The 144,179-nt window shown below is 42.2% G+C and overlaps 3 protein-coding genes across 8 annotated transcripts in view; 2 read left to right on the top strand and 1 right to left on the bottom strand.

The window, feature by feature from the left end:
• PANK1 (pantothenate kinase 1) overlaps positions 1 to 6,879 on the top strand; it is a 108,246-nt gene extending 101,367 nt beyond the window's left edge. For all 6 annotated transcript variants that reach the window (XM_032432310.1, XM_032432309.1, XM_032432306.1 and 3 more), the window contains one exon: positions 1,843 to 6,879. In XM_032432310.1, the coding sequence (XP_032288201.1) occupies positions 1,843 to 1,902 (60 nt within the window). In that variant the 3' untranslated portion in view covers positions 1,903 to 6,879. The remainder of the gene's footprint in view (positions 1 to 1,842) is intronic.
• Positions 6,880 to 46,692: 39,813 nt separating this feature from the next.
• On the top strand, positions 46,693 to 120,179 carry SLC16A12 (solute carrier family 16 member 12). Its single transcript, XM_032432380.1, has 7 exons — positions 46,693 to 46,828; positions 95,551 to 95,800; positions 106,756 to 106,859; positions 109,606 to 109,749; positions 111,344 to 111,923; positions 113,876 to 114,135; positions 117,480 to 120,179. Exons 2-7 carry the CDS (start codon positions 95,691 to 95,693, stop codon positions 117,752 to 117,754), a joined length of 1,473 nt encoding a protein of 490 aa, XP_032288271.1. The 5' UTR covers positions 46,693 to 46,828; positions 95,551 to 95,690; the 3' UTR covers positions 117,755 to 120,179.
• A 12,716-nt stretch (positions 120,180 to 132,895) lies between these two features.
• IFIT5 (interferon induced protein with tetratricopeptide repeats 5) lies at positions 132,896 to 141,149 on the bottom strand. The gene is made up of 2 exons (XM_032432381.1): positions 141,041 to 141,149; positions 132,896 to 136,313 (listed from the first exon to the last, which is right to left on the bottom strand). Exons 1-2 carry the CDS (start codon positions 141,043 to 141,045, stop codon positions 134,870 to 134,872), a joined length of 1,449 nt encoding a protein of 482 aa, XP_032288272.1. The 5' UTR covers positions 141,046 to 141,149; the 3' UTR covers positions 132,896 to 134,869.
• Positions 141,150 to 144,179: the final 3,030 nt, after the last annotated feature.

Genomic DNA, 144,179 nt, shown 5'->3' with positions numbered 1-144,179 from the left:
AACTACTCTGTCATTTTTCTCATCTTCAAACCAAATTATTTATCTGAAAAGCTGCCCATGTATTTACAAGTTATTTAGAGTTTCCTAGGCCCGTGTTTTGTTTTCTTAATGCAGATAAAACAATAGGAATTTAAATACTAAATAGTTAAGGCCCAGTGATAGAACTTAATACTAAAGAAAGCCTGTTTTTTTAAGCAGGCTTAAAGCATGGAGCCATAGAACTTTTGGGGGGTGAGGGGAATGGAGTCCCAGAATTTTCACCTCCCCTCCCCCCAACCAGAGTACCTCCCTTTTTACCTACTTATTTATCATTTCCATGTAAGATTTTGTTTGAAAAAGGAAAAAGTACCTCAGCTTTTAAAAAGCAATTAAAATGAAAAAAGAAAAACCACTGTTCCAGTTCAGCTAGAGTTGCCATATTTAGTGATTAAAAATACAGGACACAGTTATTTTATCTGGCATTTATCTATATTTTATCTGGCAAGCCTAAATCCAGATTCTCTTCAACTAAGGCAGAAAACAAACTCTGGGAGCCATCAGGGATTAAAAGCCATCCACGAGGTCACATGGGGAGTTAGTTGGTGTAAAATAGGGAGTGAGATCCAACATTTTGGGGAAACTCACTTCTGTAGGTAAAAACACAGTCACCTACGTTAACTTGTACAATCCTAGGCCTCTGTGGACTGTGGCTTGGCTTTGTTAGGTGCATGTCATAACTCGGTCTCTATAGCCAATGAAAGTGGAGCATTTTTATAGCCCCTTGTAAAGATCTCTCAGAAAGGGCTCTGCATTCTTAAATTCAGTCTGGCTTAGGCAGGCCTTCCTGGAGGATACTGTGGAGAGAGAACTTTGGGGAGGCGCTGGTGGGACGGTTTTCCTGCCCTGCCTCAGGAGTCCTCACTCAACGGAGTCTCATTCATTCAACTAACAGGATTGAGAAGTCATCAGCCAAGCAGTGAAGACACAGCCTCTTGACTGACTAGGAGTCTTTAGACAATGACCTTACCTCTCCATCTTTGTTTTAGCCTTTGTAATGTGGGGTGATAATAATATTTGTCTCATAAGGTTATTGTGAAGATTAAATAAATTCATGTAAAGTGCTTAGAACTATTTTTAGCATATAATGAGGCCTCAAGAAATGTTAGCTGGCAGCAGCTGAGGCAGAGATCCTATCACGTAACTGCCAGTCCTGGCAAGCGGCCTCCCATTCGGGTTGGTGACTCTTGAGTCAGGGAACAGGCGTGGAGTCTCAGACCTTTTGGAAACCAAGTTCTCTAAACATTTTTATTTTTCAGTTCCTTTCACTTTCACAAAAACATGGGCTTTTATTTTACAGATGAGCAAAGTGCAGCTCCGGCTGATTTAGATGCCTTTCCAAGATCTGCGGAGGGAAGCTTTGAGTTCTCATCTGTGAGATACAACTTGGAAGTCAGACAGATTTGGGGTTGAGCCCTTGCACAAGTGTGTGACCCTGAAAGGGAAATTTACTTTATGACCTTCCATTTCTCATCAGTGAAATGGGGTTCATAGTATGAATTTTGCCATGGCACCGATTAAAATGCAATCATTGTAATTCTACCAATCCCAGCAGTCGTGTAGTACACACTAAGTGCCAGGCATTTCCCTAAGCGCTTTATTTACAGCCGTTAACTTATTTAAGATAGAAAAACAGGTATATCTAATAAATATTATGACTATTATTCTACAGTGCATGGCAGAGTTCAGCTTTTAAGTTTTTTTTACCTACAACAGTAGGGAGCAGCATTCCTAGAATTATTAAACACAGTAAGCATTTGGCTGTTTAGAGATCATCGTGCACAAGTTTTCCTATTGCTTTTGTAGGGTTATTTCGGGGCTGTTGGGGCGCTGCTGGAACTGTTCAAGATGACTGATGACCAGTAGTGATGACTAGTGGACGGAAGAACCTTCTGTGAGAACAGACAACTGAGAGTTGCCGCCGGAGGAGGTAGATGCCGCTGTGGGACGGAAGCCAAGCCATTATGGCAGATGAACCTGCTGGATTTGTAAATAATTTAAAATCCTTCTAACTGATCTTTTACTCTTGGGTTTTGAGCTGATGATTCAAAATGGGGAATACAAGAGTTTTTTCTGTATACTGTATTTTTAAAAAAAAAAAGTTTGTGCAGCGAGGCCAAACCTACGAATTTTATGCATTAACCTTGAAAAGTTGTATGATGTGTAGGAAGGACCTGAAATGTAAGTGCTGTTTATTTTTCTTCTGGGGTTTACTGATCAGTGTGGTAATTTTAACTTCATTTAGTAATTACTCTAGGAGATTCTACCTTTACTTATATTCTTCATGACGTTTCATGATTTGCTGTTGGTTTCAAATGAAACTACAAATCTGGCATGTTTTACTGTGAACACAATTTTGTTTGTTTGTTTATATGCCTTTTTCGTCTTGGTTTTTTTTTTTTTCTGTTGGAATGTCTTATGGAGAAAGAGAGTCCTTCCCCCTGTTTCTGTCCTCAAATGACTCCCTCTCCTCCCCAATACCTTTCTTTAACCTAATTGTTCGTATCAATCAAGGTGCTGACCAACTCGATACGAAGTTAAGCACGAGATTGAAAGCTCTCGAAAGTGCCCTTGATGAGAAAACTCTGAAAGTGTTCATGAATTTTATGAGTCAGGCGAAAGTTGAAAATGATATGCAATTTTGTCTTAACCCTTACGAATATGCAATGTTTTGTTGGATTTATTTTCTGTTAGGTTATATTAAATTGAAATGTTTCTCTGATGAAATGTCCTCACTCATGCCCAGCCTATGAGTGGCAGCAAATCCTTATGCAAGACTTTGGAACTTCCCAGGTAGTCTCCCAGTAGATTAACTATTCACATTGGGAGAGGGGGGAGAAGTCATGGGTTGAGGTGTCAGGTAATAATACCTATTTGTTTTGTACACGTATGTACATAGGAGCTTTGTAACAAGGCATCTTAAATATTAACATTTTTTCATTTGAAATATTTCAAACTGAAAACTGTATTTCAATCCCAGTTTCTAATATTAAAAAAAAAAATCATGATACTGATCTCTCTATACATATTTTTTTTCTTTTTTGAAAGATGTCATTGGAACTGATGGGTAACTTTCAAATGAGAGTCTTGTACAAATATTGAAACGCATGAGGTCTAATGATTTAGAACTGATTAATCTTTTGAATTGAGCATATTGTTGAAAGGCAGTGCAATTCCTCCATGATGAATCTTTCCTTTTCTGCCTCCTGAGCACCATCTTTAATTGCCATATCTTCAAGTCTTGAAGAACGTGATGTTAATTGAAGTGTTCACTTGTCTGGTTGAAATAAAGCCTGTTTCTGTTGTGATGTTTTTAGTGTATATGTTATTTTCATTTCTTAACCTTCATGTCCATATTATCTGCTTTTGTACCATAAAATGAATGTGTTGTATTTTTGCTACCCTACATTTCACAATTTGAGGCTTTCCTGTAAGGGTGTCTTCAATTGAAGCTGTAACTCTATGCAGAGATTTTTTTAAAATAACTTTATTGTTCTTATACAACTGACTCATTGCCAAAATACTATTACTATATTTGGTAATTCAAAAAATTTTTCAAAATTTGGTCATCACAAATACATTTTATTAACTTCCACCTGGCTTAAAAAAATTCAAGCAACTAAGGTGTTCTTGAAAAAGATAAGTATAAAAATGTACATGTGATCTACATTAGTGCCTTTTTTGACTGTTCCCTTCTATCAGTCCTACTCTCCTCTGTCAGGTAATAGTAGACCTTGGATTATGGTTCTGCAAAAGAAATCAGGGCAAGTTAATGTAATTATATAATTTTTTAATTATCTGGAATCACTTGATCTTTCATTGCAAATGCGTAAGACGTTGGTTTAGCTGAGGAAATCAATTCTTCCACTATACAAATATCAGTAAATGTTGGCTACCTATAGCCAGCCTTTTTTTATAATGAGTAACTTGTAGCCTGAGGATTTTTACATTCACTTGAATCATAGGGACTTTCCTTTGGCTCAACATTAAGAAGAAACTTGACAAGACTAAAGAATTTTTATCTTGAACTTGTGAATTCAAGATGGTCAGGTAGTCTAGAGCATGGCTTTTGATTGTGAGACAGCTTCAGTGTGGATCTCGCTCAGCCATTGCCTACCTGTGTGGGCAAGGCACTAACCCTCTCTCTAAACCCTAGCTTCCTCATTCATAAAATAGAGCAAACTGTTTCACCTCCATGTTTAAAGAGCTTAGCACAAAGGCTGGCAAATAGTAAATGGTAGCTACCGGGAAAAGAAAAATAGATGTCTTAAACTAACGTGTGAAATCAGTGATAACTAACCTTCTAGAATGTGGGGAACCTCTTTTAGCACAGGGATACTGATCTCCCTATGCTAGTACATGTCCACAGCCCTGTGTCCACAATTCCAAAATTCCAGACTCTTAAAATGTATCCTTACAGTCACTTGACAGAAAAAGCTGACTTGAGCATTATTTATCATACTCTGTAGGATTCTTCGCATGTTTTGTTGCAAAGCTACTAATGTGTTTGATTCCGGGGTACTGCCCCAGACCCTACTAGGGGTGTTAAGGAGTGAACAATTCTGAATTTTGAAAGAAATCTGGTCCCAAGAATTTTAGATAAAGGGATTGTGGAGGTTATGGTTGTATTCTTCAGGTTAGGTAGTATGTATGGGTTCAGAGTCCCTTTGTTGGGAACTGTTGTTACAGGTAATTTGTGCTTGACATCATCCGGTCATACAAGGAATAAGAAGTTACTTTGTGCCAGGAAGGAGCTGAGGAAACCGAGAGGAATTGGCTATAACCCCTGCTGTTCAGCAAGGGAGACAGGTCTCAAACCAGGTCAGGTTGTAAAGTGTCACGGGTGTCATTCATTCATTCACCAATATGTACAGCAGTGAACAAAACAAAGACCCATCCTCACAGAGCTTACATTCTAGAAGGAAGACAGATAATCACGAAGTAGATCATGCTAGATCAGTACTACAAGGAGAAAATGAGGTAAGGTAAAGCGCTAGAGAGGAGGTAGTTGTATTTAGAAAGTGGAAGGGAAGAAACTTCTTTGGTAGAGTGGTCAAAGACAACTCCTACAAGAGGAGACGTTTGAGTAGTCAGATGAAGTTGGGAATACACCTGGGAGAACATTTTTTACTCCTGGCAAATGAGAATGAAGGTTTTGAGGAACTGCAAAAATTCCAGTGTGTGTGGAGTAAATAATGGGAAGAGTGACGGGAAATGCAGTTTGGGGAGTAACCGTGGGGCAGGCCCAATATGAGGTCTGTACGTGAGGGTAAAGGCTGCACATGAAGGAGGAATTGGTCACTTCTCCTGGAGGAGAGGGCTCGAGAAGTTTCCATAGAGTCTTAACCAATGAGTGGAGACCACCAAGTGGGCCTGGAGAGGGGGGCTTCCCAAGCAGAGAGAGCAGGGTGAGAGAGGCATTGAGAGAAGAAACAGTAGTCACGTTATTCAGGGAATTAGAAGCTGTTTGCATCTGCTGGAGCCTTGGTTAGTGAGAGAGAAACCAGATACTGGGAGAGGAAACCAGCCAGATTATGGAAGGACTCATATTCCATGCTAAAGATTCTGGTGTTTTCTGTAGTCAGTGCAGAGCCATCAAAGGGTTTCAAGTAAAGTGAAGCTAGAATTAACCTGGCTTCAAAGTGATAATAGAGCAAAATGTCCTACTGAGGTTAATGAGCAAACCAGTCATTGTGCTTTTGAATACATAACACCATTTTTATTATCATGTTGATTTTAGTTCCCCTACTGTGTCCAACCTCATACAGTAGCTGCTTAGTGGATCACATTTCTCTGTAACTAAGAGGGTTATATAAGGTCTTGAGAATTTTCCCACAGGACCAAGGCTGCTAATAGCTAAAACCCTGCTATGATTCTATTTAGTGACTAGGAAGATTTCAACATCAGTGATCACCATTAACTCTATTCCTTGCCAGAATTGTTTGGAGAGAAGGCTCTTTTCCTCCCAGTGATCTGATGACCCCAAATTTGTGAGGAAAATTGAATTAACGCACATTTTCTACTGGGTCTACCAGGTGTTCGTGATTCACTCTTCACCGTTTTAATTTTGACTGAATGCTTATGATCTGGGAGGCATTGATTGGGTAACTTTCGGGAGACATTCAGTCGTAGGACAGCAAAGTCCCTCCTTCCATCGGGCTTCCATCCTCATGAGGACATGAACCAACAAATAAACAGGAAGATAGCAGTTAGTGATCAATGCTGTGAAGGGAAGAAACAGGGTGATATGGCAGAGAGGAAAGCAAGGGACTTCCTTAGTAAGCTGGGCAGAGATAAAAATATGAAATCATGGCCTCAGCACTTGAGGAATGACCCTCAGGTGTTTCTTGCTTTCATTCATTACTACCTCCTCAATGAAAATGAAGGATGTTTTTGGGAAACAGTCTGAGAACTAATTCATTTTCTTTTTATTTTACTTAGAATATTTAATTTAGTTCCCATATGAATTTAAAATCATATGTTATGTGAAACAATAGATTAATTTAATAACGCCCCCTTTTTACTACTCACTTATTTCACAAAACAATATTATTTAAGCTGTTCACTTGAATCTTTATTGTCAATGCCTTTGTCATGGCCAGAGTCATTTCGTGGTTTCCAGAGCACACCAAGTCTGACACACAGCACTTTTTAAATCTACTTGTGATATTGACACTGGATTTTTTTTTTTTAACCAAGCCAGGAGCACCTATTCCCGCAATGACCTCAATTATTTGTTTCATTTTCCAAAAGGTGTTATATTGGTGATGCCACAGTGTTAACCATTTATGTAGTGCCTTTTACGGTCAACTTTAAAAGGTTAGTTTATAAGTATTCATCACTTGCGATACAAAAATAAAAGAAAATTTGTATTAAAAGTCTTTGCCTCTTTTTATGCTCACTCTATCAGGTAAACACCAAACATTCCAAACTAGAATTAATTGAGGTGATTTCAGTTAATGTTGTCACCAAAGAATTCTCAACCAGTCTGCAGTTAGAATTCATCTTCTTACATTTAAGTATTTTTTTTAAATTTCACTAAGTTTTATATGCATATAATCTAAAAAGTTAAATAGTTCCAGAAGACTATGAAAAAAAATAGCAGTACCCATGTTTTCTTTTTTGTTTTTTTCCCTTCTTTCTCTTTACACGTTATTCATGACACATGGTACTTTCTCAGGTGTAAAGACAAAGCCAAGGCAGGAAAAGGGTACTTGGACATGTCAGACCACCAAGGTTGTAGCTAAGACTCGTAGCCACAGGGACTGTCCTGGTTGGAGGATTTTGGAGAGGGGTATGCTCAGCATTCCAACCAATGATGCCTGGATGTATTTTTATCAGGAACTCATTTTCAACATTGGCTGCTGGTCTTTCTTGTTTTATTTCACTATTCTGAGCAAAGCAGCTTCCCAGAGTAAAGGGTAGGGTGATGAAGGGAAAGGTTTGAGTAGCTGTATGTCTAAAAATTTCTAAAAATATACATATTTTTAGATTTTATTTATTTATTTGACAAAGAGAGACACAGCGAGAGAGGGAACACAAGCAGGGGGAGTGGGAGAGGGAGAAGCAGGCTTCCCGCGGAGCAGGGAGCCCGATGCGGGGCTCGATCCCAGGACCCTGGGACCATGACCTGAGCTGAAGGCAGACGCTTAACGACTGAGCCCCCCAGGTGCCTCACTAAGAATATTTTTATTCTATGCTCATACCCAATTGATAGTTTGGCAGAGTACAGAATTTTAGGTTAGATATTTTTGTTCAGAATTCCGAAGGCATAGCCCTATTATTGCCAAGCTTCCAGTGCTGCTGTGAGAAAGCCTGATGCTGTTCTGGTTCCTGATCTTCATATGTGACTATTTTACCCCTCTTTTCTGGAAGCTTTTAGAAACTTTTCAACCTCTAGTTTCAGCCCTAACATGTAAAGAGCTTGCAATTCATCACTGCCATCCTTATAAGAAAAAAGCTGGGGCGCCTGGGTGGCTCAGTCAGTTACCCATCTGCCTTTGGCTCGGGTTGTGATCCCGGGGTCCTGGGATCGAGCCCCACGTCGGGCTCCCTGCTCAGCTTTCTCCCTCTCCCTCTGCTACTCCCCCCACCCCGCTCATGCTCTCTCTCTCTCTCTCTCTAACAAATACATGAATAAAATCTTAAAAAAAAAAAAAAGAAAAAACTAAACAAACTGAAAACCAATGACTTTTCTTGGACCTATCAGAGAATTGAGGTCATAGGGCAAACTGCCACACTGAAATTTGAAGAGACAATAAATACAGAAAATCACAGCTGAGGGGCGCCTGGGTGGCTCAGTCCGTTAAGCCTCTGCCTTCGGCTCAGATCATGATCTCAGGGTCCTGGGATCGAGCCCCACATCAGGCTGTCTGCTCAGCGGGGAACCTGCTTCTCCTTCTCCCTCTGCATCTCCCCCTGCTTGTGCACTCTCTCTCTCTGTGTCAAATAAATAATCAATCTAAGAAGAAAGAAAGAAAGAATCACAGCTGAAATCAATTTACCTACCACCCATAAGCTGGTAGGAACACTTAAATGACAATTTTAACAAACTGGTGGAGGCTGAGTGTGGACTAACATATGAGTGAGAAATTCCTGGGGACCCGCCGTCTTAGGGAGGGCTTCCACACTTCGCGGGTTGTACCTCTAGGAATCCCACCTGGTTCTCATGGTGAAGAGCCAAGAAAAATTCTCCTGTGTCTCTGGCAGGGGAAGAAGTAAAAGTAACCATTTTGAAATACATCTAGAGGGCTTTCCATGAAAAAGGGCTGCTTTCCAGGGGACAGGATCTTATCAGAGACTTATCTCACCCCATGGGGGGGGGGGGAGGAGGAAATTACCTAACTTCAGCCTCCTCTTGCATTCTTATCTCAACCAAGGCTAGGGGAGGGGGAGGGGTTGCTGGGGAAGAGGAGGGGAAAACATATGTCTGAGGAAACAAGAATGCTGGGAAACACTTGAGACCACAGCCCAGGGACACGGGCCCACTGAAAGAAAGACAGATTTCTACTTAAGATTATGGATGCTGGGGTGCCTGGGTGGCTCAGTCATTAAGTGTCTGCCTTCGGCTCAGGTCATGATCCCAGGATCCTGGGATCGAGCCCCGCATCGGGCTCCCCGCTCGGCGGGAAGCCTGCTTCTCCCTCTCCCACTCCCCCTGCTTGTGTTCCCTCTCTCGCTGTGTCTCTCTCTGTCAAATAAATAAAATTAAAAAAAAAAAAAAAGGATTATGGATGCTTCCCCTCCTCATATTCTACCACCACATCAACACAGCTTCAGTATAATAACAGTGGATTGCAGCTGAAGGAGAGCTGTAAGGTGCATATTCTATTTAAGAAGAACTTATTTGGGAAACTCAAAGACAATAGAGAGTTAAAAACAAGGACACAAGAGGAATTTGAAGCCTCTGGTACTTACAGCTACAGCAAATATTAAACGCAGCCCAACTCCTAGCCAGATTCACATAAACCTCACATTAAAAGCCATCTTACCTCAGTTTCTATTACTTAATACATCCTGTGTAGCTTTCAATAAAAGATTATATGACATGCTGAGAGGCAAGAAAAAAACATTCTGAAGAGACCAACCAAGCATCTCTCCAATATGACATAGAATTCCCAACCAGGGAATTTAACATAAATATGATTAATATGTTAAGGACTTTAATGGAAAAAGAACAATAACTGATGGGCAATGTTAACAGAGAGATGGAAGAATCTAATGAGGAATCAAAAGGAAATCCTAGAAATTAAAAATGTTGCAACAGAAATGAAGAATGCCTTTGATAGGCTCATTAGCAGACCAAACACGGCTAAGGAAAGAATCAGTGAGCTTGAAGATATGTCAATAAAAGCTTCTAAACTGAAATTCAAACAGAAAACAGAATGAGAAAGATAGCGCAGAATGCCCAAGACCTGTGGCACATTTCAAACAATATAACAGACACATACTTAGGATACCAGAAGAGAAGAGAGAATGGAGAAGAAGAAATATTTGAAGTAATAAAATACCAAACCACAGATCCAGGAAGCTTGATAATCTAAGCAGGATGAATACCAAAAAAATCCACGCCTGGGTAAATCCTATTCAAACTGCAGAAAATCAAAGACAAAGAGAAAACTTTGAAAGAAGCTAGGAGTCGGGGGTACTGTACATACTGGAGAACAAAGCTAGGACTCACAGTGGACTTCTCCTCAGAGACCGCACAAGTGATAAGAGAATAGGTTAAAAATATTTAAACTACTGAAAGAAACTTCTCTGTATCACCAGGATTTTGAAAATGTGTAATGATAGGCCTTAGTGTGAATGTATTTTCATTGACTAAGCTGGTTCCATAATGGATTCCTTCAAACTAGAAATCTGTATCCTTCACCCCTGATAAATTTTTTTATATTATTTTTTGGTAATTCCATCCCCTCTCTGACCTGTCTTTCAGGAACTACTCCTGTTTGCATGTTGGACTTCCTGTACTGGTTGTCTAATTTTCCTATTGTTTTTCTTCTATTTTTCATCTTAATCTTTTTGCTCCATTTCAACTTTATCTTCCAGCTCTTCTGTGGAGTTATTATTGCTACTATTTCTACCATGATGCTGGAGTTCCTAAGAGCTCTTTTCATACTCTGACTTTTTTGTAGCCTATATTTTATTTCTCAAAAAATACATTGTCCTTTATGTTTTTACATCTCTGAATAATCTCTCTTCCAAGTTGCTTTTTCCTGTGTTTTGGTCTCTGTCTTTCATTTTAGAGGCTTTCCCTAGATGTCTTGTGATCCTCCTCTGTGTGACAAGAAGTTGATTGAAACTTTAATTACGGGATGGAACTTGTTGATTGGATTTACTGTAAGGTGATCTGGCTCAGCCATTTCTTTGGAGAGCCCCGCTGTCAGTATCTTTGGATCTTTTCTCTGGGATTGGTGACATCCTCCAGAGAAAGTGCGTCCCATCTCTTCTCTGGAGCTGTAAGCTTGACTGCAGCATTCTGGGAGTGGAGCTGAGGGAGGAATCTGAACTTGCAGAATAAGAGGCAATGATGTACTCTGGAGCCACCTGCTGTATGAGTTTAGGCAAGTTAACTTCTCTGTGATTCACTTTCCTCAACTGTTAAATGCAAACAAAATGTGTTAGGAGGATTAAACCAATTAATACATGTAAAGGGTTGTAGTGAGCTTGAAGATATGTCAATAAAGCCCCATCAAGCAATGGGTCCTTAAAAATAGTTGTCATTTCAGAGTCTCTTATAAGACTTCCTGAAAATTACCTCATAAGAATTTAGGCAAAGATATATTATCAAATGAGAAAAAAATTTTTATAATTAAAAATAAAATAATAACATAACCCCCAATTACATGAAGCAAAAATGGGTAGAATTGAAGAGAGAAATAGAAAATTCAACAACAGTTGGAGATTTCAATATCCCCCTTCCCATAGTGCATAGAACAATTAGAAGATCAACAAGAAAATAGAAGACCTGAACAACACTATAAACAAGCAGACTTAACAGACATCTATAAAACACTCCATCTATAAAGCACAGAAGACACTGTAAGACACAGCAGCAGAATGCACCTTCTCCTTCAGAACACATGAAGCCATCTCCAGGATGGACCACATGCTAGGCCATTCATCCAGCCGTATTAAGTTTACAAATATTGAAATCATTCTAGTTATGTTCTCTGATGACAGTGGAGTTAAATTAGATATCAATCATAAAAGAAATTTGGGGAATTCACAAATACATGAAAATTAATACACTCCTAAACAATCAATGCGTCAAAGAAAAAATTACAAAGGAACTCAGAAAATGCTTTGAGATCAATGACAGTGGCAATACAGCGTGTCAAAACTTTATTGGAGGCAGTTGAAGTTGTGCTTAGGGGGAAATTTATGGCTGTAAATATTATTTGTCTGTAAAAAGGTGAAGTACGGATGTCTATGATGACATGGACAAACTTTGAAAATATTATGCGGAGTGAAAGAAGACAGTCACAAAAGACCATATATTGTATGATCCCATTTATATAAAATGTCCAAAATAGGCAAATCTATAGAGACAGAAAGTAGATTAGTGGTTTCCTAGGGCTAGGGATTTGGGAGAAATGAAGAGTTGCTGCTAACAAATATGAGGGTTCTTTTTGTGGGTGATGAAAAATTGATTGAGGTGATGGTTGTACAACTCAACTAGAAATCTTTGAGTTAGACACTTTTTTTAAGATTTTTATTTATTTGGGAGAGAGCGAGAGCAAGCACAAGCAGAGGGCAGGACAGAGGGAGAGGGAGAATCTCAAGCAGACTCCCCACTGAGCATGGAGCCTGACATGGGACTCGATCCCACAACCCATGAGATCATGACCTGAGCCAAAACCAACCAGCTCAACCGACTGAGCCATCAAGGTGTCCCAAGTTATATACTTTAAATGGGCATATGAATTATATTTCAGTAAAACCGTTTTTCAAAAGCAAGTTAAATTTAAAGATTGAAAAAAATCCTTTGAATATTGGACAAAAGTGAAAATATGTATGTTAATAATTGGATGTTCTTTTTTTAACTTAACTGGTGTCATTTTTAATTTTGTAACATAGTCTACTGTTGTTTTGCTTTTCCACCTTCTTTTCCCTGTACATTTCTTGAATGATCACATTTTTAGACACAATTGCCAAGTGCATTTAGTCAAATTTGTGTGGCCCAAGGTTGACGTGGTGACAGTAGGGACACTGTGATATAAAGACACATAGCCTCAGCCCCAGTTGTGTAAATTGCTAGGTGTTTGTTTGTTTGTTAAACAAATGGATTTCCTTTTTAATTTTTGCAGTTGCAGCTTAAGGAGAGTTTTAAATTTGCCCTCAGGTCATAAAGCAACATGAAAAAAATTGGACCTTTTTTAATATATTGCACTTTCTCTTCTCTCTTCTCGTCCCTCCTTCACTCAGTTCAATGAGATTTACTGTTGCTATTTTAGCCAGGTTCGGCATCTGAAGAATTTATGTCATTTGGCTGCCATGACATGGCTAACGAATTATGTCTATTTTAGCACATGCTGTAAGTGAGACAGGTGGATCTTGTGTGTCTTTAAGAGATCTTCTTGTGTATCTTTAAGAGATACCTAAATTTTACTTTTAAAGAAAACTATAAATTCTAAAATAATTGTTTTCCATTAACCACTCAAGTTTATTTACCCTGACATAGTATGTTTTCATAGTACGTTCTCAGACTGTGTTTTCTAGACTGTTTTCTAGCATTTATGTTGTGTGTGTGTGTGTGTGTGTGTGTGTGTGTGTGTGTGTGTTGTATATGTGGTGTATGGGGAAAGAGACCCCAAGTTAATCACACAAGTAATGGATCTGGAGTTTATATTAAAACTGTAATTTTGGCAGAGTATATTTTTAAATTAGATATTTGAATAGTTTGTCAAGTGACACATTATTTTAAATATAGACCAAGAGTGCTTTTGTATTGAGCTCCAGAAGTGTGTGGGTTGAAATCAGGCAAGTTATATGCGATTGTGAATTTTAAACAGGAACAGTTTTAAGCATTCTCCTTTGGAGTTTGATTACTATTTATATTGGATTGATAAATTTTCACTCCTGTCTATCTGTTTGTGTGCCAGTGTCAACATTGAATTTATCAAGTAGTTATTTGTGCCATGTTTAGCCAGGCAAAGCAGAGTGGAGAAAGGAGGCAATTATCTGTAGATCCTACCCACACAACTTACAGTAACTTTGGCAAAAATGGTTTGGTTGTCCAGAACAATTGAGTTTTGTTGGCTCTGCCCTGAACATTTAGTGGATTACACAATTCTTCCTGTCCTTTAGCCTTTGTCTATGGTCCAAGTCCGACCTCCGTTGTTTTGGCAGTCACAGTGATGATGGTGAATTAAGCATGAGGTCTGTGTGGGCACAATCAGGCTGTAAGGATCTCTGTCCATTATAAAGCTTGTTCTCAGAGATCCCTAAGGGCCATTTCATCTGTGGCATAATCTGTTTTGGTGGCCATTGCGAAAGATGGCTACCAAGAAGTAGCCTCACTTGGATATAAGAAATTAACCTTTTTGAAATGGTAGATGGCATTTAGATTGGTTTTAAAAAGGAAACACCAAACTGCCTAGTTTTGGGATGCCGAGCAAATTCTAAATACGCTGGCATGCAAACTCTAAGATCTAGAGACGTATAAACTTATTATATAATGTTAATTACTGATTAATTACTACTCATGTTCCAACCTCAGCCTGTACTCATTGATTCAGTGCTGCAAAAGAGCTTTAGTAGATGCAGTAAGTCTTGCCTTTCAACGCAGGAGAAGTGAACTTTGATCACTCAAATGGTAAATTGCAAAACTATGCTAAAGGCCTTGCCCAAAGCAAGGTTACCAAGTATGAGAAGGGGAATTTAGGCTTTCCACTGTCATTCTAATTTAAAAATTCCTAAATAAATGATAAGCAACTGTTTAAAAATATCCCTCAGGAAGGTGCCAGATCATGAGCCTTCTTTGAACTCCCTTAAACTCTTGCAAGGTTCTGACCTGACACCAAATGAAGAGGGAGGGCTTGGAGCAGAGATGATCTTTAACACCCTCCAAACCTGAGCTTCTGTGATTCGGAGCACGGGGCACTGGGACTGCCCTTTACAAAGCTATTGCATGGGAATAAAAGGTGTTTACATGGAAAAGAGCTCCTAACAATGACAGCGCTGACAGATGAAGCCTTCAGTGTGCTTGGCGCTCCTGCACCCTCCTTGAATCCACCCAGACAGTGAAGGAGGTGGGAGTTCCTACCTTCATTTACCAGGAGAAAAGACCAAGGCTCGAAGAGAAAAGGTAAAGGAACACACCCCTGATCTCGTGCCAATAATCAAGAATCCTGAAACAGCCTTTTGAGGAAACTCAAGGTTTCTTTGGGTCCTAATGATCCAGATGTTTGCTTCAATTCTCCAAAAGGGACTGTGTATAAAGGTAAAGGCCTGACCGTGCAACTATCCCTCTTACAGTTCATCTCATTGAAATTTCTTCACAATTTCACATTGGCTGCTCTGAGGTCCTGGCTCAGGTGACTTCCTTCCTTGTTGTTCAGTTAATATTAACATTCTTCCGTTTGGCCTTCTCTCTTTTTTCCTTCTTCAGACTTCCAACACGTTCTCCACCAAAAGTGATGCCAGACCTGTACATTCTAGAGTACTTATAAAAGAAACAACAGGGGTGCCTCAGTGGCTCATTCGGTTAAGTATCTGCCTTCAGCTCAGGTCATGATCCCAGGGTCCTGGGATCGAGCCCCGCATCGGGCTCCCTGCTCAGCGGGGAGCCTGCTTCTCCCTCTCCCTCTGCCGCTCCCCCTGCCTGTGCTCTCTCTGACAAATAAATAAATAAAACCTTAAAGAAAAACAAACAACAAACAAAAAAATGTGTTGACTAAACATCTATGTGGTTAAACTATGTATTTCACCTTGTCCAGGAAAAAATACTTGACTCTACAAAATACTGACTTGTCAATGCGAAGACCCATGCCAAAATTATTTTTGAAAAATGGAATGATTATTGATTTCTGTGTCAATTTTCTCTCTTATGAATTGAAATAGATATTTACTATTTTATTCAATAACTTGGATTTCTTAGCTCTAATGTTACTTTTGAATATTTACATTTTTCATAAAAACCAGTTCATCTTGATGTGATTTCTTTTTTTTTAACTAATGTTTCCATTATAAGTTTTGGGAGAGAGGTATATAGAAATTATGGTATTTGATTTTTAGTATTTCTCATTAGATTTAAATTTTTGAGTGGTGATGCAATTTTTAGTTTCAGTGAGTAAACCTCTTTTCAATAGCTAATTAATTTTTTAAATGACCTATCATTTTGTCATGATTCCAATTTATGTTATAAAGACCTTGTCTTCTAAATGTATTCCCATCCTTAAAAATAGTTAAAAAAATTTTTTTTATTGAGTTATGTTTATTCCTGTTCTTTTTTTTTTTTTTTTTTTTGGTCCCTAGAAATGATGTAGGCCAAAGATAGTTTTCCTTTTGTAAATCAAATTCTTTGTTCTCAGAACTTAGCCCAGCGCAACTGCTTAAGTTATAGTAGCATCTCAGATGTCAGATAGCTTTTACTAAAGAAGATGCGTATAATACAGAGTATCTTAAAGTGTGGTATAAGCCAATAGGACTCAGAATAACCTGGAGAGTTTGCTTAAAGGCCTGTTTGGGGACCGCTCCCAAGACCTTCTAAATCCAAATGTCTGGGAGTGAGGTCCCAGAATGCTTTTTTTTTTAAGATTTTATTTATTTATTTGAGAGAGAGAGAGAGCGAGCATGGGGGGAGGGGGAGAGGGAGAGGGAGAAGCAGACTCCCTCCCCACTGAGCAGGAAGCCCAACTCCGCTGGATCCCAGGACCAGGAGATCACAACCTGAGCTGAAGACAGACGCTTAACCGACTGAGCCACCCAGACGCCCCCAAGAATACATTTTTAAAGATCTTATTTATTCATTTGACGGAGAGAGAGAACAAAAGCAAGGGGAGTGGCAGGCAGAGGGAGAGGGAGCTCCCTGAACAGGACACTTAACTGACTGAGCCACCCAGGCACCCCCAGAATGCATTTTGAAAAATCTCCTCAGATGATCCTTAAATGCTTAAGATTTGAGAATCACTGTACTAATGGTTATATTGCTACAAGCATTAAAAATGATTTGCACACTTTGTGCAAACCTTCCTGATTCTCTGGCAGGTCACACCCAATTGTGAACACAGAGTCCATCTTGTCAGTTCACACAGAAAAACTAAGACTAGAGGCCGTACAGGCCAAGGAACACACAGGTCTAGGCTCAAGGGAGAGGAATGTCTGCTTACCATTCAAAGGAATCTATAAGACAAGCAGTTAATCAGCACTACCCTAGGGATATAATCACCAGATGTAAAATAAAGATACTGTTCAAATTCCAAGCATTTTGAGATGGAACAGGCCTCCAGGAAACCAGACTAAGTGGCATCAGAAGTTATAAGTAACATCTGCTCACATGACCTCGTGGGCCTCCCATCAACAGGGCCACCTGCTCAGGAGACCCCTGCCCCAAATTTTACCCTTAAAAACCCTCACTGGCGAGCCATTGAGGAGTTTGGGACTTTTGTGTTCCCTGTGTTCTCCTGAGTGGCGCCACACCAATAAATAGCCTATCTTTCTTCACCGCAAAACTCAGTGTCTGTTTTTATTGGCCTGCTGCACGTTGGGCGGGTGAACTCCAGTTTGGTTGGGTTACAATTGCCGGAAAGCAGCATTGTTGGATGGCCAACTGCTGATTAAACACACCCAACTGCTGTCTCAATGTTCAAAAAGATGGCACCACCTCAGTGAACCGTGGCTACTGCGTGATGACCAGCGCTGCGGCAAACAGTACACAAACGTGTCCCCCGCACGATGTGGAAACAGACTTTGCCAGCACACTTGGGTACTCCAGTTTTCACCTTCTGTTCCACTCCCACACTTTTCTAATACCTCCTTTGGCCTCAGAAGGGAATGTTCTCAGTTTAGTGTGCAAGGGAGAAGGAATCTCTTAGCTGGGCAGTTACTCGGCTTCAGACCGAAGTTCACCTTGGACGAGCCAGTACACTCTCTCCAGCTACGGCAGCGACAAAAGACACCTCCACAAGGTCCGCCTGCCCTTAGCGCTGCTATCGTCTCTGATGACTCAGACGTTTTGCATGTTCTAAGCCCTCTGCAAACACCCTGGAAATTTTAAGGACAAGTTGTGTGGAAACTTAAAGATTCCATTTTTTCCCCAAAAAGACCATTGTCCTGAATCGCAGAGGCAGTGTTGTGGTCTAATTTTCGGCTGTGGGAAAACAGCAATCACCTCCTGCAATCATGCAGTCACCCAGGGATCCTCCAAATTTTCTCCAACAACAACAGCAAGAAAAATAATGACCAAAAACTCAGCTTTCTAACAGAGAGCATATTTGTAAAGGTTCGCATGACAGAAGTTAGGCGAATTCCTGTTTGTTAATCACCATTCCACAAAAGGACTATTAAATTCAACAAGTATTTATTAATCGCTTCTCGTGAGCCAGGCGCTGAGTTTAGTCCCAAAGCTCATCTCCGGGTTGGCACAATCCAAAGATTGAGAGGTACTTTTCCATTTCCTCCAAATTTAAACATAAAAGTAATTGAAATTCATTACTTCTTTTTTTTAAAATAAGTAAGCCACTGTGGAAGACAGTATGGAGGTTCCTCAAAAATTTAAAAATAGAACTACCATATGATCCAGTAATTCCACTACTGGGTATTTACCCAAAGAATATGAAATGGCCAAATTATGGAAGCAGCCCAAGTGTCCATCAATAGATGAACGGATAAAAAAAGATGTATTATATATATATACAATAGAATATTATTCAGCCATAAAAAAGATGAAATCTTGCCAATTGAAACAACATGGATGGCACTGAAGAGTATAGTACAAAGCAAAATAAATCAGTCAGAAAAAGATAAATGCCATATGATTTCACTCCAATATGGAATTTAAGAAACAAAACAAATGAACAAAGTTAACAACAACAAAAAAGATGGAGACAAACCAAAAAAAAAAAAAAAAAAAAAAACCCAAAAACAAAAAACAAAAACAGACTATAGAGAACAAACTGATGGTTACCAGAGGGGAGGTCAGTGGGGGGATGGGTGAAGCAGGGAAGGGCATTAAGAGGACACTTAGGTTGATGAGCACTGAGTAATGTATAAAATTGCTGAATCACTATATTGTACACTTGAAACTCATATAACACTGTTAACTGCCCTGGAATTAAAATAAAATTAAGAATTAAAAATAAAATGAAAATAAGTAGTGGTCTCCATGAATTGAGAAAAGGAGAGGGGTTGTTTTAAATTCTTCCGGCTCTGGAATGCCAAATTCCCAAATGACTACAAATCACTTATTCATTTGGTATTTAGGTATCTTTACCAAACTCTTAATTTCTAGGACATCCTGAAACCATGTTACTTTGAAAAAAACTGTACCATATTAAAGATTATTAAAATAAACATATTGTCTTCAACTCTTACTATGAAATTGCTAAAATTTTTCTCCCCAGGGTCTTTTAATTTATCTAGAACTAGAGACATGTGTTGTTTTTTTCTCACTGAGGTGAGGTGATAATGAAGTGAAAATAACAAGAAAATAAAGCCTACTTTTTGTTTTTAGTCTGTAAATGTATGCTGTATTATTCTGAAAGCATAAGTTCCATCATTTTGAAAGTTTAAGCTATATGAAATCATTTCACAGCAAAGACACATACATGTATCTACATCTAGGTTGACGTAGCTGTTTCCTGGACTTACAGTGTGAGTTTATAGAGTGCTATCATATCTTATCATTAATAAACATTTACATTATATTAAAAACTTTATTCAAAGTCAGCTTTCCTTAATTGTTGCATTTCATGCAATTATGACCTCCTAAAGCTTCCTTGTTGCACTTCATTCAAGAGTTAACAGAGGGGATACAAAATCCCAAATGATTTTTGACATGAACCAATTACATCACTGAAGCCAAGCCTCATTGTTCTTTAGAACCCCTCCCCTTCCTGCTAAGTAGAGGCATTTGTTAAGACTTTTGAGGCACATATTCTGTTTCCGGAAATTTCTCTCCCTCCCCCCTCTCTCTCTGTCTCACTAGCTTTTTTGTTTGTTTCTTCTCTCTCCCCTCCATTTCTTTATTTCCAATTATACTTTCCCGAAGGTACTGATACAGAGAATGGGGTATAAGACAGAGACCACTTCTTTCAAAAACGTTTCAAGTTAGTATTTTATTCAATCAAAGGTAGAGACTATAAAGAACATTCTAATCATAGGACTACACCACATTTTGCTGCTTAAATCAAATCGGGGTTATGCTGGTGATTAATAACACACATTGACTAAAAAAGTCAACTGGCATGATTATGGAAGACAAACTTTTCTGTTTTAGTGAAGAAACAGAATAAGCATATAATTGACCTTGACATTCCATCCTACTGGAAAAGGCTTCCTAGCCTTTAAAAAAAAAATTATTTCGCTTAGCATAATACCCTCTAGTTCCATCCACATTGCTGCAAATACGCAAACAATGAATCATGGAACACTACATCAAAAACTAATGATGTAATGTATGGTGATTAACATAACATAATAAAATAAAATTTAAAAAAAAATCTTTATACTTCTGCTACACATCGAATTTGAAAGCTTATGCTTTAAAAATATGCTATTAGCAAAAGTTCATCTTGGCAGCTGGTTCACATATTTATTGAAGAATACGGAGCACTTGCGTCGCTCATGATTGAAAACAGATGGTGGCAGGACCCTGGCACTGTGCGTGAATCACCCAAGTAGTCTGAATTTCCTTAACATTTTGCTGCTTTGAAGTTTGAGGGGACATAATTTACCCTCTTTTACTCTGTCCTTTGGAGCTCAAAGAAGGTTTGGAATGCCAGCTTGGAAATGATGACTGTGAAGGTGTGTACAGCTGCTCAGGGGGGTGAGGGGAAGGGGCCAATACCCTCAGGACGTTTGCCCAGCAACCGCCCCCACCCTGTCCCGCACTGCCCCCCCCCGCCCCCGTCCCCCTTCTGGCTCACTCACTCTGTCCTCTTGTGGGGACATTATCTTCAGCTTTTGGGTCTTTGGATGTTTAGGAGAGAATTAATTTTCCTCATTAGAGAAGAGTAAGCAAAGGATAGAGGACTGTATAAAGGCAAAATACGTGTTGCCACCATTTCTCTCCACACCTCAGCCATGAAACACCAAAAAGTCCTAATCTTGCTAGAATCTTAATGACTCTAGGGTTCGGCACTGGGTCGGGCACAGAGTAAGTCCTCAGTAAATCTTGCACAAGTGAGTCCTTCCTCCAGTTAGACTTTCCTCAGCTTTTTTGGGCTCCCTGGTAATTTTTGTTATTTGTTCAATATTCCTTCTCCATCCATTCAACCAAAAGGTATTTCCCAAGAGCCTTCTAAGTGCCCGTGACAATGCAAGGAATTTGACAAGTATTTTGCCTAGACATTTGATTTCTACCCACAAGATTTTATTATAAAAATACACATCATTCAATTTTTCTTTTTTTTTTAAGATCTTATTTATTTATTTGTCAGAGAGAGAGAGCACAAGCAGGGGGGAGCAGCAGGCTCCCCGCTGAGCCAGGAGCCTGATGCAGGACTCTATCCCAGGACCCTGGGATCATGACCTGAGCTGAAGGCAGACACTTAACTGATTGAGCCACCCAGGTGCCCTAGAACAGCTTTAGATTTAGAGAAAATAAAATGGGAAGATAGTACAGGGCTCCCAAATATAGTGTACTGGTTTTCTCTCTGTTAACATCTTACATTAGCAGGATATATTTGTTACAATAATGAACCAATATTATTAACTAATACTTTATTCAGAGTTGATAGTTTTACTTAATGTTCTTTTTCTGTTCCAGGATCCCATCCAGGATACTACCTTACAGTTTGTTATCATGTCTTCTTAGGCTCTTCTTGGTTGGGACAGATTCCTTGTTTTTGATGACCTTGACAGTTTTAAGTACTGGACAAGCATTATGTACAATGTCCTTTGGTTGGGATTTGTCTGGTGTTTTCCCATGATCGAGCTAGGGTGATGGATTTGGGGAAGACCACAGAGGTAAAGTGCCATTCTTATCACATTATATCACATTATATCAACATGACATTTTATCAACATGACATCACTAATGAGGTTGGCCTCGGTCACCTGGCTCATTGTCAACAGTCTTGGATTAACAGTGGTGTTATTTCTATTTGTTTTCAGTTACATTTAATGTTAGGCGTCAAGAAAGATACCTTATTGAGTGAGATCATGAATCAAGACTTACACTGTTCTTAATTTATACTAGGATATTACCACCTCTAACTTTAGCAGAGGATATCTATCAGGAACTGTTATAGCTTGAAGTGTGTGTGTGTGTTAAGATTTTATTTATTTATTTGAGAGAAAGAGTGAATGCACGAGTTGGGGGGAGGGGCAGAGGGGTCATGACCTGAGCTGACTGCAGAAGCTTAACTGACTGAGCCACCAGGTGCCCCGTAAATTGCCTCTTTTTTTTTTTTAAGATTTTATTTATTTATTTGACAGAGAGAGGCACAGAGAGAGAGAGGGAACACAAGCAGGGGGAGTGGGAGAAGGAGAAGCAGGCTTCCTGCTGAGCAGAGAGCCCGATGTGGGGCTCGATCCCGGGACCCTGAGATCATGACCTGAGCCGAAGGCAGACGCTTAATGACTGAGCCACCCAGGTGCCCGGTAAATTGCTTTTTAAAAACAGCTTTACTGGGGGCACCTGGGTGGCTCAGTCGGTTGAGCGGCTGCCTTCGGCTCAGGTCGTGATCTCAGGGTCCTGGGATCCAGTCCCGTATAGGGCTCCCTGCTCAGTGGGGAGCCTGCTTCTCCCTCTCCCCCTGCTCATGAGCTCTCTCTCACTCACTCACTCACTCACTCTTTCTCTCAAATAAATAAATAAAATCTTTAAAAAATTTTTAAAAATAAAAATAAAAAATAAAAACAGCTTTATTGAGGGTGCCTGGGTGGCTCAGTCGTTAAGCATCTGCTTTTGGCTCAGGTCATGATCCCAGGGTCCTGGGATTGAGTCCCACATCAGACTCCCTACTCGGTGGGGAGCCTGCTTCTCCCTCTCCTGCTCCTCCTGCTTCTGCATGCTCTCTCTCTCTGTCAAATAAATAAATAAAATCTTTAAAAAAATCTTAAAATAAAAACAGCTTTATTGAGACATAATTTACCAACCATACAGTTTGCCCATTTAAAGTGTGCAATTCAATGGGTGCCTGCCTGGCTCAGTTGGAAGAACTTCAACCCATGATCTTGGAGTCATGAGTTCGAGCCCCATGTCAGTGGTAGAGATTATTTAAATAAATAAGTATATATAAATAAAGAAAGTGTGCGATTCAATGGCTTTTAGTATAATCACAGAGTTGTGTGACCATTATTACAGTCAATTTTAGAACATTTTCATCACGCCCCCTCAAAAACCCATACTATCAACAGTCACTCGCCATTTGTCTCCAACCCCTCTCCTAAGCTCTAGGTAACTGCTAGTTTACTTTCTGTCTCTGTGGAGCTGCCTGTTCTGGACATTTTGTATAAATGGAATCACACAACATGTGGTCCTGTGATTGGCTTTCACGTAACATACTGTTTTCAGGATTTGTCTATGTTGTGCCATGATATGATATAATATTTCATTTTTTTGTTGTTGCTGAATAATAATCCATTGTATGGATGTACCACCTTTTGTTGATCTATATATTATATGATAAACATTTGGGTTCTTTTCACTTTTCCATTATGGTGGATAATGCTGCCATAGACATTCTTGTGCAAGTTTTTTTTTAAAAGATTTTATTTATTTATTTGACAGAGAGAGAGAGTACAAGCAGGGGAAGCAGCAGGGAGAGGAGAAGCAGGCTCCCACTGAGCAGACAGCCTGATGTGGGGCTCGATCCCAGGACCCTGGGATCATGACCTAAGCCGAAGGCAGATGCTTAACCAACTGAGCCACCCAGGCGCCCCTCTTGTTCAAGTTTTTGTGTGTTCCTGTGCATTTAAGTTACCAACACTATATACCTGTATTATTCTGTACTATTCTGTATTCTAGCTGTCACATCCGTGGCAATTCTACCATAGGCTTAAGCTATTTTATCTTTGAACGTAATTATGACTATTTACTTGTTGAAACATTCTATATTATAAATTACTGTCTTTTTGTTACTTTGCATTAATCTTAGGGTATTATATAGGGCATTCAGGTTGATTCTTTTAAAATTCTGTTAGGTAAGTTACATCTAAGAATTTTATTTCAGGATGGCCAAAAGGGCATTATAGTTTATTTCTTATTAGGAAGGGGTGTTGGATTTAGTAAGACTGGGAACACTGGTCCTTTTCTTTCTCCTAGTCAGACTTAGGGATTCCTTACCCTGAGCACCCCTGTATATATTGTCACTAAAGCAAATCATGTGACCATATGATCGTTGTTAACAGATTAGTTCTTCAAAGACTATGAGCCCTTTGTGAGCAAGAATATTGTCTTTTATTTTTATTTTATATTTCCAAGGTTTGGACAGTTTCTGGCCCTCAGTAAATATTTGCTGCATGATGAATAATGGGGAATAAATGAGATGACCACCCAAAGGCAGCAAGGCAGAAAAAATACTAGGTGGGAAGAAGGAATGACTGACTATTGTGTGCTGACATCCAAGCCTGGCTCTGCTCCCTCACTTGTGATCTAATTCTCTAAGTTGGCCTGCCCACATCTGGGCTCTGAATCCACCAGGTGGAACTCCCCCAAGCCACCGCCCTTCACCGTCACCTGCCCCAGCTCTGGCTGGCCAGGACTCCACAGTTTGCCCCTCCACCTCTCAGCAATGTGGTGTAGTGGGAGTTCACTTCCAGCCGGTGACCTTGTGCCCTCTAGGTGAGTGCTGCCTTTCGGGATATTAGTGCCTGGATCTCGCTGCTAGAACAGGCATCAGTGAGATGCATGCTGCTGCATCTGCTGGGTTTCATGGCAGCATGTTTAAATTAAAGCTGAGGTTCTCCGCACCTGTGTGTTGGTTTCCATCAAGCTCCAGCTCTGGAAACTTTCCCAGGGGTCTTTGCTGCATGGCGCCCTGCCTCACCCGCCCCCCGAAGTGTTGTGCCCTTCTCCCGTTGACTAGAGCAGTCATCTTTCCTCTCCCTTGTGCCACTTATCACAGTCCACATTCTACTATTGTTATTTGCATGTACGACGCTTCACCACTAAATTGCAACTTTTAAGGATAGAAACTGGTTACACACCTTCACATTCTCATAGCACTTAGAGCATTGCCTCAGCCCACCAATGACAGAACAAATATGGTTTATTATAAGTTTTGTGTAAATACAGCTATTACAAATTAATATGTTTCATACATGCATTTTATTAAAAATATGTCTTAATGAAGTGAAATTCACATAACAAAATTAACCATTTTATTTTTTTTTAAGATTTTATTTATTTATTTGACAGAGAGAGACACAGTAAGAGAGTGAACACAAGCAGGGGGAGTGGGAGAGGGAGAAGCAGGCTTCCTGCGGAGCAGGGAGCCAGATGTGGGGCTCAATCCCAGGACCCTGGGACCATGACCTGAGCTGAAGGGAGACGCCTAACATCTGAGCCACCCAGGTGCCCCAAAATTAACCATTTTAAAGCAAGCAATTCAGTGACATTTAGTACACTCACCACCTTATGCATCAACTATCTAGTTCCAAAACATTTTCATCACCCCAAAGGAAAACCCTCTGCCTGCTGTGGGATTACTGCCCATTCTTCCTTTCCCCTAGCCCCAGGCAGGCACTCATCTGTTTTCTGTCTCTATGGATTTACCTATTCCGGATATTTCATATAAATGCAATCATACAGTATGTTGCCTTTAGTGTCTGGGTTCTTTCACTTACCACAACATTTTCAAGATTCATCCATGCTGTAGCACTTATCAGTATTTCATTCCTTTTTATGGCTGAATAAATTCTGTATATTTTGTTTGCAATTTATTGCAGGTATGTGATATTACCACTAGATAGCACTACTTTCCTAGCAATTTCCTGCTGGTGGTTCATACAAGTTAGTGAAATTATCAAAACAGAAATTATATCAATTCAAGGACTGCTTTCATTGCAAAGCCTGATGAATTCGTTATTATGGCTGCTCTGACCATATATCATACAAAATGTTACGGATCAAGCCATTATATGTTGTTATAAGCAACAGCGGCTTCCACCAAAGTAGATACTACTTTCCAGATCTGTTTAAAGTATCTGTTTCTTATTGAATTATAACAGAAATCCTTTTATTAAGCTGTCAATGAATAATAATGTCTCTGTCAAGAGTGGAATAACAAAATACTATAGAGAAGTTTGAATATCATTGTAAAATCTGTATGATATTTGGCTTGGTTTAGACTCTGGCTCTACCTATTAACTCAAGGATCATGAGCAAACCTTCCTGGGCGTACTTAATCTCCCAGAAAGAAATGAAAGTAAATTAACACCTTCTTTCAGGGGTTTATGAGTATCAGATGAAATTCATCTGTGAAAATGCCCCCCATCTGGGAAGCATTATGCTAACTGTTACTAATTTTGAAGATTTAAAAATTCACACTCATTAGTATTTACATCACACATGAAAATGTTACTCTTTTTCAGGTAGTGTAATTAAGCTCAGAGCTTATCAAGAATTTTAAAGAATTTGAGGGCGCCTGGCTGGTTCAGTTGGTAGAGCGTGTGATTTTTGATCTCGGTGTCCTGAGTTCGAGACCCATGTTGGGTGTAGAGATTACTTAAAAAAAAAAAGAAAAAAAAAAGGAATTTTAACAATTTAAAAAGCAATTCCATTTTGAGCATTTCTCTGAGACTACCATCAGAGAGAGTGGTTTGAGATTCTATGAGGTAACTACAGCAATTTTAAGTAAGTGACCTCTGTACTGGAAATTCCTAGTGTGTTTAGTTTGTTTAGATGAGGTAACTTTGACTTGACTAACAATATTTCTTAGTACGAGAAGCATTTGTCCTATCTGGTGATAACAGTTCAAAGCTTCTTTCTACCCTTAGTTTAGTGCCCAACAGAGTTTGACATACAACAAGCCTTAAGTATATAATGGTAAACAAATAAATGAGTTCTAGTCCCTATATTTCTCCCTATTTGACTAGGATTCTTTCCTTCTTTCTTTCTTTCTTTCTTTCCTTCTTTCCTTCTTTCCTTCCTTCCTTCCTTCCTTCTTTCTTTCTTTCCTCCCTCCCTCCCTCCTTCTTTCCCTCCCTCCCTCCCTCTCTCTCTCTTTCTCTCTTTCTTCATTTTAAAGTAATCTCTACACCCAACGTGGGGCTGGAACTCACAACCCTGAGATCAAGATGCTCTACCAACTGAGCCAGCCAGGCACCTGGGCTACGAATTTCTTTAAGGTAACAAGTGTTTTATTTATTGGATTCTCATGACCAAATAGTGCCTGGCCTTCAAAAAAAAAATAAAATGAACAAACACGAAGTGTTTATTGAATGCATAAGTGAATAAATACATTAGTACTAAAATGCATAAAATACAAGTTTAAAACAGTTATGTTTTTAAATTATTAAAGGTCTATTTCAAAGTTAGAAATTCTCCCCTAGTTGATCTAGTGGCTTAGTTAAAAGCTACACAAGCAGTTAACATCTATAACCATCTTTTGGCAGATAAAACCAAAGCAAGCCAGTGGTGTTCATAGGTAGGTTTGCAAGTGATTCATGTGACCTAAATTTCTTAAAATGTAAGTAATACGGAGTTCTTTGCATGTGTAGGAAACACTGGGATCTTGAAAGCAGACTGGGTGGAGGTGTGGGGCAAACGGATTCAATGAGATTAAATCCACTCAAAGCATTCAACTCCATACCTGGCTCAGAGCCCCTTTGTGCTAATTAGGTAAGCACCTCTCTGGGCAGATGCAGCTCAGCGGACCCACAGGGTGGCAAGCTGAGGGGGAATTGGATTTCTGTCCCCAGGCTTCTTTGCGGGGGGGGGGGGCATCCTTGCACGATGAACACCCTGTAGAGCTATTTTTAGGGGCCCCAGAGCTAGCTGTGGTCATTAAGAGATGGCATGACCGAGCGGTCAGCCGGTGTCCCCCATTTTACCCGTGGATGGTTAGGAACAGAGTAATCTTTCCATGCCCTGGTTGCTGACTTGTAAAGTGAGACGATGTTACTACTCACCTCACTGGGTCCTTTTGCAGAGGAAATTCGTCCATGTTCCCCTGCAGAATCAACACTTCTGTAGGATCCGTTGTCTTCATGTCCTCATGTCACCTCAGTTCCAGATGCTCCTCCTATATTCCTTGTGGTAAACTATGCCAACATCTTCACAAAGACTGAGTGATTGGCAGGTGGCCTTCCATCTTTCTTCCTTAAAAACCACAGTGATGTCAAGCAATGTAAGTACAGATGGAAAGTTGTTCTATAAATCTCTTATGGATGATACTTATTTCTCAAGGAGTTTGGAAAATTATACCAAATGCAGTTCCTAATCCACATGTGTCCAATTTACAGCTTGGTGTCGTTTTGGATTTAGATAAATCTGGATTCAAATCCTGGCTCTGGGTGGTAGAATGTAAGTTGTTTAACCTGTCTCATTTTATCTTTCTTACAATTAAAGGTAAGAATCATAATATCTAATTTGTAGGATTGCTGGAAGATAATGAATAATGACCAATGATAATGTGTCTAATTCAGTTCAATGCCTGGCACCTAGTGCCCCTTCACAATTGTACCATAGGCCAGCATGCAAGCAAGTGTTATAGTCTGGGTTGGTATTATTAAAATGAGTGATTACTGGGGTGCCTGGGTGGCTCAGTCAGTTAAGCGTCTGCCTTCAGCTCAGGTCATGATCCCAGGGTCCTGGGATCGAGTCCAGCATCGGGCTCCTTGCTCAGCAGGGGACCTACTTGTCCCTCTCCCTCTTCCTGCCGCTCCCCCCTGCTCGTGCTCTCTCTCTCTGACAAATAAATAAATAAAATCTTAAAAAAAGTAAAATAAAAAATGAGTGATAACTGATATTATTTATTCATTCAACAAACATTGTCTATCTTAATGATCTATTATGACCATATGGGTATTTATGCATTGAAGATATTGAAAGGAAAAAAGAGAGAAAGCTTCTTGCTCTGGAGAAGCTTGTTTTCTAGCATGTCAGGCAGATAAATAAGCCACCAGCTAGGACGCAGGGATGGAAGGAGGACAGGACAGAGTTTACACAAGGTGTCAAGGTATCCTGAAGGGATGCTTGCCTAATCAGGGTGGAGGAGGCTTTCCAGGGCAGGCCACGATGAAGCTTGACTTGATGTGTGAAGGAGTCAGCCTAGATAAGCAAAGAAGGCACAGAAGGCTGAGTGAGTACAATCTATTTGCAGAACTGTAAATGGCTGTGTACAAGGGAGTAACATTGCTTGGGCAGCCGTAGGAGATGAATCCAAGAGGTAATTTCAGCTGACATCATTATCTGGCGTATACTTTGCCTTGGCCTGACCCCACCTCATTTCCTACAACTCCCTCCCTGTTCCAATCCCACTGGCCTCCTTGCTTTTCCTCCAAGACACCAAACACACTCCAAACTCCGGGTCTGTTCCTTTGTCGCAGGCTCCTTTGGAATGCTCTCCCTGCAGATAGGCACAGGCCCACTCCCTCATCTCCTTCCAGTTTCTGCCTAAGCGCCACTTCCTGACCACCCTGTCAGCCATTTTCCCTGTGCTGTCTCCCTCCGTGGCACTCATTACTCCCTGACATACTGTATACTTTACTTGTTATTTGTCTGTTGCTTATCTCTGCGGCTCTACCCCCAGGGATGGGAACAGAGCCTGACCTGTGCCAGGCAACTCACATATTTTATTTTTAAATGAGTGCCACATGATTGCTGTTAATTTGAAGTTATGACAATACATCTCATTGAATGATACTTTTGTTCATGTTTGTACATTTGTTTTTGCTGTATAGTCATATAGAAACTAAAGACATACGGAGTTCTTACCTGACCTCTTCCTGTGTACCGAAGCAGCCAGCACTACGATCAAAATAATTTAAGTTGCTCCTAAAAGATGCTCAACATCACTCATCATCAGGGAAATACAAATCAAAACCACAACGAGATACCACCTAACACTAGTCAGAATGGCTAAAATTAACGCAGAAAACAACAGATGTTGGCGAGGATGCGGAGAAAGGGGGACTCTCGTGCACTGTTGGTGGGAATGCAAACTGGTCCAGCCACTGTGGAAAACAGTATGGAGCTTCCTGAAAAAGTTAAAATTAGAACTACCCTACCATCCAGCAACTGCACTACTAGGTATTTACCCAAAGAATACAGAAATATTGATTCAAAAGGGTCCATGCACCCTCATGTTTATAGCGGCATTATCTACAATAGCCAAATTATGGAACCAGCCCAAATGAACGTTGACTGTGAATGGATAAAGATGTGGCATAGATATACAATGGAATATTACTCAGCCATCAAAAAGAATGAAATCTTGCCATTTGCAAAGATTTGGATAGAGCTAGAGAGTATTATGCTAAGTGAAATAAGTCAGTCAGAGAAAGACAAATACCATACGACTTGACTCATAAGTGGAATTTAAGAAACAAAAGAAAGGAGCAAAGAGGGGGAAAAAGAGAGAGAGGCAAACCAAGAAACAGACTTTTTTTTTTTTTAAAGATTTATTTATTTGACAGAGAGAGACACAGCGAGAGAGGGAACACAAGCAGGGGGAGTGGGAGAGGGAGAAGCAGGCTTCCCGCGGAGCGGGGAGCCCAATGTGGGACTTGATCCCAGGACCCTGGGATCATGACCTGAGCTGAAGGCAGACGCTTAACTGACTGAGCCACCCAGGCGCCCCGAAACAGACTCTTAACTATAGAGAACACACTGATGGTTACCAGAGGGGAGGTGGGCGGGAGTGGGGGCATGGGGGAAATAGGTGATGGGAATTAAGGAGTGCACTTGTGGTGATGAGAACCTGCTGTTGTATGGAAGTGTCGAATCACTATATTGTACACCTGAAACTAATATAACGCAGTATGCTAACTACCTGGAATTTATTTTTTAAAGAATTTTTTTTAAGATTTTATTTATTTGACAGAGAGAGAGTGAGAGCACAAGGCGGGAGACAGAGGGAGAGGGAGAAGCAGGCTCCCCGCTGAGCAGGGAGCCCGATGCGGGGCTCGATCCCAGGACCCTGAGATCGTGACCGGAGCCGAAGGCAGACGCCCAACCGACTGAACCACTCAGGCGCCCCAACTAACTGGAGTATAAATAAAAACTTTAAAAAAGAATTTAAGTTGATCCTGGGAAGTAGTGACAGAGAAATCTGTGAGAATTTTTTATTCCTTTAAAAGGAGTTCACACATACCTCATATTTGGGGAACACTGTTATGGTATCTTGGGTTGTTTATGATTTTTTTTCAGTGAGGAATATAAGAGTTAAACATTAAACATCTTAGTACCACCCCCTACAAGCTCTCTGTTCTTGTGAAAATTATTTATCTGCGAACCGCCTGTGCATAGTTTTTGAGAGGATTAGATGAGCTAATGCATGAGGACTGTTTAGCACAGCACCTGAGCGTAGAAGGCTCTCAGCAAATTGAGTTATGTTATGCTAATTATCTTAGGAGGTGGGAAATAAAGCTGAATCATTTTCAAAGAACGATAGCTTTTCCTCCAGAATATGTATTTGAAATACAAATTCCATATGTATTTGAAAGATGAACATTTCCGCCACGAGATCTCCGGAGCTGCGTGGGGTTTGCTCATTATCGCTCGCTAGCACCTTGCCCTGTGCCTGGTTTGCCAAAGTGTTGACGGTCTCTCAGGTGTCGGCGTGGAAAGGCCATGTAAGTTCCAGCAGTGAACACAAGGGGGCAGTGTTGTGCCGCTTAGCCCTACCCTGGCTCCGTTCAGAAAACTTCCTTGAGGAAAATGCACTTTTTAAGCCTACTTTTAGTCAAGGAAGCAAGTTCTTCATTTCTTTAAGGCTCAGGCTCTCGGTTTTTGCTTCATTACTGCCTGGAATATATACCTATTCTTTCCATAGGAATTAAAGTAAAATCTAAAAGCTTGACCGTGTTTGTACCCAAGACTTAATAGAGAGTTTAAATGACAAAAGATTTAAATCAAAGCAATTTAAACTGGTTATCCCTCTTTATTGGGTAACATAAAATATAATGATATTGCAATTAAGGTGATTATCTTGGCCCTCTGAAACACTAATTTGCTCGGTTAATCATTGTGGACACTTTCCAAAGGTAATTGCTAACCCTGAATACTTCATTCTACAAATATTTACTGAGTGCCTTGTAGGTGCTAGGGATTTTTTCTAGTTTCTGGGGAATTAAGTGAGGAAGACAGATAATAGTTGTATCTTTGTGTTTAGCCTGGGGGATATTCTGTCAGGACAGGGAGAGAGGGATGTACCTATTTGCAGAGGCTCAACACCCTTGAAAGAATATCTTAGAAATATCTAGATGTATTTAGAGGGACAGGGATTTAGAGATTATCTTGTGGAAATTCAGATGCCTAGAGGGGCCAGACAGATACTATAAATACATAAAATGGGCCAGGTGGGAACTGGCATTAAATGAAGAGCAGCATCCAATTTAAAGACCACTCCCTCCCCATCAGCTCGAGCTAGAATTTTCTTCTCTCTCTCTCTCTTTTTTTTACGACCAAAACCCCACTCCCCTCAGCACACACCCTTTTCGTCGGGTCACCTAACAGAAAGAACAGCTCTCAGAAGGGTGGATTCCAAGAACCTGGGACCAGGGCGTGCACGCCGTCATCTTCAGGTGCTCCAGAAGAGGAATGAGCTGGGCCAGCTGGGCCTTCCTATTTGCGACTGTGAGAAGCAAGCGAGACGGGGAAGGGAGTCGCTGAGGCCAGAATTTTCCAGGGAATCCAGATTTGGATTTTGCAAAAGAAACCACGAATCTGGAATTTCATGGGAAATCGTCCAATTTTAGAAGGGTGCCTATGAATGAAATTTTTTTTAATGCTGTGAGGGCCAATCCCAGAGCTCAGCTGAGAGCTCAATTTGCCTCATTGCCCAGTAGTTTAATCTCTAACCTAATTCAATCCTCTAATTTCAAGGAGCAAATAACAGACTCAGAAATTAATGATTTGCCCAACATCCCTATTCTTTCCATTCAGTAGTAAAACATGAAAAAAGTGGAGGAAATGCCTGACAACTATGGGAGAACTCCTGTCAACTTTAAATTAAAGTTGGGCTTGAAAGGAGCCATGCTACTTGGCAATGTTGGTGCTGGGACAATGCAGAGTGTGATCTATCCTAACAATGAACATAGTACCTAATGTGGAAAATGATGATTATCGCCGAGGAGCTAGTACGAAAGCAAAAGATGCGCTCCAATGGTTGCCATGGGTTCCAATGGGCACCCTGACGGCGCTGTCAGACCTAACACGAGCACAGCCACGTATGGGAAGCCAGCTGCCGGGTAACATATCGAGAAATTCTGGGTAAGTCGGCCGTTGTATGATTTCACAAAACAGTAAGAGAAGTGCATATGGATTTTACTATTAAATTAAGAAAGAAAGCTCCGTATCACACAGGAAACACAAGGACCATGTGGGTCTGGTGAGGAGCTTGAAGAAACATTCAGAAGGCAGCTGGGCCTTCAAATCCTGGGGCCATTTCCAATGCATTAGGGGCTTGTTTCATGGAAACAGGAACTAAAAATATTTTGGTACCATTCAAGAAAGTTCCATTTTTTTGATTGTTCACTCCACATGGCTAATTCTTGTGTCTTGATAATCCGAGGCGAGAGCCAAGTGCTGACGTCATCCTCTAGTTTTGCTAAGTCTTGTTCACCTCCTATTTTTTCCGGTAGGGCAGAGTGGATGTCTAAACGCTCACTGTCATATTCCCAGCATGGTTTCTGGCGCTCAGGGGGCCCTCAATAACCGTTTGTTTAGTCGGGCTGAATCGGCTTAGGTGGAACTGAGAAATCAGAAGCACTTGGAAAGGACCGTAGAGCTGGTTCTCATGGTCCCCACCCTCTGCCACCCCTCCGAGTGTGATAAAGCTCTCTCCCCTCATGCATCCGTTTCCATCAGTGGTGGGAAATGCAGTGTGTGCTTGCACCATACTTGGCAAGCAGCCAAATCTAACTGCTCTAGACCCTCCCCAGATGATGATGTTTAACTCCAAAATAGATTGTCATAATGTTCTTGGCCAAATGCCTATAGTTTTAAAATGAGACTTCATGTGATTCATGGGTTTTAATATAACCATAATAAGTATTATTCACACATGCTGTGTAATCAGTTGGCATTCTCCCACAAAGAGCTCTAACTCCTCTTATTTCTTATTGTGATTATCTTTGTACTTACAGATGAACATTAATGAATCTCTCTTCATAAGGGGCAAAACAAGCTTTTAGCTTCATGGAAGTTTCCCCGACAACAACATGATCTAGCTCCACTAGTCTGGAAGAGCAAAAGGCTTGGGAATTTTTTTTTTTTTAATTTTATTTTTAAGTAATGTCCACACCCAACGCGGGGCTCAAACTCACAACCCTGAGATCAAAAGTTGCCCGCTTTACCAAATGAATCAGCCAGGCATCCTATGGGCTTGGGAATTTTAGTCACTGAGATAACTGCAGAATGGCATTTAATTTATGAATGCACACTCACCCCATCCAAAATGAAAGTTTCTAACTTGTCTAAATCAGGGACTTCTGCACCTTGAAAACTTTGGGTCCTTTTATCCATTCATTCAATAATTAAGTTCCTAACATATGCCAGGCACCATGGTAAGCATGATGCCAGAGACACATGGTGAGCATGATGGACAGGGTTCCTGTTCGCATTGAGCTTTTAGTTTAGAACCGAACAAAATGAAAACAAACAGCAACAAAAAACTCAAGTTGCAAAAAAAATTATGAAGGAAAAAATATGCTAAGATGGAGAATAATGGAGAATCAGGAAGATTGAGTTTAAATAGAATGGTCTCGGAAGACCTTTGGGGAGATGGCACTTAAGCTGAGGTCTTTGCAGAACAAGATGCAGAGCTTTACAGGCAGAAGCAAGAGGAAATGCAAAGGCCTCTTACTTCCTTGGCTTGATGCTGAGAAAAAAAACCCAGTGTGGCCACAGTTATAGAGAGACATGGGATGTGGCGCCAGATGACGTGCGGGGTCAGACACCCTCACGGGCCATGTTCGGAGGAGCCCGCATTTTGTTTTAGGGCTTTGGGAGCCACAGAAGGGTTTTCAGCTACAAGGCAATGTGATCTCACTTAAAGTTTTGAGAAAAATATTCTTGGTGCTCTAATGGGACTGGTCCGGAGGAGGCTAAGAGCAGACACAAGTAGATGGGTTAGGAGGAGTAGAAGACCAGATGGCAGGCTGGGTTGGGGTGTGGGCAGTGCAGGAAACAAGTGAGGCAGATTGGGTGTTATGTTTTGATGAGGTCATTGGCAGGACTTGGCGATGGATTGATGGGGGAGGTGAGGGATGGCTTGGCCTGATAAATGGAATGCATGGAATCCCAATACAATAATACCATAAATAGAGCTGCTCCACTTAAGGAGGAAGAAAAGACAAAGGGACAGGCTGGGCCCGGTCTGCTGGGGTGCCTTCCTCCTTTCCAACCGCCCTTGGGTCTCCCTAGGATACCCACGTATGGTTTTCAGTTTTTACGGTGCTGAGCCACTTGGAAAGCTTGTTAAATACTGGTTCCTCTGTGTAGGGTTCCTGGATCAGAACACTTAGAGCAGATACAGATCGAGTGGTTAATAGGGATGTGTCTGCTGATAAGAACTACATAGCCACTGCTTTCAACCAACCTGCAGATTGTCGGGTAGAAATACTTTAAAGCAACTGGCAAGGGGCGCCTGGGTGGCTCAGTTGGTTAAGCGACTGCCTTCGGCTCAGGTCATGATCCTGGAGTCCCTGGATGAGTCCCGCATCAGGCTCCCTGCTCGGCAGGGAGTCTGCTTCTCCCTCTGACCCTCCCCACTCTTATGTGCTCTCTCTCATTCTCTCTCTCTCAAATAAATAAAGAAAATCTTAAAAAAAAAAATAAAATAAAGCAACTGGCAAGCAGTTTGCTGGCAGACTTCTGGCTCCTTTTTGTAAGCTTTTTCTTTTTTTAAAGGAGCGCTTTTTTTTTTTTTGACTTTGTGCTTTTCTGTTCTTCACACTCTACTGAAATACAATAGAACCAAAGGCTATTATTTATATTCCTAGAATCTCTACCAGTGGTTCTTCCAGTGGTTGGGACGAGTTGTACTTTCTTCTTTTCTTTCCTTTTTTTTTTTTTTTAAGGTAGTCTGCACACCCAGCGTGGGGCTTGAACTCAGGACCCGAGATCAAGAGTCGCAGAATCTACCGACGGAGCCCGCCAGGTGCCCCTGAATTGTACTTTCTTAACTTAATGATGTTATCATAGCATCATCTATAACCACAAGATCCCTGGTGGTCTAGTGGTTAGGATTCGGCGCTCTCATCTGTAACCACAAGAAGTAAGTAATATGGCTGTGTAAATACGTGTTTCTGCTGAAGGCCGTAGATACAACCCTACCCCATAGTGCAGCTTATAGAACATCGCAGATATACTTAGAGCATATAAAAAACTAAAAAGAAACTTAAAAAGGATCTGGCCATTGTTTGTTTCCCTTGATACTTTATTTTGTTGTATTGGCTTTATCCCCATCAAATATGTTCTTCAATTGACACTTGCTGAATTTATTAAAATGAATAAAGGTGAAGCAGAAACATGCTAATTAATCCATTAAGAAGATCAACACAGAGGGTCAAAAAGGGTAAATCAGCCCCAAACAAAGCTGGATGGTTTTTGTTTTCTGTTGTGTGGTTTTGGTTTTGGTTTTGGTTTTTGCAAATAAGTGTAATCAGTCTCTATTGCGTTTCTGTTGTTAGCAGGTGAGCTGTCCAGCCAGAACCATGCATCCCTCCAAATTACTTAGCAGAAGCCGCGCGCTCCCATTATCACTCATTCTTCTCTTGGAAGAGAACGTTTCCGCTCTGCTGGTGTGTATCTCTGTCCCTTCTCTGAATGGTTATCACACTTCTATGACTTCTCTGGTACTTGTTACATCCTGCTCAGCGGTCAGCTGTGCATCTTTCTCATCTCCCCTCCTAGACATTGCGGACATTCCCCGAGATCCAGTCCTTGCCCTTCTGCTCTGGTTTCACCTTGGCTTGCTTGCACTGAAGACTTTCAAGCCATATCTCTAATTTTGACCTTTCCCCTTGGCCCCTGACCTGAATTTTTAACAGCCTGCTGAACATCTCACTCCCGCCTCAAGCTCCGCATCTAATATGGAAGAGTTCACCAGCTGCTACCTCCTAACTTCTGTCTCTCTTAATGATCACCATCCTCCTGGCTGGAGACACACACACTCCTCACGTCTCTTCCACTTCGTATCTCATCAGGCACTTTGTCCTATTGATTTTCTCTGCTCTCATCAAAAGGACTTATTTACTCTCTGCCAAATACACCTTGCACTTTCCCTTTGCTAATATTATTACCTGTCGTTGCGCCAAGACAGCCCTCCTAGCTGCTTATTGAAAGGCTTCCAGAAAGAGTTCTAGGCCCACCTGTAAAATCAGCCCCCACCTAGGCAGTTCTCTGCCAAGCCTTCCACTTCTGAGTTCTAGCGAGTGTTGACTTCCTTTTTCAAAATGATCATGCTCTTTTCTTTCTGAGATATAAGGTTGTGGTGCAGCGTTCTCGAAATCTTTTATTGTTATTCAGTTTCTCTCATTTCATGGCTACTACTCGTAAATTCCTTGAAGACAGGAACCACGTCTTAAAACGTTACTGTACTGTGCTTAGTGCCTATAAAGAGCAGACATTCAAAACTACTGGTGGGTTTGTTTGCACAGGATTTGTCTGATGATAGAAATGAAGGAGAGACACCCACTGTGGTTCTGTTTGCAATTTAGTCGCTCCTTCAATTGACCCACTAACCGCAAATTATTTCTTTTCAAGTATATTGCTCACAACGTGTTTTTTCCTCCTTGAGTAATTGAAAAGAACAAAATAGCATGATAAAAACTCGGGGAGAAAGGACTTCTGATAGATATGTTTGCAAAACCGGATACCTTCATGCTATTGGCAGGTACATACAAGATCTGCCGGCATTGTGAATTTATATTGTTTCTTGGTTAAATGATGCTGCATGACAAACAACCACAACACCTCAGTGGCTATGACGGTAAGCCTTTATTTTTGTGTATGAGTGTGTGGGTTGGCTGGGCAGTTCGGCTGATCTGAGCTGTTCTCAGTGGGCTCCCTAGTGCACCTGAAGCTAGCTGCAGGGATAGTAGCCAGTTTTGCTGATCTTGGCTTGGCTCTCCTTGTGTCTGGGGCCTTGGCTAAGGTGGCTGAACTGTATTCTCCCATCGTCCCGCAGGCTAGCCCAGGCTTGTTCTTGTGGCCATGCAGTGTTGAGAGAGAGAGAGAGTGCCAGGAGGGGGCATGGCTCCTTAAGACTCAGAAATGGCCCCAGGGCGTCCGGGTGGCTTGGTTGAGTGGTTGCCTTCAGCTCCGATCATGATCTCAGGGTCCTGGGATCAAGTCCCACATTGGGCTCCCTGCTCAGCGGGGAGTCTGCCCCTCTCCACTCCAACTCATTTTCTCTCTCTCTCTCTCAAATAAATAAAATCTTAAAAAAAAAGAGAGAGAGAGAGAGATTCAGAAGAGGGCACTGCTATTCCTCTTTCCCACTGGCTAAAACAATCATCAGACTAGCCCTGATTTAAGGGCTGGGGCAACAGGGATGGGGAAGACACAAATTCACATCACAAAGGGTATGGAAACAGGTGGAGAGAGAGACAGCTGTTTTTGCATCGAGTCTTAGACCAGGTTCCGCAGACCAGCGCGGCTTCCTAGTTGCACGATATTGGGCAATTCGTTTAACCACCGTGTAGGGGCTGAGGGCAGGCTGCCCAGAGATGAGCTGCTCCGGTATGAAGATTATTTTGAGCTAAAGGCAATTCTAGACCCTACAGGCTTGAGACAATTTTGCCCCTCTGTTAACTGCATAGAAGAATGTAAATTGGGGGTGGGTGGGGGAGGGTCTTTCCCAGAATAAGGGTTATTGGCAGAGGTAAATTTTATCTACGTGACCATCTGTATGGCAGGGCAAACATTGACATACCAAACATCTGCTCTTCTTATTTCCCTGTGACTTGCATTCCTCGTCTCTGAAGCTCCAGATCCCTACCCCTTCTCCTCAGTGCAGGAAGACAAATATACCTCATCTTGCCTGACTGTCTTCAGAATTTCCATGTCTGTGTGGATTCCCCAGAAGTACACTAATACATTTGATTTTCTCTTGTTAATCTGTCTCATGTTGATTTGATTCTTAGTCCAGCTAGAAGGACCGAGAGAAGGGTACAGGAATTCTTGCTCCCCAAAACTCTGAGCCACTTTCTCTCACTTGGAAAATTGGCACTGTAAGAATGAACGAAAAAACACAGGGCCTGGAGCCCTGGAGGAATTCAGTAAATCCCTCCCACTCTCCCTCCAGCCATGCAGAGGTGGGAAAGAATTGTATACCAGCTGTGAACATTATGGACATTAAATAATTTTATTTAAATTTAATTTGGAGAACCAAAATGCTAAAACCAAACACATCCTTTGGGAAAAAATGACACAAAAGTTCAGCAATAACTTGAAAGATTTTGAATAAATTCACTGAGAAACAAAGCTCAATATTACTAAAATCAGTAGGGCCTTGTGCTACTCAATGGAAGCAAGAAAGGGTAGGTCATGAAGTCTGTGGGCCAGGTCCTGGGGAATTTCTCACCCCCTTTTTTCCATACTCCACATCTGGGTGGGTGCCAAAACCAGTAGCTTTTCTCTCCTCCGTATTCTTTATGGAAACGCATTTCCATCCAGATGTGTTCCCTGAAGGAGTCTTAGCTGGGTCAGAGAACACTCTCATTGCACACACAGCAGCTCTGAGCCAGGGAGACTGTTGATGTCATGGAGAAAGGATTGGGTTAAGTCTGAGGCTATCAAATAGACTGAGGCTATCAACCACTGCCCGTGGTTGCTGACTTTGTTCAGAGTAAATGCTTTATAAATAGTAATTGAAAGAATCTACCGGAGGAAGAACAGCAGAGGTAAACAAACAAGGTAATGCATAGCTACCTTCACTCATTCCGCAAAGATTTCTTGAAATTCCTACTCTGCTAGCATGAGACAGGCTTCCTGCCACCAAAGAGCCCACCCTCTATGTGCTCAAGGGAGGAGTGTTTGTTATTTTCAGCTAACACCTATCTTAATTTCCCCCCAGCTTTACTGAGGTATGATTGACAAATAAAAATTGATCTAATGTGAACAACGTGATGATGTGATATATGCATACTTTATGAAATGATTACCACAATCAAGCTAATAAAACATCCATCATATCAAATTGTTACCTTTCTTGTGTGTGGTGAGAACACTTAAGATCTACTCGCTCAGCAAATTCTAATATATAATAGAGTACTATTAACTATCGTCGCCACGCTGTACATTGGATTCCCAGAGCTTACTCATAAGCAAAAGTTTATATCCATTTCTTCCACCACCGACAATGGCAACCACCGTTCTACTCTCTGCTTCTGTGAGTTTGAATGTTCTAGATTCTACATGTAAGTGAGATCATACAGTAATTGTTTTTCTGTGTCTGGCTTATTTCACATAGCATGATGTCCTCCGGGTTCATCCATGTTGTTCCAAATGGCAGGATCTCGTTCCTTTTTTATGGCTGAATAATATTCCATTTTATAAATACATACATGTTCTTTATCCATTCTCACCGACAGATACTCAGGTGGTTTCCATACCTGCCTACTGTGAACAATTCCACGAACCTTTATTAAGTACTCGCTATGGGTCAGTTCCTGGGCTATAGGCACCACAGAAGTGTATGTCTCATTTAACTGCAGCAACAGTCCCACATGGAAGGTGTTCTTATATCGTTTTATAGGTGAAGAGGCTGAAGTTTTGCATTCATGTGTGAGCTACCCAAGGTCACTCAGCCAGCAAGAGGTGGAGCTGGCTCTGAATTCAGATCTACCAACAGCAGAGCCTAAATCCTTTTTTTTTTTTTTTTTTTTTAGATTTTATTTATTTATTTGACGCAGAGAGGGAGAGAGAGAGCACAAGTAGGCAGAGAGGCAGGCAGAGGGAGGGGGAGAAGCAGCCTCTCCACGGAGCAGGGAGCCCGATGCGGGGCTCGATCCCAGGACCCTGGAATCATGACCTGAGCGGAAGGCAGCCGCTTAACTGAGCCACCCAGGTGCCCCAGCAGAGCCTAAATCCTAAATCACTATGGGCTAGAGTTAGAAGGGAAGGCTTTAATATGTTTGTTTTATATTTTTATTTTATCCCATTTATTTTTATTAGGACAATTTTCAAACAGAGAAAAAGTTGAAAAATTATACATCTGCTGCTTCCTAGATTCTAGATGAACACTCAACTAAATTGCTTTATCACCTGACTCTCCAACTCACTCTCTCCCTCCATCCAACCTTTCACCTTTTTTTTTTTTTTTTTGATGCCTTTCAAAGGAAGTTATGAACATCAGTAGAAGTTGGAATTTGAATGGAACCTTGAAGGATGTTATCAAGTCTATAAAGGCAGCAGAGAAAGAGAGAGAGAGAGGAAGCAAAAATCCAGGTATGAGGAAAAGTGTGGGCAAAAGAACAGGGGGCAGGAATGTGCATGATGACTTGACAAAACAAGAAGGAGGCTATGACACAGAGTGACAGGTGGGGGGCATGATGATGAAGGATGGATAGGAAGGCTGCATGGAAGAGAACTTTGGCCAACCAACAGAGGAGTTCCATTTCAGTGAAAGTAAATAAGGGAAACAGGAACTACCAGAGTTCCAGCAGAAAGAATGTAGGGCATGAACGGTATCAGGAAGGCTAGTTGTCCAGATGGGCAGGAGTAAGGGAATACTAAACTAATGGAAGTCTAGTAATTCTAGTGAGCTATGCATAAGGGAATCGAGTCTGGAGATCAGTAAGAATAGATAGGGAGAGAACAAAATTATTAAGAAAACTTAATGTAAGGAATTTGTTTTATTGTTGCTTAAATTCAAAAACGGTATTTGCTAGGATGGAAAAAGAATGTAGAACAACACAATCTAAATTAATTTTTTTCTGAAAATGTTTTTCAACTGTGATCTTCAGAAAATACCTCCACTTGACAGAGCTCCATGAATGAGTGGCTATCCATGTTCTGCTGATGCTGACCTGGTCAGGCTCTGTGCTGGCTGCCCTCATGCCCATTGTCCCATGGGATCCCCACAGACCCAGAGAGAATGGCACTTCTGCTCCTCCCAGAATTCCTTTAACCCAGGTTGCTAACAGGAGGTGATTTTGTCCCTGCTCAGGGGACACGTGGCAATGTCTGCAGACAACTGGGATTGCCATGACCAGAGGGTTACTGCTGGCACCTAATGGGTAAAGACCACGGATGCTGCTAAATATCTTACAATGCACAGAGCATCCTCACAATGACTTATCAGGTCCAAAATGTAATTAGTGCAGAGGGTGAGAATCTAACCTGATCAGCACAGAGCCTGGGATAAATAGCTGCTCAAAACATATTTTTTGAAAGGTACTGTTGGTCTAATTTTATAGATGAGAAACACGAGGCTTAAGAAATTTCCTAAGTTCATCCTACCAAGGAGCGGCAAAAATGGGGTTTTTACTTTGGTTTTTTGATTCCAAATTCAGTGTCTTTCAGTTATACCATGACCCCATGAAGAAGAAAAAGGGGTTAAAATCATTCCGTTGTTTCAAGTCACAGGAAATGGGAGAATTTTAGCACCAAAGACCAAGGTGGTGATATCAAAGAAGAGAAAATAGAAAGTCTGGGGGGAAGCTAACCAGAGTGCACTGATAACTTCAGTTCCTGATAGGTTAACATTTGAAGCGATGGGGTGGGGAGATGTTAAATGACAATGTCCACTGAGGATCTGGCGAGAAGCCCTGGAGAGAAGTCAGAACCAGAAAAGCGCCTCTGACAGGCTGGTGTTATAGCCGCAGGCATGACAGGAGGGGCATGGGATATGGGTTAAGAAAAGAGAGCAGAGAATTAGGGGCTGAATTCTAAGAGAATGTTCGTAAGAAAAGAAATGCTGAAAAAGGAACCGAGGATGACAATAAAGAAAGTGGGATTCCAAAGCTGCCCACAGGATGTGATTTTATTAAAGAAGCCAGAAGAATAGGAATTTGAGAAGGTCATTCAGAAATCTACGTTTCTTGGCGTACCAGGAAGAATTTCCCTGTTTCCCATTCCACATATTGCCCTGATTTGTATAACTGACAGTAGACAATACTCGCATCTTTTTTTATGCTGTTTGCAGTTATTCTGAGACTCTTTATTAGTCATGAAAATAAACTTTCAACTTCTATTTAGGCAAAAGCCTCAAATTGCTGGCCCCAGCCCCCCAGCTTCTGGTAGCTTCCAGTCTGATGTGGACATCCCCAAATATTACTTATCTGGAGCCAATGTTCTCATTTCTCTCTGCTGAGTCCACACATCCTTGTTTGACCAAATAACAGGAACAAACAATTCCTTCCATAATGTACCCTAAGGTGTCACGCTTCCGAGAATCTCAGCTGAAAATTGATTCCCCTGAACTATGGTACAATATGACTTTAGTTAACACACTTCCTATTTATTGGACCCAAATGGTAGGGATTTGAGCAAGTATGCTGAGCCTCCAGGCCAGAACAGTACAGGTAGTGCTCAGCTCTGCACAGGGAGGAGGAGGGGAGGGGAGGGGTTGGAGCAGAGCTATAAATGGTAACTGCAGGAGGAGAGCAGCTGAACCACATCAGCAAAAGTCTATTTAACTAATAATGATGTAATTGTAGGACTATGTCCCCCCAACAACTTTTCTTTACAGCAAAATGACTATTAATGCTTATACTGGTAAGATTTTTTGCATGTTTACTCTATGCAGCGAATTACATTCAGTGCATCCTATGGATTAGCCCATTCTGACCCTCACGAGGACCCAGTAACCTCGGTTTAATGATCAATTCCTCCACCCACCCTAGGACAGCTGAGGTCCTGACAAGGATTTGGAAAAGCTGGAATACTGGGGCTCACTTCCTCATCCAAATCCTGGCCTCGAAGCCACACTTTCTGTGATGAAGGAAATGTTTTATATGCCGCCCAGTACGGTGGCTACTAGCCCCACGCTGGGATGGAGCACGGCCACAGACTAGCGCTAAACACAAACACACACAAAAAACCCCTGAGTTTTCATTAAAATATAAACGTAAATAGCCACATTTCGTAGCCCTATGGACTGCACAAATGCAGAACATTTCCACCCTTGAAGGCTGTTCTATGGGGTAGCAGTCTTTAGGAGAAATGTTGCCTTTTCCCCTTCCTCCCTGGTTGGATTCCAGGGCAAGCAGAAGGATCTTTCTCATCCCCTTCTCAGCTCCTCCAAACCTCCAGCCTCTGAGAACGGAGATTCCTCTCCTCTAACCATCTTCATCTACTCCATGTCCACACAGCCCATCCGCATGGCATCAGCTTGTTCAACAGCCTTGGGTAGGCAGATGGAAATGACCTTTCCAACTCAGGCACTGCCAGGCAACATTACCCTCCTCCTCCTCAACAATCTGCAATTACTCCGCTCACACAAGACGGAAATCATTCTGCCAGAGCTACAATCATGCAAACTAAATCTGGACATTCCAAGAATCAAAGACAAACACAAAACCCAAACACACAGCATTTAATGAAATAAACAAAGTACATGCTTTGGGCTTTGCTAGAGCCTCTGGGAGTGATGACTTCAGTTAGACAGAAGGAAGCCTGTGAGCTTTCTTTCTATTCTCCAAAACTTTTTAAAAGAACTGGTTGTCCTATGTTATTTAAATGGAGAATGGACCTTATTTGCCACCCAAAACAATGTTCTGAAATGCAAAAGTATTCAAGCCTTGAACCTAAGGACCTTCACAGGTGAGTGCTCAGGACTCTCCAAGGCTCTACGTTTATGAATCCATTTTCAATGCTAATGAATTCTTTTACAAGCCATATTTGCTAATTCTTTTGTGTGTTTTAGACATGGATTCACTAATCATTACTTAGATGCAACGCAGAGGTTTTTGCAGTGAAAATAGGACGGAAATCCAGATTTATAAAGAGCAGGAGGTTAGGGGGAGGACAAGAAACAAAACAGCCAGAGGGTAAAATGAGGAAGGGCTTTACTAGTCTATTTTTTAAAAACCCTGAAGTACAGTATGACTGCTGCTTAGTAACTTTGCACTCCCCTTTTCAAATTTTCCAAGAAATCCAACTCTTACTGAAACTTTGATAAACCACTGACTAAATCACCTAGAGATTCTTGTTAAGATGCAGATTATGATTTAAAGGTGCTGGGGGTGGGCCCCAGATTTCGCATTTCTAGCAAGCTCCCACATGACAACGATGCTGATGAATAGCAAGGGTGTAGCCCCCAAGAAGCCGGAATCAGACAGGCAGTTCGGAGAACCTGCTTCTGACGGAGTGGTTTACAGGAACGTTAGCCTTACGTGGGGCACCTCTGGGCAAACCCGGGAGGCTGCGTCTGGCGGTCATTGAGACCGCCGCCGCCTTTAAGGCAACATCTGAGGAATGGGGACGAACCTCAGCACAATCAACAGCACTAACGTCTACGGGGGCGCGTGGTGCATACCCCGCGCCGCACTTTCCTTCCTTGTGTCCTCTCGGCAAACACCTGAAGTGGACTAGTATTCTCGTTTCACAGGTGAAGAAACTGAGGCTCAGGGACTTAACTTGCTCAAGGTCACAAGCTTTTCCAGGAGAGTTGGATCCAGGTGCATCTAATTCCCAGAGCCAACGCTTTTAACTAACACTTCGGGGCCTCAGTTTCCTGTGCTGTGACCTGGAAAGCGCTGGCTGGCAGAAGACACGTCCCTGGCAGATACGCCTCAGGGAGTCCTTGAATTCCTTCTGCAGACCTTGCTCGTGGACCCTGCAGGGAAAAGTGCTTTTGGAGAACACGGGGCCGCCTCCGCTCGCCTGGGTCCGGGGCGCGCACGGCTGAGAAGGGTCACGGCGGACCCCCGGGAGGGGAGGGCGGTGGCGGATCGAGCTGGCTCGGCACACGGTCGGCCGACCCATTACATAACCGCGAGGTGTCCCTCCGCCCCCCGCGCCCCTCACCCCGCGCCAAGCCTGGGCACGCAGAGCGGATCCCAGTGACAAACCCCTTTCGGCCACCGCGCAGAGCCCACGGCGGAGCCGGCGGGGCGGGGGCTGAACCTGCCGGCGCGTTTCGGGGGCCGGGCGCTGGGCTCCTCCCGGCGACGCTCTCCCCCTCCCGCGCTGCCCGCGGGGCCCCCCGGCCCCAGCCCCAGCCCCGCCGGCGCCTCCGCCCCGTGCGCTCCCCGCCCCCTCGGAAGCGCGGACCGCGGCGGCTGGGGCCCGGGAAGGGGCCACGGCGCAGGGAGGCGGCCCGGGGGGTGCGCCCCGGGGGGACATGTCCGCGCGCCAGCGCCCGGGATACAGCGGTCCACGCGAGGTGAGGACGCGGCGGCGCCGGGCCGGGGCCGGGAGAAAGGGGGGCTGCGCGCCCGGGGCGGGCTGCGGGGCGCGGGCACCGGCCCGGCGGGGCTGCCCGGGCGCAGCCTCCCGCGGGCGGCTGTCCCTCTCCCCGTTCCCCGGCGGCGTGGGGGCTCAGGGGACCCGGGGCAGGCTGCGCGGCGGGGCGGCGGGGCTCTCGGGCTGGGCGTGGGGGAGCTGGCGGAGGGCGCTCGGTGGCTCCCGCGGCCCCCAGAGCCGCCACCCCAACCCGGGTCCCTCGGGGGCGCCTGTGGGGGTTCGGTTAGGGGACAGACATGTGCCCCCTCGTCCTGTCGGTGTCGGGCCCGCGCTCCAGCGGTTTCTGGGCAGGTGGCTGAAGAGGAAGCGGCTTTGATCTCCATCTCCTGTGCTTTCCAAAGGCAGATTTCCCGGTGTTACAGAGACCGCTTTTCTGCTGGATTGGGCTTTCCGTGACTTTTTTTTTTTCTTTCTTCTTCTGCCTCAGGTAATAATATTTATTTCTCGCGTGTGGTGTGCTAACAACACACCAGCCTTCAAAACCCTCAACTGACCGAACTTAATTTCTCAGCTGTTTCTTGTGCTCAAGGAAGGCCGTGATCCCTGCAGTGCAAACTCAGGGACAAGTGTTGGCAAGCAAAATTTTAAAGCACGATTCCAGTAAGTCCTGGGGCTATTTGGTTAGCCTTCCGTTTTTACAATTCAGCTGTCTGACCATCTTACAACTTTTTTTTTTTTTAATGTTGAGTCGTATGGAACCTACCAGAATACTGGTTAAACCATTCCGTTCTGGTGGGACTCTAATTCGTTCATCCTATTCGTTTCTTTGCTGAGAGCTGGACACTCCGAAGGCGCAGCCGGCTTAACCCAGGGAGACAGACAAGGCCTGACAAATTTAGAAACACACCGTCTCCACAGGTATCTGAGATCACTAGCTTTTAAAATCATCAACGGACCCTGCAGTTTGTCTCGCCCCTCCCCCACCAATGTCATGCCATACTAGGGTAATGGTGCCTGCCCCTCCTGAGGTGCCTAACGTCTCTGTTTTAAAGAAATTAATGATGAAAATAAGGAGTAGTAATTAAGTGACTGGATTTGGTCACATAATCACAGGATCTTGGAAATTGAAAAGGGTTTTAGAGATCATCTATTCAAACCCTTCACCTGGCCGGCCAGGAAGCTCAAATTCCCGATAGCAAGGATTGGCTAAACTCCTACTGTTTATTGGTGATGGAACCAACACCACAATCCAGGCCTCCTCTTTCCCACTTAGTGACGCTTTCCAAGCATATTGCTGCTAGGCATTTTGAACAAAAACGATGGAACTAGAATCACCTATATCATTTTCCTGTTCTTATTTTTTATTTATTTTAACTGGTGGAGTTTTGAAATAAATGAGTGGTTGATTTAGCCAAACCACCTCTGTAGTACAATTAAAAAGATATGAACCCTTAATTTTAAATAAGTTACATTCTTCTTGAACAGTGATGAATATGCAGATATATCCTAGGTGAACATCCAGAGAAGAAAAGTAATCAAAACGGGTGAACTAAATTTACCCCCATCTCTCCCTGGAATCTCAGCTCCCTATGGTGATGATTGGTTAGAGTAAAAGGTATAATGTATGACTTTGGAGCCAACTTGAGAAAAGGAGTTTATATGAGGATCATTTGCGTATTGTGATGAACACCATGACCTTATAACAGAGCTAAGAAAGGGACTTTAAGCTGACTTCTTTAGCATTTTATGCATTGCCCATTTTTTATGTTTTTCAATTTCAATTTAACAGAGATCTTTATTTACCTACTATATTATATAGTGCCCACCCTGTGCCTGGTGCTGTTCTGGGCATTTGGGATCTATCGGTGAACACAGCAAAGAGATTTGTTCCTATGGAGCTCAAGTTACATTCATTCATTAGAATGTTCCTGGATTTTGTTTGGCAGATAGAAGAGAATTTCGGTTTTGCCTAAAGTAGGAAAATGAACATAAATATTCCAAATTATCTTCCTTCCAATCCCCTGATCCTGCTGATTTTATAATCATTGAAAACAAAGAAGGGAATTTAGATGAATTACTTTGACTTCTATGAACTGATACCCTCCTGTACACGAAGAGCAGGTCCCACATTTGGTTATTTTATATATTGTTAATTCGGAGTCCCTTAAATTACATTTCCTTTAGTGCAGGCACATCACTGTGGTGACGTTAAACTTAATGAAGCACGGGGGGATTCGTTTTCTCAATAGTGTTAGTGCACCCGTGGTGGTGTGGCGTACTGTGATTGTACCAGTGTGTGAGATGTAGCTGCTTATTTATTTATGCAGATGGTGTTCTGCTTTCATTTTTTTCTCACTTTACATGTCGTCCCCCACTCCCCTCCATATTCCTAGGCCTCACAGTGTTGTGACTTCTTGGTAAATCTGTTACCACGGAAGGTTTTATTCAGACATTCCAGTTCTAAGTATTTTCTAATTCCCTCAACTGCTTTTTCTTCAAAACGGCATGGTTTGCAAGCTTAGGCATGTTTATTGTTTTTAACAAAGGCTTATCAAAATGAACTTGGCAGTTTTTCAGGCATATACAGCCAAAAAAAGTATTCAGTGCAGCTTTTGGTGGTGTTCATGCATTCCTTACCTACCCTATTGCTTTGCTTTTAAAAATCACTAATTTGGAAGCTATTTGCTTTTGAGAACCTTTGTAGGATATCTCAAAACTCACCCATTAAAGTGGTATAGCATAATAATTTGAGGAAAAGCCAAATCCACATTTGATATTGGGAGATGTTGAGTACAAAGATTTTCTGTTTTTAATTCTACATCAAAGGACATCAGGAAGTGTCACGATCTAACAATGTCCTATTTGAAAGTGGTCTCTGTGAAGCACTTGGAGGAGAGTCACGATTTCTGATGGCTGCTAGGCACCCAGATTCGTTGATTTTCTTCAGTTGCCCCCCACTTCACCCCATCAGAGGCTCATCTCTCCTTTCCTTCTTCTTTGACTCCACATTGATGAATGGGGTGAGTTGTTGTAGCCAGGTAGGAAGTTACACATCTAAATAAATAAAGTATTTAATGTGCTCCTTCTTTACTTAATAAATAAATAAATAATAAATACTTAGTGAACTTCTCCTTATTAAATATTGGTATAAAGATTGTGTTTTGAGCACCTCTTTTTCTGTGCTGATGGAAGCAGGGGATGCAAAGACATAGAACCTGCCTCTGAAATAGCTTTCAGCCTGGTATGGAAAAAAAAGACGTTATATGACTGGCTATCATAAGGGTTATGAGCTCCATGAGGTAGATAAGTACTCTGGAAATTAAAGGGGAGGAGAGAACACATGCAGGCACTATGAGTAATCAAGATTTAGGGAAGACTTTATAGAAGAGGACATGTTTGAACTTCTTTACAGACAGGTAGGATGGTAAAGCTTTATAGAAGCAGAAGGGTATATCTATCTTTATGGTAACCTATCTCTGCTTTTTTTTTTTTTTTGAAGACCTATAGAAGACTTCCTTTTGGGGGCCAGGTATGGCCCCCATTGTGTAATGAATACCATTTCTACACTCTCTGCATGCTTCCCCCTCCATCTTGGATAATGGAGTACTGACCCACATTAAAACAACTCAGGGTTGGGGCACCCGGGTGGCTCAGTTGGTTAAGTGGTCAACCCTTGGTTTTGGCTCAAGTCATGATCTTGGGGTGGTGGGGTTGAGCCCCACCTTGAGCCCCACCCTGTGTCGGGCTCCATGCTCAGCGGGGAGTCTGCTTCAGGATTCTCTCTCCTTCTTCCCGATTCTCTCTCTAAAATAAATGAATAAATCTTAAAAAAAAAAAACCCAACTCAGGGTTAGCCATTACTCTCCTTCCCTCTGGCACCCCTCCTGGTTGTTGCTCAGAGCACAGAGGCCACTGTGGGAAATAGCTATCATCACAATAAATTGGTGTATTTTGCTTTTATCAACTCAGGTGCATGCTTATATTAGTATTTGCTCATAGTCCTATTTATTCCACTAGTACTTGCTATTGTAATTTTGCACTTTAATGGAGTATTACATAAAGTGATATAATGTAAATGCCAAAGAATGCTTTTTCTATAAAAACTAAATTGTCATATAGGCACATAAAAGTAAGTCATTTCTAAAAACAATGTCAACACATGCTACAACATAGATGAACCATGAAAACATTATGCTGAGTGAGAGAAGCCAGGTGGAAAAGACCACATATTTTGTGATAAGTCCACAATAGGCAAATCCATGGAGACAAAAAGTAGATTCGTGGTTGGCCTGGTATGGGGGTGGGGAAAGCTGAGAGTGACTAACAATGGGTACATGGTTTCTTTTTGGGATGATGGCTTTGTTCTAGAATTAGGTGGTGGTGGTGACTTTATAACATGTGAGTACACTAAAAATCACTGAATTGTAGCCTTTAAAATGATTAAAACAGTAAATTTTATTTCAAACCACCCCCCCCCCAAAGACCGTGAAGCTAAAAAGAGAAAGAGCAACATCAACAAACAGACTACTACTACTTAGATGTGGAATGGACAGCTATAAAAGATTGGAAAACTCTAATAAAATGAATCTAGAAAGATTTTGCACTCAGGCTTTTCCACAAGAAACTCTAAGATACAAGTGCTTTTACTGTCTTTGAGAAAATGTGGTAAGGTGATAGACAAGTGAAAAACACTGATCTAGTGGACTTCTTAGAAGTGATCTTCATTTTTGTTGTTTTTTTTAAGATGTTATTTATTTGACAGAGAGAGTGTGCACAAGCAGGGGGAGCGGCAGGCAGAGGGAGAAGCAGGCTCCCCGCTGAGCAAGGACCTTGGGATCATGACCTGAGCCAAAGGCAGATGCTTAACCAAATGAGCCACCCAGGTGTCCCAGAACTGATCTTATTTTTAATGACATTTTTTCTTATTTTACTTTTAATAGTAGTGGGAATTCTCACCCACTGTTACCGGTTAGCTGTCCCCAAATGTGTTTTCACTGTTAATTTTGGTATTAAAAGTAGCACTTTCATGGGTCTTGACCAGTCTGAACTGTGTTTTGCAGATTTCTGTGGGTTTCAAGGAGTCTCAGGGGATGTTAGGGGCATGGGGACAGTGTGGGGAAAGATGTCCTATATCCAGCTTGGGTTCCTTTTGGTGATCTCTTCTGCAACCTGAGCAGGTGTGCTATTCCTGATTTCACATTTTGGGTTTCCAAGTAAGATTTTATCTGAACAAGGGATTTCTTGGTGAAAACAAGTTTGTAAATGATTAGGCCACGTGTTTATAAGTTTCTGCTTCCATTTCTCTGCCAAATTTGGTTTATGTCATTCTGGTAGCTCCTAATTGTTTCAAAATACTACTGTACATCTGTGTTGAAAAAGCATGGGACGACATTGGTCTTCTTAACTTTCTATCCTCTATGCCTGTGCAGAGAGATAGTCAAATGAGTAGTTAGATATTCTGGGCAAGAAGCATAGATTGGGAGTTATTTGCATAGAGACTCAGTTTAAGTCCTGTGTGTATGGAAGTAGTCACCCAAGGAGAGTGTTGATAGAGAGACGTGGGAGGTGGGTCAAAGATAAGATCCTGAGCAATGGCTGTGCTGGGTCAGGTACTCTCTGTACTCACACTTTGGTCAGTGAAGTTCCCTCTGTAGTTTGCTATTTCCCCGCATATGCTCGGGCATAAGTGTCAAAGGAATTGGAGCATGAGTGTATATGTGGGTGGGTGGGGCTAGGAGGTAGGTGGGGTCAGAGCGTGGGCTGTGGGAACCAGCCAAGGACGTTTTCTCTTTCTTTGAATTACCCTACATCCTAGAGGGCTCCTTCTATATGTGTACTGATGTATAGAATGAGAAGATAAACTTGAGTGTTTGCCTCATGGATTTGGTAGTGAGAGAGCCATTGCGGTATTTTTGACCTGTAGTGATTTGTTAAGAAGCATTATGGTTTCTTGATTTTTTTTTTTTAAGATTTTATTTATTTATTTGAGAGAGAGAATGAGAGACAGAGAGCATGAGAGGGAGGAGGGTCAGAGGGAGAAGCAGACTCCCTGCTGAGCAGGGAGCCCGATGTGGGACTCGATCCCGGGACTCTGGGATCATGACCTGAGCCGAAGGCAGTCGCTTAACCAACTGAGCCACCCAGGCGCCCCAACGGTTTCTTGATTTTTAGAATCCAGACATCCCCGGACCCCATGTCTTCATTCTCCCCTGTGGGACTTGAGTGGTGACTACTAGGTTCTGGGTATGGTCCCAGTGAGACCCCAGGTAAGTCCCCATGCCACAGGGGTCTGAAGCTCTCTTTTGTTTCATTGACACAGACCCTGCCCCCGTGCTGGCCAGCTGTTGGGCAAATCCGTTACAAGTCTCAGCAGGCAACAGTGTAGTAACATAATTTATAAACTCATAAACCCTCTTAGAAAAAGTCAAAGTACCATGGTAAAGAATAAATAAATGCTCATAAGTAAGACGCTGGCAAAAATATTTTACTGAATAGTTAGGGGGTTCTAATGATAAGGGGATTGGTCATTGTATCAAAAACTTAAGCAACACACATTTTTTTCCTCTCATTTTTACTTCTTTCAGTTGACTTCTTCCACATTCAGAAAAGAAAAATTATAGACAACTGTATATTCTAATTTTATTAGGGATGAAGGTGTAATTAAAATTTTTTGTAAAGATCTTTTATTTATTCATTTGAGACACAGAGATAGAGCATGAGCAGGGGGAGAGGGAGAAGCAGGCTCCCCGCTGAGGCAGGAGCCCGATGTGGTGCTCGATCCCAGGACCCTGGGATCATGACCTGAGCCGAAGGCAGACGCTTAACTATCTGAGCCACCCAGGCGTCCCTGTAATTAAAATTTCAAATGACATCGGGGGGTACCTGGGTGGCTCAGTCTGTTAAACATCTTCACTCACATCTCAGGGTGGTGAGTTCAAACCCTGTGTTGGGCTCCATGCCCAGTGTAGTGCCTACTTAATAAATAAATCAATAAATAAAGTCTTCAAAAATCAAAAGAAATTTCAAATGACATTGAATAGCTGATGCATCCAAATTGGCATCTCAGAATCGTTCTGGCACATTCTGCTTTCTTTATAAATTCTTGCATGATCATATACCTATTTGGCTGCAAATACAGGCTACATCAAGTTAAAGTTTCAGTTGTTTTTTGTTTTTTGTTTTTTTTTTTAAAGATTTTATTTATTTATTTGACAGAGACAGCGAGAGTGGACAAGCAGGGGGAGCAGTAGAAGGAGAGGGAGAAGCAGGCTTCCCGCTGAGCAAGGAGCCCGATGTGGGGCTCAATCCCAGGACCCTGGGATCATGACCTGAGCCGAAGGCAGACGCTTAACCATCTGAGCCACCCAGGCGCCCCAAGTTTCAGTTGTTTTTTTAAAGTTTTAATAGTTTTAAGGTGGGAAGAGACTTTTGAATTAGATGGAATAGAATTAATTACTTTTAAAGCCCCTAATAAAAACATATTGAGATTAAGCAATGTTAAAATAACTCAGTGAGTTTGCCTCTTCATCAGGCAAATGTTTGCTGAGTACCCAGCATGTGCTAGACACTGTGTCAGGTGCTGGAGGCCCACAGAGAATAGATAGGGTCTTACCCGAAGGCTTACAATCTCCTAGGGGAGGCAGATGTGTGGACAAGTAATCAGGGCATGATGATGAGTCCCTTAAGTGACCACCTGCTTTGGTTCAGGGCCAGAGGGACTAAATGCTGGCTTTGTTGCTCAGGCCATTAAGGAAGTGTAGAAACTTATGAGGTGAACATGCTGAGGAAGCGAATTCTAACCAGCAGGCACAATGCATACAAAGTGTCCAAGGTGGGGAAGTAGCACTAGACTGGGAGACCTGTGTGGTTCTCCAGGGCAGTCAGGGCTGGCCGACCTGCAGGGTGTGTATGTGGCTGGGTGCCAGGTAGGACCAGAAGAACCGGCAGGAGCAAGATCGTTTAGTGTCTTTGTGTACTGCACTAAAGAGTTTCAGTTTTGCTTTAGCTGCTAAGAGTACTCCTTGAAGGCTTTTAAACAGAGGAGTGGGGGGTGGGATGGGGGCTTTGGTGATAAAATTAGCTTGTGTTTCAAACCTACATCTCTGAATGAGGCTTGAAGAAAGGTCCAAGAGGGTGACAAACTAGGGGTCTGTTGAAATTGTACAGGTGGGAAGTAAGGTTCACGCCTCATGGTAAGACTTCTGCTTTATTCATATTTATATTCTTGGTGCTTCGTGCCCTATACGGTACGTGGTGGAGATGTCTGGTAGGCAATTAGATATTCTGGGCAAGCAATCCAAAATGTGGGCATTATCAGCTAATAGGCTCAGTTGAACATGACAGGATTGGATGAACAAGACATAATTGGATGTAATTACCCAAGGAGCATGTAAAGAATGAAGTGTGAAATGGGTCAAAAAATTGTGGAGAATAACTAGGGTGTGTTCATATTATACCCAGGGCACATCTTAGTCATTGTACCCTTCTTTTTCCACTCTAGTTACATGCTAATCTTTTTCTAGAACAACTGTGAGGGCAGGGACTATGTCTTATTTATGGTGTCACTGCGATTGTTCACAGCTTAAGTCCTGTGTTTGGAAATAATCACCCAAGGAGAGTGTTTATAAAGAGATGTGAGATGGGTCAGAGATAAAATCCTTGCACAATTCCAGAAAGCGCCACTCATACGTCTGAGTAGTTGGGTCTCACTGTGAATGGTGCCTCTCGGAGCTGTGCTTCAGCTGTCCCTGCTCAACTGGTCGCAGCAGCTGTCATGGTACCTGAGATATGGTGAGTGTTCAGCATGTTTGTTGAATGAATGAGTAAATGACACAACATCTAATGAGTGGCCAGAGAAAGAAAGATCTAGCAAAAGAAAGTAAGAAGTATAGGTCTCTAGGGAAAAAGGATAAACCGGGGGGACTCCGGTCATGGAAATGCAAGGAAGAAAGAGTTTCAATAATGAGAGAGAGTGCCAAATGCTACAGAGAGGTCAGTTAATTAGGGATGGCAGAGTCACCACTGGCAATTAGGAGTCATTGGTGTCTAAAATAGCTTGAGCGGTGTGTGTAGGGGAGGCAGGGGGCAAATTCCATTCCACTCAGGTGGGAATGAGAAAAGGGATGAGGAGACAGTCAGTGTAGACGGGTCCTTAAGAGGCTGGGTTTGTGAAGGGAAGAAAGTAATCGGGGACAGCTGGGAGGGCGGCAGGGGTGAAGGGAGTTTTCTTCCCTTGTCTTCAGTTCTCTTCCTTTCTTTCCTCTCTCACATTCCTCCTTCCTGCTTTCAAGGTGACAGATACTTGAGGAAATTTATAGGCTAAAGGTCTAGGTTCAAAATATAGAATCTAGGAGAGGGGAGGCTAACCTGAGAAATTAAATATGAAAAGAAGCGTCTTTCTCTGCCAAAGGAACAAAAGGGATGAAAGATGCATGTGGATAGGAATGGACCGGGGAGGAATGAGCTGAAGGGAAAGAATCGAATAAAAACAGCTCACATTTTCTCTATAAAATAGAACTGGCATTTCGGGGGCACTTTTTATGTTCTAAGCATCATTAAAACTACTTTCATATGTTAACTCTCTGAGTTCTAGCAACAGTCATGTGAGGATGGAGTTACTATCCTAATGTTATAAACAAGGCCACGGCAGCCCAAACGGACAAAGCATCTTGCTGAGGTTGAACAGCTGCTCAGGGGCAGGACCAGGATGCCTTTAAAGCTGTTCACCAGCCTGGTCCGGGATACATAGAGGACTTAAGATTTTGAAGAAGCAATATGCAAATGGAACAGTACAAATATTATTGCTGAGTCACTCCAAGCACTTAGTTTGTGCTGGAAATCATAATTGTGCCATTAATTTGCAAGGTTGAGAGATCTGCTCTAGCAAAACTTGCCTTACCAGTTACAGGAACGGAAATGTTTGAATGGTCTGGATTGATTCAAAATTGGGGATTGGTGGCTTGGAAGGAGTGGGGGTGTCAGAAAGAGAGCAAGTGATATGATGGAGAAGGAGCTGTAGCCTCTAAAAAGGAGGCAAGCTGAGGGAATGGGAGAAAATGGAGAGGCCAGGGGCCTGGGAGCTCAGGGAGGTTGGAAACCAGGTGCAGGAGGAGTTAGGGAATTGTGGAGGATAGAAGGTTGGGGTTTGGGAGGGATACCGACATCTCACAACAACCCTAGATTTCAAAAGTGAGGATTGGCATGGGTGAGGATTGGCACGGGTGATGATTGGTTGATGGCTTTGGGTGCACGTGGCTGAAATTGAATGGAGGTGAGTCTTATGGGATGTGATGAGGTCAAGGTTGAGGCTGAGATTGGCAGAGATGTTGGCACATGTTGACTAGACCCTGTCTCTTGTTGGAGGATGGTGCCCGGTAGCCCTAAGGACTGGTCTGGACTTTAGAAAGCTACAACCCAAGTCTGGTATGGGTCTAGGGAAAGATACAAAAGGTTAGCTGCTCTCAGTAGAACATTGTCAGAAAAATGGTTGGATAGCTTCTATTTTGCACTGTAGTTTTTGAAGAAATAACTTGCAAATATCAGTTGGCAAAACAACAGTTTTTTTGTTTTTTTTTAAAGATTTTATTTATTTGACAGAGAGAGACACAGAGAGAGAGGGAACACAAGCAGGGGGAGGGGGAGAGGGAGAAGCAGGCTTCCCGCAGAGCGGGGAGCCCGATGCGGGGCTCGATCCCAAGACCCCGGGACCATGACCCGAGCCGAGGGCAGACGCTTAACGACTGAGCCACCCCGGCGCCCCAAAACAACAGTTTTCACAAGCAACTTCAGATGCTTTAACCAGATCGTCTTTATCAGCCTGGAAAGAAAGGACTTTGTGCTCTGATGAAACCCCCTCTCTTCCCTCTCCCTCCTCTTTCTCTTCTCTGGGAGTGTCCAGCACTCTGTGGGCGGAGAAGCAACTGAGGATCATCAGGCTTCCAGCTGTTGAGCTTTGTTGTGATTTGTGGGGGTGGGGGTCATGGGAGAGGGGCCAGAAACTTGAGTGGGGCTCAGTGTGGTGTCTTTGCTTCTATAGTTAGCCATGTGATGGGAACCAGCAATACGCGCTCCCTTTGTACAGCTGTGCATACCACGGTCAGCTTTGCTCTTCTGCCCACTCAGGGTTTTAGGAAATCAAAATGAGATCTGAGGTGAGCTTAGAAGCCGCACATGTGAAGATATGGAGCTTCGGCCCAGGGACGGAATGTGTGTCCCAGGCCTACGCAAGTGGCCCATGCAGATAATGAATCAGGTAGGCTGTTCTGGGGTGTAAGGAACAGAAACTCCAACCTGGACTGGCTTCACTGGTGAGGAAAAGGATTTCTTCATTTAGCAGAATGTCCCGGGCTCTGGCTTTACTTCTCTGTGATTCTCTTGGCTCTGTCCCTACCATGTGTTCTTTTCATTCTCAACCTGATTGCCCTCCTGGTCCCCAGATGGCTACGGTTGTTCGAAGGGTCCCACGGAGATAGGAAACATCCAGTGGAGGGGGAGCAGCGGCGTCTTCGTGTCTTCTCAGTAGTGAGCCAATCTTTCCCAGAAGCTTCTGGAAGACTTCCTTGTCCTTGGCAAAGATGGGGTCACTGCCCTTTCCTTAAATCAGTCCATGACTGGCAGGCCCAACAGGCTTGCTGTAATTCTTGATTAACCAATTGGGGTGGACTGGATGTTGGGAATCACGTCCATGATAGAGAGAAGGCCCGAGGCCATTGTTATAAAATTCCAGGCTTTTCAAGGGGAAGGAGCCTCGGATGGCGGTGGTCAAGCCCCACTCCTGCATGTGCTAGCACTATGAACTCGGACACATTACCGACTTCGGTGAGCTTCGGTTTTCTCTGAGAGGATCATCGTGAGAGTTGAAAACACTATATAAACTTTAAGGAGCTAATTTTTCATTTAATAATGGTGATGATGATGATACGAATAACAGTTCCATTTACTGAGCACTTACGTGTTCCAGACACTTGTTATAGGCTTTAATGCATTTTCTGTATTACTTTAAACATATATTAAGCAACCATCATACTCGAGGCATTCTACTAAATGCTTTATTTCTGATCTCTACTAAGCTGCGATCTGGAACAGTAAGGCTAGAGACAGAGAAGGAGATGGTGCTCAGGTTCACCTATGGGTTTCGGGGGTTTGGGCCATGTGACTGGGTAGAGGCAGTTGGCTGTGGGGCCTCTGCCAATGGCTCGTTGTCTGCCTCCGATGGTCTTTCGCTAACTAACCATTGCAGGGCTCACTGCACTAGGGATTTGCAACCCACATGTGTACACGTACTTTTAGAATACTTGATGCTTTTCTTCTCCCTGTTCCTTTATTTCCCAAATACAAGATTTTTGCATATTTATGCTTTTGAAATAGTAGAGGGATTTACAAATGTTTATTGGATGCTTGTCTGTATTGTCTCCCCTGAGCCCCATGAAGAAGTCAGGCCTGAATTTCCATCTGTATTGAGGCTTAGTGGTCATGAGGTCCATCAGGTAAAGAAGGTGGGTGGTAGTGGGTGGGGGTGTCTTTTTTTTTTTTATATTGCAAATTGCCCTGCTTTGCACATCGTTGTGAAGTGAACTTCTCCCATATTTTGGTTTCTATCCATAACATAGTTTCCCTGAAGGAGAATCTAGGTCAAAGTGTTTGAAACTTTTTATATGGATTGCCTGATTGGCTCCTGGAAGGTTTTTGGATGGTGAAAAGGACACACTTGTAGTGTTATTTGGGGATTAGGCGTTTTCTCATTCTATGGTGTTTTATCTGCCTGGGATCATGAAATATTTCCAGAAAACCTGAACTGTTCTAATACCATCTAACTTACATTTTCCCAGGTCCCCCTTGCAATTATAATAAAAACAGTGTTTCTGTGGCTCAGCCTATGTCATTTCTTCCCCTTAGTTCATAAAGTCCTGGGGAGAAACTAAACTTGTCCATCTTGATTCATCCTTTCCTTAGTGTGAGTTACTGCTCTTGAGGCTTCTTGGTCTGCATGCAAATAAACTCCTCAAAGGTCTATCTTTGATACACATCTGCTTTTTATTCATAGTTCTGGCCCTCATGCTGGGACCTCTGCTCTACTCTTAGACAGTATGCAAGGGGCCCCTGCCTGGGTGGCTCGGTTGGTTAAGCAACTGCCTTCAGCTCAGATCATGATCCCAAGGTCCTGGGATCGAGCCTGGCATTGGGCTCCCTGCTCCCAGGGGAGCCTGCTTCTCCCTCTCCCTCTGCCTGCCACTCCCCCGCTTGTGCTCTCATTCTCTCTCTCTCTCTGTCAAATAAATAAAATCTTAAAAAAAAAAAAGACAATATGCGAGTAAGTTGATGGGGACAATGAAGGGAGGTATGCTGGGTTTTTTGCTGATGCAGTACGAATATGGAGTATCTGTTTTGGCGTTGTGATGGAAATACAAAGACTTGCATTCATATGACTTGACTTCCCATGTAATTCTCTCAACAGTTCCTAAAAAATACTTCTCCCCAATTCTTCCGACCCCACCAGATATATTGATGAATGAAGCTATGTGAGCAACAGAAAGAGGAAGGAACTGTCACTATTCTTAAATGGATTTTTTAAAAATGGTAGTTGCAACCATAGCGTATACAATACAAATTATATTTTGTCCTTTGTACATTTCCTCAGCAAATTTTAAACACAAGTGTGTCAAGTGGGATAATAGGAGAAAGCGAGAGTGGGACCCTGGAGGGGACCATCAACAGACCACACAGTGTGACCAGGACTGGGGGTGGGGGAACACAGTGCTGTGGCAACAGCTAAATTGTTTGGGGGAGGGCCCAGTACCACCCCGTGCAGCAGGTAGGAACTGGAGACCCCGGAGGCCACTCCTACTGGGTTACACAGCAAGTCAGTGGGAAAGCCTGTATTTCTACCCAGGTCTTTCTACATTCGAATGGCACCTTCTTTATTTGCTTCTTTTTCCAGATTTGAATGTTTCAAAATTACCTCTAAAATCATCAGACTTTATAGAAGGGAACAAAAGGGCCTACTGTTTCACCCACTTTCTCTCACATCTTAGGTTTACATTATTATTTTTTTTAATAAGAGAGTCTTTTTTTTTAAGATTTTATTTGCTTATTTGACAGGGAGACAGAGGGAACACAAGCAGGCAGAGGGAGAGGGAGATGCAGGCTCCCCACTGAGCAGGGAGCCCGATGCGGGGCTCAATCCCAGGACCCTGAGACCATGACCTGAGTCAAAGGCAGACGCTCAACCAACTGAGCCACCCAGGCGCCCTTACATTATTTTTTAATATTTTATTTTAATTCCAGTATAGTTAACATACAGTGTCATATTAGTTTCAGGTGTACGGTATGGTGATTCAGCGCTTCCGTACCTGGTGCTCATCCTCCTGAAGCCCCATCACCTATGCCCCCATCCCGCCACCCCCTGCCCTCTGGTGACCATCAGTGTGTTCTCTAGAGTTAACAGTCTGTTTCTTAGCTTGCCTCTCCCCTTTTTTCCCCTTGTTCTCCTTTGTTTTGTTTCTTAAATTCTATATGTGAGTGAATCAGGTTTACATTTTATATCATCTCTCCCTTCTACCAATAGGATTTTTGTTTTGAATTTCTAAAAAATGGCTCTTAAACATTGAAGTTTTCTTGAATTAGGCCTTGGCAAAACCGTTTGCCTATCATGGATTCAGAGGTTTCCTGACCCTTATTGGAAATGTCAGATTGGCCACAAAACTCTTGTAACTTGGACAGAATGTTAACCCAAAAGAAGTGCTACAATTCAAATGGGAAACTACAGTGCCACTTAGTTCCTGTGCGTTGCTGAACAACATGAGGGGACTTAAAACAATCACTCCCCATCTTCCTGTCCAGGTGGAGTTCAGTTTGGAGAACCTCCCAATGGTGAAGGCTAGGCACTGAGCTAAAATTTCCCTTTCCAGCTTGAATCAACCAATTTGCCCTGATAACAAGTTTAAAGGAGTTTATAATCGAGTAGGAAACAAGGTAGGCATTCACCTTGCCAGGTTAAAGCAGGGTGCTAAGCAAATAACTTGTGGAAACAAGATCACAGAGAGAATACATATATGCCTACAAGAAATCTTAATCAGTTATTTACAGTATCCATTTACAAGTAAATGATTGGTCATGGCACTTATACTAGGGGTTGCAAAATCCCCTGTCTTGGGGAGCTCGAGTGTGAAATAGCCGAGTTGTGATCTAATAGGGAGGGACCGGGCTCTTGCCAAATTGAGAACATTCTGTCACCATTAGACAGATAACTTCGATTCTGTTTTTTTTTTTTTTTAAGATTTTTATTTATTTATTTTATTTTATTTTTTTTAATTTTTATTTATTTGACAGAGAGAGAGAGACAGTGAGAGAGGGAACACAAGCAGGGGGAGGGGGAGAGGGAGAAGCAGGCTTCCCGCGGAGCAGGGAGCCCGATGCGGGACTCGATCCCAGGACCCTGGGATCATGACCTGAGCCGAAGGCAGACGCTTAACCGACTGAGCCACCCAGGCATCCCAAGATTTTTATTTATTTATTTGACAGAGACAGCGAGAGAGGAAACACAAGCAGGGGGAGTGGGAGAGGCAGAAGCAGGCTCCCCGCTGAGCAGGGAGCCCGATGCGGGGCTCAATCCCAGGACTCTGGGATCATGACCTGAGCCGAAGGCAGCCGCTCAACTGACTGAGCCACCCAGGCACCCCTTCGATTCTGTTTTTAGTGCCAGGGATGCATCAGCTGACAGAACCGACAAAAATCCCTGCCCTCCTGGCGTTTACAGTCTGATTTGTCGCTGCCTTGGAAAACAAATGACTAAGCCAATTAGAATGATCTGTAGAGCAAAAGTAGATGAGTCAGACACACTGGTGTATTCCTGTAATAAATTGCACAGATTTCAACTTTGTTCGTTTTGAGGCCTTTTTCACATAGCCAGTGTTTCCGGGTAAGTGAGAGGACTGTAATTACAATATAAGTTGAGGTGGCTTCTTTTTGGCATTCTGCTGGTTTTGTTGCCTTAATTTGCCAAATAACCTTAATTATAAAATATTATTGGCCCTACAGGGCAGCCCCTGTAAATAAACCCCCTGGTTTATTTCATTCTAGTTTTGCTGTTTTATGGAAAATAGAGCATTGCGAACAATTCCGTCTGTCCTTGTGCTGATTGTGACGACTAATTGATGATGACTTGGCGCAGATTCTGAGCACCCCAGCGGACGGGTTCCCTGGCTCGGGGGCTCCCCTGGGCTGGGCACTCCCCCCCACTCCCTCACCCCTCCCCCACGGAGCAGTGCTCTTGCGGGCCTGCTTGTCTGTCCAGCAGTGTGACTCTGATGAGGTCACTAGAATAACAAGCCTGGGAGCTTGGATCTAGGAAGCCATGTGCCTTTTCTTTGAGCTTCTTGTGGGAAAATGGGGATCGGAAGCATCTGTGACTGCACTTATCTCATTTTCGCAAATAGGATTTCTGCTGGGCATGCAAAGTGAGGCCAAATTGATAGTTTTGAAGAGAGAAAATGCTGGCCACCGGCTGGGATTAGACTCCTCTGTTCTGTTCAGCCTTCAGCACCTGGGAGACTGTCTTTAGCAACTGAATGGGTATTGCGGATGTGAATGTTGGTGGCCCGGATTCCTGTCTCCGGAGATGCTTGGCGTGTGTATGCCCGGAGCTCCTGCTTCTCTTGCACATCAGAGGTGCTGCGCTGAGCCGGGAGGCAGAGATCTGCCCAGCCAGGGTCTCAGCATTCCCGACCTGGGGCATTTTCCCCTGGAGGGACCTGTGAGTCCTGATGGCCACAGGTCTTACAGAAGTGTCTTGGGTGGTCCTAGTGAATCTGTGCGCCCTCAAGGGAACACATCACCCACTGAAATTGTGGCCAAACATCTCATGGACACCTCTACATCTACACAAAGTCCAGTGGGCACTCTAGGAGCCCCGTGTTTGTGTCTCCCCTTCATATGCTGAAGCTCCAACCCGCAGCGGGGTTATTAGAAGGTGGGGCCTTTGAGGTTCAAGTTTAAATGAGGTTATGAGGGTGGAGCCCCATGATGGGATTAGTGTCCTTAGAGGAAGAGGAAGAGAGAGAAGAGCTGAGGAGAGGCCTTGTGAGCACACAGCCAGAAGGTGGTCCTCTGCAAGTCATGGAGAGAGCCCTCACCAGCGCCCCACTGGGCTGGCACTCTGATCCCCCCCTTCCACCTTCCAGAATTGCAGTAAAATAAATGCCTGTTGTTTCAGCCACCTCAGACTGTGGTATTTTGTTAGGACAGCCCGAGTGGACTAGGACAGGCTTAGTGCCTCTTCTTAGGGTCTTACCTGATCTGTCAGTAGGGTTGATAATGTTGTTCCTTTCTTTTTTGACCTCTGACCCCGTGCTCGCCTGGATTTACCTTTACCTTTCTCAAGTTCCTTGCAGCCTCTGCTTCTTCTACCCCTCCCTGAAAGATTAGGATTCCTCCAAGTCCTACTCTCTCTTCTCTTCCGCCCACTGTCAGAACACCTGGCTCCTCTCATTGGGGTCTGCGGACCAACAGAGGCCTCCCTTGTGAGTTTATCAGAAATTCGCCTCTCAGGCCCTACCGCAGACCTGCTGAATCTGAATCTGCCATTAACGGGTCACCCACAGAAGGCTGAAAGGCCTATTCTTCAACATCTTAATGGCCAGTGGTGTGCCCTGACACCAAATGTAGGTCCCGATACCAGATCTCTCTCCTGGGCTCTAGACCAGTTTATCCAACAGAGCCCCTGGTCTGGCAACTTCAGGGTCCTACAGGGATATCGAACTTTGCCAGGTCTAGAGTTTTATTCCTTTTTTTCCAAATGCGCTCCTCTTCCTTTGGGCAACCAATAGAAGATAGGGGTTCTCCAGAAACTTCTACTTTAGAACTCCCATTTAACCTCGTACTCCTGGTTAAATGGTTTCTTTGGGGTTAGGAGAGCTAACAGCCAGGCAGTATGCTCCAATCTGGCTGACCCATTGTTTAGCTCGCCTCTCTTCTGACTGATCGGTGCCGCTAATCGCCTTTTGTTAAATATTTTGAATATTGTTCATGGTGTCATGTTCAGTTAGTAACTTGTCGAACTTTTTTCCTCTGTAGTAAGTTTGAAAGTACACAGGTACTAAAATATTTTAAATTAGCATCATTCATTATATTTGTTATTAACTATAATATATTAAAGGTACTAGCACTTAATAAATATTTTTGATGGTGAGCAAGTAAGAGGTTCTTTGCCTGAAGTGCAAGATTTTCAGCATATTTGTGAATGACCATTGCTATCCCAAAGGAAGGTTCACTGGGAATGTAGTGTGACCTGATGTGTCACATGATTGAATCCTACAACATCTGTGCAACAACAGAGGATTGGTGACATCAATTATAGCGCATTCATATAAACGCTTTGCAGCTATTAGAATGATCAGAGTACATTTACTAACATTCATGGTATCAAACTAAATGAAAAGAACAAATTACAGAAAAAAGTGATTATAGTTTGGGATTTTTTTTAAGTGTGGTGAAATATATATAAGGTGCAATTTACCATTTTAACCATTTTAAGAGTACAGTTCTGGGACATTAAGTACATTCGTATTGTGCAACTATCCCCACCATCCCTCTCCAGCATTTTTTTTTATCATTTCAAACTGAAACTCCATACCCATTGAACAATAATTCCCCATTCTTTGTCCATCCAGCCCCTGGCAACCACCATTCTTTCTGTTTCTATGAATTTGACTATTCTAAATACCTCACATAAGTGGAAGCATATAAAATTTGTCCCTTTGTGACTCGCTTATTTCACTTAGCATAATGTTTGCAGGTTCATCCATGCTGAAATGTGTCAGAACTTCCTTTTTAAGGCTGAATAATATTCCATTGTGTATATATACCACATCTTATTTCTTCATTCATCTGGACACTTGAGTTGCTTCTACCTTCTGGCTATTGTGAATAATGCTGCTATGAATATGGATGTATAAATATCTGTTTGAATCCCTGCTTTCACTTCTTTTGGGTATACACCCAGCAGTGGAATTGGTCGATCACATGATAATTCTATTTTAAATTTTTTGTAGAACCACCGTATCATTTTCCTGTGGAGGCTGCACCATTTTACATTCCCACCAGCAACACACAAGCGTTCCAGTTTCTCTGCGTCCTGGCTAGCACTTGTTATTCTCTGGTTTTGTTTTTTTGTTTTTTATGATAATCATTGTGATGGATGTGAAGTCTCAGTTTTGTTTTTAAAAAGATGTATTTACATACATATATGATATAAAAAACATTTCTTCAAAGGATTTACTCCAAATAAAAGCAGTGCCTTTTGGGTGGCAGGATGTAGATGATTTTTATTACTGTCCTTTTGCTCTATTCTCTCCTTTTCCTGCACTGAGGATGTATGATATGTGTATTTAAAAACGCCTGGAGCTCAGTCAAGCTATATGAATTCAGGTGTTGGCAGTAACTCCTGTTTGCCTCCGGCTGCGCGGCCTTCACGTGGGCCTCCTACTTGCTGGTTTTGGACTTGGCATCGCCGCTGTCATGCGGCCACTCTTCACGTTGAGGCCGTCCACAGACGCTCCCACGCTCGAGGCCTGGCTGCCGCTCGTTCCTTTGCCCAGTGAAGCAGCACCAGGCTCTCTTGGCAGGAAACTATTACAACCAGGTCTCAGCACGTGGCTTTCTGCTGCCCTAGACCACCTTCCTCCCCCAGTTGGATTTTTATCACAAAGAAATCTCCTTTTTGGGTTATGTTTGCTCAGCAAGATTTTGGCTGGTCATCTTAGTTGATTACAAATGAAAGGGAAAGTTACTTTCTTCCTAGTCTGTGAGTTACATATTCTGTAATTTTCCAAAGAATTTCAAGGCTCATTCATCACAAGAGTCTGTGTCCGCTTCAAAAGCAGTAAGGACTGCCTATGAACCAGCTCAGAAGGAGCCAAAAGAAATCCTTTCACGGAGCAAACGACTACATTTATGCAAAGAAGAGTTGTCCAGTTTACAATAATATAATTCATTCCTTTCTTTTTTTAATTACTATATTGAGTCGTGTGCAGGCTGAAAGGGTGGCTTTTCTGCTTGTTTTTGAGGGATCGGGAGGGCACGGGGGACGGGTGTTAAGGGGAGGCTTCAGCGAAGGCTCTCTGTACTTGTGATTGGGTGTTTTAATCAATTATCCGCGACCTTTGGTGGGAACCTTTTCTTGGTGGTTTTGTTTTGACGTGATGATTCTAGCTGCCTAGTCTGAAGCGAAGTGCAGAGACTGTGGAACGGTCCAAACTTGAGCCGTGAGCACGGGCGCTGGTTTCGTGCACACGTGAGAAAGACTGGTAAGATCTGACGACTAAGGCTGGGGCCTCCGAGACATGGAAGGAGTTGGAGCTGAGGACAAATCATGTATCGGGAGGCACAAGAGCAATTCCACGTCCTCATCCTGTTCCTTCTGGAGAAGGCATCACGGTTCCTTTTGTCTCAACGTTTCTTCCTGCGCCCAGATTTCTCACAGACGTCTCAAAAGAGAAGCAGTCGATGACTTTGGGTTTGGCTTTGGGCCCCCTTCCTCCCTCATTTCCGGCCTCCCAGCACGCAGGCTCCTCCTCTTCCGGGCCCGCCATCGCTTTCTGTCGCCGTGGCCCCACCCGGCACGGGCCTCGGCGGCCCGCCTCCCCTGGGGACAGCTGCAGACTCCGCTGCAGGTGCCCTTCCTGCCCGCGGTCTGACTGCGGGCCCAGCTTCTCGGGTTGCACTGAGCACCCCCACCCCCGACACTTCCGGCCCCGTGGTCTCCCCCAGTGACTGCCTCTGACTCATGCGCTTGTGCCTCTTCCTTCTTCAGGCATGCACTGGCAGTTCCCTCCCGTCTTTCCCCGCAGGGTCCCACCACCTCCTGTCCAGTCTGTTCATCACCATGTGCCTCGGCTCAGAGAAGGCAGCCAGCCGTTGGGAGAGGTCCTTCACAGGCTGGGGGGCACGGGGAGGGGACTTTGCAGGGAGCTGTTACCATTCTAGGTGGCACTGGGATAGCAACTATGGATGTGAGAGGACGTTCCATTAGCGGTTCGTGAGTTTTCTCCTTCCCAAAGTGAGTCACCACCTCATTTTAAAGTCTTCTTCAAATAAAAACAAGGCCATGTTTACATAATGAGGTTAATCAAGGACCTACCACTTCTGTAAGACATATAAAAAGAAAGTAATGAAAAAAAAAGAGAGGCCAGTTACATGAGAAATAAGTCATTTTGACGTATTTGTAATTTAGTAAGATTTGTTATTCAAAGAGAGGGTTGCGTGATCTTTTTTTTTTTTATCCTTTTTAAAGCCTGTTGTTTTGAATGATGTGGGGCTGCTTTTGAGAACATTCACTGGAGAGAAATGAACTCAGTGCTTGTCTGTTTTGACAAGGTACTTCTTACCGAATAGGAACCCCTTGACCCTGACCTCAGATTGTAATTTTGATTGTGGGTAGAACACGCGTTTCCTCTGAGCTTTGCCAGGCACTGTTGCTTCTCATTTTTTAAATTTTTGCTGCAGAGGTAAGAGAGAGTTGACTGCTGGCTTCTTTGGACAGATGGAGGTCTAATGGATATGAAGTTGGGGAATTCCTGATCCTCTGCCAAATTAATATTTATAAGCATTGTGTTGGTCTCAGTCTGTGGCAACCAATGTGATTTGGCAGCTGGAAACTTAAATGTGTGCTCTTTATGGAATGGGTATTGACTTTATTGATGCCTGGCAAAGGCATAGCCAAGATGAGTGATGTTTATTTGCTTCTATAATCCCACGGGCTCAAGGCACTTGACACATTTTTGATACCCCTCCAGTGCCTGGCTCCAAAATACTGCAAACCCCTGGGTAAGATGCTGAATTCTCAGGAGCATTGCCCGTCAGCTGGTGAACGCATGCAGGATCCAGTTCTCAGTCGTACCAGGAATATTTCTGCGGGCGTCCCTCCTGTCTGAATTCCAGCATCAGATGGTGGTTGTGCGGCCTGTGTACCCTCCTCACTCCTCTCGTGCAGGGCTTTTCAGCAGTTGTGGATCTGTGAGTAGCCAACCTATATAACTGAAATGAAAAGCACCACTGTAAGGATCAAATTGTCTTCTACTGGGGCGCCTGGGTGGCTCAGTTGGTTAAGCGACTGCCTTCGGCTCAGGTCATGATCCTGGAGTCCCGGGATCGAGTCCCACATCAGGCTCCCTGCTCAGCAGGGAGTCTGCTTCTCCCTCTGACCCTCCTGCCTCTCATGCTCTCTGTCTCTCATTGTCTCTCTCGCAAATAAATAAAATCTTAAAAAAAAAAAAAATTGTCTTCTATTTATGAGACAATTAATCTTTCATTTTCAATAAATATTTGTTGGGGGCTTGCTAAATGTTAAACTTGTTCCAGGTGCTGGGAACCCAGCAGCATTTAAATAAAATAGGCAAGATTCCCTCCGTCATGGAGCTTATAGTTTTGTCATGAAGGCAAATAATAAACAAATTAATGAATGAGACTTCAAATAGTGGTAGCTATAAGGAAATGAAAAAGCCTAATTAGTTAGAGAGTTACTAAGGGGTTGGGGAGGTTAGCGGACATCGTAAATTATTATGGTGGGGAAGGGCTATCTTAGAAAGAGGCATCTGACCTTAGATCTGAATGACAAGAAGGAGCCATCTACATGAAGATGCGGAATGAAGGGGCTTTCTAAGCATGAAGGGGCTTTCAAGGTATGAAGGGGCAAGTGCAAAGGCCATGAGGCAGAAATGAATTTGGCAAGTTCAGAGAACAGAAAGAAGGCATAGGACGCTACTTCTCCATGACTGAGGGGAGGAGTAGTAGAAGGTAACATTTGAAGATTTGAAAAGGGTCATATCATTCAAGGTCTTATGAATTATATGGAGGTTAGGTTGTAGTCTCAGGGCATGGGGGAAACCATTAGAGAGTTTTAAGCAGGGGAGTGATATGATCTGATAAATAGTGCTGCCTACTACCCGACTTTGCATTTTTAGTCCATAGTCTTTCCTTTTTGTATCCTGACTTTTTAATATATAACGTTCTAGAGGTTTTATAAATATATTATATATATTTGGTAAAAATGGGGTAGGTCATGCTTAGTTTTATAACTTAATTCATTCACATATCTATATATCTGGAATAACTTTCCTTGTCAGTAATTATACTTCAGCCCATTGTATATAAATGAGAGATCATAGCTAATGTAATTAACCTCAATCAATTGAACTAGTAAATGTTATGGTCTTTATTTTTTACTGTTATAAAAGTAATGCTTGTTTCTTGTTATATTTTTTGTTTGTTTTTTTGTTTTTGTTTTTTTTGTTGTTATATTTTTAAGTAGTACAGAATTAGATAAAATAAAAAATTGTACCTCTTTCTAACTTTATCTTATGTAATCTGAGTGCCCTTATAATTTACAATTTGGAGAGAATAAATACATAGTTAACATGCGTACATAAAGTATGGTTTTGACCTCAATAAGAAAATGTTATTTTATATATTATTAGAAAGGGTGTTCTTTAATTAAGAGAAACATGCTTTTTTTTTTAAGATTTTATTTATTTATTTGAGAGAGAGAGAGAGCGGGGGGAGGGGCAGAGGGAGAGGGAGAAGCAGACTCCCTGCTGAGTGTGCAGCCTGTGGGGCTCAATCCCACAACCCCAAGATCACGATCAGAGTCGAAGTCAGATGCTCAAGCGATTGAATCACCCAGGCACCCCAAGAGAAACATGCTCTTAATGAAATCATTTTGGGTTTTCTTTTTCTTTCTGATGTCTATACCTTCTAATTCTTACATCAGTAATTGCACACAGGATAGCAATAGCATGTAGAAGGATGCATGCTAGATTAAGAGTCAGGAGATCTGAATTTCATTCCACTCTGCTTCTAACCAACTGTGTATGCTTGGGGAGACTGGGGCTCCTAGTCTAGGCCCCAATCCAGTGCTCTTTCCCCTGCACCATGTGGAATTCTCCCCCTGTGCTTGCCACTACCCTTGTTGCACTGATGTGCTTTCCAACTTAAGCTAAAAAGACCTGGTCTTTGAGTTTTCAGAAATTTGATACAAAAATGTAATATACAATAGTTTGATTTCGAATAATATACATTTCTTATTAGTATAGTTACATGTTAACTTCTGAATTTCTTTGTTTTTACCTGTGTTCTTTAAGAATACGTACATAAAAGCAAAGAAGCTGGATATTCTCCTTGACCCAAGGAGAGCGTGTTTATCAATGTGGCGCATGACCAGATAGGATGATTCTGAGTGGACACAGCATGTGGATCTAGTAGTCCCCCTGTGTCCTTGGGGGATGCATTCCAAGATCCCCAGCAGATGCCTGAAACCAGGGATAATACTGAACCCTATTTATACTATGTATAAGGTGCCCCTCTCATATTTTTAATTCCAAGAGGTTTTTTTTAGTTTCCAAATGTTTATTATAGCCTCCTTTTCCCATTTCATCTATGAGCTGTCTTTTCTTTATGTCTCTGAGGATAATAACTATAGTGGTTTTAAAATTTTTTTCTTTAGGGGCTCCTGGGTGGCTCAGTCGGTTGGGCATCTGCCTTTGGCTCAGGTCAGGATCCCAGGGTCCTGGGATCAAGCCCTGCATTGGGCTCTCTCTTCAGCTGGGAGTCTGCTTGTCCCTCCCCCTCTGCTAGTCCCCCTGCTTGTGCTTTCTCTCTCTCTGTCAAGTAAATAAATAAAAATCTTTAAAAAAATTTTTTTTCTTTCATGTCCTTGTCTTTTTCTTTTATGCTCTGAATTGTCCTTATTGCCTCTGAGTTCATTACCCCTCCTCTACTCCTGAATCCTCCATCCCAGCTCTTATATTAGAGGCTTTTAATTAGCTGGTGATCTTTGGTTGTCTATTCATTTAGGAATGAGACACTAGGAAGCTGATTAGGAGGGGAGGACTTGTGAATTGTCAGCTGCATTGTGATGAGCAGTTTTGTTGGATTAGTTCCTGCATCTCCCAAGTGACAATGCCTTTTTTCTCAGTGTGGTCAGTTCCTCCAAGGATATATCTTCGTCTTCTGCCTGGAGGTTAGAAGACTGGCTGCTAGTCAAATGGGGCCAGAGTGTTTTACCATTCAACATGATTTTTATTTAATCTGCTCGTGTTCACGTGGTGCCCCCCCCCCCGATTCTAACTCTATCTGCTATCCCCAGTAACGTAGTGTGCAGCGTTTCCACAGAGTAAAATCTAGTTTTTTTCCAGAGAGGGGATGGTCTAGGGGGCAAGAACTTTTAAAGACTTTCCTTTCCATTAATGCTCTATTTTTAACCCCATCCCATACTCACTGCCTTTAGAAACCTCTGTTCCTTCATTCCTGACACTTACTGGGATTCTGAGGTTGGCTTACTTCTTACTGTATTCCTTCCCTGTTGGATTAACTTTCAGTTCCTTGTGTGCTGCGTTGTATACCGTCTGTCCGTTCACTTTCAGCTTCCCAAACGTGGCTTGCATCTTTTACCTGCTGCCCCCTTCTCTCCTGTGCCCTTTATTTTTGTGGCTTCTTTCTTTTTTGTTTCTTCACGATTAGTGGTGTTTTAGGAGAGAGTAGATATAAGCATGTATGTTCAATCTGCTATATTAAATTGGAAGCTGAATGTACCACAACTTATCCAACTGATTCTCTGCTAATGGAAACTTATTCCAGTGTGTTTGCAGTTCTAACTAATGCTGCTGTGCCCTTATACAAACATATCTGCGCATATGGGGGGGGGGGCATTGCTGTATGACATGCCTAAACTAAAGTTCAGTTCAGTTAAACTTTTGATAGATACTGCTTACTATGACTCAAAAAAATTGAATCAACAAATACTATTAACAGTGTGAGACTGAACACATGTTTTTATTCATGAACCATTTCTGTGTCCTCCTTGATCCTTGACTGACAGACTTCTTTGTTGGATGGAAAACATTCTACTTAATAATTTTGGCAGACTTTCATATTAGATAAGTGAAAATTTCACTTATCTACAAAAAATTGTATTGTGTGGGTGGTTAATTGCCCACAGGAATGGAGCCAATATGATTACTTGGGTTTTCTTTATTTCACTATGTTCTTGTGGCTCATAGTACTTCAGTCTCATAGGCTTCCAGAATTTTAAGCACTAAGGGAACTGATGATTGATGTGGTAATAGTCTGCTTTGACAAAATTGCTTTAGTGAGAACCCTTCATTTGTCTGTTTCACGTTATAAATTCATTCTCCTGATTCTTCTACTTCTGACGTGGCTGCTAGCCCATCTGATTACATGAGTGTTTGTGCAAAAGGAGATAAAAATGTGTTTGTTTAGGCCTGTAGAACACGGGTAGTATAAGTATGTGGGATGGAGAGCCAACTGAGGAATTTGGAAGAATTTGAGAATTGGGAAGAACCACAGATGGGGAGTTTGACAGCTTTGGGTTTGCATCCTGCCTCAGCCACAAATTCCTGCTGATCTTGGAAAATCATCTAGGTTCTGAGCCATGAATAACAATGATTACAAAAACTAGATATGATTTTTGGGTGCAAGTGACAGAAATCAAATGCAACATGACCAAAAACAAAAAATGAATTCATCGGTATACTTAACAGAGAACCCCAGGGGCAGAATTTAGACATAGCCGAATTCAAATGTTTACACAATTTCAGAAATATGTATTTCTCTCTCACTCCTCTTTCCTGGGTTGACTTCATTTTAGGTGGGGGTCCCTCCAAGTAGAGATAAAAACAGCTACCAGCAAACTCTATAGATCCATTCTGGGACTTGGGAACCCTATGTAAAGAAAGCACTCTTTCCCAGTTGTTTCAGCAAATGACCCATGGCTGACTTACTAGTCGAGCTTGGCTCACAAGTCTCTGGATAAATCAGTGTCTCCAGTTGGCCAGGCCTCTCCAGGAGCATGTAGGTTCCCAAGGCATGTGAACTGAGAAGGGATAGGATGCCCAAGGAGATCTACTGTTGCCCAGAGGAAGGGCCATGGGTGCTGGGCAAAAAGAGAAGCAAGAGCTGACCATTACCCTTCTCTGTTTGTCTCACTAGAGGGTTGGAGGCTGAAATACAGTAATATTTTGAATTAGAAGCTCCACAGTGCTATATAACCAATGTAAGGTATTCTTTTTATTCCATTTTATGGGTACTCAACTATGACTAAGTAGTACAGATTAACCCACACAAATTATTTGTAGTTAATTTTTGCAAGTTCTTTTAGGTCTGGATGGGTTGTCCTCATGCTTGTTCCTAAACTGGTCTTGTCTCAGGCTACATGAGCTGAAGGATAAACTTCAAGGGAAGATCAATAATAACCTTTAGTGGATAGTCTGTGTACGTTTATCATCATTTATATAGAGTCTTGTTTAAAATGCCTTGGTCAATGAAATAATGATCATGATAAATTATTCTGTCTTGGTATATAACAGTTATGGCCAATGAAGATACACACAATTTTAAAACGGTGAAATTGATCTTTTGTTTGCTCGTAAGTATGACACCAGAAACAAAAGAAGCCAGTGGGAAGACATGGTTATCATGTTAGCACAAAATGTGACAGCATTGTCCAAATAGTCCCTTTTTCTCTTGGTAAGCCATTTTGATATTATCCATGAATTGGTCTAAACTTTTCTTGAATCTGTTTATACTTAAATTGGTATTGCCTCTGGAGATGAGTTCCATAACTTTTTTGTAGGTCCTATCAATATGCCTCATTTTCTGTAGATGGTATGTGGAATGAGCACTACTTACAGAATGTAATAAAGCTGCAATTTTATTTTTCATCTCCTATTTTGCTTTAGAACTTGTTCAGTGCGGAATAGCCCTCTGCCATCTCTGAATGAAAACCTGGACAGGTACCATGGCTTTCCATTCATTCTTGGGTTACGGGTGGTCCCTTGGTCACCCCAAGTCACAAACACAGTCTTGATTCAGAAATTAGAATAGCTAACTCGTGCAAATAATAAGAACATAGAATTTAATTTAATGCCAATCCTCACCTTCTCCCCCAGGCAGGGCCACTAAAAAGTTGGCTGTTTGGAGTGGGAGAAGGGGGCATGATTCTTTCCCCTTTGCCAGCCTAATGTTTCTTCCTTACTAGGTTGTTGTAATTTTTTTTTTTTTTAGCTCCTCTAGAGCCTGGCTCAAGTAGAAGAGGGGATTAGGAGAATAGGACACAATCTTATACTTGTCAACTCTTTATCTAGTGGGTGAAGTTTGTTTGTTTGTTTTTGGTTCTTGTTTTTTTGTTTTTTGGGTTTGTTTTTTGTTGTTGTTGTTTGTTTGTTTGGTTGGTTTTTTGCTCAACCCTTCTAGGCCAACACCTATGAGGCATGTAGTACTTCTCTTCTGGCTGGTTGCAACCTCCTTGGCTCCTGGTTCTCCAGCAGTTATGGACCTTTGGTTTTAGAGAAGCACCCTACCCCCATCCCAGCAGGAAGCCCTCAGGACTATAATGGCTCCAGACAGCTCTTTCCTCAGCAGGGTCTGTGTCTGGCCCAGGGGAAACTCTGCTGCACTTGTTGAGTCATCTTGAGAGAGGGGGGAGTGCCACTCTCCTTTGTGCCAAGGTCAAAGCCGAGTATCAGCCACTCTTCTGATTCCCTGGGCTTGGAGTCAGATCCCCCTCCACTGTGTTTTCAAATGCAGAGTCCCAAGTAGGCCCCCCAGTGGTTTCACTGACACCTTACTTTTTCTAAGCTTGAGGCAGGGTGGGGGCATCCCCCCATCTCTAAAAAAAAAAAATTGTCTTTTAAAAAAAAATCCTCTTTTTGATTTCCACTCTCATCTCTTTTGTATTTTCAAAGCTGGGTGAGGAGCCCAAGAGCTGTGCAATGAGAATTTTGGGGGGTAAATTCTGGAGATAGTCATCTAGCCTGTCACAGTAGAATTTCACATTTGTTTTACCTGGATGTTTCAGATGAGACTTCAACATTAACATACTTGTGGTATGATAAAAAAATATATTTGGTCTTTTTCCTGGCCCCTGGCATAGCACTCCTAAAACTCTTGGAATTTCCTGAGTGATAGGAGAATGTCTTTTGTTCTTCATAAGGAACCCCTTTTGAGCATACCTGAGTTTGTGCTGATGAGGTAGCTTAGGGTGGGGCCCCTGGTATCCTCAGGTTGGGTCTGATCACTAGAACATCATGTGATTTGGACTTTCAGCCCTACTCACTGATATTCTGGGAGGGGAGAGAAGTGGCCTGGAGATTAGGCTCTAAAACAACTCTTGAACAACAAGATTTGGAGAGCTTCCAGGTTGTTGAACACATTCACATGCATGCACCTGCCAGGAAAGTGGCTCACCCCAACTCCATAGACAGAAGCTCCCAACTCAGGACCCTTCTGGACCTTGCCCTAAATACCTTTCCATCTGGTGGTTCATCTGTATCCTTTATAATAAACCAGTAAACATAAATAAAGTGTTTTCCTGAGTTCCGTGAGCCATTCTAGCAAGTTATCAAACCTGAGGAGGGGGTTGGGGGAACCCCAGTTTCTAGCTGATCGGTCAGGAGTACAGGTGGCCCAGAACTTGAGATGGCATCTGGAGTGGGGGCAGTCTTGTAGACTATGCCCTTTAACTTGTGGGGTCTGATGCTGACTCCGGGTTGATAGTGTCAGAATTGAAATGTGGACCTGCCATTGTGGAGGATTGTTGGAGAGTTTGAGAATCAGAGAATATTGTTTCATGTATAAGCCACTGCAATCTCTTTTGGACTTCAGGAATTGCCAGCAGGTTCTGAGATATGTTGCAAGTCCAGATTCATCATACCTACTCATCATGATATTGTAATATTCGAGCCCATCAACCTTTGATCTATTTCTTTGCCTGTTGAAGAAGAGCCCTACTTTTAAATTCCTCTTCCTATGAAGACCCTTCATGTCTTGAGACACTGTAGTCATCTACCTCTGACCCTTCTGAAATTGTTGTCTTTTTCTTGGTTTTCAGATGAACAGAGCTGTAGCATTATGGATGCTGATGTTTGATACAAGGGGAATTATATTTTTTAGTTTGTTCCTATTTCCCCTTGATGATGACCAGCAATTATATTGACTCTCTTGATCATAGGAGCGCATTGAACTGATACCTTTCTAGTCAACAATAACTTTTACACCAATGACTAGTCAGCAATTATTTTTACACCTTTTTTTCATCATTTCTGAAATAATAAACCTTATTATATGTTCACCTGTTTAAATACATGTAATCCAATGTTGACTCAAAAGGAAATATATATCTGAATGATTAATATCATTTTCCTCTTAAAAGCAGCCACAGTAAAATTTTTAAGGTCAACCTATCATTGTTCACAATATTTTGGAGCCTCGTTTTTTGAAACTACTTTAAACCATTAGCATATTCTTTTGAATGTCATCCACAGTGGCTATTCACTCTAAGAAAGTGACTGTGATTTTTGGAAACACCAAACACTCATTGGGAGCCACGTCTGGAGTGTGATATTGATGATCACATTGAGCAGTACTGTTTTGGTCAAAATGGTGTGTCTATAAAGGGGTGGGCCTGGTTTCCTTATTTAAATGAAAACAATACCAAGATTAATTTTAAGGGTTTTTTTGACAATGATCATGCCACTGATATTAATATGCCCACACTTTCTAGAGATGACTATTTAAAAGTAAAAAGCACCATCATTCTTTCTTTCCTCATGAAAGACTCCTTCTGTGAGGCTGAACAGTATCCAGTGCTGACAGGGATGAAAGCCACTCCCTAGTCACTTTTCTGACATGGCCATTTTCATTTTGACTCTTGTCACATCAAAGCTTCTACTTATCCTGATACTGTGCAGAATAATCTCAACCAGACTTTGCTGTCTCTGTTTCAGAGCCTGTATCTTGGTTCCCCGTGAGCTCTCTGTGTCCTAGGCCATAGCCTTCCTCCTTATTTCTTTTACAAGAGGGAGGTGGTCCTTTGGGAATCCATACTGCTCAGAGAAGAAGCATCTCTGGATTTCTAAGGCATCTAGTGGGAAACTGCTGCCCTGGTTGGTTTGTTGGTGTTCCTATCCAAGGCATATGCATTACAATGACCAAATTAATTAAAACTAGATTATTTTATTTTATTATTTTTAAAGATATTTATTTGTTTGTTTGTTTGTTTATTTATTTATTTATTTATTTATTTATTTGACAGAGAGAGAGAGTGCACAAGGAGGGGGGATGTGGGAGAGGGAGAAGCAGGCTCCCCGAGGAGCAGAGAGCCCGATGCGGGGCTCGATCCCAAGACCCCAGGATCATGACCAGAGCTGAAGGCAGCCGCCTTACTGACTGAGCCACCCAGGTGCCCCAAAGCTAGATTATTTTAAAACTTCACTGAACCTCTCCCACAGTCTGTCAATTTGAGGGAGAGAGGGTTTCACTGCCAAGCTCTTATTAGCACTTCTATAGGCACAGAATCAATTTGGGAAGGAAAGTGAAATTCTGCTAACCAAAATCATGGTACCATGATGCAGAGCTCCACCAACAATGAAGAGCAGGTACCCAGATCCTCTTCTGAAAGACCATCACGTATGTGAGTCCCTGAGCGCAGTGCCTGGCCCGTAGATCAGTGCTCACAAAACAGTAGCTGTTGCTATTATGATGATATTCATCTACAGAATTAAAATGTTGAGTTGTCTTTTTCTGCCCCACCATTCTGGGCATTTCCTTTAAATACCCAATTAGTCAAATGTTATTTCCTGGTTGCCTGGTTGCCTTGCCCAGGACGGCCATGCTCGTTCGGAGGAATCTGACCCCTCGTACAGATTGCACAGAGTCTGTGGCCTCCTTCCCAGCCAGCTGTGAAGGGGATTCGTGGTGGCCCCCACCAGCTGTCTGAAGCACTGCCCACTGGCAGTGAAAGGGTCTGCGTGTCACCCCGTTCTTCCAGATTTCAGCCTTGAGTGTCTTTTGCCCTGCAGGGGTCGATTCTCTACCAGCAAGCACACACATCTCTTCTGGAACACTGTGTGTTTACTATTTTCTGACCTAGGACCTTTGACCTACCAACTGCAAAAGTAACTTTTCCTCAGAGTCACATTATCCATATGAGAAGCAAAGCTGAGGAAAAGAGAAATAAGGGATCGAGGAGGCCTCTGTTTCCGTAACACTCATTTCCTTTTCCCTGTTTTTAGACTTGTTTCTACTTATTTCATGTCACAGTCACATAATTTACATATGTAAATCACAAATTGCATTTGACTCTGGCTTTGACAATTTTTCTTCCCCAGAGAGATTTAATGATTTTTCTTTTGAATCCTGAGCCTCCTTCTTTGACTGAGGTGAGGGGATGCCCATTTCTCAGTCTTTGTGGACTTTTTCTTTTTTCATATATAGAAGGAAACTATATGGGGCTCTTACATGCAACCCCAGACACTCCTCGTTGCCAGGCTGTGAGGGGCTGTCCACCAGCCCTGGAAGACACACGCATCATCCATCTTCGGAGACCCAAACAGCTCCTTAAGAACTCTTTCAGCTGATGGCCACAAATGCTAGAGATTTCAGCCTCTGCTCTGGTTTATTTAATAAAATGACTCCAAGCTTTTGAATTTTCTGGGTCTTTTCTTTTTTTTTTTTAATCTTTCTCTCTCTTTATTTCTTTTTGTCTAGGTTGTCTCTATTGCTCCTAGACCCATAGCAATGATCTCACCCTTGGTTACAGATTTGTCTGTGATACCATCCCCCCTGCCCTGCACTGTGACTACTGCTTATCATTGGTGGGCCTGAAACCCATAGCTTGTTCCTGTAGAATGCACGGTAAAAATACACTGGCCTTTGGAATGTGGACTTCGGCCAATCATCAGCCTTTTTTGCTGTGTTCTTAATTGGCTGTGTTTTTGAGAAATGAGAAGTCCAAGAAATTGAATTTATATTATTTGACACTCGATTCTCAGTGAGAAATACTGGTTTAACACATGAGTGATTAAGTAGACACAAAGCTATACTTTTCAATCTTATAGATGATTGTTTTGTTGAAATCAAAATGTTTGTTTTCTCTCTTCAGATTATTCTTGTTCCAAGATTCTAAAACTATCCAATATAACTCAAGCCTTTATTTATTCTTATCCTGAAGACGTTAATTCCTTTTCCCCTTGCCCCCAGTGAGGACAATTTTGTCATAGTCAGCATTCTCTCAAAAACTTTGTCAGGGGCACCTGGGTGGCTCAGTCGTTAAGCATCTGCCTTCGGCTCAGGTCATGATCCCAGGGTCCTGGGATCGAGCCCCGCATCGGGCTCCCTACTCAGCAGGAAGCCTGCTTCTCCCTCTCCCACTCCCCCTGCTTATGTTCCCTCTCTCGCTGTGTCTCTCTCTGTCAAATAAATAAATAAAATCTTAAAAAGTTTATCAAAGAAGAGGGAATGATATTCTCATGTGAACCTCAAATGCTGTAAGAATGTCACATTCTCATTCCATCCAGTACAATTGTCCTAAGGTGGACTTTTTCATTCCCTGTTACTTACCCATCAAATATTGCAACACTTTCTAAGAGGAAAACAAACTTGAAAATTGTAGTAAAAGACCATGCTGGAATAAATATCTTTATTTTACACACACACTATACCACACATATATGAAAACAATAAAAACTAAATTCTGTCAATTGAATCTTTCCGTAGACAACCTTAAAATATGATTAGAAAGGTTTTCTTTCCACAGGTAGATTTCTTGTTTTCGCCCTGTTGGGAAGAAAAGACGTGAGGGGTGACCTTTAATTCATGTGTGAGGAGTGGTCCCAAAGCAAAGCCTCCTCAAGTATTACTGGGAGGATAAAATCTTGACAAGTTGGAATAAAGACAGCAAACATGACAAATGTATTCAATGTGAAATGTCACCTCTGTCAACTATATAAGAAAGCCTGTGGGCGCCTGGGTGGCTCAGTTGGTTAAGCGACTGCCTTCGGCTCAGGTTGTGATCCTGGAGTCCCAGGATCGAGTCCCGCATCGGGCTCCCTGCTCAGCAGGGAGTCTGCTTCTCCCTCTGACCCTCCTCCCTCTCATGCTCTCTGTCTCTCATTCTCTCTCTCTCAGATGAATAAAATCTTTAAAAAAAAAAAAAAAAAAAGAAAGCCTGTATAAACTGATGGAAAAAAACCGCAAGTCCACACTTAGTTACAAGTCTGTAAAAATGATTTTATTACTTTTTATAAGAAGGCTTGAGTCTTCCAAGAAATTCAGAAAAGAGCATTCATAATCCTACTTTCTTCACACAACTACCTTCTATTTTTGTGCATTGCCTTCTCATCTTGTCTTTATGCATATGTATTTTCTGTAGTTGTATTCATAGCACGTGCATTTTGTGTTCTGATTGTGAGTTAGCCCAGCATCAGTGTGGATTTGGTGTCGCTACAGTCCTCATGACCATCCCTGGGAAGGGTTTTATTGGAATCCACGGCTGGGATGTGCCATCCGTGTATCTCTTAGGAAAAGTCATCAAAAGGGAAGAGAATGTGGATACAGATATTCGGTGTACAGATAATTGCCTGCAAAGAATTTCAGTGTGCATTTCAGTGTGCACTGCAAAGAAGTGAAAATTGGTTTAAATGGTCAAAAACCGTGGTATTTCTTGGAAGTTTTCTTTTGCATTTTCTCTGCCACTCTCTGCCCATTATTGACCTCTTTTGTATTGTCTCTAGATCGTAAGAGAAAGTTGACATAGCAATATAAAGTCATTGGGTGTCTCCTGGCCTTTTTTCCCTTTGGATGCTCTAGGAAGAGAAATATGGGTGCTTTCAGCTATGATGAAGATATTCATTTATTAATAATTTGATAATCATGTCACTATTTGAACTAGTAGCTGGCATAAGTTTAACTTAGGTAAGCATGTTTTGAGTGTGGGCTGTGTTAATACAAGAATATTTTAATAGGAGGGAGGTGCTTTTACATGTACTTTGCCCTTTACTCCTCATGAAAGCCCTATTAGAGAGGAATTTTGAGCTCAGATGTCCACGGCAGGAGTCTGGGATTCAGAAAGCTAGGCCCTGAGTCAAGGTCATTCAGCCAGTGGTTGTCTGAGCTGAGTTTCCAAGCCAGACATGTCTGAGCCACCCCAGGTGCACTGGTGTGTGTGCTTAACAATGTGATGCAGTGTTCATACTTGTGGCAGGTTTTTTAAAAAGATTTTTATTTATTCATTTGTCAGAGAGAGAGAAAGGGAGCCCAAGCAGGGGGAACGGCAGGCAGAGGGAGAAGCGGGCTCCCCACTGAGCAAGGAGCCCGACATGGGGCTTGATCCCAGGACCCCGGGATCATGACCTGAGCCGAAGGCAGATGCTTAACTCACTGAGCCACCCAGGCGCCCCTCATTTTTCTTTTAAAAATTTTTTTCTAGCTGGATTATGTTACTATTTACAACAGCATCATGACTTAAGGGCCTCTTGTAAGCCTCCTTCTTGGAGAACTGCTCTCTCAGAACATTTTTCATACCCAGCCTCCGAACATACATACTGCTCCAGGGTGAAGTCCCTGGACAGAGAAATGTGATACGTCTTCTTTTGCAGTTTATAAAGTTTTACTTGATATAACTGTTACTCTCCCAGGCTATCTCGATATAAAAAATTATAATAATCATAGAATATTGAAATCTTAAATTCCTCACCCCTCTCCTAATGTTCACAGAGGCAGTCTATAACAACGAGAGTGATAATAGCTAACATTTATTTGAATGCTTATGCTGTGGGGAGATCCTGTGCTTCGTGATATAATATGGATTACCTAATTTCATTTTCCAAATAACTCCATGAGGCAGGAGTGGGGATTTGAAAAGATCAATAAAAAACACTCATCTTTTCCCTAAGTTCAAAACCAATGTAGAGGCAGAAACAGGTATCCAACCAATGAAGATCAAAATGCCACCTTCAGTGCTCATGATACTGAGAATTGGGGAATGAGGCTTAGGATTACCAGCCAAGGAGGATTGCACTACTTTTCCCATAAAAAATACAGATTTACCTAATCGCAATCCCTGCCAGCCCCCAAACAACCACAGGCTGACTTGCAGGGGCACCTGCCCCTATTTCATCTGTAGCATGGAAGACCTGAGAAGGATGAGCCCTCTCTACTAACAGCAGATCCCAAGGGGGGGGGGGAACACAAGGAAGAGAAGGGCTGAACTGACCAAAAGTGCAGCCATATCTGTTTCTCCCAAAGTCACAAATCAGATAACCGCTTTCCTCCTGTGGAGAAAAGTCAGCGAGGAGGTTGAGAAAGGCCAGCGGCGTCACATCTACCCGGGTGCCCGACACCTGGAATCAATGCAAAGGAGGTCTTTGTCTCCAGTGGGAGGTATTGTCCACAGGTCTGTCCTGCAGGTAAGGGAACCGGGGCACTGAGACACTCAGTAAGAGCTTGCGGTTTGTGAGTAGCAGAGAAGTCTGAATAGGGTCACTCTGGCAGGGACGGATGGAGCTGGGCCCGCTGTGGCAGCCTCCGACTTGGGTCAGGTACAAGACAAAGGGAAATGAAAGCGGGAAGGCTTTCATGTCTTCATCATGGCATGGATGTGAGAGGCACACAAGCGGAAGTGGTCAGAGTTGGCCTCACTTGTTATGAGACCTGGGGAATTGTCAAGGGGACTCAAGAGAGTTCTAGTATGCCTAGTTGGAAAATGCTAAAAGCATTACACACGCGCGCACACACACACACACACACACACACATTGTGTTTCCAGGGGAGAAGAGCCTGTGCTTTTTTTGCACATGTGCGTTTGAGGCACCTTGTAGGCTCTTGGAAACTTGAGGAAGGTTGGCAGCAGAAACACAGGTGTGGCATTGTCCCTTTAAAAGTGATTGCTGCCTGAAATTAAGGGAGCACGAAAGTAAGAGCAGCAAAAGAGGAGGTCAGTGTCACAACTGAGTTTTGTATTTGAAATAAGCCAAAAGATTTGAGTTGGTAACTCTTGTGACTTGATCTTGTTCAAAGGCAAGCCCACAATGGCTCAGGAATTGACCTCATCTTTCAATCATAGCCCTGGTGCACGACACAAGCTTGCAGCCCACACTGGTGTGCAGGATGCTTCCATCTGTCCCTCTAAGTCCACTGTCCATCCATTTCTCACCTGGGAGACTGACATGCAGGAGCTGCAGCCCCTGGGTCCCCCTTGGGTCCAGCCACCGAGAGGACTCAGAAGGCATCAGGAGTGCGAGGCTGGTGTATTTATTTCCTTGGCTCTTTTACTGTGTGATCCTTGTACAGTGGCTGCTTTCCTTTGCCCAAGATTTTCTACGGTTAACTTTATAGAAGGTTCCAGTAGTTGCTCTCTCCCTCTGCCCTTCAGGCCCAGAGGTGGTAATATCTTCCACTGTTACTAGCCCCAGGGGACTCTAGTGACCTTTGTTAGAGTTTATGAACACAGCTCACATCTTTATAAATGTCTTTGTTGAGGTCTCCCCAACTTCCTGGCCCCTACTAGGATAAATAATACACCTAGTAAACCAGAAGGAATTTATGTTCTCTAAGGCACTAGCCCTACCCATAATAAACAGAGGGGAGCTTCTAATCTGGGGGGTCTCCGACCTGGGAAGAGATGAGAGAATTAGTACAGAGTGTGCAAATCCACAGCACATGCAACACCGCCCATGAACAGAAAAACATCTTACTCAGTTGTCAGGCTTGGTCAAATGTTTGTAAGTGCCTTAGGGATTTATAAAATAAAATAAAATGTATTTGCAAATACCATGAAATTCATTTTAACAGATGTCTTTAAATATTTTCTTTTTTTTTTTCAAAAGATTTTATTTATTTATTTCTCAGAGAGAGAGAACACGAGCAGGGGGAGCGGCAGGCAGAAGGAGAAGCAGGTTCCCTGCTGAAGCAGGAAGCCGGATGCGGGACTCGATCTTAGGACCCTGGGATCATGACCTGAGCCGAAGGCAGACGCTTAACTGACTGAGCCACCAGGCGCCCCTTTATATATTTTCTTAATCAACAAATAACACTAAAAATATAACTGTTGGCATGTTTGGCTAAGGAAATATTTTCTTTTATTTATTTACTTTTAGGAAATATTTAAAAACGTATAGAGTGAACTCACACATGAAAAAGTTGGTTGAGAACTACTTCCAAGGCCTTTGTTGTGAAAGTTCACCAACCTTTTCTCTGGGTCCCAAACTAGGAGGGAGTAGAATGACTGGTTCAATTCTAACTATTTCTATCAGGATGGAGACAAAGACGACCGCCCACATCTTGAAAGGATTTTTGTATAATCATTTCTAAGTTTTTCATTTCCAGAAAGAAATTCTGGTTCTCGGTCTCGCACTAAAGAGTACACCACATTCTCAGCCTTGGCAACACCTTGTCCTTTGTGTGACCTACCATGGCTCAAGCGGTGAGCAGAGTCTACAGAGCGCAAAAATAAACATCTCTAAGGGCCTGTGGAATTTGATGGCTTGTGCAGTGTGGGGCAGACAGTGGGCCGAGTGCCAGGCTCTGTAGGTGAGCCCTCCAGCAACCCGCGTGCATTTTTAGCCACTCTCTTGGTCACCAGAAAGGCCAGGCCGTGATTAGAAGCTTGGGATTTTCAGCCCCGCGTCCCCCTCCCTTTTTCCGAGAGAGGAGAGGCGCTGAAAATGGAGTTAATAACTGATCACGTTTATGTGAGGAAGCCTCCATAAAATCCCAGTAGTGTGGGGCTCGGGGAGCTTCCAGGTTGGTGAACACGTGGAGGTGTGAGGAAAGTGTCATCGCCGGACAGGGCACGGAAGTCCTGTGGCCCTGCTCACATACCTTGCCCTACATGTCTCTGGCATCTAGATGTTCATCTGTATCTTTTATCATAGCCTTTCATAGTAAACTGGTAAACATGAGTAAGTGTTTTCCTGAGTTCTGTGAGCCGTTCTAGCAAATTAGTGGAACCCAAGGAAGAGGTCATTGGCACTGCTGAACTATTGTTTGTTTGTCAGAAGCTCAGATGATACCCTTGGCGTGTGACTGCTGTCTGAAGGTGGGGGGTGAGGGACGGTCTTCTGGGACTGAGCCCTTAAACTGTGGGATCTGACACTTTCTCTGGGTAGAAGTCAGAATTGAGTCAAATTCTTGGACACCCTGCTGGTGTTCAAGAATTGCTTCTTGGTGTGCGGGTGACTGGAAGTGTCAGACGTGAAGTGTTTTGTGTGAGCAGTAAAGGAGACTCACGGGAGAGAAACACATAGTAGGGAAGAACTGGATTTTCCCTACATAGGAAGGAAAAATCTGAGTTTTTCCATTACACTGGCAGTGAAGTTATGTTTGCGGGTTTGGCCTGGTCTGGGGGCAGGGCCTGGCCATGCTGGTGTACTCAGTGAGATATATTCACTTAAGGCTCTTTTACCCAGATGCTGGGAAAGCTGGTTAATCTGGTTTGATAGTGGATAAAAAGAACAAAGAATGGATGGGTAATTTCTTGCCCCCATCCCTCAAGATCCCCCTACCCCTTCCCCATGTGATTTGAGAAAACGTCCAGAACTCGGGAACTGGGGATGTTCGTTCCCTAAATGTCTATTGAGTGCCTGTTCTCTTCCAGGCAGTGTCTGAAGCACTGGAGCACCAAGGGTCCCCGACTCTTAGGGAGCTCACACTCCGTGCAGACCTGAGTTCTGCGCGCTGGCTTTCAAACACCAGTTCTCCACAACGCTGCATGACGCGAGGGGTTAACTTCTAGCCGACTGAAATACCTGACTGGTTGCCTCTCCCATTCCAACAACATAGCGGTAGCCGTGATTACAGAGTGTGGAAAATGTGGTGGTATAGACAGCCAGCACTGTTCTTCAATAAAAGGCTCTCTGTGAACTAACAGAAAGATTCTGTGCGATGCATCTCAAGCCCCAAGCTTCTCCTCTGCAGCCGAGAGTCCTCTGATAGAACATATTCTGACCTAATAATTCCATACGCCGTAAGAGTGCAAAATTAGAATTCAAGACTTCTGCAAGCCCACAGAGTTAGCACAAGAATTTGTTCACTGAGCCACCCCAGCTTTGTACCAGACACTGTTCCAGGCGCAGGCATCACGACTGCGTGTTATACTTTTTATCAGAGAGGGCTACAGCCCAGGCCTATCGCTTCTACGTGCACTTCCAAAGAGGAGAGACAAGAACTCCAGCCCTGCAGAGAACGGTAATTGGGGGCAAGCGCCTGGTTTTGAATTGCACCGTCAACAAACTATTAGACGCAGAAGTAAGCATTTTTCTGCTGTTGCCTAGAATCAGCAGCTCTGTGGGGTAGCAGCTGGGCAGGGAGGGAAAGAAGGTGCTTTCTACTCTCTGCGTCTTACATGAATCACAGGTTGTACCCTTTTCTCCCTCTCTGGAGACCATATAAATTGCTCTGCTGTTTGTTCTAGGTCTTATGTAAAGTATTCCTGTCCCCAAAGTCTCACACCCAGTGTAGGAACTCGGGCGGCTTCATTACCGGAAGTCAGTGTTTCAGTTTAGTGCTCAAAGGTGTCCGACAGACACCCCCAAAATTTCTGGGTGAAGTCAGTAGTTATTTATTCCCCTGTTACCAGGATCCGTGGGAGGACTAAGCAGAGAGAAGCAGAAAGGAGAGGGGAAAAAAGCAAATCAGTAGTTTTTCTTTACTAAGAGCAATATTATTTTTCATAGCACATGTGTAATACCATTGAGCAACAAAAATAAATAAATCCATATGCAGTAGAAGGCATCCCTAAGGCCCAGAGACTCCAAATGGAAAAAAGAGCTGGCTCCCTGGGCCAGAGACTGTGCAAACCCAAGCCGCCAGAGGAGTTTCTTTAACTTCCCTCCACACTGGGTCCTTTTCAGATCGTGTGCTCGCCCCAGGCTACAAGTCTGTAAGAACACCGCTCCGCTGCTCTGAAGGCTGTGCGGAAAAGTGTTGGAATCCTCCTAGCAGACTTGGAAGATGGCCCTGTGGTGCACGTGGTGTCCCCTGTGATTCCCAGCCATTGAAAATATCAATCAACTTGGACAGATTCGACATCTTCCATGGAATGAACAGGGTATCTCTCTCTTTCTCTCGTAGGCATTTATAAATTTCTCTTAGCACTGTCTTGTAGTTTTTAGTGGAAAAGTAATGCAAATATTATGCTAAGTTTATTCCTGGGCATTTCATGGTTTGGGATGCTACCATAAAGTGGTATTTTTAAATTTTAATATGTAATCGCTCGCCACTAATATATAGAAATACATTTGATGGCTACACAAGAAAAAATAACAAATTCCAGTTCATCAAAATTAATAGCTTCTGCTCTTCAGAACATACCACTAAGAAATGAATGGGCAAGCCACAGAATGGGAGAAAATATTTGTAATACATATGTCTACAAAGGACTTGTATTGACAATATACAATGAATTTTTATATCTCAATAAAAAGACAAACAACCCCCCAAAATGTGCATGATATTTGAATAGACAAAAGAAGATGTATGAATAGTTAATAAGTACATGAAAAAAATGGTTAACATTCTTAGTCATCAGGGAAGCACGAATTAAAACTACGATGAAAATCCATTACACGCTGGAACAACTGGACTTCTAATATATTACTCATAATATTGTGTAGCCATTTTGAAAAACAGTCTGGGAGTTTCTTCTAAAGTCAAATATATACTTACAATATGACTCAGCAATTTCATTCCTACATATTTACTCAAGAGAATGAAAATAGATGTCCACATAAAGACATGTATATGGATGTCACAGAAGCTTTGTTCATAATGGTCTGAAACTGGAAACGACCCTAATGTCCATCAACAGATGAATACATAAATAAATTGCAGTATATCCATAATACAGATTACTATTCAGCAATAAAAAGGAATCTACAGATACACACAACATCCTAGATGAATCTTAAAACATTATCACGAGTGAAAGAATCTGGAAACAAAATGGTCCATATTGTGTGATTCCATTTTTACGGAATTCTTGGCTGACAAAACTAATCTATATTGGATAGAAAGCAAACCAGTGGTAGCATGGTGCTGAGGTTGGTGGATATTGACTGCAAAGGAGCATGAGGGAGTATTTGGCGTGAGGAAAATATTCTCTATTTTGGTTGTGGTGGTTGTGGTTATGTGAGTGTATACATTGTCAAAAGTCATCAAAACATAGACTTAAAAATGGGTGTGTGTAAATTATATCTCAATTTTGAAAAGTTTCCAGCAGTCTTTGCCAGTTTAAAGTACTTGCTTTCATCTTAGCTCCGTTGTTTTGGATCAATATTTAGTTAAATCCAAGGTTAATCTCTAAGTGTTGTTTCTCCTTTCTGTGGTGTTTATCCCTCTGTCTCCTTTCTGCCTGTCTGACTTAGGGGAGAACTCATGTGTCCTCATAGTAATGGTGGATGAGGTGGTTGGCATGTAGGTCCCTGAGTTCTCATTGGCCTAAGCAGGGCTTTCCTCGGTATTGGTGTCTAGGCATTCTGCGGGTGACACTCATCTTGCTGGTCTCCAGGTATTGCCTTCTGTCCTCACTGTGTCCTGTAGAAGACTACCCAGAGAGGAAGGGCGAAAGGTTTTTTAAAAGGAAAAGTGATGAGCTGCCTAGGTTTTTCAGGGCTGCACTTCCAATTCTCTTAAGTCTTGACCAGGGGTAGATAAGTGGTATGGTGAGGAATTAGGAAACTACTTTCCCTTTGTGCAGTAGAAACTTCCCCTTCAGCACAAGCCTATGATTCCTTATTTATGGATGAATTTATTATGGATGGGACTCGTTTTCTTGTTTCTTACAGTAATAAACTTCTTGGCTTAGCCTTAATAAGAGAAGGGGGCCGGGGAGAAAAAACCAGCTTGCCAACAAAAGGTAATAAATACCTCAAGAGATATTCCAAAAATACTATCTAGAGTACAGGAGTATTTTGGAAATGCCTCAAAAATGAGAGAGACTGGCAAATTTCATGATTCTTAAGTAAAAACAAAGAGTAGAACCATCGGTTTACTGAGAGTGCCTGGTTGACCAGGTAACTCACACATGAGGGAAGAGATACCTAATAATCAGTCACCTGGTTTGAAGGATAAACAGTAATTCAACTCCCTGGTTTTAGAGATTAGGAAATGGTAGGAGAGAGGAAGTGATTTGCACAGGGTCATACAACTACGTTGTGTCACTTAGACCCAATGGTCTTAATTCTCGCCCTTGATATCTTTCCCCCACATACCTTTATCTGTTTTGTGGCTGCAAAGCAATTTATAAAGAAGGGTACAGCTAAAGGTTAAGGCACTGGAAGTAAAAGGGAATGGAGGAAGGAAAGAGCAAGAAAGATAGTGTTGGGAGCCCTAACAAAACAAGTGGTTCCGGGACCACTGTCAACTTTTCTGTAGCAGCGCACTGACCGTAAGAGGTACGGAAGTCTTCTACGGACAGAAGAGATCACTTCAGAAAACTTTACGGAGGACAATATGAAGGATTTGCCCCACAAATGCAAGGCTTTCCTGGAAAGTTATTGATTGTTAGCAAGAATTCTTTGCAAATGATTAGATTTTTTTAAAAAGATTTTATTTATTTATTTGAGAGAGAGAGAGAGAGAAAGCATGAGCAGTGGGGAGAGACAGAGTGCGGAGAGAGAAGCAGACGCCCCCCTGAGCAGGGAGCCTGATCCCAGGACCCTGAGATCATAGACCTGAGCTGAGATCAAGAGTTGGATGCTTAGCCAACTGAGCTACCCAGACACCCCAGAAATAATATCATATTTATAGAAAAGTTGTAAGAATAGTACAAAAACTTTTTTTAAAGATTTTATTTGAGAGAGAGCGAGTGAGAGAGAAAGCACAAATGGGGGGAGGGACAGAGAGAGAGGGAGAAGCAGACTCCCCACTGAGTGGGTAGTCAACACAGGGCTTGATCCCAGGACCCCAGGATCATTACCTGAACCCAAAGCAGATGCTTAACCAACTGAGCCACTCAGGCACCCTTGCAAATGGTTAGATTTTTTTAAAGCAAGGAGGAGGATGTGAAAATGAGCATATATCCTAATTTGTACTATTAAGGAGTAATCTTAGAAGAACATCATGATATAGAGTCTCTCTTGTTCCAAAAAGGTTTTTCTGAAACCAGAATGAGATGCAGAATGCAATTATACTTTAGTGGTTGGATGTCAAATGAAATAAATTGGAGGCTGATTAGTAAAATGAAGAATCACCTGATGGTAACACGTTTCCTTTGCGTATAGTTTTCGGTATACTATTAACTCAGTAAAGGACTTTTTTCTTATATTTGTGCCATATCAGGGCAGTTAATTATTTATAAGAATGTGCAGGCTAATATCCTAGGGGAAGTGCAGGCTGCTCCAAAGTCTCCATGAAACTACGTTAGCCTTGTCTAACCTGTGCTTTTCTTCTGAATACATAGAAATCTATTAAATGACCTGTTTTGAAAGAAACACGAGTGGTTTTTTGGTCAGTATACCCTTGTGTTAGGCTGTGGGCTTCCTCCCCCTTTCTTCTGTCATGATCACTCACGAATGGGTGCTCAAGCTTTACTCTTCTGTCATGATCACCCACACGAATGGGTGCTCAAGCTTTACCCTTGTTTGTATGGCTTGTTGACAGCTGTGCCCAATAGCCGTTTGGAAATCTGGAGGGCGGATGGGCAAGCGCACTGTCCAAAATCTGCGAGGGTCCCTCGTCTCCACCTGTATGTCCATGTAGCACTGCCAGGTGAGTCCCTTCACTCCTCTGGGCTTCAGCTTCATCCTCACCAACGGGAGAAAACAGCGCCTGTCTCTGAGGCTTGTGAGGCTCAAGTGGGCCTGTTCATGAGGAATTATGAATCATGGTACCGCCTACCGATGCTTTCAAAGCTGCTTCTCCCCACCCTGGAACCCTGTGAGAATGTTCCCGGTTCTGTGGTTTTACCCAGGTCGACTTTAACTTACAACAGACCTCTGTTCACGGTGCCGTCAGCCCAGCACTGCTTGGGCATGTTACTCACCTCGCTCATTTGGATTCTTGCAATTGAATTTTTTTGGGAGATCCACACAAATTGGTTCTTAACTCATAAAATGTGGGAATGCCAAAGAGCGGTTGCTCAACTAAAACAAATGAAAATGGAATCATCTGGAGACACAAGAGGCGAAGGAAAAGTTAATGATGCTTAAGATTTTTGTAATGAGACGGAACATTTCATTTTGCTGGGGCTTGTTACGTACATCACGTCCTCTACTGAACAATCACCTAATTTTCACTGTGTTGTTTCAATAAGTGGTACGGTTCTTTCTAGTCCTTGAGACACTATACAAAGGAAATGTCTGTGCTCATATTTTTTTCATCGTAGGAGTAGACCTGAACTATCTAAGAAAACTGCATATAAAATGGTATTGAATACAATTTTGAAAATGATTCCTAACAATTATACCAGCTGTATACCTTTTTGCATCATCTTTGCAACTGTATACCTTTTTTGCATATCCTTCTATTCTTTGCGATAGTTGCAAATATACAACTTCTACATAAGTTTTACCTAGCTTCTCCTCACACAGTTTTAGAGACTTCTTTTTGCCTTAACATGACATCATAGATGTTTTGCCATATTACAATATTATCTTCTTGTTTATGGTTTTAAAGGATTGGATACTGTTCCATTTGTTCATGTGTCATAACTCTTGAAACACTTCCCAGTCGTTGGGCACTTAAGTTGTCTCTGTTTTATATATTATTCATAATGCAACTATTATTTTCCACCCCTAGTGTCTATCTTCTCTTAAATTGTTTTCTTAGGATAACTTCCCAGCAATGAGATTACTATTCAAAGAATCTGAATAACTTTCTAATTCTTGGTCTATTGCAGTACATTTCACTGCCTGTTTCAGCATTCTTTTTTTTTTTAAAGATTATTTATTTGACACAGAGAGAGAGAGAGGGAAAGAGCACAAGCAGGGGGAGTGGCAGAGGGAGAGGGAGAAGCAGGCTCCCCACTGAGCAGGGATCCCAAAGGGGGACTCAATCCCAGGACCCTGAGATCATGACCTGAGCCGAAGACAGATGCTTAACCGACTGAGCCACCCAGGCGCCCCTGTTTCAGCATCCCTGAACAGCACTGGGCTGCACTGACTGAGGATGGTCCAGATACTGGACATTTATATGTTGGTGGATTTACAGTCTTCAGTTGGAAAACAGCTTAACCTTGGGGTTATTTTAAAGGAAAAACTATGAAGAGGCTAGAACTAAACCAAGGCAGAGGTTTCTGAGCTTTGGCTGTTTTACTCGTACAATTGATTCTACCATTTCGTGACACTTGGCACCTATTTATGTCTAAGCAGTGAGTTATTTCAGTGTGTGTGTGCGTGTGTGTGTGTGCGCGCGTGAGTGTGCGTGCGCACGCAGGTGTGGGTAGAATTTGAAGGCTGGTCACATTGAAATTGTGAGAGGGAGCGCAAGACATAATGCACCCCATGAATGTGACTCACAGCTGGCCGTTCAAGGAACTCTGACTTACGGTACCGTGGTATCGGCAAAAGTAGAGAAGCTGTTGCTTGCAGGGGCCTGTCAGGTGTTGTGTGTGAGTGAGACCGCAGGGTAGGACAGGACAGGAGGTCAGGGACAGGGTGAAGTGGGGAAGACAGGCCTTATCCAGGAATGTGCTTCTCCTTCACTCCCTCTGATAGCTGCCACAAAGGAATACCTGACCGGTATCTCTAGCACTTAAATTTCTCAAGAGAATTGGGAGATCTAAAGTTTTAGGTGTCTTTGTCCATTTAAGCTACTATAACGAAACTACTCTCGACTGAATGGCTTGGAGAGCAAACCTTTATTTCTCACAGTTCTGGAGGTGGGAAGTTCAAGATCAAGGTGCTGGCGGAATTGTTTTGGGTGAGAGCCCATCTCCTTTCTCCTAGACAGCCTTCTTTCTGATGTGTCCTCATGTGGCAGAAGGGGTAAAGGAGCTCTCGGGGCCTCTCTTGTGAGGGAATGAATCCCATTCACTATCTTTGCTCTGCATTTGCTCTCTGAACTCACAGGCTGCCAGTTTGTTCGGGTGGCTTTAAAGATTGCAAGATTCTACTGTGAGCCTTTTCTTTAAAAAAATTTGTATTCATGGGACTCAGTCGGTTGGGCATCTGCCTTTGGCTCGGGTCATGATCTCCAGGTCCTGGGATCAAGCCCCCCATCAGGTTCCTTGCTCGGCAGAGAGCCTGCTTCTCCCTCTCCCTCTGCCTCTCCCCCTGCTTGTGCTCTGTCTCGCTCTCAAATGAATAAATAAAATCCTTAAAAAATTTAAAAAAATTTGTATTCATTTGGTTTGCCCATAATTTACCAAGTGGTACATAGGCTGTGTTCCAAATAATGCATGCTTTGTCATATTTGAAATGATGTTTCATTGAATTAATATTACCTTGGATTTCGTCTGGTGATCATAATCAAATTATACCAACAACTGAGTAATTTGCTCCATCCAGTGGAAAAAGCATCTGTCAAACTCTTATTTTTGTCTCTCACACAATTCATCCCTAACTATAATTCAGAAGCCTGTTTGACATGCTAAAGAATACTTTAAGAAGCACCTTATATCACAGTTTCTGTGGGACCAGAATCCAGGATGGCTTAACAGGGTGCTCGGCGCAGCGTGTCACAGGCTACGGTCAAAATGTCGGCCAAGCTGTGTTCTCAACTGGAGGCTTACCAGGAAAAAATCTGCTTCCAAGCTCACTTGGGATGTTGTGGAAGAATTTGTTTCTTTTTTGTTGTAGGACTGAGAACTTCAGCTTTTTGCTGTCTCCTGGAGGCTGTCCTTGGCTCCCACAAGCTGCCCACAGTCCTTTCCACGTGGCCCCCTCCATAGGCAGTGTGCAATATGGCAGCTTGTTCTTCAAGGCCACCAGGAGAGTGAGAGCAAGTTTTCTAGCAAGACTGAGTCTTACACAACATGAGATTCATGTCCTGTCACCTGTGCCCTACTCTGGTTAGTAGCAAGTCACAGGTCCCACCCTCACTCAAGGGGAGGGATTATATATAGTCAAGAACAACAGGAGGCACGGGTGGCTCAGTCATTAAGCGTCTGCCTTTGGCTCAGGTCATGATCTCCGGGTCCTGGAATTGAGCCCCGCATCAGGCTCCTTGCTCAGCAGGGAGTCTGCTTCTCCTTCTCCCTCTGCCCCACCCCCTCCCACTTGTGCTTGCTCTCTTTCTCTCTCTCTCTCTCTCTCTGTCAAATAAATAAATAAATAAATCTTCAAAAAAAAAAGAACAACAGGAGGCGGGACTATAGGAGTACCTTAGAGTCTGCCCACCATAAGGATTCCCAGTGCCCTGAAATACTGCCTGGCACCTAGTAGACGCTCAGTAAGTGTTGGTAGTTGAATGAATGAATGTTGCAGATATTACTTCTTTGAACCATGTATTGCTAATTTTTTTTTTTTGCAAGTCTATGGTTTATCATTTGGCTTTATTTATTACATCTTGTGATATGTAGAAATGTTAAATTTTAATTTAGACAAATCAACCAAAATTTCCTCTGAGTTTGTTACATTATGTCTCAGGGAGTCCTTCTTCTATCTAGATATCAGATAAATATTTGCCTATATTTTCACCTAGATTTTTAATGATTTTTTTTTTTTTTTTTGCATTTAACACTGACCTATCTAGAAGGTTAAGAACTAGAGGGAGAGTTGTAACATGATATAGTGAGTAATCCTTTTATCTCCACCAGTCTCTGCTACCTTATTTAGTGATATTGAATTATTATGTACTTGCTGCTGGGCTCTCTATTCTGGTTCATTTATTTGTCATTCTCTTCTTGCCTTAATTACACACTTAAAAAATAATAGCATTGAAGAAAAAATTTTAAAAATAAAAAAATAAAAATTATAGCATTGCTAGTCAGAAATGCCAAAGAAGTTACTATCAGACTCATTTGGTGTTATAAGTAGGACATGGTCTAAGCTGTTGTAACAGAGAGACGCCAAAACACAGAGGCTCAAATAAAATGGAAGCTTTTTTGGTATTTTGTGTAATGGTGTAGAGGTCTGTGAAGTCCAGAACTGGAGAGGCAGCCCTTCTCCACCATCATCTGGGGACCCAGGCTCCTTCTACCCTGTAGCTCTGCCAGCCCCCAGGGAGCCGTCCTGGTCTGTGTGGGTGAAGCTGTCTCACCCCCACATCCATGCTCGTCTATGGGAAAGTGGGTGGTGGAAGTCCTAGGAAAGTGCCTTTGCCTTTGAGCTCATGAACTAGAAATGGTGCATCACTTTTTCTTCCATCCCTTTTATTTAGACTAAATCTACCACAAGAGAAGCCACATTTGCCTTCAAGAGAAGCTAGGAAATATGGTATCAAACTGGGTGCACATGGATTTGGCTAAATTTTGGGAGGATCTCTTAATAAAAAGAAGAAGAATGGGTACCAAGAACAACTAATGGTCTTTGCCTCAGTCCAGCATTCATAGTTACAAATAATCATATTTAACAGGAAAGTAATGATCATTTTTGTCAAGTGAAAAATCAACCTTTGGGTATGAAAATAAAATACAAATATATCCTGATTTTTGGTTTTAGATGGCCAATAACCTATGTGCCAGGTAGCATTCCATGCCAATCTTGAATGCCAAGAGGAAGTCACTGGACAGCAAATCTCTTCCAGGATCAGAACTGGGCTATTGGAGTAACCCGAGAAAGAAGAAAAAATAATTGAAGCCATGGCCAAAGGAACTAGAGTTCGGTCTACCTCTCCTCCCGATGGAGGCTGGGGCTGGATGATCGTGGCTGGCTGTTTCCTTGTTACCATCTGCACCCGGGCAGTCACCAGGTAGGTGGGATTCTCTTCATCATTGATTAAGATGATCTGGCTTGTCTTTTCTTCTAAGTCTGCTTCATTCTATTTCTGAACCTGTCATTGTGAAAATATGTGTGTGTGTGTGTTTCCTTTGTTTGGATGTCTTTTTCTTTGCCAGGAATGGGATTTTCTGACACTTGCAAGTCCTGGATAGTGGTGTCTTCTGTAATATCTGGCACAGAAACCTGGAGCATTAGGGCATTTTTAGATTAAATGTTATGGCTGTTTCAGCCATTTGTTTTCATAAGCAGCTCATCCCAGAAAAGAAAAGTACATAAGGTCCAAACAATCCTTGAAAACCTCTTGACTCACCAGATGCTGAGCCGTTGGAAGCTTCAAACCTAGAATTTAAATTCTTCTGCTTCATTTTATACTTGACCATGGTGCTGGAGGCTAAGTTCTAGATTGAAGGAAAGTAACAGTAGAAGTACAGGCTTCTCTTATTCTCACTTGTTCATTTCTCCTCTCTTTCTTTTATCCAAGGGTGTAGCATTGAATATGCTTGAGTTACACCTGTATATGTTGGGACTCATTCGTCTCACATTTATATTTGGAAAAAGTGCATGCTTGAAATCTATATATGCTAGCTCTTTCTTCTGCATGTGCTTTCATTCAAGTAGAACTCCTTGTTCTTTTCTGACAACGCACCTTCAGCAGTGAAACAAAGTAATTTGCCCTAAAAATTTTATTTGATGACATCCTTAATAAAAGCATCGGTGTTTCCCCCCATAACAATATATAATGCAGGAAAGAAGCAGGATATTTGTTTTTACTACAATAAAGGTTGGTTGATTATGTATCATTTAAAAAATTATAGATTCATTTAAAATAATGTGATTGGTATTGAGTCTGAATTTTCTTCCATCTATATCATGGATCTTGTGTTCTGGGTGTAGGAGTCTTAGAGTTAAAAAGGAATCTCTTGGTTTTTACATGTGGAAGCTTCCATCATTTCCATGACAGGAAAGTTCTAGAAGTGAGTTCAGCGCTTTATAAGGAGGGCTCAGGTCGATATCTTTCGGGTAGTGGAGTCTTCATGACGCAGTTTAGGCAGAATAGGCTTATTTAGCCCCATGTCATAGATTAGGACTCTGGTGTTCAGAAAGGTTAAGTGATTTACCCACAGTTTTGGTCTGCTGGGACAGAACTGGACTGGATTTCTAGTCTTTTTTTTTTTTTAACTTCTTATCTTGTGTATTTGCCATTGTATGTGCGCACATAATCCATCGACTCCTTCCAACACAAACCAGGTGTTTTCCTATCCTCTTATTTCTCATACACACACCATACTTCTGCCTGATCTTCCATATGCATGTGTATATCCACACACATGTCCTTTCTCGGTGCCTTTGCATTTCGAGAAGTGACTTTGCTTCAGTATTCACCTTTGTTCTGCTCCAAGATGTAGGCACTTTGAGGAAGCTCCGTGGTCAGTTCCTTGCCCCCTCAAACACTCTGCACCTTCTCCTCTTGAACAGCATAGTCTTACCAGACATAGGTTTTTTAAAAATTGCCTTGGTGATGGCATCGTTGTCTTAAGGTAAGCTACTTCCTAATCTCCACAGGGTTGTCACGTCCAGTAATGAGAAGTCATGGAGCCGGGGGACAGTTGCTTCTAAATTCTTCTGACAGAGGCTCTCTACTCTCCCTGTCCTGTCGCTAACTAGTCATGAGAGTGGTCATCCTCAATTCATGTACAAACAACTACACATTAAGGCTGGGAGATATGTGGATTCTTTGAGTGTTGTCCTCTGGAACTATGGAAATAACTTGGGGTAGGTGTCTGTCGAAAACTGAGGACTTAGAGCAAAGACACTAATTTACTGATGTTCTTTAATGCTCGTTTAGCATCTTGTGTGGCTTGTCTTGTTTGGCAGGACACTGAATCTCAGTTTTTTCTCAGTCACAGTGGATTTGCCAGTGGAACCCGTGACTGTCACCAAGGGCTGAAAGTCTTGCATTTTTTTTTAGGTTGTACCCTTAAGTTTTTTTCAACTTTGATTTAATAGAAATCAGGCTCACTAATATATAACTATACATTTACTGAGGACAAGGCTCTATCTAGGCGCTTCCGAAAACACAAAGATGTTGGAACACCACCCCATAGACTCAGGCACAAATAACTGAAATACAAATCAAAATGTGCTAAATATACATCAGGTAAAAACAGAGTGTAAAATAACACTGGTGAGAGAGGGGTTCATTCTGACCGGCAGTTCAGGGCAGGCTTTCTAGAGAAGTTGTCCCTGGAGTGAAGTCTTGAAGAATGGGTAGCATTTGGGCAGGAAGAAATGACAAGAGAAAGAGGTTTCCAGCTGCATCAGGTCCATGCACTTCATCTGCTACTCCCTTGGTGATCACAGTGGGCAGCCCCCGTTCCCGACCTGCTGCAGGTTTACCCAGAAACCAGGAGAGGGTTGTGGCTGGTGCCGAAGACCTCTTATCAGACGTTAATGGGAGAGGCTGAGAGGGGCATAGCTGAGCAGAATTAAGCTCAGATAAGAAAAGTGTGAAGACACAGCCAGGATTGGAACTCAATGTCATGAACACGCAGCAGCCAAGAGGACTGGTGATCGGGCCAAGGAAAGCAACCGCAAGGGTGATTTGTCAATGCAGAGGATCAGTGCCTGTTAGGCAATTAAGTCTTTTTTTTTTTTTTTCCTATTTAAACTGTATACTTAAAAATTAAACCATACGGGGGGGGGGGGGGGTGGGTACCTGGGTGGCTCAGCTAATTAAGCGTCTGCCTTCAGCGCAGGTCATGATCTCGGGGTCCTGGGAATAAGGCTCTGAGCTCAGCAGGGAGTCTGCTTGTCCTGCTCCCTCCCCCTCTGCTCATCCTCTGGCTCTCTTTCTCTCTCTCCCTCTTTCTAAAATAAATGAATAAATCTTTTTTGTAAAGATTTTATTTATTTATTTGACAGAGAGAGTTGCAAACACAAGCAGGGGGAGCAGCAGGCAGAGGGAGAAGCAGGCTCCCCGAGGAGCAGGGAGCCCATTGCGGGGGCTCGAGCACAGGATGTTTAACCGACTGAGCCACCCAGGCGCCGCTAAATGAATAAATCTTTTTTTTTTTTTAAGATTTTATTCATTCATTTGACAGAGAGAGACAAAGCGAGAGAAGGAACACAAGCAGGGGGAGTGGGAGAGGGAGAAGCAGGCTTCCCGCCGAGCAGGGAGCCCGATGCGGGGCTCGATCCCAGAACCCTGGGATCATGACCTGAGCCGAAGGCAGACGCTTAACGACTGAGCCACCCAGGCCCCCTAAATCTTAAAAAAAAATTAAGCCATACATCCAGATGGTAAAAATTTGAATACAGAGATGCATAAAATAGTCTTTTTCTCCTCACTTCCTGAATGCCAGTTTCACTGCCCAAAGTTAACCTTGTTAATCGTTTCTTCAGACCTGCCCCCCAAAGTTTTTAAGAACTTATATCCATATATAAAGCATATTCTTTTCATATTATACATACTGTTTTGAACTATGTTTTGCTTAATAATATCTCTTGGAAATTTTCCATATCAGCACATGCAGTTCTACCGCACTGAAAAATAAATGCTTAAAATTCCATCACGAGGAGGTGAGCATAATTTATTTAACACATTTTTATTGAAGGACTTCTGTATTGTTCCCTGGTTTTTGCTTTACGAACGATGCTACTGTCATGACCCAGGTCACTTTAAAATCATATTTCAGCTCTTGCCTTGTAACTGATGATGCTGCCTTCCATGTGAAATTTACATAAAGCTTAAATTGTCCAGGCCCTTAAAGCTGTCCTTCTTATTTCTTTTCTCTCTCTGTTCATTAATGTGTGTTGATTACTTATGTTTTTCTTCAAGATATCTTATTAGCAAACACATTCTCTATTTTAAGAATCATGTTTCATTGTGAAATTACATGACATTCTATTTGTAAACTGACAGCTTGAGTTGGAGTTGACTTGAAAGGCAATAGTTGATTTAAATGTTCGAAGAAAGCCTCCAGCTATAAGACCTATTATTTGCAATAGATGTCTACAGTCCTGTGGGACTGGGGAGCTCCTTTAACAACAGCTGAATTCCTGTTAGTAATAGCTGATGTTAGCTGAGTCCTTGCTCTGTGCCGGTTAGCATTGTTCCAAGCACCCTTCATTCATTAAATCATTTAGTCCTTGGAACAACACACAGAGGTCAAATGATATGCCAAAGTCACATGGTTATCCTGAAGCCAACATTGCACTGTATGTTAACTAAAATTTAAATAAAAATCAGAAGAAAACCATACAAATAATACACATTTACTTTAATAAGAAAAATTAAAGAGCTGCAAAAACAAAAAATAAAGTCACATGGTGAGTGAGTAGTAATTCTTTCAACTATTAGGCTGCACTGTCCAGTGGATCACTTCCTGCCCTGATGTAGTGGACAACTGCATCAATCAGAGGAAAGTCTTGCCCAACCAGATGTTGTCAGCATCCAGCTCTTTAGAAGCCAAAGAAGAATTTTATAGCAGAGTGGCAAAGTGGAGACAGTAGGCATGTTGGCCCCTTGAGAGAAAGTGTCTTTGAGAATGTTATTTCATACCAGATGACACTGGGGTGATATTTTGTTTCTTTTTTTTTTTTTTAAGATTTTATTTATTTGAGAGAGAGAGAGTGATGGAGAGAGAAAGCACAAGCTGGGGAGGGGTGGAGGGCGAGGGAGGAGCAGACTCCCCACTGAGTAGAGAGTGGGACTCCATCCCAGGACCCTGAGATCATGACCTGAGCCGAAGGCAGACACTTAACCGACTGGAGCCATGCAGGCGCCCCAATATTTTGTTCCTCATTCTTAGGAATAGAGCCTATCAACCCCTGAAGGATGTTAGGAGTTGTTTGCTACTGCAGCCTGATCTAATGCATTATGGCTGATCCAGTTATGTTTATCAAACTGCTTATTTAATAGATGGGGAAGCATTATCAAAATTCTCAGTTACTCAGTGTGAGGATCAGAGATCAGGACCCAGCTTTCCTGACATGTCAGATGCACAAATTTTCCAAAGGACAATAAAAATTATTTCTGGAATGAAAAGCCCATGTGCTCCTGATAACATTTGTTTTCTTTGAGGCCGCACCTATGTTTAGAAGCCATAAATCATGAACTTTTACCATTTGAAAAGTACTTTCCCTTTTGAGAACAAATAAGAAGTTATACAATATTCTTCCCGTATTTTATGAAAGTCACAGTCCATCAGAAGCATGTTTGTGGTTACTAAATTTTACCTCTGGCAAACCAGCTGACATGTTTAGATAAGAATCTTGGGTGTTATTTTTGAATTTTACATACTTAACGTTTGACTGATATGACTAGTCAAGTCAGTTAAGAAAACCATCAAGCAGAAAACAAAACAGCAATAAAACAAGATAACAAAAAAGCCACAAGAGACAAACATAGTCGCACAAATATTAAATCCCTCAGAATGATTTAGTGATGAGAAGAGACTGATTTACAATCCCAAAGTGTCATCATCATCTGGGACCCTTTTTTCTTAGGCTGCTGCTTCTCCAGCTTCTGCATTTCCCTCCTACTAATTCGTCTTACGAACTCAGATTCTTCACATCTCTACTTTTTGTAGCTACACCTTCCTGGGTAGCCACCATCCAGTCTTCCTCCTCCTTTTCCCTCATTTATGTCCTTGAAGTTGCTACTCAACCTTTTTTACTTCCTCAGCTTCCAGTCACTTCTTTACCAATGCTAATCCTTCCTTCCTTCTTTCTCTCCTTTCTTCAATACCTCGAACCTTGAACAATATTTAATGAGCGCCCAGTACATGAAAGGTGGTGTACTGGATATTTGGGATTAAGTGCAAGACAAGACAGACATGGCCTTTGCTGTCACAGAGCAGCAGTCTAGTGGAGAATGCAAACACATGCAAAGGGGATTGCTATATGCCTGTCATGTGGTAAGTGCCCCGCATGTCGTGTAAACATTTAAGAGAGGCATCAAACCCAGACTCAGGCATCAAACCTCCTCAGCCTTCCTGGAGGAGTTGACTGTTATCTTGAGACTAAAAGAATGAGGGAGGCTGAGAGAGCATCCTAGGAAAGAAGACAAATTTTGATGCTCAGAGGTGTGAAAGAGTACGGGTGGTGTGTTGAGAGTCATGGGAAGCATTCAGTCTGACTGAAGTGAGTAATGCATAGTGGTGGGGAGCCGGGGGAGACCCTAAGAAGGGCCAGCTCATGCAGGATCTCAGAAGTCGTGTTAAAAAGTTTGAAGCATCAGGATATATTTCGTGTTCTAGTAACTCTGACCACTGAGTGTAAAATGTACCCAAGGCAGCCATGTGGGTTCAGGGAGAATAGTTGGGAGGGTTTGGGCTGCAGTCCAGGAGAGAGGTATTGGCATGAATTAGGAATAAGGGGGATGCAGAGATATGGAGGCATTTGAGAGATATGTATAAGGTAGAATAAGTAAAACTTGACCATAGAGTAGATTCTCAACCAGGCTGATTTTGGTTTCCAACGGACATTTGTCAATGTTTGGAGGCATTTGGGCTAAAGGCCAGGGATGCTGCTAAACTCTATTTGATGCACAGGACAATATGACTAAAATGTCAGCAGTACTTGCATTGAGAAGCCTGGGCTAAGGATGACTTAACAATTTTGATAATGCAGCTATATCCAAGAGGCACCCGAGTGGCTTAGTTGGTTGAGCTCCCAACTCTTGATTTTGGCTCAGATCATGATCTTGGGGTGTGGGATCGAGCCCTGCACTGGGCTCTACACTCAGAGCAGAGTCTGCTTGGGTTTCTCTCTCTTTCCCTCTGCCTATCCCTCCTGCCCCCGCTCACGCACATGCTCTCTCTCTCTCTCTCTAGATAAATAAATAAAATCTTTTTTAAAAAATGAGGCTATATCCAAGAAGTTATTATTCTCTTTAATTGAAGTCCTTGTGGTTAGGAGAAAATAATAGACTTTTTAGTGCTGGTCAAGCAATCTTTAAGATGTTAAGAAACATGGGGTGTCTGGGTGGCTGTCAGTTAAGCATCTATCTGACTCTTGATTTTGGCTCAGGTCATGATCTCAGGGTTGTGAAAATGAGCCCCACATAGGGCTCCACGCTCAGTGGGGAGTCTGCTTGAGATTCTCTCCCTCCCCCCCTCCTACCCCCTCAGACGCCCTCTCTCTCTCAGATAAATAAATACATCTTTTACAAAAAGATTTTAAGAAACATCACAGAGTTTTTTGTTGCTGTTGCACTGAATTAAAACTAGATTAAGGCTGTTGCAGTTAATTCATGCTTTTAAAAAAGCTCTGCAATATTTTAATTAAATTGAAATGCAAATGATCAGCCCGGTAGTTTATGTCACGATTCTGCATATCATTACCTATGACTGTGTTGCAGTACTCCAAACTCTGATCTAATGATTCATCTAGCATCAGATCCACTGCAGCGTGTTGTCTGGCTTCTTACATCAGTGGATGCAGAAGGGCTACTTTTTACACCCCGTGACAGATAGTCACCTACGGTACTCAGGGCGGTGAACACAGAGGTGTGCCTCTCAGACAGCGTCAGCAGCAGCGTGTCCATCCGCAGACCACCTGCAGCTGTCAGTGCGCCCGGGCTCCCCCTCACCCGCGGGAGGGCTACCTCTCCTGAGAGCACGCCTTTCCAGGGACACCCACATACCGGTATGGATCGAGGGAGATGCACAGAGCCTCTGGGATTGGGGAAGATTTGTCAGTCCTGCATCACAACTTGGCCTCTCCCTCTGCCTCATCCAGCTTCCATCCCCTCCTTCCACAAGTGTGGGCTACTCTGTACTCTGTGCATCAGACTGCAGTCCAGTGTTTGCTGGGACTTAGTACTTAGCACCCCCTACTGCCCCTTTTCCCTTTCCCATCCCCAGGACCCGCAACATAACTGCAGGGCCCAGTGCAAAATGAAAATGCAGGTCCCTTTGTTCAAAAGGTAAGAAAATAGTGCTGTTAGAAGTGCTGAAGTAGAGGGGCGCCTGGGTGGCTCAGTTGTTAAGCGTCTGCCTTCAGCTCAGGTCATGATCCCAGGGTCCTGGGATCGAGCGCTGCATCGAGCCCCGCATCAAGCCCCGCATCGAGCCCCGCATCAAGCCCCGCATCGGGCTCCCAGCTCAGCAGGAAACCTGCTTCTGCCTCTCCCACTCCCCCTGCTTGTGTTCCTGCTCTCGCTGTGTGTCTCTATCAAATAAATAAATAAAATCTTTTTTAAAAAGTGCTGAAGTAGAAAGTTTTTCCTTTCTTCATTGGTCTCCCTCAATTTTTCGTGGAGTTCTTAATTTGCTGTTCAAAATTGTTCTTCGGAAAGAAAAATGGAAATATTAATTTGCTAGCATGAATTTACCATTCAGCTTTATATCCTGCCATACTAGTTTTGAATGCAAATGTGAGTATTTAACTCCTGTGTGGAATCACTGGAGCTCGTGCCTGCATAGGTAGTTCATTTTCACCAGAATAGGGGGAACCCTGCACAAAAAACTCTACTGATTTTACTTCACTTCTTGATACATGTACTTTCTTCCCCCCCACGATTTTTATTTAAATTCTAGTTAGTTAACATGCAGTGCAATGTTGGTTTCAGGAGTAGAACTCAGTGATTCATCACTTAAGTACAACACCCGGCGCTCATTACAAGTCCCCTCCTTAATGCCCATCCCCCATCTCCCATCCCCCACCTCCCTCCCTCCATCAACCCTCAGTTTGTTCTGGGCCATTAAGAGTCTCTTACGGTTTTGTTTCCCTCTCTCTTTTTTCTTTTTTATCCCCCTCCCATATGTTCATCTGTTTTGTTTCTTAAATTCCACATATGAGTGAAATCATATGGTATTTGCCTTTCTCTGACTGACTTATTTCACTTAGCATAATACATTCTAATTCCACATATATACCCAATGGACTATTACTCAGCCATCAGAAACAATGAAATCTTGCCATTCACAACAACGTGGGTGCATGCACTTTCTTTCAACGTTCTGTATCTTCCACTTCCTGGTGAGTAAGGAAAGACGGAAAAGGAAAGGAACTGTGGGTAGCCTTCCCTTTCCCTTTCCCTCCGTGCCATCATTTTCAATATAAGTGGTTGGCTAGTAAAATACTGAGACATAACCTGAGTAGGAAAGGATATAGGAATCCTCCTTTGTGTTTCTTAGAGCACCATTACCTTCTTTCTGTATTTGAAGCAAGTTTTGGTTTGAAAAAAGCGTGGCCTCTCTACCCCCACCCTGACTCAGTTACAGATGTACCTTTCCCTGTGCTCACTCTGAGTCTCACCAAACTCCCACACATTGGGAGTCTACCAGAGTTTGTGTCTCTAATACTGCATGTGTCAATGGAAAGGCAAAGAATCGCAAACACACCTTGTGTGTGTATCTCTTCTGGTCCTGTGCATGCCCCATTGTTCCTTTGGACTTTGCTTACAAAACACAAATTCAAAGATAAAATTGTTAGGAATTTTAAGACCACGACAGCTGAAATTCTATACTTCTGAGTACCAGATTCTGTGCAAATGCAGAGGATGCAAGCTGGTAAAGCCGGACTTGCCTAACACAGTTGTCCTGGTTATACCTGATTCTCTTCCTTCTTCTTTTTCTCCATCACCCGCCTTCACATCCAGCAGCAACTGGAGAGGGGAGGAAGAGTGAAATAACAGGTTACCGTGGGCTGCTGAAGCATGATGAGTTAGACTGTGGTCCTCCCCAAAGAGACTGATGACCTCCTATCTCATCCCCATCAAGGCCTGATTCACCCTTGCTGTCACCGAGTACTGAAACCTCCTGCCCTGAGTTAGGAAACTTGCTCATCTGTATGACGTTCATTTCAAGTTGTACAGTGGTACAGACTCTCGCTCCTGAATCGCTTATGTCTTTTTTCCCTAAGTAATTAACAATTTTTCCACATGAAGTTTCTCTGTCTCTGTATGTCTGTCTCTCTCTCTAGAGTGATCATTTATAATCTCACCATTCACATATAATGACAGAGTACTTTTGGTTTATATGCTTTGGCCTTTTTCTATTTATATGAACTATGTTTTTTAAATCAAAATAAGCCTTATTATATAAACTCCTTTGTAACTTACTTTTTTACTTAACATTGTATTATGAATTTATTCTCAAATCAATAAATACATATCAAATCATCCTTTTTTTTTTTTTTAAAGATTTTATTTATTTATTTGACAGAGAGAGACAGCGAGAGCAGGAACACAAGCAGCGGGAGTGGGAGAGGGAGAAGCGGGCCTCCCGCCGAGCAGGGAGCCCGACGCGGGACTCGATCCCAGGACCCTGGGATCATGACCCGAGCCGAAGGCAGACGCCTAACGACTGAGCCACCCAGGCGCCCTCAAATCATCCTTTGTAACACTTAAAATATTTCATTTTATTGATAAGTCAAAATTTATTTAGCCAGTCCCTTATTGATGGGCAAATAGGTTCGTTAGGATATTTGGTTATTACAAATAGTTCTCCAGCATACATCCTTTTATGTGTGTCTATTACTGCTATTATTATCATCATTTGATTATTACCTTTTGTTGAAACCTAGAACTGAAATTGCTGGGTGATGTATAACTCTTAATTGTCAAATTTTAACTTATATAACAACCTCTTAGAAGTTATAGTTGTTAGTAAAATATTAAGATAAATGAGAACCCATGTTTTTGACCTGCCATCATTTCCATAAAACCTTTCCTACAGCAGTGATCCTTATATCCACTTGGCTTCAGAAGCCCTTCCGGTGCATGAACATTGGTTTTATCCTTTAGATGGCCCAACAGCTTCTGACTTCCCACTTACTATGGTCTGGCAATGTACCACTGAAAACCAGTTAAAGCCTATGGAGATTCAAACAGCTGAACCGGAATTTGAAGCTGTGGTTTAGATCCATGTTCATTCTTTTTTTTTTTTTTGTATAAAATGCTTGCATTGTATTTTTCAGATGTATTTCAATTTTTTTTGTGGAGTTCCAGACATACTTCACTCAGGATTATGCACAAACGGCTTGGATCCATTCCATTGTAGATTGTGTGACCATGCTCTGTGGTGAGTATCACTTACCAGGGATAGACTGGTTACTCTTGAACTGTACATGACAATGACCTTCCACTGCTTTTGCTTACCAGTTTTTTTCTGAGTAGGAAGGCTTTGCTAAAAATTGGCTAAGACTATTGCTTCTCAGTCTTTTGGCTAAGATCAAGTATAAAAATTGGCTAAGACTATATAAAAAGAAAAGACCGATCCTACTTTTAGCCAAACCCAACCAGACATGCTCTTGGAATTAATGGTCTCGGCTGATGGCAGATGGAACAGGTAGTTAATACTCCCAAAAAGATACATATTATTTGGTTCTCCCATAATGAGATAGGGTGTTGGGCATCACAGGACTCCTCCTGATTTGGGAAGCAGTTAACCATACAGTATATGCTTGGCTTCCCTCTTCTAAATGCTATGGTCCCCTCATTCTCCAGTCATGTAAACAGTCATTGGATAGCACTGTGAGCCATTTCTATGCAGTCTCCTTAAACGAGTGCCAACAATATGTGCATCACATCTCAAGGCTTGTTTTCATTCTGTTCCCTTCCCAGAGGTTCAAAATTTGGCTCATGGATTTCATTTTTCATGCATAAACCTTCATTCTTAGAAAAGTATGAGGGAAGGTAGGATGGTGCAGTCATGAGAGAAGCGCACTCACCATGGTTATAATTTCATTCAAGAAACCCCAAGGGTACAAATAGGGTGTATAGAGTAGTCTCAAAACTCATGGAATCTCTCAATCCCCCTATATAATAGAGGATAACTAACCTTGAGATTTTTCTTTTTGAACATTTTAAACCAAAGTTATTATATTAATGTCTTAGAGAGTTTCTGAGATTGGGATCCAGTTGAAATGATCTATATGCAGTCTAGGCCCATTTAATCATTTCATTTAGATGAATCCTTAGTATTAAAAAAACACTGTTATCTCTTCAGGCCATGTCTTGGTGACAGAAGGGAAATACTATATTATTCAATAACTCATAAATAAATCAACTGATTCCATTCTAAGTACTGATTCATATTTATTTTTAGAAAAAATGTACATACTCAGGAATCAGTTGAATTGCACTGAAATGTATTTCCTTTGTTGGGAGGAATTTGAGAGCAAGTCTAGGACTAAAAGCAGGTTTCATGAGAAGGCTAAGTTGACTCTGGCTACTGATAACACTGGAAGGTCTTAAGGGATCAAAAAATAATATCTTTGTGTTTTCTAGTCTTTTTTTTTTTTTTAATCAGTTAGACAGTCACTTTGTTTTCAGGGTCACATTATTAGTTACAGCCTTTGTATGAAATGCCAAGTGGGTGAGCCATGTTTATCTTTCTCAGAGGACACAGGTGACTTATTTCCCTCACTGTTATCTTTTGGAGAATATTTATAATCCCCAGAAGAGGAATAAATGGCCTTCGGTGACCAACATGATCACAGTGACTGTGTGATAAAGCAGGGTCATGTTAGATGTAGCATTTTTAAATTCAAGGACTTGAGGCCATGCGAGGGGTCAGGCCTGTTGTATCCAATTATCCTGTACCCACTTGCTCACCTGGCGACATTAGTTGAGTTCAGGAGATAGACAAAAGCCAGCAGAGTCATATATAGGACACTCACTGGGGGCACTTTGCCCTCTGATAAACAGAGAAATAAACATTTTTCATTGAGTTTGGTCTAAATTTTGTCACTTTCCGATAGAATTATATATATTCTCAGGAGGTTCGCTCCTTCCTGTTTTCCAGAGGTTATATATACAGCCAGCCACTGTGTTAACTAGACAGGAGACATCAGGCTGATGACTGGTTCCATCACGTACATTTGAGTCAGGCCCCAGTTTCAACCTGATCAATACAAAATTATACTCCACAGATACCCAGAGAACTTGCTCTTCTGATCTTGTTACTAGGAGTACTGGTATCAGCATGTTCCATTGAAAGAATTCACATACTTTCCCCACCCACCTCCCCTGCCATCAGTCTGGGAGGCCCAAGGAGACAGAGTAAGAGGGTGAAATAACGCTGCACTTGGTGTCAGGTGCCCCAAGCGGTACTTCTTGGTGATCTTAGACATGTCGTATTCCCCTAAACTTCAATTTCTCCTCAATATGTCCCAGCTTTAATTAATATTCTATAAGCCTGGCAGTCGGCATAGTTCTGACACATTGTTAAACCACAAGCAGAGTGAGGCCAACCAAAATATCACCATGGATGTGAAGCATTTGTTTTGATTTCTCATCCACAGGGTTTCCTAAAGCCTGAAACCAGTACCAGATTGTGAAATTTGTCTGTGGTCTCTTTCCCTGGCCTTTCCTGCATAAAGCTGCTGGCCACACAGGGTTGCCCACTTTCCTTCCCCACCAGCTAACTGTCATAATTATTGCTAATGGTGCATGATCAATACCATATAAAACATACAAGGCACATCCCGGTGCAAGTGATAAGTAATTTAAATAAGGAGCTGATTCACTGTTTAAAAAGCACCCTAGAGCCCTGGGATTATGACTGTAATAAAATGGAGAAGTGGGAGGGGCAGCGAAATGCAAGTCAGCAGACTCGATCCTAATTCCAGCTTTGCTACCTGTTCTCTGTGTGACCGTGGACAAGTCGTTTCCTCTCTCCTCAGTTTCCAAATGTGTAGAGTGAGCAGGACAGGCTTGTTGCTGTAAAGGCCCATCCTTCTCAGCTCTGCCAATGCAGCAGCATAGTTTTTTTCACAGTGCCCTCAAGGTGTTTCTGTTGAACCTATTTATTATTGCTTTTGAAGCCCCTCTTGGGAGTGTTGTCAGTAACCACTTATCCTGTCAAGTGGGAATCATGCTGGGTGGCTTGCTTGCATCTACTGGTCTCATCCTGGGCTCATTTGCCACCAGTCTGAAGCATCTCTACCTCACTCTGGGAGTTCTTACAGGTAAGGACACTTTGTACCCCTTGTCTCACCCCACCCCATTCAGGTTTTGTCAAGCACATCAACAGAATCATAATCCATAAAATATTCACCTCATTAGATGAATCATTTAGCTGACCCAGCTTATGCCTACCTACCTAGCAGTTAAAAGAGCTGGAAATACAATTGATTGTACTGCTGTAATAAAAATGTATCACTGCTTGAATTCGGCCGCAGGATAGAAGTAACTGCTGGCTTTCCCTTCGGCAGCTGTGCATGGCTGAGATTCTGTACTCAGAAGCAATGAGGTATTAGTCAGGGCAACATATATTTTCAGCAGTGATCATTCTCCCAACATCTTTGCCAAGACATAAAAATACTATCTGTGGTCAACCTGAGTTGCCCCTGCTTTATAGTGACGATCACTGTCCAATAAATGGGGGTTTATAATTTAAAAAAGACAGCCCCTTATTGTGAATATTCTTGTGTTGTACATTCTCTCAATGTTATGGAAGTATACTTTAGAGAATTATAATGAACCCTGTGGGAAGAGAAGTAATCTATGTGCATTCCATAAATCACACCCTAAGGGGACTTCTTAGCATCAAGGTGGGATCGGTTGGTGGCAACGGAGTGGCAATTTGCCCCATCACTCAGAGGGATGTGGAGTAGTGCTAACCTGCGGTCTGGGCACCGTGCCATAGGGGTAGCATGATCTGGCCAATAAAGAACATAATCTCGTAGTGGTTTTATAAATCTGGCTCCGGTAGCTAAGAAAAGGTATCTGTCCCATGTAACCCAAAGGGTCCAAATGCTAGGGTGTGTCCAGTCATCGCAGTTTACCAAGAAGCGCCCTGGTCTTAGCACTGAAAATCTCTCATCTGGGAAACTTATCTGTCCAGGCAAATCAGGATCATTGGTCACCCTGCAGTATGGATGGAAACAGGAGCTGACGGTGGTTCTGTTTTTCCCTTTAGATGCCATGAATCCCAGGTTTTACACCCTTTAGATTTTCTTGACTTAAAAGGAATAGAAGCTGAAAATCTTTAAGAGGCTCTCTGCTGACTTTAAGGCATATTTTCAGGTTACTTTGTGTATATGCTATGTTCATGTATAAAGTTGGCACGGAGTTTCCCAATTATGTGAAATTACCCTGGAACTTTCATGGGGCCATATATGCTATTTAAACCCAAATTCCAGAGTGGTCCAGATGATCAGAGTTGTGTTTTCATAGGCAGTGAAGAGTTGAGGTAATTCTCTGGACAATTTAAGATAAAAAGAGGTGTTGGTGGGGAGAGTAAGTTTCTTAGGTCAGCGTTATCCTGATTTTCTAGCTAATTCAAATTCAGTTTGTGTAATAATTTTTAAGTTCTTCATTTCATTTTAAGAAGTCATATTTTTTAAGGGTTTCTTCCCAAGAAGAAAGTCATATATATGCTATATTTTCCCAACTGTGGATGACTGGTTGGGGGAGACTCATCTTCAGCTTGGGGTAGAAAATAGTTTTAAAAGGGTTTGACAGACGGCCAGATTCTCCTTCATCCGAATAACTGAGATGTTTTCTTTCACCGGCTGTTCACGGAGTACCAGCACTCATAGACTTCTCTCTATCCTCCAGGCCTTGGGTTTGCACTGTGTTACTCCCCAGCGATTGCAATGGTCGGCAAGTATTTCAGCAGACGGAAAGCCCTGGCTTATGGGATCGCCATGTCCGGAAGCGGCATTGGCACCTTCATTCTGGCTCCTGTGGTTCAGCTCCTTATTGAACAGTTTTCCTGGCGGGGAGCCTTACTCATCCTCGGGGGCTTCGTTCTGAATCTCTGTGTTTGCGGTGCCTTGATGCGGCCTATTACTCTGAAAGAGGACCAGACAACCCCAGAGCAGAACCACATCGGTAGAACTCAGAAACAAGACTTTAAGCGAGTGTCTCCCTGTTCCACTTTGACGAAAAAATGCGTGCATACCTGCCTCGGTTGCTCTTTGCAGCAGGAATACAGCTTTTTACTGATGTCGGACTTCGTCGTGTTAGCCATCTCCATTCTCTTTATGGCTTATGGCTGCAGTCCCCTCTTTGTGTACTTGGTACCTTACGCTCTGAGTGTCGGAGTGAGTCACCAGCAAGCCGCTTTCCTTATGTCCATACTTGGGGTGATTGACATTATTGGCAATATCACGTTTGGATGGCTAACTGACAGAAGGTAAAATCCGCTGGGACCACAGCTGGGTCCCTACCAGGGGGCTCTGAGCTTTGAGTTCCCCTCATCCCCTTACCCTGTAGAAAACCTACTTCGGAGTGATGTTAACAAGTTTGCAGTACCTGAAATCAACTCCCTTGCTGGTTCTTCTAGTCAGAGGTCGGCAAACTTTTTCTGTAAAAGGGATAGATAGTTAACATTTTTGGCTCCGTGGGTCACGTGATCACAGTCACTCAGCTCCGCCGTCGTGGCACAAACCAACTGTAGGCAACATGCAGACCAATGCGAGTGGTTGTGTGCCGGTCGGACTTCACTTATGGATACTGACATTTTAATTTCTCATATAACTTTTACATATCAAAATAATCTGGTTCTTTTGATTTTTTTTCCAACCACTCAAAAATAGAAAACCATTCTTAGTTCATAGGTAGGGCAAAAAACAGGTGGTGGGCTGGATTTGGCCAGTTTGCCGACCTCTGTTCTAGATGGTTTAGGATGGTGGGTAGGTCTAAGTTGCAGAAACCTGTGGTAACTATAAGTTCTGGTGACAGGTTTAATTCCACCCCAAGTCAAGTCAGTGCTCAGGCTGGGTGTTGTGGTTTTAGTTATTTTTTAATGACGGCAGAGACTGGCTGGCGATGGAGAGAGGAGCAGAATTCAGTCCAGGCAGGAAGATCAGGGGCAGTAATAGTACATTATCTGTAGGCACATATTTGTGTTTGACAAAACAAATAGCAAATACATTCATTATAATTTTAGGCTTAGAAATTACAGTTATCAGAAATCTACCAAGTAGTTTCTTCAGCTAATGCTTATTGTTAGGATTGAAGAGAGCAAGGTACTCATCTTCTCCTAAATGGACTCTTCACACTTCAGCTATGACCTGGGGGAGCAATCATCCTGTGGCTTCTTACATATTATGTCTTTGGTAATTAATCAGGGTTCCACTGCCATTCTCCAGTGCTATGAATATTTAAAATTAATTCCAAAAATGCAATGGTTAAGGAAAAGAGCGGAGAGCCAGGATATCTTTCTTGACAATCAACTCAACAAGAAGTAGCCCAGTGTAGGTTTGATAGCGGCATCTCTAGTCGGAGATATACAAGACCTAAGTACTTGTGCTGACTCTGCCCCTTATTATCCCTGTGACCTAGGGAAAATCACTAACCCTCAGATCCTTTAGGGCCTTCATCTGCAAAACAGGCCAGTGCCATATTTTTCTATTAACCTCTTAGCATTTTGTGGGACTCAAAGGAGACGGTAGGTTGAAAACTGTTGGTAAGGCATAAACTGCTGGTGCTGATATTATGCTGAGTCTTTGAAATAATGATGGTATCAATGCCATTTGCTATCAATGATGAGTTTGGAGCTATAGAGGGAAAGTGGAATGGAAGTACCACTGGGGAGGGCTCAAAATAAGACTTAGTCCTAGTACAAGACCTTCATAATCTCTGGCAAATCATTTTAATGTCTTCATATTCTAGCTTCTCCCTTTTATACCTGGGGGTTTTGAGCATATATGATGTACCAGATACCAGTGGATGACCTATCTGAAAGCATCTAACAGACTGCTAGAAAATGTTAGTCTCCTGATACTGTACGTGTTATTTTATAACTATCCTTAGGGTAACCCTACAAGATAGGCAACATTCCCATTTTATAGCTAAAGAAATTGAGATTAGAGGTAAGCAGTTAGTAGGTGATAGAGCTAGATTCAAACTTCCATCTTTCTAACTTCAGAGCGTATATTATTTTCTGCCACACCATGTTTCCTGGGAAGATGACTTCTTGTGTTTTCATATACCAGAAGAAAGATAGGCAGACAACATAGATAATGCACCATGGGAAGCCTCTATAAGTAATGGCAACGCTTATTGCTTATTGTGGCCATGGTTCTAAAGCTCTTTGATAGAACCCGCGCATACTGCACTCATTCTTGTTCTTCAAATCCACAGGTGCCTGAAGAATTACCGGTATGTCTGCTACCTCTTTGCCGTGGGACTAGATGGGCTCTGCTATCTCTGCCTCCCAATGCTTCAAAGTCTTCCCCTGCTCGTGCCTTTCTCTTGTACCTTTGGCTACTTCGATGGTGCCTATGTGACTCTGATCCCCGTAGTGACTGCAGAAATAGTGGGGACCACTTCTTTGTCCTCAGCGCTCGGTGTGGTATACTTCCTTCATGCAGTGCCGTACCTGGTGAGCCCACCCATCGCAGGTAGGTTTCCAGAGAGATCCCCCAATCACCGCTTCTGTTTTTCATAGTGATGTGAAAACAGTGAACTCACACATAGACAATGAGGATTGGAAGTTAAGTTGGGAAGAGTGAAAGAGAAAGGGATTCAAGAGCCATCAAAAAATCATGGTCTTACTTATATCCTTGTCTTACCATTTTCTTCCAGCCAATGGGGACCTTAGCCTGCTTGGAAAGAAAAAATCCAAAATTAGGGTCCTGATTCCATTCCACGCTAATGATGGGAGCAATGGAATGGAGCAGCTGTTCAAAACTTATAAGTCAGGCACATGCAGAGGGAAGTCTAGAGGGAGTACAGGATTCCACTTGGGGATAGTGGGCAGGGAGGCTGCAATGGTAAGTGAATGTGTCATAGTCAGTGTCTTGAGTGCCAGCCAAAGGAGCCAAATGGGCCCTATATTCTTCAGAGACTATGGATAGTATTATAATTTTTGTGCAAAGGGGTAATATGGCAAAGAGTATATCTTAGAAAATGGGACCTAGCAATTGATCTGGTACTTTAGGGGAGAAGCAGTTAGGATTCCATTCTAATAGTTCAGGAGCAAACTGATAAAGTCCTGAACTAGGGCCGCTGCAGCAAAATGGAAATGAACTCTGGGGGCAAAGAGGAGGTTTTGGAAAAAAATATCAACTGAATTTAGCATGTGGGGGTGAAGGAGGGGAAAACGCAAAGATAACCTAGAAAATAATGGCATGGTTGGAAGAAATATGGAAGTTGGAAAAAGTGCCTTTGCCAGAAAAAATAATGAATTAAAAGTTTAGAAATGTTCAGATATCTGAAATACCCAATAAAATGTCCAACAGAGCTGTTTAAGGATGAAATCTGAGCTTTAGAGGGAGGCCGGATTTGGATTTAAAGATTTGGGGATCATCAGATAAAGCATCTAGAATGTTTTGTAAACTGTCAAATGCTATAGAAATTGCAAGCGTGATTAAACAAGTAATTTGACAACCCTTTATTGTTTGGGTGCATCAACATTGCTTTTGGTGCTGCTATAGCAGCAGACAGGTCAGAGTCCCTCCCTCCTCCTTAGAGTATGTGGTCTAGACCAGTGTCTCTCAAAATGGAGGTCCTGGGACCCCCTGCGTCAAAACCCCCTGGGGCCCTTGTTACAAAATGCAGATTCCTTGATCTTTCCTTGTGATCTGAATCTTTCCAGGAATGTACATTCTGAACCAGCCTTCTTGTGGTGCTCATGCACACTAAAGATTGAGAATAATTGGTTCTTTTTTTTGTTTAAGATTTTCTTTATTTATTTGAGAGAGAGTGCGCGAGCCCAAGAGCAGGGTGAAGGGCAGAGGGAGAAGCAGACTCCCCACTGAGCAGGGAACCCGATGCGGGGCTTGATCCCAGGACTCCTGGATCATGACCTGAGCCAAAGGCAGCCCCTTAACCGACTGAGCCACCCAGGTGCCCTGCCTAAACTAAACCAAGAGAGTGAAGGTCCCTGAAGATAGGCAAAAAAGAAATGGGCCAAACATTTGCTTAGAAGAAAGGAAGGGAATTTTTGAAGAAGGCAGGATTTCTTCTTTAGCTGATGTTTTAAATAAACAGTTTAGAATTATTTCCAAACCCTAGTGATTGCTAAAGCAGCAAACTAGGGGAAACTGTGGTTGCTTCATGGTTGTGGATAAAAAATCCTGGTCAGTTTAAATTCGGTAATATAGGACTACATGTTTAGTGCTTCATTTTGGAAAACTGCCCCCAAAACGTCCCCACATCCTTCCTCAATAGCCAATTTTTGTGTTTACCAACCTTTAGGAGCAGTATAATTCTCTAATTCTGTTAAAAAGTCATAGTGCACCGGGCGCCTGGGTGGCTCAGTCGTTAAGCGTCTGCCTTCGGCTCAGGTCATGATCCAGGGTCCTGGGATCGAGTCCCACATCGGGCTCCCTGCTCGGCGGGAGGCCTGCTTCTCCCTCTCCCACTCCCCCTGCTTGTGTTCCTGCTCTCGCTATCTCTCTCTCTGTCAAATAAATAAATAAAATCTTAAAAAAAAAAAAAAAAGTCATAGTGCATCAATGAAATTGGGATTCCTGGATCTTTTTTCAATCCATGGCCTTACTTTGGCAAATCAGAGATTATACCTGTTGCCAGGCATTGGAGGATTAGGGTGTGAGGTTCTTACCATAATACTTCTCTTATTTAATTACCTTTAAAATGACAACTCTCTATTCAGTCTCTTCTGTTTGGTGCTACAGAAATGCATAAGTAAGTCACACAATAGCTAAAATATTTCAGAGTAGTTTGGATTGCAGGAAACTTTGTGGGGCTTATAACAATTTCTCCATACCATTTTTGACTAATGAATTGAAGTGGGTGAAAGGAAAAATCATATACTTTTCCAGTGGATTTAAGTTTAGAGGAATTTTTTTAAAGGATTTATTTTATTTATTTGAGAGAGAGAGAGAGAAAGCAGGGGGAGGGATAAGGGGACAGAATCTTCAAGCACACTCCTCACTGAGTGCAGAGCCTGATGTGGGGCTTGATCTCATGACCCTGAGATTGTGACCTAAGCCGAAACCAAGAGTCGGATGCTCAACCAACTGAGCCACCCAGGCACCCCAATTTAGAGGAGTTTTTAAAAAACTTTTTAATCCCAAAGTAATTGCCTGCCAAGGTCTAATTTGACCCCATTGATTTTCTGATCATTGTGGCCTATGTTTTGCATATCATATGCCCTGGTTCTCCTCAAAATTTAGAGCTGGAATAGTCATTGAGATTAATTTGTCGCAAGAAGAAATAAAGGGGGAAAAGGCCATGATTGCAAAATGATACCTAGTGAAGTTAACACTGGCAACTTCTACAATGGCCCAAAGTTCTGATTTTCAAACTGCAGTGGGTGCAACGACTGGTTCCAACTGAAAATTTGAATTCTGCTCTATCCAGAAGCATGTTATGTTACTCCAGATAGACAGTACATGGGTACTGGGAATACTAACATTCAGGACAATTATACTCTCTTGACAGCAGACATAAATGATCCCAACATCAGTACTTTGAAAGACACTTATCTTTTCTACCACATTTGCCGGTATTGATAATAATATTTGTTGTGTGATTACTAAGAATGGGACACTCTTCCAAGTACTTTACAGAACAACAATCCATTTTAGGAGTTTTCCTAGGAAACAGAATGCGTTTTTCAGTTGCTGCACAGTATTTTTAGATCTGCTTTTTGTGTCAAAATTACAACGGTGGCTCTAGCAATCTATTGTTTATCAGCCTTAGAAATTATTAGATTTGGGAGTAGGTACGTAATTGGATTTTCCACTCAAAAATGTAATTTTGCTGTTGCTTGTTACAGGACGGCTTGTCGACATGACTGGGAGCTACACTGCGGCATTTCTTCTCTGTGGATTTTCAATGATACTGAGTTCTGTGTTGCTTGGCTTCGCTAGACTTGTAAAGAAGATGAGAAAAACCCAGCTGCGGTTCCTTGCCAAAGAATCTGACCCTAAGCTGCAGCTGTGGACCAACGGATCGGTGGCTTACTCCGTAGCAAGAGAGTTAGATCACAGAGATGAGCAATCCGTGGTTCTAACAGCACCTCGTTACAGCCCCACACGACCAATGGCTTGAGCCTGGGAACCTTCAGGGCTGAGAGAGGGGGGACCACCGGGTTGTACGTGTCTCGGAAGCGTTTAATTTTGGCAGAAGCATTGCTTTCCAAGGAAATTACTCTTATTGTTTTATTAACATGTTTATAGGGGAAAATAGCAACAAAGCAAGCTGGACCGGCTCAGAGTTTCCTCATTTGGGATTTGTACTCACAATTGAACTATCTTTCAGGCAATGAGCATCACTCTATGGAGAATGTTAGGACACTGCTGCTATAATTAGCTGTAATTAGGGGTAATTACAAAGCATGACCAAAGCAGATGACATTGGGAAGCTTTGTTGCAAACTCTCTGCCCCTCCATCTCACTCCCTCAGTTAGAACGTAAACAGAAACAGTGACATGTAGATTTGCTTACTTTATGCTTTTTTGGAGAAAGGGGTCTGTATTAATCACTGCCTTTTGAGAAATCTAAAGCATTCTTCCACAACTCCATGTAAAACCCTAATGAGAAACTCCACTATGAGACAGGTTTGGCATCTTCACCTTCCACCTCCACGGAAAGCTTTCTTCCTGAGGCTGAGCCCCTCACCTCTGATCAGGCACTCACCTCCGTTACTATCACATATAATACTGAATTTAACAGAATACACCAAGTCACAAGTATGATTTCTAAATCTTACCTGAAATGTTAACACCAACACTTCCTTCTCTCTCTCTCTCTTTTTTTTTTTTCATTAGAAACAAAGCTTTTATTTGAATTGTACACACATTCCTGCTAGGAACTGAAAAATGTTGGCAGTATTCCAACTGGGCAGGAATTGAATTCTTGAATCAGCAGGTCTCTGATGGGAGTTTTCTTTTCAGATCAGACATTTTGGTTCATCATTACCCAAAACAGAACTTGGGAGGTTAGCCTGAAAAATATTCTAAAGGTGAGATTCCTTTCTCCCTGTGTTCATTCTTGTTCCAATGTCCACTGATCTTGACCTCTTTATGGATAATCATTAGAAACTTGATGGACCTCTTCAGCTGAGTGAGAAGGCTTCAGGGGTTCAGCTCAGCATCAGAGCACTCTCATTAATTAGAGCTTTGGTCAGGGGAGAGAGAAGAGAAGGTTAAGAAGGCTAGTGGTGTGATACTTTACAGTTCATAGAACTCTTTCACATACCTACACCCATTGGATTAGAATAGTTTACTCATTCTCAAGTACTCTGTTTTCCTATAGTTTGGAATAATTTCTGACTTTCCAGAGGGAGAACACGGGAGAGAAGAGAAAGGCCAGATCCCTCAGCTTGTCTCCAACCACTTTAAATCCACAGAATGGTAGTGCTGCATCCCCAAATCATGTCATACCTGTAAATTAGGAGCAATTACACAATTGAAAGGGGATTTTAACTATTGAAAAATTTTAAATCTGAACCTTAAAGAAATATTTTGACCCTGAAAGCCATTTAACCCACTGTCCCTCGAGAGGCCTCACAAACACCAGCACTGAAGAAGATCCTGGGTTGACTAAGCATGTGTAGCAAGAGTCTTTGCCTATAACTGGATTATTTCATAAAGTTACATATTAATACATTGCTTTCAGAATGAAATACTGACTTGATTTAATGGAAGAAAGCTGTAGTATTTCATAGTTGTTTTCCAAAGATAAATTTGAATGTTGCCTGTTATCTTTTTACTTAAAGACTTTAGTTTAAACCCATTTACTTTGTCACTTGCAATTTTAAAACAATATTTGGGAAAATATCTGTAAAAAGTCAATGTTAAAAATGAACTTATGTGTGTTTGGAACAGCACTTTACACTGAATGCCATTTCTTGAATCTTCAAGCCTAAAGACTTCTTGAAATATAGTTATAAATATTCTTATACATATTTTTTCCTAGTGATCACAGTAAAATTTTGTTTATCCAGCTCTGCAATATAATTTCTCTAAAGTATTATAAGTATTCATGAAAAAATGGGTATAGAAACCAGAGCTTTTAAAAATTTATATAAAATATTTTGGATATTTTTACTTTAGACATGCATAAATTTATATTTTACTTTCCCTTTTGGAGCAGCATTTTTAGAAAACCAGCAAGGAAAATGTAGATCTTAGAGTCTACCATTGTCAACTTCACAAAATTTTACTGTTAAGGTACCAAGTGCCTATACTGTTTATTTCAAAAGGGAGGAATTTGTAAGAATGATGCATTTTGTGGAATCAAGAACAAAATTGTGGTGTGATGATTCTACATCTTAAATATTACTTTATATCACTGCAAGTTCTACTTTGAAATTGACTGACTAGAAAAGCAAAGAAACTAATTTCTATAGATACATTATACATTGGGCCTTTTTTTCAGATTGTGATTTTACTAATAGATCAGATATTTATGCTAATATTTTCTTATTTCAAAAGCATTATAATAAAGTGAGTTTATATTTGTGTTTGGAAAAACATTTTTCCCTGTACAGGGGGTTTGGATTGAATGGTGAGTGGGCTTGTCTGAATTATCAGTTGTCAGTTGTTAAAATGTAGCTAGCATACAAAGATGTGGTAAACAGGGGTGCCTGGGTGGCTCAGATGGTTAAGCATCTGCCTTTGGCTCAGGTCATGATCTCCAGGTCCTGGGATCGAGCCCCGCATTGGGCTCCCTGCTCCACGGAGAGTCTGCTTCTCCCTCTCCCTGTGCTTCTCCCCCTGCTTGTCTCTCTCTCTCTCTGTCAAATGAATAAATAAAATCTTAAACAAAAAAAAAACAAAGATGTGGTAAACAATCAAATAATTTACAAAAGCCAAACCCATTCATTGAATACTTCCAATGTATTAGCTACTGTGCTAAGCACTTCCTATGCATTGTCTTATTTAATTCCCATAATAACCTATATTATCACATTTGATAGATGTGGAAACTGGGGCACCAGGTGGCCACTGCCTTCCTCTGGCTCCAGTGAAATCCTGTAAAGCTAGGAAGCTGTCTGATGCTGGAACCTGCCTCCTTCCCTTTGTGCCTACTTGGGTTTTCTTCTTATGTGGGTTCAAAAAGCCATTTGGAAACAGGCCCTCCTTTGGGAAGATAAAATCCTTTGGATTATGATTCACTCTCCCAATTCGTGTAGACGGAAAGATTCTAGAATGGAGATTTCCAAGAATTTTCCCAAGAGTCTGGTCCTATCAAGACCACTACTTCCAGGCTAAGTGATTTAATTTGCTGTTTATTGATCCAGGCCTCTCTTTGGGAGCATTTATGTATGTGTTAGCAGAGAGAAGGTTGGGAAGCATACTTTGTCCCAAAAGAGGGTTCTATCTTCTGCATTACCAGAATCATGTTTTCTCAGTCAGGAGTTGAATTCTTTTTTAAGTGCCTGCACCATTGCCCAGTCATGACGAGGATGGTAATGTCTATCTGGTACTCACCTTCCTGGTCTCAATGGGTCTAATTCTGAAATTGTTTATTGAACTGAAGTAGTGTGAACTCAAGGTAGATATCTGTGTTTCTCTTCTCATACTTCAAAGTTCGAGTCTTTATTTTTTTCTAACTCCACGAAACAATAGATGTTTAAAGATTTTTTAAAGGATTTTATGTATTTATTTAAGAGAGAGAGAGCAAGCACGAGTGGGGAGGGGGGCAAAGGGAGAAGGAGAAGCAGACTCTCCGCTGAGCATGGAGGCCAATGCAGGGCTGGATCCCAGGACTCCGGGATCACGACCTGAGCTGAAGGCAGACGCTTAACCAACTGAGTCCCCAGGTGCCCCAAACAATAGATTTTTATACCTGTTCCCAGAGCTGCTTCCAGTGAGACATGACTGGGGTTTTGTCCCATAACACAGAGAAATATTTGGTAGAGGGATCTGGAAATACCAAATCACAGTAAAAAGACTGACATTTAAAATAAAACATTTTATTATGGAAATTTTCAAACATGTACAAAAATAGAACAGTAAAATGAACTTGACATAATCATCCCATAGCATCTACAATTATCTGCCCTTTACCCTCCCCCATGATGAAGCTGTTTGAAATATATCAACATGCTGACAGGACATGTCTTCCTTCAGCTGTCAAGGAATAACTGAACCTGGCAAGAATAATTTATTCATGCAAGCAGAGGGTATGGGTGGTTGGTATCACCTGTTAATGAACCACATCATTACGAAGCTGATTGGGTCCCCTTTCTTTCTGCGGACTTTGGGTGTCTGAATTACAGGTTAAAACTCTTCTTCCTTCTCTCCCCAGCCCTGATGTGATCTATCTTCCTGTAGCTTAAGGAGGTGTCAAATAACTGAAAAGTGCTTTTGAATTTTGGAAAAGAGTGATGATTATTACATTCATTATTATTCTTAATTATTTAAGCATCAGAGGCCTCTTTGAGGAGTCTAGATGTAGGGCTGATCTAAAATTAAATAAAAAGCATTTTATTTTTAAGGAGTTAATGTGTGATCAACTTAAGATTTGAATTGACATTAAAAAGCATTAAAGTTAACATTTTAAAATATGATCCTTTCAGTTTTCCCATAAAATTGTTTCTTTTGTGATGGTAAGTTAGGTTTTTTCCCACTGACACAATGATGGAAGAATTAGAGGCCCCAGTCCTAGCAATGGTGAAGACATATTCTCATTCCCAGGGAGCTTGTTTCTACGACTGGGTCCTGAGCAGAGTCTGGGTGTGCTTCAGGGTGGGGAAGAAGATATGAATGAAGGAAAGGGATATGTGGTTACCTGAGATTCCAGCAGACTCAAAGCCTCTGGGTCTAAATTTGCCAATCCCTGCTCAAGCAGAGGGAAGAATTTGGACATCTGACTCTAGTTTCAAAGTTCAACAGGGGAGAGGAAAGCCTATTTTAGAATCACAAGTTACAGGTCTGGTATGAGCATTCAGTACTGGAATATGGTCTACAAGGCCCAGCAGGGTGTAGCCCCCGCCCAACTTCCGCACCTCACGTTGGGCTGCACCCCTGCGGCTCGCTATACTGCAGTGCCCTTCTCTATAGGTTCCCCAGGTCATTTTGCGTATGTTGATCCTTCAGTGTGCTCATTTCTCAACTTTTGGGGCACAGTTTAAATGTCACTTTCTAGGGGCGCCTGGGTGGCTCAGTTGTTAAGCGTCTGCCTTCAGCTCAGGTCATGGTCCCAGGGTCCTGGGATTGAGCCCCGCATCAGGCTCCCTGCTCGGCGGGAAGCCTGCTTCTCCCTCTCCCACTCCCCCTGCTTGTGTTCTTTCTCTCACTGTGTCTCTTTCTATCAAATAAATAAAATCTTTATAAATAAATAAATAAATAAATAAATAAATAAATAAATAAATGTCACTTTCCAGAAAGCCCATCTTTAACCACTGCCCCATCTAAATTATATATCCCCACTATCACCTAATGGGTAAATTGAAACCATCACCATGAGAACAATACCATGAAGTTGTCAAACGCTGACCTGAAGCTAAGGGAACTGCATACTATGGAGGTTAGGAGAGGAGAGGAAGAATTCTTTAAGTGCTAGAGAAATTTGAGGCCATGTCAAGGAAATGTTCTGATGAGGGGATCTATATGCTGAGATTTGGGGTTGCATTTGGTGTCTCTAAATTATATATAATTAAAATATACATATTTTAATTATAATTAATATTCATTTGTGTGTTTACTTTAAGATGTCATCTCCTCCACAAAACCACAAGCTTTCTGAGGCTAGGGATCATACTGACTATTCACCAGTCAGTCCAGTGCCTAAAATATAGTAGGCACTCAATAAATAATTGGTGAGTAAATGGAATGAAAAAAAGAATGAATTAAAAAACTGCTAATGAGAATTGTAACACAGCAGGACTGGGGCTGATTGAAGGGTTGGGTTTGCTTGAAGTTGCTGTTGTACCCAGAATGGATACAATGTGTTAGATATTTACAATTTGTGGGTCTAAATAAGACACCTGGTGAGAAGTGTCCCACGAATAGTAGGAGCTCCAGAGCACTGAGTATCATGGGACAGGTTTGGAAAAGCAAATAAAGGTAGCAAAGAGAAGAGTTGGTAGAAATATAGGAAATAACGAAAACTTTTGATTGAGGCCTGAAAGTAAAAATGATATGACTTGTGTTCAACCCAAACAGGCTTAATTAGAAAGCTCTGTTTTGTTCAAATTGAGTAGAAGGCCTAGGGGTGGGGGCTTCCACAAGGAGCCCTGGGACATTAGGAAAAGGTGGAGCACCTGTGCCTCACGCATGAAGAGATGGGAGTTCAGGGACAGGTACCGCAGAAGTGGCTTTTCCTTTACAGGAAAACTACACCACTATTTGGTCAGGAGCAGAAATCCCTGCCTGGAGTCTTTTGCCCAGGGCTAGGGCTGGCCTCAAACTGAAACTTACTGAAAATTAGCATGCTGGCAAACATTCTTAAGAGTTGGTGAGAGGCTTTAATCAATTAATGACTATTAAGCACCTCATCAGAATCTGATATCATGTTTTTATGATAGGGAATTAAAAATACCGAGAGCACACCTTCCATGAATTCAAGTTAATTGCCTAATTGGTAAATTGAAACCATCACCATGAGAACAATACCATGAAGCTGTTAAATGCTGACCTGAAGCTAAGGGCACTGCATACTATGGAGGTTAGGAGAGGAAGAATTCTTTAAAGTGCTGGAGAAATTTGAGGCCATTCCAAGGAACTCAGGTATTGGGCTGAATGGGCTGGAATCATCCTGTACTCTTTTTAGGGTAAGAAGCTGGGAGTAGGGGAAAGGGACGTGGGGCAGCCACTTTATGTGGCTACCTGAGGTTCCCGCAGATACCCAAGGCCGATGGAGCACTAAACGCTAGTTAACACTAATAAATGTTCTGATGAGGGGATCCGTAAGGGTGTCTGGGACTTTGGATATTGCAGAGATTTGGGGTTGCATGTGGTGTCTCTAAATTGAAAACAGGAATTTTCAGGGAATGGGGTTATACTTCAATATTTACTTCCCAACTCTAAAAGGGAACCATTTAGGGGTGCCTGGCTGGCTCAGTTGGAAGAGCATGCAAACTTTTGATCTTGGGTTGGGAGTTTGAGCCCCACGTTGGGTGTAGAGATTAAATAAATAAAACTTTAAAAAAACCAAAAAAAAGAATCATTTGTGAGTTTTCTCTCTTAAAGAGTCCAGAGCTTCAGGAAGTTTTGTTTTGTTTTGCTTTGTTTTAAATTGACGTGTTATACAGCACTGCCATCTGCTGGAATTAGTGAGACCACCTCCCAAAATTTGGTGACTCCTCCAATTATAGTTCAATTGGACAAGGCCAGCCTTAGAATAAACATGGAAGTTTGTTGTTTCCTCTCTTCCAGCCCCCAGTGGTTTCAGAGCACCTTTTAACCCCAGCATCAAAGGCAGTTAATGAGGACACCTAGTTCTTTTTCGTAATTCCTTCTGGGAGTTTTGGGACCCTATGTAAAACAGTGTTGGGTGACCTATGATTGTAGAATGTCTGAGCTTGGTGTGATCCTCTGTAGCATTGTCCTACAGTCTCTGTAAAGTTTGGTCCTATCTTCCCTTATTCCAAATTTTAATACTATTTCGAAAATACTGTATGGTGGTCAAATGTTAGATTCTAGAACCAGACATCTAGGGTTTGAGTCCCTTTTCCACTTCTTCTTAGCTATGTGATCTTGGGCTTACTTAATTTCTCTAAATTTCAGTTTATTCATATGCAAAGGAAAGAGTAAAAATGATTATCTATAGGGATTTTGTAAGTTTAATACATAAAATGTACTTAAAACAGTACCTGGTACGTAGTGTATTCTGTGTAGGAGTTAGCTATGGTTATTCATATGTCACCAGCATCTACAGATGTAGCTAAACTAGCATTCCCTTTTTCTTAGGGCTTTGTTCCAAACTGCTGGTTAGTTAGAGATATGAAGAGAGGGAACCCCTCTATAGGCTGACTTCTGAACTCTTGCATGTTCATCTCTTTGTTTCTTTACCTTCACCCCCTTTTACCCCGGTTGTAGGAGTGTAATCAGCTTAGACAGAAATGGCTTTTTCTGAAGGAAAAGCCAGTATGTTGTCTTCAGTGTTCAAGTGACACCAATCAATGCTTGTCCTTCAGAGTTTATCCCTGAGGCACATCTGTCCTCTCATGAGATATGGCTTTCCCAAAGCTTACACATCTCACCTTCATTATTTCATTGTTTATTCTGCCTAGGTGCCACCATGAAAGGAGATCTTGAGAATTCTAGTTCATCACTTATAGAGACTTCTAGGTTCAGAGCAAATATGGGAATATATACATGGCATTTCTGTGCATGTTTCTAGTAATTAGGTGCTGTTTTTTAATTCAATTATAGTGAAATACAACAAAATGCTTAATGAAAAATTTATTTTAGTAAATATGAAACTACCAGAGAAGGTGGGAGTTTTGTTTGGGGTCAGATGAGGTGTGTATGACTTAATCACAGGAAAAGAGGAAGCTACAGAGAAGAAAGCACATCTCAGTGATTCAGAGAACCTTGGCTAAGAAGAGAATTGGAGAGACACAAGAATCTTCGTCCTGGGAGAGAAGTGGGGAAGAGGAGAGGAGGAAGTGTCAGAGCAGAAAGTTACATGATAAAAGGTTGGCCATTAAATATAAAATAGCTCTGGGGCACCTGGGTGGCGCAGTCGTTAAGCGTCTGCCTTTGGCTCAGGTCATGGTCCCAGGGTCCTGGGATTGAGCCCCACATCGGTCTCCCTGCTCAGCGGGAAGCCTGCTTCTCCCTCTCCCTCTGCTGCTGCCCTTACTTGTGCTCTCTCTCGCTCTGTGAAATAGGTGAATGAAATCTTAAAAAAGAAAAAAGAGGTAATTATTTAAAAAATAAATAAATAAACTAGCTCTGTTGTTTTGTGGGGAGGGAAAGAGCAAGAAAGGTCAGGTTTGGGGGAGGAGGCTATCCCAGCCTGCAGTGGGTGCCCATGGTGTGCTTATAATGCTATTCATCTATTTAATGTAGACTTTATTGATTTCCTGCTATGTTAAGAGAGGATTTAATTATTGAATGTAAAGAACTCTTATTCCAATTCCCCCCAGCTTTGACAGTTAGGACTCAATTCTTAGTTACTTTATCAATTAGTTTTGTAATTTACAATAATATATTTAAACTTATTTGTTCTTCCATCAAGTTATAACTCAGTCTCTTGACTTCCTTTTTTACAACATGAGGTCTTTTTTTGGTTTCTACCCTCCCTTAACCTCTTTCCCCCTTTCTTTTCCAACTCAAATATTACAAGGTTGGAAAAATTATATTCTGTTCTTTAACTATATTACTGATCCAAAAAGTCAAAAAACAATAAACGGCATTTAATATTATGTGAACATGATTTACCCTACAGCCAATTAGAATCATCTAATTGCATTTCTTTCACTAGGTGAGTTAATTTGACCTCCAAAAGCAGACACCAAAATAGGACTGAATACAAGAACCTTATTAGGAGGGCGCCTGGGTGGCTCAGTTGTTAAGCGTCTGCCTTCAGCTCAGGTCATGATCCCAGGGTCCTGGGATCGAGCCCTGCATTGGGCTCCCTGCTTGGCGGGAAGCCTGCTTCTCCCTCTCCCACCCCCCCCCACCCCCGCTTTTGTTTCCTTTCTCATTGTCTCTCTGTCAAATAAATAAAATCTTTAAAAAAAAAAAAAAGAAACTTATTAGGGAAAATTCTGTGAGACAAAATGGACTGGAGCAAAGAGAGGCTGGGAAAGCCATGGAATTCAAGTCTGACTCCAAGTGCAGGAGAGAGAGGAGAAAAGTTGGATGGAAGCATCTTAGAGTTCAGTATAGTATTTTTTTTGAAGTTTTTATTTTTAAGTAATCTTTATAACCCAACATGAGGCTCAAACTTACGATGCTGCAATTGAGTCACATGCTCCACTGACTGAGCCAGCCAGGTGCCCAAAAGTACAGTATAGTTTTAAGTAAAATTTGGCAAGGCTGATGGGGAATCCTTGAGCCTAGGTCACCTGTCAAAGGAGTTGTACATCTCCCACGTCAGGGCCTGAGTTAGTGTCCCTACCATGCTGGGAAGAATGGCCTCAATGCAAATGCAATGATGGATGTCAGTATATAGCAGATGGGACCCTCAGTCAGTATAATCCTTGTAGCTGGAGATTATAGGGTTATAGTGTTATTGTCCCTGAACTACTCAAAGGAGACTATTCTAATTGTTAAGGCCAAATTGATTCTCATTTCTTAACATCCACCAATTATATAAAATCATGCTACATTTTAATTTGTTTTATATTTCTGTTATATTCTTTAATCTCAACAATAAACACATTCCATAAAAGAACCATCCTTGGGCCTGCTTGTGTTGTGGTTGATGTCATTTAGGCATAGTCACATCATGGCCAAACTGTCAATTAAAGTTTAATTGGTATAGGAATATTATTGATTATAGGTAGAAATTGTCAAACAGTGAAGAGTACTGCTGAACCAGGAGCAAGGAGAAATTATAGTCCATAAAGTAGATAGGAGATCTTACGTGACGTCACCAATCTGGGTCCCAACTTTCTTATTGATATATTTGGTTAGAGCAGGGTCCTCCTGGTTCTAAAGTTCCGTGGGTCTATGCAGTTTTTCTTGAACTGAGCTAATTTGCATCTTGGACTTCTAGAAAAAAATACTGATTGCTTATATTGTCCTTGAAAGTCAAGCAGATAGCATGTAATCAACTGCTAAGATCAGCTCTGCACCCAGAGAGGACAGAAAATATGTTTAAAAGGTCCATTACTCTGAAGCCAGTTTTCCTGCCAGCTGATCCACTTGTTGAAAGGGTCCATCTCAGCTTTTGTGAGGCTGGCAGCGTAGCTTCAGTGCTGAACAAAATAGCTTCCAAGAGGCTGTGAAAGAGGCGCTTCTGTTTTCTTGAAGGGGCAAATTACCCGAAGGGCAATCACAACCACTTTCTGAGCATATTTTTGGTTTGTCTATTAGGCAAAGAAATAAACTCAGGCCTGATATCCTAGACTTTATCAGGCCATATGATGAGTTATCTAACTAGTCTGATTTGGACCCATTTCACAGGTTTTGAGTCAATTGGTAAGGCAGGCTTTCAGAGGTGGGGGCAGGATACTATGCAATTCAATTCAGGCAACTTTTGTTAGACTTATTATATAACAAGCATTGTGTTATATACTGAGAGATTCAAATAAAAACAAGATACTTGAGGAATTTAGGATCCCCTTACTTAAGCCTGTTAGCCTAATTAATTTTATTCTCTGTTTATATTTTCCATGTCGTAGACCAGAGGCTCTCAAATTTTGCAGCACAACAGTTTCACCTAGGGAACTTAAAAATCATAATGTTGGGTGCCTACATGGCTCAGTTGCTTAAGCATCTGACTTCGGCTTGGGTCATGATCTCAGGGTCCTGGGATCAAGCCCTGAGTTGGGCCCACGTGGAGTCTGCTTATCCCTCTCCCATAAGCAGTCCCTATCTCTCTGTCTCTCCCCCTGCTCATGCTCGGTCTCTCTCTCTCTCTCAAGTAAATAAGTAAAATCTTTTTTAAAAAAAATCGTAATGCCAATTTAGTCAGCCTCTGAGGTGGGACCCAGACACCAGTGTTTTTTTTTTAACTTCTCAGGTGATTCCAATGTGTAGCCAAATCTGAGGAGCAATGTTGTAGACTCTTACCTGAAGAACAGCAACATCATTATTACTTGGGAGCTTGTTTAAAGTGCAAAATCTCGGGCCCTCTGTGAAATCTACAAAATCAGAACCTACCTGTTAACAAGATTCCCAAGTGATTTGCATGCACATTAAAGTTTGATAAGTGTTGTGGTAGGCCATGTGTCCCAAAGACTTGTGTGTATAAGGCGGCTCTTGTCTGCAGATTTCTAAAAACAAGTTAGTTGAGGCAAATAATCTTTTCTGACTATCTGACTCACTATCTGAATGGCCCCTGAATGTGAGAGTTTTATGAATTAGGTGGCAAATGTTGGAGTTATTATGTACTTTAAGGTAAAGGAACAGGGTGGCTGTCTATAGTTCATATTGAGGTCCCAGAGAAAGGCCATGTGGAAGGGAGGGAGAGCTGAACCTGAAAATCCAATTTCGCAGTGTAAAGGGCTAAGGTACATGTGCACGTGAGAGAGAGGGAGGGAGGAAAACATTTTAGTGGGCAATTCTTTTGGATTTTGAGGAGACTCTTCATATAATTGATGAGGTGGAATTTGGGGAAGAGACTCAAGGTAATCCTGGGTTAGCTCATTCTACTTTAGTTGATGTGGCTCCGAAGTTGTGAGTCACGCTGGCATTCTGAGGCAAGATCCTTCCCAAACCTGATTCACCATTCTTGCTTTTTCCTTCAGTTATGTCCCCTCTTTATTTGGAGAGCTTGCACATAACAGATTGAGAATTCTGTGTCTAAATTTGGACTGTTGTTAACATTCACCTAACACACAGTTACCCTGAGGATTTCTACTTGCAAATGGAATGCATAGGGTATAGAACAACAAGGCCACCCACCAATGGTATTATAGGCTCTAACAGTCATTTCCCTACCCGGCTAATCGTCAGAATTACTTTGGGTGCTTTATAAATACGTAAACTTCCAGACTTGACCCCTAGAGGTTCTGGCTTAGTAGGTCTGTGGTGGGACCTCAGAATTTGATTTTTAGAGCTTAACCAGTGACTCTAATTTAGGGTTAGGGTTCTGAACCACTGATACAATGGAGAGAGAGTGGACTATAAATTAGGTCAGATTTGGTTTTAAATCCTAGTCCCACCACTTAGTAGCTTAGTCGTCGTGTGATTTTCAGAATGTTACTTAACTTCTCTGAGCCTGGCTCTATTCATTTGCAGTGCTGAGATGGTTAAATAAGGTGACACACTAAAGTACCTAATATGGGGAATGCAAAGCAGTATTTTTACATGGGCCTTTGCCATCACAGAATACATATATATATAGGCTGACCACATGGGTAATCTGGTTTAGTCCTTCAATGTCCAGATCTTTCCATACCTACTTTTATCCTCTCTTCCGTCACCTTGAATTTGAACTAGTCCTGTTCAAGGCCTGGAGACCTCACAGCAGCTGGTTAATAAGCTGGTAATCGCTTTTTCAGGGGTTGCTCAGCTTTACTGGATGTAGGTCATTATTTCAGTTAACACAATCATCTTTGGTACTTCAGACACATTCACAGGCCATAATGCCTCTGGTTGTTTTATTTTCTGAAGTTGTCTGAATTACAGTCAGTAGCCATCACTACAATGTGAGTATGTCTTCTTCCCTCCCTCCATCTTCCATACACCAGGCTGCCCTCTATGAGGCTGAGGTGGAGAGCAGATCTGAAGGAATAAATAAGAGGAATAAGAGAACTAGACTAAGGAGACACAGCACCTGAAATCCCAACAAAAAAGTTTACCAGGGCCTTCAGTGTTAAGAATGACTCTAGCTCCTTTTTAAAATATTTTACTTGCTAAGGACAGCTGTATGGAGTGGGGAAAGAAGGTAATTTGAATCTATATACCCTTGGTGTTTTGGCTGTCAGTATCCAATACCAGTTTTCTTGATAATTTCACCCCTGCACCTTACAATCCTTGTGCTTCCAGGGAAGTCAATTTTCTCCCTATTCCTCGATTTCGGGGCCAGCTATGTGTATCAAGCCTAACTTAACGAGCATGATAACTTCCTCCCTGGCTGTGATAACTGATTGGAGAATGGCATGTAACCTCAGGTGGTCCCATCAGACAGCAAACTTGGACTTCTTAGGTGGCTGGAGGAGCAGAAATGCTCTTTTCCACTACATTGGGACAAGAGTACATGTGGCAGCTATCTTAGTATCACAAAGATGGAGCTTTCTCAGAATGGAGCCAAATTTGATCAGAGCTCAGTAGAGAGTGATTATGTCTTGGTCACACTGCTTAAACAAAATTAGGTCTTGCTTAAAAACAAGATTTATGGGGTGCCTGGGTGGCTCAGTCAGTTAAGTGTCTGCCTTTGGCTCAGGTCACGATCCTGGATCCCTGGGATCGAGCCCGGCATCAGGCCCCCTGCTCAGTGGGGAGCCTGCTTCTCCCTCTCCCTCTGCCTCTCCTCTCCACTTGTTCTCTCAAAAAATAAAATAAAATCTTAAAAAACAAAACAAAAAAACCCCAAGATTTATTTTTGTTACTATTATAAAGACAACTTAAGTTAGGTTTTCCATTATCTGTGGTGTTATTTGCAATGATTAGCCTTTTATATACAAACTTTTTCTCAACTTCTTTAAGAGGTACAGGTTATCTGAATTGAAGTGCTGAATGCTACCAAGTGACATAAAACACTTTCAAAAGCCAAATGCTCAGGTATAGGATGTGGAAAACATGCCTTAAAATGGCATGTGTGGAAAAACCAACACATGAGTAGATACCAAGAAGAGATTTTGATTTTGGCTACATTAGAAGTATAGTTCATAGAAAAAAGAAAGGATCATTCTACCATAGTCCTAAAACCTCACTTTGGATATTAAGTTAACCTCTCAGCAAAAACCACTAGCCAAGGATAAAGACAATTTGGAGAGAACTAAAATTGACCATGATGGAGATGGCGATAGGGTGAAAGATAATAGCATGTTTAACTTAAAGAATTCTTGGGGGACATAGAGCAATTTTCTTCAAATACTTTTAAGACATGTATGTAGAATTTGGTTTTTGGCTACTCAGTATCACTTGATTTACTAGCCACTGATATATATTTGGTGACTCACTTATCTCTTCAAATTTATCCGAAACGAGTACTGCCTCTGGATTATTAAATTACAACAGCCATTACATTCCCATTTTTGCTTAGGTCAGTTTGAGCTGGGTTTTCTGCCATTTGCAACTAAGAGTTCTGATACAAAATGTCACCTCTCAAAAGGATTAGATCTTTAAGGTCCCTAAAGACAGCCCAAAATGTGTAACCTTCAGGCCAAAAGTCTTCAGTTAAATGAGAAGGAACAAATTTCTAAGAAGAAGGACTATCTGAAAATGAAATTATCATTTAGGAAGATAATTCAAGGTCTAAGTTTTGATGGCTAATTGATAAAGGACTCTGAGGTCTTTTTTAGACCCAAGACTCTATGAAATTATCTCTAAATAATTTTAAATTTTAGGAAGGCAAGCACAATTAGTGACAAAATTTGCAGTTATTATAAACATACTAATTTTAGTTCAGTATTTACTATAGAGTATTTTTCATATGCTGATTTTATACTTTTTTGGTATTTATGACTTCTTATATATTGGTATGTTATAATATCTAGTGAATTTTAAAGTCACTTAATAGACTTTAGTCTAAATATTTAAGTAGAGGCTTATAGCTGTATTGTTGTTTTGATATCATAACTGTATTATATTGCATGTGAATTTCCTACTTGGGAACACAACTTTAATTACAACATTATTCCCAGTAGGGGAAAATGACTTGCTGCAAAATAAAATATTTGCTGCAAAATGTGACAAATGCTTCTACTGATAGGTCAGGACTTCAGTCTTGAATTTCTGAAATACTTAAGTAAAAATCATTCCCTTCCCCATTCTTCCTTCTTGCATAAACAAATGAAATGAGCAAAATAAACAAAAACAGCAGGGACTTAAGTAAAACAAACATTTTTAAAATTTAATTTATGAAATACATTGCAGTATGGATGTATGTTTGAATATGCATAGAAAAAATATCTAGAAGGATACATATTAAATTGTTAACAGGTTACCATGGGGGGTGTAGAATTAGGAAAGGGTGAGGGGGGTGCTCTTACTTTTAAACTCATATGCTTCTGTTATGTTTGAAATTTTACAATGAGAATTCATTACTTTTATAATAATCACAACAATAGAAAAAATTTTTTTAAAAAAGTAACAAAAAGTAAAAAACACACAAACATGTATGTATACAGTAGTTTTAAGAGCTACATTAGAGGTATGGAGAATTAAATCACATGGCACACTTTTCCACTAATACTGTGGTGGTAAATATAATTGTGTAGTATATAATCAAAGAAACATTAGAGAAGCTACTTTTAGCAACATCCAATTAAAAATGTCCCCTGGGATAAGAGCCCTTAAACAGTGACCCTTCAAGATGGATATTAAAACTGAAAGCAGAGCTTAACTATTCCTGTAGGATCTATAGGAAAACATGTCAATCTGAAAACTTTAGACAAAAGAAAAAGCTTCACAGAAGTAACTTTGGAATACCAAAGGCCAGAAATTGGGAGTATGAGAACAATCCAGTCCAGACCCAAAACCAAATCATAGAAATCTTGGTAATCTAGGGATACAGGTTAGGGATACCTATTTTACCCATTTGTTTATCATTTCTCCCAATTTCTCAACTGGCCTCCTTTCTACCTCAATGAGTTTAACCTAAACATACTGGAATTTTAATGGGAAGGAATAAAATTAATTTCATCTAGATTAGTTTAGGTTCATTCTTGTTACAAAAGAACCAGAGAAACATAAGACATGGGATTTTCCATTATTCTTTTTTTTTCTCACAACTATTTCTAGCTACTTAATGAACATTTTGGGAGATAATACTTGTGATTTTTCATGGGTCCCTTAAGTTCTGTATTTGCAGAAATCTTTTTTTTTTCCTATTCTAGTTTTTTCTCCTTTTATTGAAGTCACCACAGATGACAAGCTTTTTATTATTATGAACTTTTTTCTTTCAACAAAGAGGATTCTTTAGGTGACTATCAGGTTGATGGTTAAATATTCTCATCAAAGTTAAAACATCTGTTAACTGGAAGGGTCCATCTTTTGCAAGCTACATAGTTAAGAGCTTAACTAATACAATTTTGCACTCCTGAAAGAGTATTCCTGACCTAGCTGTCAGGGTTTATGCAGAATTATACTCACTGTGTGAGTAATATGGAAAATTTGACAAAATTTAATCAAAAATTATTATAAATGGCAGAGATAAAGAGTATAAAGTCATAATGGCCATACTATTTTTAAAAGTTACAATAGCTGAAATGTTCGTTTCTCAATGGATTATATTAGTTTAATTTTAAAAAAAGAAAACAGCAAAAGATTCATCATTATGTATATATGAAGTATTTAGGATGATGCTTGGTACATAACCATTCAAAAAACTGGCTCTATAATGAACAATGGATTAAAATAATAAACAAAAAAATATAATGACCCAAAATGGAGAGGAAAGCTTAGAACTAATTTCCTAGAGTATGTATTTAAATAGAAAGTCGAAGCTCACAGAGAGCAGTAAGGAATTCTTCATTTTCTGGGTCTACCTTTTGGGCCCTCTCATAGTACTCAGCAGCTTGCCTCTTTTCTCCTTCCAGCTTGTAAACAAACCCTAGGGCACTTAAACTCTGCACATCTGAAGCATTGTGGCTGAGTCTCTTGACAGCCAATTTCTTCAGAGCACTTGTCAATTTGGTGCGTAGGGATGACCGGTCTTTGACCTTTAAGGCTTCTAAATAATGGTGGATAGCAGTACTTTCTGATTTACGGTGAAATTCCTGAAAGCGGCCATAGTGATAATGGATCTGATGTTTGTGATCATCAGTTATGTTCTCCAGACGAAGGGCTTTCTGGAAAACGTCTTCAGCATTGCTATACTGGCCTCCCTCAGCATACATGTTGGCCAGATCCGTGTAGGCAAATGCAAACATAGAGTCCTTTTCCACAGCTGCTTTGAAATGAAATATAGCAGATGTAATCAGCTCATCAACTTTCAGTTTATCCTTTCCTTTAGGTCTGTTGCGTGTGGCCTTCTTGATTTGGATCATTTGTGCCCTATAGCAAAGTCCCATCTGGTGATGCAGGAAAGAAGAGGTTGGTGTCACCTCCAAGGCCTTCTTCAAAAGTTCCAGAGCTTTGTCCCAGGAATTTTTTCTCCTGTAGAATTTGGCTGCATAACGAAGGACATATGGTTGGGATGATATCTGGTCCAGGATTTCTTCAATATACCTTTCCCCTTCAGCTTCTGCATGTACATCTTGAAGCTTTAGTGCCAGAAAAACCTTAATGTAGGAGTTATCTGGGTTCAAGGTAACAGCTTTCCTCAGAGGGCCCAGGGAAAAGCTCTTTATAGACCCTTCTCTGTCAGAATCATCCAGCCGATACACTGTGATGGCATAGCCGATGTTAAATTCTGGATTGTCAGGTTCAGCTTCCAAAGCCTTCTCAAAAGCCACTTTAGCCTTTTGGTAATACTTTCCTCCAAATTTCAAGAGTGCCCACCCTTTTTCACAGTCAATCTCAGGACGCTCCAACTTGTAGTTAGAAGGACTGGACAATTTCTTGCAAACATTCCCTATCTTGTCTATATACTTCTGAGATTCTTTGAGCTGGTCCATGTGATAATATACCCAGGCATAGTTTCCCCAAGTGACCAGACTTCGTATTTCCTCTTTGTCTGAGTGTTCTTGACGGATTATTTCTTCTGCTTGTTCCAGGCACTCTAGAGCATCTTTATTTTGGCCTTTCAGGTGTTTCACATAGGCCAGTAAGTTATAAAGAGTGAGTCTGGATTTTGTGGTAAGAAATTCAAGCTGTTGACCAATTGTATCTTCCACATCAAACAGATCAATGTCTTCCTTAAGTAAATTCCATGTAAAGTGACATTCTAACTCCAACAGAATGGCCTTCAAGGAGTCCTTAGGAATTTCACTGTCAAAGATAAAATCCCTTTTAATTTTGAAGAAATGAAGGAAATAATCAATCTTTAAATCTTATATACTGTTTTTTTGTTTAACAACAATTCTACCCTTTATTTGATCTTACAGTTCAAGCACTAGTCCCCTATATCTTTATACTGGTTTCCTTGGTGTAAAGTTAAATTCTAGAAATATTCTCATTACTTATTGCAAAAGCAGTTCTGGAGAGATGACAGGGTTCTCAATGTCACAGGATATCTATTTCCTTTTGGTAGTCACTAAACCACAAGTACCTCCAATTTCTACAGAGGGGAAAATGATTCTAAGAGACTAATTGAGGACAGAGAAGAGATCACTGTTTTGGCAGGAGTAAAGCTGTGGGGGACCGTGATAAGTGTTTCACTAGAAAGGTAGGGATGAAAACATTACTGGAAGGCGCCTGGGTGGTTCAGTGGGTTAAGTGTCTGCCTTTGGCCCGGGTCATGATCTTGGGGTCCTGGAATCAAGTCCTAAGGCGGGCTCCCTGCTCAGCGGGCGGTCTGCTTCTCATTCTCTCTCTGCTTGCCCCCTCCCACGCCGTGCTTAAAAAAAACACACCAAAAAACCAACAAAAAAACATTACTGGGGTGGCTGAGGGGATAATGTGAGGTAAAGAAGTAGATATGAGGAATAGAGGCCACTCTCTCAAGGAATTTTGAAGGAAATAGAGAAATAGAGCTGTATCTGGAGGAAGGCTGAGGGAAATGTCAAAATAATTTTTAACCACATATTTTCAATAACCTAATGATATGCCAATAGGAATGTTCCAGTAATAAGGGAGAAAAATGATGCTTGTGGGAGAGAGGCCGGGAAAACTGTAAGATGGAACATGAAGCTGAAGTGAAACTATACATTGTTAATATTCAAATCTTTTTTTTTTTTTAAGATTTTATTTATTTATTTGAGAGAGAGAATGAGAGAGAGAGCACATGAGAGGGGGGAGGGTCAGAGGGAGAAGGAGACTCCCTGCCAAGCAAGGAGCCCAACGCGGGACTTGATCCAGGGACTCCAGGATCATGACCTGAGCCGAAGGCAGTTGCTTAACCAACTGAGCCACCCAGGCGCCCTAATATTCAAATCTTTATCTCCAGCTTCAAACTCCTCATCATGATTGCTATGCCCGTGTCATCCAGCCCATGTCTACTTCTCTAGCCTCATTTTGTACAACTTTCCTTTCACTTCCTGCACTCCAGCCATACAGGCCTTTAAAGAAATTGTTATTTCTTCTGCCAGGTATGTATCTACCTCAGGGCATCTGCATGGGCTTTTTATTCTCTCATTTTGTGAACTCTTCCTAAGAGAGTTCTAGGGCTTACTTATTCTCACAATTCTGGTCTTGGCTCAAATGTCAGCTCTTCAAAGAGGTGTACCCCTGACCACCTTAGCTAAAGCTGCACCCCACCTTGCCAGTCATCCTAAAGTCTAGTCTATCACATTTCCCTTTCTGTATAGCACTTACATCAATATTTGGGGGAGTTGGGAAGGAGGAGAAGAGTGCTTTAAGTCAAATAGTAGATTGATGTTTTAAACTGAATTAGACAGAGTTTTTCAGGAACTGGAAAGGGGCTGTCCTAATAGCCAAAAGTGACAAAAGTTACAGAACTGAATTAATTGCACAATTAGTAGTAGTGATTAAAAAAATAAAAGCATTTCATATTTATAACCTTATCTCTGATCTAATCTCTATCTCTCCCCTGAATTCCAGACTTAATGAATTTTTATTTTTTATTTTTTTTAAAGATTTTATTTATTTATTTGACAGAGAGAGAGACAGCGAGAGAGGGAACACAAGCAGGGGGAATGGGAGAGGGAGAAGCAGGCTTCCCGCGGAGCAGGGAGCCTGATGAGGGGCTCGATCCCAGGACCATGACCTGAGCCAAAGGCAGACGCTTAACGACTGAGCCACCCAGGCGCCCTGACTTAATGAATTTTTAGCTCACACCTTCAGTTAGAAGTTCATTTGGCATCTCAAATAAACATATGCAATCCAGAAATCTGGATTCCTTGAGCTTGTTCCTCCCTCAGTCTTTTTTGGCACCTCTTAGTTCCACAGGCCAAATAATCCAGGAGTAATCTGATTCTTCTTCTCTCAACCTCTCATCCAATCCAATTGGAAGTCCTGTTAATCTAACACCCAGATAAATCTCAAATCCATCCACTTTCCTCCATTTCTATTGCTGTTTTACTAGTTTAAACCACAATTATCTTTCCTTTGAGCTGGGGTGAAAATCTGGGCTCCCAGCTTTGGCTCTTGATCCCCTCAGAGTCCTACTAAACTTTTGAAAATGTAAACCAGATGATGTCTCCTGCTTAAAATCTTCCAATGGCTTCCCAACACCCTTAGATATTAATCCAGCTCTTGCCACGTCCTACAAGTCCCTAAAGAACTTGGCCTTATCTATCTGTCTAACCTTTTCTCCTCCTACTCTCCTCTTCATTCACTGTGTTTTGGACATATTGACTTTCCTATCTTGAACATATCAAGTTCAAGGACTTTAAACCTGTTGTTTTTACTCTGGGAATGTTCTGCTCCTAAATCTTGGCATGACTAGCTCTTTCCTGTAACTCAGCTCCAACATTCTCTACCCAGGAGGCCACCCACAGCAGAAATATCTAAAATAGCCCCCTCCATTCTAGGTCACTTTCTTAGGCCATTACATTATTTTCCTTGTAGCTCTTAATACTTCCTGAATTGTGTTACTCAATTATCTATTGTTTATCTATTTCCCCCATTTAAATGTAAGCCCCATAAGAATAGGGACCTTGTTCTGATTTTATATTTTTCAACAGTGTGTCCCCAGCACTGTGTCCCTGGAATCTATTATTCTAGGCAGTTAATAGAAACTCAATAAATAAATATTTGTTGAATGAATGCAATTGTATACTGGCAGTTTCTAGCATGTCCAGCCCAGAGGTATAGGCTTAGCATAAAAAGTACCTGGATTCCAGATGAGGGAATTCTTACTAGTTCTTCACCTCCTAATGGCCCCAAACTTTCTCCCATTTCAGTTTTCCCTATCTCACTTGTCTTTATATCTTGGCATACTCTGTCTGGCTTCATGTTTGGATTTTGAAAATAAGTTTTGGACTGTTTCCCATGGTTCTGACTGGGAAGCCTGGTATGACTATCCCTTGGTAGTTGTTCTTTTCTCTGGTGTAACTGCACCAAAATCATGGGCAAGACATCCCCTTAACAGCCTGCCCAGATCCATGGCAAATGGGCTTACCAGCCCCCTGCCCATCCATAGAGTAAAATGAACATCTGTTTCTGTTGCGAAGGTTTACAGCAGCCCAGTTCAAGGACCATGAGGAAGGCTGCCTCAGGTAATATGAATGTGGTTGTGAGATCTCAAGGGGATATTCAGTCACTGAAGTGCTTTGCCCAGACTCTGTGGAATTTATGCCCAACTGGATGCCATGAGAAGTTTTATTTTTCAAACTTTGCTTAATTTTTAAACTCGGTCTCTGGGAAGCTGGCAGAGAGGCTATTGTGTCTGAAGAGGCAACATTTATCTTTAGGAAATTTGGGGGGTTTTGCCATGAAGAAGCAGTCTTTCATTGTCCTTGGGAGACAGTCCCCAAGTGGAGTCCACCCCTCTTCCAGCCCATCCTGCATACCATACATAGTGCACCCCCCTTTCCTTCATTTCTTCAGGCCCCTTTCTGATACCTCCTTCCCTTCTTACAGATGTTAGAAGCAAAGCACTTATTACATTTCTTTTTTACTTAAAATAATAATAAACAACATTTGCAAATATTATGTACTAAGCAATCAACTAATCCCACAGTCCTAAGATCTGGAGGTCATTGATTTCTACCGATAAGAAACAGACTCACAGAGTTTAAGCAACTTTGCTTTGGGTCACCCAACTAGTAGGTGTTCCGAATCAGGATTTAGAAGAAAGGGCTATCTGCTTCAGGAGCCCAAGATCTTACTCTCTCATCCCTCAGCTTACTAACCGCGGACGGGTCACTCATCACCACAGGGCAGGGTGCCAGCCCTGGGGATACAAAGCGGGTGAGGAAAGGACCCCACTACCACAAGGCAGTAAAGGAGACAGAAGAGGACACCCCCCCCCAAAAAAAATAGCGGACTGGGCGGAATAAGAAGAATCGGGACGCGGTACAAAGGCAGCTCACAAGAAGGGAAGAACTCAGACCCAGAAATCAGAAAGGCAAAATGGCAGTAGCCGCCGACCTAGGTGACAACTGCAGGGCTGCTGCCAAACCGTGTCTGCCCACATCGGGGGAATGGCAGCTGCCGTCCCAGGAAGGGGAGGAAGGCGACGGGCCTCAGGAGACCCGTGCCACGTAGAAGCCGCCCGAATGGCCCCGGGGGCGGCCGTCAACCGAACACTGTCGCCGCCGCCGCCGAGAAGAGCCGCAGGGAGGGGACAGGCTCCTGGGTTACGTCGCCGCCCCCCCCCCCCCCCCGGCCGGACAGTCCCGACTACCGACGCCCGGGAGGGTCGGGGCTCCGGGGAAGCGCGCGCTCGGCCACCCTCCCCGCCAGGCCCGACTCCAGACGCCCGGGACCGGGCTCTCGAGGGGCGCCCCCAAACCCGACGCCCGGCTGCCGGGCGCGAGGGGCTCGGCCCCTTGAAGGGCCGCGGCGCTGTGCTGGCAACGGGATAAAAGAAAAACACCGGCTTGAAACAAAGGCCTACGCGGTCTAGGGGCAGAAGCGGGGAAAGCCCTTACCTCATGGTGGTTGGGCGCTGCGGGCAGTCCCCTCGGGCTTTCTCCTCAGGACTGGAATCCCGGCCTGCGGAGCGGCGGGGCGCGCGCGCGGGCGGGCGTGTGCGCGTGCGCGGGGAGTGCGGTGGGCGGTGGGCGCTTCCCGCGGGGCGGCGGCGGCGCGAGGTCGCAGCCCAGGCGTTGGCTTTGTTAAACGCAGGACCAGAGCGGCAAAAGGGAGCTGGAAAGTGAATCTGATCTCGGACTAGGCGGAGTCCAGCTCCAGGAAACGGAAACTTCTGCAAGAGCTGAGTGGGGCCCCGGCCCGGCTGCGAAGCCCCCGGGGGGCGGGGGGTGCACGTTTACAGAGCTCAGGGTGGTTCTGTGTGGAATTTGCAGCTGGCCCTCTGGACTTTGGCCCGGGCTCTCACCTGTCTCGCTAAGCCTGCGTGGCGCTCGAGCAACCTCATTTATTTTTAAATAAAACGACAGGAGATTGTTTAGCGTTATTTTTGTTGTAAGGGTGGCAGCGATGCTCTTTCCAGCTTTCTGCATCCTAAGCTGAAACTGAAGTCCTTGCTTCCCGTCTTCATTGAAAAAACAGGTACAGTGCTATACACAGGTGCCCTTATTTCCGTTGCGTAAATTTAAGGAAATTTGGGGGTCAAAATGTATATACATTTTAAAAGTTGATAGGTATTGCCGAATAGCTTTGAAAAGAGGTTGATACACTTCCACTCACAATTGTGTAAGAGTGCTTGTCTTCTGTGCCCTTGCCAGCCGCACTCACCATAATAAGATTCTAGTAAAGATGGGGGTGGTATTGGGAAGCTAGGCAGAAAATGCCAAATATCAATAAACCTAGATTTTTGTTCCCCTTGAATTCAATCATTCATTCAGTCAACAAATTATATTGGAAAACTGCTAAGAACCAGACATTGTTCAAGGCACTGTCAATATAGTAATGAGAAAACAGACAGAGGACCTACTTTTATGGAGTTATGTTCTAGTATGGGAGATAAAAATTATAAAGAACAAATGAAACATGTATCAGATGGTGCTATGGAGAAAAAGCACAGAGAGGCTCGGAGTGCAGTGTGTTTTGCTAGTATAAATCTGTTGGTAATAGCTGAATAGCTGGTTTCACTGAGAAAGTGGCAACTGAGCAAAAATCTGAAGTGGGTGAAAGAGTGAGCACTGTAGATATGAAACTAGGGAAGAAAGTTCCAGCATGGGAAACAGTAAGTGCAAGCCCCTGGAGGTGGAGCATACTTGGCATGCATGGATGGTGTGGTTGGAATGGGAAGAGCAGGGGAAAAGTCATAAGAATTGAGATCTGAGAGGTAATGTGGTGGGCCTAAAGGCTATCGAAATGTTTTTCTGAAGCAGGAAGCCACATTTTAGAAAAGGTACTGAATGGTTTAGTGTGGGGAGAAAAATAAACCCAGAATTTCCCCCTTACTAAGGCTTTAAAAAATTTGATAGTGCTCCAGTGTTTGAAAAAATTTTCAGTGTGTTTATCATGTTTTTTCTTCCTTGTTCCCACTTCTTTCCCTTCCTTTCTCTTAGCTGTATCTGGGCCAAGAGATTGTCTTTGCTTATTCAGGTTTAAATGAATAGCAACTAAGCAATCAGAGGTAAACATCAAAGGAAAAAAATCTTGGTTATCTACTTATATTGTTAAGAATTCAAATTCAGAAAGACAAAAACTATCTGTAAAGAATTTAAAGAATATACATTTTCAGGAATGAGGAAACGAAGACCTGTTGAGTGGGTGTTGAACATGTTGAAATCATTAGATGGAATTTATATATCAATCTTTCTTTTCACAGAAAGTTGGATTGAGTGCGTTCTTGGGAAAATCAGTAGTGCATTGTCTTTTGAATTTATTCTTTTTAAAAAATATTTATTTATTTGACAGAGAGCGCACAAGCAGGGGGAGTGGTAGGCAGAGGGAGAGGGAGAAGCAGGCTTTCTGCCAAGCAGGGAGCCTGATGCGGGGCTCAGTCCCAGGACCATGGGATCATGACCTGAGCCGAAGGGCAGACACTTAACCAACTGAGCCACCTAGGCGCCCCTTGAATTTATTCTTATCAAGATGTAAAACACAGCAACTAGAGAAAAAGGAAATAAAAAGTGAAACATGGCAACTGATCTAAAATCTGCTTGAGAAACCGAAACTTAAGGGGTGCCTGGGTGGCTCCATGGTTAAGCGTCTGCCTTCGGCTCAGGTCATGATCCCAGGGTCCTGGGATCGAGCCCCGCATCAGGCTCCCTGCTCTGTTCAGCGGGAAGCCTGCTTCTCCCTCTCCCACTCCCCCTGCTTGTGTTCCGGCTCTCGCTAGCTCTCTGTCAAATAAATAAATAAAATCTTTAAATTAAAAAAAAAAGAAACTTTAGTAATAACTCCTCTAAGAAAGAGATGTAAGGCAGAGTTTCTCAACCTTGGCAACTATTGACATTTGGGCTGGATAATTCTTTGTTGTGGGAAGCTGACTAGTGATGTTTAAGAGGCATCCTTATTTATAACCACTAGATGTCAGCAGCACCCTGCAGTTGTGACAAAAAAAATTATCTCCGTGTGTTGGCAAAAGTAACTTTTTTTTTTTTTGCTCTAAGGCCCCAAATCCTCTCCCCTTTTGTGCCCCTCCCCCAGGAATCACTGCTATAAATAATACCCTCATGTATATACCTAATTTATTTGAATTAGTTTTCAGAGCACAGCCTGAAAGACATAGGAGGTGGACTTCAGGTGGGAAAGGAATGGTTGAATACAGATAAAGGGCAGTTGGGGATGGTACTGGAGTTCGGGAGGAGACTTGTGTGAAAGGGTGGATATCAAGGGGAATGTCCCAGAAGGTCTACTCCCTTCAGCATGGACTCCACAGTGGAGGGGGCTATATCACATTTGGCCTGGCTGGGGACAAGCTACAGAGCTGTGGACTCAGACTGAGGGTGAGTCATTCAAGCTGGGCAGGCCACAGGTAGGGGCCCTTAGTCCCAATGCAGTTCCAGTTCTCACATCATAATAGGAATGGAGACATTGGTGGCTAGGGTGATCTCCAAAGAGCTGGAGCCTGCAGTAGCGTGTAGACCGCAATTAGCAAAGACCTGGGCTGGAGTACTTAACAATAGTGAATGGCAGGCGCTGTAGCTTGGCCTG

Source organism: Phoca vitulina, unplaced genomic scaffold, assembly GCF_004348235.1.
Source record: "Phoca vitulina isolate PV1807 unplaced genomic scaffold, GSC_HSeal_1.0 scaffold48, whole genome shotgun sequence".
NCBI lineage: Eukaryota > Metazoa > Chordata > Mammalia > Carnivora > Phocidae > Phoca > Phoca vitulina.
This window is presented reverse-complemented; position numbering and strand designations above follow the sequence as displayed.

What these genes read in the sequence shown, in the direction of transcription:
- SLC16A12 (XM_032432380.1), top strand. Translation starts at nt 95,691, where the DNA reads ATGGCCAAAGGAACTAGAGTTCGGTCTACCTCTCCTCCCGATGGAGGC. An exon ending in TTGTGTGACCATGCTCTGTG is followed by an intron (nt 106,860 to 109,605) that starts GTGAGTATCACT and finishes TTGCTTTTGAAG; the next exon opens with CCCCTCTTGGGAGTGTTGTC. An exon ending in GGATGGCTAACTGACAGAAG is followed by an intron (nt 111,924 to 113,875) that starts GTAAAATCCGCT and finishes TCAAATCCACAG; the next exon opens with GTGCCTGAAGAATTACCGGT.